The following is a 144,179-nucleotide window of genomic DNA, read 5'->3' as shown; positions in this document are numbered from 1 at the left end:
TTTCAGTTCCTGATCCTCTGCATATGACCTCCAGAGTGATTCAAACATCATATATTGCACTGAAGTAGAGAGTAAATTTTGCAATTTTTTTGAAATCATAGGGTGTCAGTTCAGTAAGAATTATAAATCAAAGCGTATTTGCAATTACAAGGGACCCCAACCTGTGTTTAGCAGCCAGCTGGCATAATTCTGAGAGATTTGCCAATTAAATAGTATATATTTATTTGGGTTAGTTCCATTACCTCGTATCACTGGGAACGCCATAATTGTCCCTCCTGCTTTTAGCCGGTCCTCCTGTAATGATAAAGAAATAGGCACAGAAATTAGTTCAGCTCCCTCTACATCCCCATTTTCTATCACCTTTTGTTTTGACCTCCATCCAGAAGATAACCACGTTGCAAGTAGACATGATATCTAATTGAAACATTGAAGAGGCTGGAGCTGATGCTGGCATCACTTCTTCCTCTCGGAGGCTGGCAGCAGGGTGGAGACTTTCCCAGGTGTCTTGTGTGTCCATCAGTGGTGTGGTTCCTGGGGTTGTTCCAGGTTGCAGATGCGATGAGGCTGTAGGCACTGTGCAACAGCAGGAGCAGGGCCGAAGTCAGGAGTAAGAATGGAGTCCGGTTCCCTGGTGTTGGTGTTTCATGGTTCTAGTGCATTGCAGGGGTGATGTAGGCTGGGCATCCAGGCACCTGCAGTGACATCTCATGTGGCCTGTCCCCGTGCTGCAGCAGCAGGCAGGTGTGGACATCAGAGGCAGGGCTGTAGGCTTGGCAGCCAAGCCAATCAACTTTGAGTAGGGGTGGTCTGTGCATTTCCATGGGGACTTGGGGCAGGGTCATGCTCCTGGAGGGGGGACGGGGAGTGAAAGTGAGCCCCACAGAAGAGGCACAGCTGCTTTTTCCCCACTGAAGGTCATGCAGTCACCATGGTGGGTGACCGCCAACCGACACACACGGCGATTGCCATCTTGGGGTTTTTCTGCAGGCCTTAGTGCATTACCAGGTGCTTCCATGGCAGCTCAGGATCAAGCAGGGCACTCTGACCCCATGCAGCAAATTGGAGTAGCTGCTTCTCTGGTGGCCATGGGCTGGCTGCCTGCCGAAGTCACTACACATGGAGGAATTACACAATCCACCATGCCACTGCCCACCAGGGACTGGCTGAGCTCCCTGGCCCCACTGCCCCCCTGTGTCTGGGTACCACCCTCCATTCCACTTCTTAATCAGATTTTATCTGTTTTAGCAATTTCAAGATGCACCTCCAAGGTGTTAAAACCTTCATTGCAATTTGATTGCCTTTTCAAGCGGCATCTATTATTTGTTTCCCGGTCCACATCCAATTGTTTATGTCTATTGCAGTCTCTTTAGTTGGTTCCAATCCCTGGGTTTTTGTGCATGATATTAAGTCTAAAAGAGTTTCTTCCTCATAATCTATATCCCATTCCTTTAGAAATTTATACCATACCTGAAAGGCTGGGTGCTGTTCTATGGAGATAAATCCACCCAGATCTCTGGTTGATTTTTCTTCTGATTTTCAGCTTTTTTGCTGTTTCAGTGGTTCTCCTCGCTCACTCTAAATATGTGCAGCTTGTCGCTGCTTTCAGTGGCTCTCCTCACTCGCTCTAACGTTTTCATTTTTTTTTCTGTTTGAGCAGCTCTTCAAGCAGGCTCTGTCTCCCACATTCTACACACAAAATGGTTAAGTCGGATCACCAGATACAACATTGACTGGACATGTGGCTGGAGGCAAACGACACGTCCCTCTGTGGGCCATGTGATGAAAAGCCTCTTCTGTTCTGAACCCTCCTTAAATACAGGGTTTGGATTTCCCAAGCATACACATGTGATTGGTTGGGAGCTCAGATTGCTCAGCTCTCTGACCAATGGGTGTCTGCAGTTTAGGATGGAACGTCATGGGGTGAAATCCCTGTTTGGGTTTGAATATATCCTATCATTGTTCAACTAGAGGTCTGTCTATGGAACCAGGCTAATCAAGCTGAATCTCTTATCTATGGCCAAATTAATTGCCTAGCTACAAGCCAGCCTGTGCTGTGACACTGGAATTACCAAGAAATCCCCAGTGGCCAATACAGCTTTAGGGGTTTTTCCTAATAATTTTAAGGTGTGCACAGATGACCCATATAGACATAGACACCTTGTCATCAACAGAAAAAGACTTATCTGATCTGGTAAGTACTGTGTGAAAGTCAAGGAAAGCCAGCTGGGATGGCTAGCATGTTTTGGGTCAGCCGGCAAGTCAGGAAGTACTCTCGGGCTTCTGCTGACAGATTTTGGCTGAGCTGACAGGTGTTAGCAACACAAGGTGAGGAGGTGGCAGCAGTGATCAAGCAGTGTTTGCTGCTTAGAAATAAAATACAATAAGGTAGGTAAGCGCAAACACATGAAAACCCCAATCCTCTTCTCTTTAACTTTCATTGAGAACAAAGATAAATTTTAATAAAAAAACTAAACCCACAACCCTGTCACAATTTGTGTTGGTGTTACTAACACAGAAGTGAGGCCACATTTCTCCAACTCAATCCCTGCTTGGAGTACGTCAATACATGACAGGTATTTTACCATGCCAGTGGGTTGGGGTTATCCAAACCCAAAACATCTATACAAAGTGTGTGGGATCTGGACACTGATGGAACACAAACTCCCTGGAATTTCTGCTGCCTCCATAGCTGACAGGCAGCATCCCAGCAGTGGGAGCTCAGTCCGCATGACCACTGTGGGAGGGCATCAGCTCTCACTCATCACCCCTGTGCTTCTGGCACTCCTGCTTTCAGAGAAGTGCTTCAAAACATGCCCTTACCCCCCCACCCAAAAAGAGCCAGGCACTTAGTATGGCTTTCTTGCTGAGGAGATTAGGATGTTTTTATGGTGTAACAACAACTCATAGTTTCAGGCAAATGATGGGCTGCCTCATGACTTTGAACTCCGGAAGCTGACAGGGTGGTGAGGGTGAAGAAGCTGGCTGCTAACTCTGAAAAATCAGGCTTCCTTTTCCCCTCCTCTTCTCCCACTCATTTGTGTACCAGATGTTAACTGCTACATGCTGAAATGCCTACCATCCTCCCAACTCCCTGCCTGCTGGCTTATGGCACCACCTTACCAGCTTCCCAGCACTGCCTGCCAGCAGGTCTTCTCTGGAGACAGCACTCAGTGCATGCTGAAAAGGCATCTGTGCTTATTCCTTTCCATTCTCCTCCTCCACCTGCCTGTTATACAATGCAGAGGTGACTTTCAGATGTGATAGCAGGTATGTAAAGAGTGCATTAAAAACATGCTAAATGAAAATCCTGACAGGGAGGAAGAGCCCCAGAGGAGCTATAGCAGCACAGGAATATTAATAATTTCCAATTAAATAAAGTCCAGCAAAAGTCTCTTGCAAAACAACAGGTTTTCCCCTTTTCTCCTTCCTACTTTAAAGATTACACAGTTGGGTTGCTTTCCTACCAACAGAAGTGCCGTGTTCAAGGACGTCTTCAAACTATAACTAAACCCCAGCCCACCATGAAGGTGGGCGTGTTCAACAACTTTATCAAGCAACCCATGACAGGCTGATGTTAATTGAAACTATTTCAGGCAAACGGTGAGCCTTCCGTGATCTTTTGGACACAGAGAGCCCCAGCAGCAGTTTTGTGAAGAGCCCATTCAGCCCCACCAGCCTTGCAGCATCCAGGATTGAGTTCTTGCCATGCTTCATGGAGAGGAGCACATAACCTATGAGCTTGAAGCCCATGATCATGGGGAGCACAGGTTATTCACTGCCCTTAGACTCGGAAGGCTTGAAGGATTTTCTCTGATGAATAGAGATGCCCCCACAACTGAGACAGTTTTAAAGGAGTGGGGTTTTTCAAAACTGCTGGGCACTAGCCTAACACCGCCTCCAGAAAGGCAGAATTATGCTCGACTCTGGTGGAACCAGCCTACAATTTATGCTTTCCAAACTCTTTCCTTGAGGTTAGAAACATGCTGTCCTCCTGCCTTTACAGCCCAAATGTGGGGAACTCTGCACAGCATGGCTCTCAGAGGATGGGATATTGTCTCACTCCAAGGCAGGGAGAAGTCAAACTGTTGAATTCCTTTGGGACCAAAGCCTAGATTGAAACTTTGACTTGTGAACCAGCCCAAACACAGTATTAGAAATATCAGCAAGGGAAAAGCTGAGTTTGACAGACATTGTACATGGTTTGTAGCTGAGGAACTTTAGCTCCTTTGTCCTTTCGTCTTAAGTGAACAAGCTAGACTTAGTGCACAGTTCTGAAGGGACAAGGAAAGAAAGCAACCTGAGCATGCCTTGTAACAGTGCTCTGCACACAGGGAGTGCAAAAAAAAAAAAAAAGCAGACTAGGGGGAAAGTTCTTCTCTGGGCTTACCTGAGATGCGGGTTATGCTAAGGTACCTCTCAGCATTTTGTCTAGGTTTTCTACTTGCTCTCAACCAAGTTGGAAGTCCAAGCCTGGATAGCAACACAGAATAAAGAAATAGCTTCCCCACCAGCTGTCAGAGGGCAACAGAATTGCAGATAAGAGTACAGCACTTTCTCTCCAGCTGTCATCACCGGTGCCTGAAAGCAAAACTTCCCTTCATTCTACAGTTGTCAAAGTTTACTGCCATACAATCTGCATACCTACCTCTAGCTTCTTCAGCCTTTCTTGCCATGCAGTTTTATTTGCACAGCAGTATCTCTGCCACCCCATACCAAAGGTGCCAAGTGCTCCACTGTATGCCACAGTCTCTGCTGCAATGACCTCCCACCAGCACATCACCAGGATGGAATTACTAAGGGGCACCTCCTGAATATATGGGGGCTGAATTTAGTCAATGAGACCAAGGCAGTGATTTAATCATTCTTGTTAAAGATTGGTTTTAATAATTGTATTTAAAAAAGATCATAATTTTGAAGAGAAAATAGACCAGAATGTGATTTCGAGCAGGAATCATGTTCAGTAGAAATATTTCTCGATCAGCTACTGAGGTCACCTCAGTAAGCCCTGTACCTGAAGGCAGCCTGAGACGAAAACATTTGTCTGGTAAATGCTTGCACAGAATGAAGAACAGCTCAATTCACCACACATCTAAGGGGTCAAGATCTGCCAGCCACAAAATGCCATCACACTGAAGGAATACCATCTATACTGTTTGTTATCTAAAAGCAAGGGAAAAATAACAGAGGGAGGGAGAAAACTTCTCTGTGTTTTTCCATTCTGTCCAGAAAGAGGTAGCACAGCTTTTCTGGGGTTGCTTTTCCCCACAAGCAGCAGCTTAAGGTCTTTGCAACTCGTGCCTGGCAAAAGCCCAGTTCCAGCCATGCTGGACAGGGTGCAGGAGTGTAGGACCAGGACATGGTGCATGGATGAAAGGTCCTGCACTGCACAGCTCTTCCTTTTGCCAGGAGCAAGTTGTCACATCAGAGACTCACTCTGAGCAAGGAGAAAACATTAAATGGATCACATCCAATTCTGCCTGCCTCCACTCTACCCTGCAGCAGCTGGTGGAGAAGAGCAAGGTGACAGTGGGAGAAGCAGAGGGGCTGTGGAGGGGAGGCTGGTACTGGTTACTGTGCCTGCTGTCTCTGGCAACCACTGCAGCTTGACCTCCATGTTACAAAGAGAGTTGTGATTTAAGATGATGCAATTTTGGGGGATGCCCAGCATAAACATCACAAAAAGATCAAAGTTTCAGGTAGTTCTTAATGTTTTGAGAAAGCCTCCAGATGGCTGCCCAAATGAGAAACTGCAGTGTTTTCTTACTTCATCTTCATTCCTGCTACCCAGCAAGATCATGCAAGGAACAGATGCACAGAAAAATGAGAAACAGTTGGGAAAATAGATATAAAAATAGCAGCAGTGTCCATTTTGCAATGCAGAGAGCACTGCTATGTGAGGAATACATTTTGATGCCAGCAAAGAAACTCGGACAATCCTGTTAATTAAGAAGGACCAATACCCAGCCCCACTCTCTTTCTCCCTTGACAGGCAATAGTTGATTCTGGTTCTAGAGCAGCAGGCAGCAGAGAAGCCCATCCCAAAGGAGTAGAGAGACATAGGAGAGATGAGTTTAGTGGCCCTTGAACACCAGCACTCCTGCCTTCTTCAGCTTTCCCATTTCCAGTAATTCTGGAGGATCACCATATTAGCAGTGACAGTACAGGTAGGCCTGGTGAGCTCCTACCTTATTGCTCAGTGTTATGGGTTATGTTTTGACTAGCTCCTCTCCCTACCCCCCACCATGGAGCTGCCGGCCCCTCCCCCGGGCTGTTTTATCTAGCCGGGTGTTTTTCAGCTTTTGGGGCTTTTTGCTGCTTTTTGCTGCTGCTCGCTTCATTATCGCTAGGGCAGACGCATACTCAGGTGGCCCAAGCCGCACGAGTTTTCTCCACATCACCGGTGTGCATGGTACCAGGTCTGGATTTCTAGTTGTTACATCATCCGAAAAAATAATTTCTGCTACTGCCATTTCCCTGAGGCGTTGGACCCCCTGCTCTATGGTTTTCCATCGGGTCTGCTGCACATATAAGTCATCTGCACACAGATATCTTTGTGCCACGCTATCCAGGACCCATGCCCAGAGGCTTTGAGGGTTAGCTCCCCTCATCACACCTTGGTCGATAACAGGATCATGAGACAGAGACCCCAAATGTCTCGCCTCAGAGCCATCCAAAACTGTGGCCTCACCTGCTGCATCCCAGAGACGAACTAGCCAGCTAATAATAGATTCATCAGGTCTCCGGGTGTAATCTTTTCTTAAACCACGAAGATCCTTTAGGGAAAGGGATTCATTATTAGTCTCTGCTCTTCCATTAGTTGTTTTAACTCCTGATTTTACATCAGGAGGTGTTGAGGGTCCCTCTCCAGCATCATCATCATCATCATCTTCCACTAGCCTATCAGTCTTCTTGGTGCATTTTCCACTTTTCGTACTAGTAGCCACAGCCATTGGTTGGGGCTTGTTCTCCAGTTTAGTTGCTGGGTTTTGGCCTAGGGGGTTGGCTGCAACTTGAGTCACTGGGATAGGGGATAATTTATCTCCCTGTTCCCTCTCCTCTGTCTCCTGCTCTATTGTGCCTAGCAGGGTGTGATATGCATGTGCCAGGGCCCAGCTCACTGCAATAATCCTTTTCTCTTTAGAACCATCCTGACACTTCCCCTTTAAGTACCTTGCAACCTCAATCGGATTTTGAATCTGTTCTGATGGGAATTCCCAAATTATGGGGTCAGAAAACTCCTTTAAAATCTGGCCCATTTTCTCCCATTTGCCATTCCACTCAAGATTTCTCCTGCCCAGCTTGACTCCCAAATCAGGAGTCCTCCCAGCCCCTTTAGAAATCTCGGCCTTAATTTTGTATAAACTGCAAATGGTGCAACAGAGACTTAGCAAATTAACTGCCAAAAAGATAATGTCCTTAATATTCAGGGAGATCTGAATATTTTCTAATACAGATGTAACTAATTCAGAGGAGAGGAAAGGAAATAAAGGCAGAAAATCCTCTTTTCCTGCTTCTCCTCTAAGAAATAGCACAAGCCATGATTTATATATTCCTGAAGCCGATTCTAACATTCTTATAAATCTCCTATATGCCATTATCACCAAGCCTAGCCCGATGAGTATTTTTGTTAATACCCCTTTAATACAAAAACTTCGTATTAAAGAGAGCACCGGAGCTATCTCCGGGTAAGTAAACAAGCCCAACGACCACAACGGTATTAACACTTCAAAGAAACTTAATGACCACCCATACAGGCAGGCTCCCACAACAAAAGACATTCTGGATTCAATAGACATACCAATACCAGCAGTTGAAAACAAAATATTATTAGAATAAAGTTTTTTCCACTTTTTCTGGTTTCCCCGTACGGGCCACCAAAATAATTTGTCCAAGTTTGGGACAAATTTTAGGAAAAAGACCTCCAAAGGGCCCCCTCCCCCCTTACAATTCCTTCCTTCACCAAGCTCGGAAAGAATTTTCTTCAGGGGAAAGTGGAAAAAACTTTTTATTAACAAAATACAAAAGAAACACTTCCCAGCACAGACCCAGATGAGATGAACTCGGCAGATCTTCGCCGGGAAGGGCAGCAGAGCTTCTTTGGCAGACTTCCAGAGGTGGTCTCCGAAGTTCAGATCCGTTTCCTCTGGAGCCGGTGCAAATCTTAGGGATGGGGGGGGGGGGAAAGGGAGAGGGGCAGTTTAGGCAGCCGGGGGGGGGAAAAGCAGCTGAAGCAGCAGAGGGGAGGGAGATAAAACAGCCCGGGGGAGGGGCCGGCAGCTCCATGGTGGGGGGGGTAGGGAGAGGAGCTAGTCAAAACATAACCCATAACACTCAGATAGCATACATTTTTTGAAATAAAGACTTCTGAAACACAATCTTACTAAACCTTGCCACAGACATCTGGCTTCTGTCTTAGCTTTAAGTCAGCTTAGAAGGGCTTTTGGTTCTCCACATCATTTTTGCAAACCCAGTATCTCACTGCTTCTGATCCAGTCTGTTGGAAGCACAAGCTGTCCAAGCTCTGCCAGCTGTGCTCAGGAAGAAAACTCCTACAGGCGAAGCCAGCAGCTCTGCCTTTTGGGTTTGACAGTCTCTGCACTTTTGGTTATGCCAGTCATGCACCACCTTGTGCAAGGCTGAGCTTTCTTTACATAAATGGTAAATGATGCTCTGGTCAGTCACCAAAGGGCACATTTATCTCCCTAACAGCTCATTCATCAGCTGCAGCTGAACACTGGCTCTGCTCCAGACCAAGGACAACAACCTTCCTGTAAGAGTTACTGCAAGAGCACCAGTTCTCTGTTTACTGCATGGTACCTCAATCATGGGTATGCAGGAGGTAGAAAGCACATCCCTGGCAAACCCCAGGGTGCTAATGATGGCCCGAGCAACCACCTCCTGCTCCCTGGCTCAGTCATTGATGGGGAACAAGGCCCAACACCTGGAGTCCTTGGGCCTGGCGAGAGGGGACAGTATATGTTGGCTCTTGCTGCTGTCTCTGTAGGAACCAGACTCCTCAGATGAATCATTGCCCTTCACTTTTTTATTCTTTTTTTAAAAGCTAGTATTTCCTCTCTGAAGCAGCATTTAGGGATGTTGTTCCCTTTCCTACTTGCAGAAGTAGTAAACCACACCATGGTGTTGGCCGGGCATGAGCAGCTCTGCTCATGAAGAGGGGCTGCAATATTCCCTTGGGAAATGCCTCATTCCTCTTCCCAAATCATGTCATAGCTTGAGTTTGCCTTATACTCAGGAAAATTTGAAGGATGAAATGACAATTTATTTCACCACCACGGCCACAGAGGAGGTGGCAAGGGAGGCAGGTGGAAGCAAAAAAAGCAAATTTTCCTCAGCACATCAAGCTTGGTGATGGTTGATACTAAACCCCACATAATCAAACAGTCTTGCAGACAGCCCTGACAGTGCATTGCCCCATGCAATTCCCCACACTCCCTGCCAGGACTGCCTGGGGGTGTGTGCGTGTCCCTGCATGGGACTGGAGGTGGACAGGTGCACTCCAGCTCCCTCTCTCTTTTCCTAGAAAGGTTTTTAGAAGTCCCCAAATTTGGTTTTGTCTGAAATTATTGAGGACATGATGTGAGTCAATGAGAGTGAAACAAGTAAATTCCATTTGTCAAGGAAAAGAAAAGCCAGGAAGACAGAAACTAAGAGCTTAGAGGAAATGAAGAGAAAACCTCAGACCAGTCAATAAATTGGTAAATGAGACACAAAGGACAGGGGAGAACAACAACTAGTCTGTTGCTGCTAATCCAGTCATAGTTTTCAAAGCACTATCATGAGTCAGCAGCCCCATCAAAGCTGGAACAGAAACCCAGCTTACCACATGCAAAAGCAGAACATTCTTTCTTTGGCAAAGCCAAGGGCTCCTGTTTGTGGCATGTGGGAGGCTGAAGGTCTGGAGTCAAGTGCTGCAGGTATATACACATGCTGTGGAGACAGCAGGAAAGCTGGCTGGACTCACTTGCCAAACCCTCACTGCATAGAGGGATGCTCTGGCAGACAGCAGCTTCCCTGCCTGTTCAGCACTGAGCAGTGTGGCAGGTTGGGGATGTGCTATGCATGCTAGGGTTTCAGTCTTCCTAGAAAAAAATCAGGGACTTTTCCTGGGGTTTTCAATGAGGTCAGTGTTCATTCTTGCCCCAGCAACACTCAGCACAGCCTGAGCTCCCACCCAGCCAGTGGTTTGAACCCCTTCCACAGATCCAAGTCATGATGGGGGCTCTGATCGTGCCATTGGTGGCATGGGGAGATCTGTGCACACCCCAGCTCTGTCAAGGCCATCCGACAGGAGCCAGCAACATCTCCCAAATTCTTCTTTATCCATCACAGGTATCTTACAGGCACTTCAAGGGAGCAAAGGGGTCTGTACAGCTTCTGCCCTCTTTTGACCCATCCTTAAGGAATTTTTGCCCCTGCACTTTGTGGAAAACCTAAAAAGACATAGGCCATATCACTGCAGATGGTAAAAAGAGGTGCCTGCAAAGATGCTGCCATTCCACTGTTTCATGAACACAAAAGAAAGCTGTGTGCAAAGAGTGTTGGTCAGCCAGGAGGGTTTTACAGGCTTTGGGCTTGTTTCTCCCCTGCTGTGCACTGCAGGTTTTGGGTTCCTGAGCAGGACAGGGGAGAAGTGCTACCTGGCACAATGCAAAGCAGAAATTTTGGCTTGCTCCAACAAAAGCCAGAGGTCTGGATCCAGGCCTCAAGAGCCCAGGCTGATGGGGTGCTTGCTGTTGCAGCAGATGTGTTCATATGCATGGGGATGCATAGGCATCTGAGCAAGCAGCCTGGCAATGGTCAGGGCAGATAGTCTTTCACTTTTCAGCCACAGACCGTAACTCCCAATCTGGGCTCTGTACAGGTGCTGCCAATCTAGCAAACACCTCTTTCCAGCGAGCATGTTGTACTGCACCATCAAAGCTGTGGGGATGGCTGCCCAGCAGAGTCTGCTAGTTTCAGGTAGATCCCTCTTTTTTTAAACCCAGATATCATCATCAGGGCTTTGCTAGCTATAAACTGGAAGCAAACAGAAGTCTTCACTGTGTGCTCTGAGAGATGTCATTGTGCTTTTTTGGGGGTGAAACAGCAGGACACCTCACCAGTCCTAAAGCTGCCTGACCTCTAGGAAGTAGTAAGAGTGCTCAGCAACATTATACATCTATAAAGAGGGAGCACACACCTGTGGTAGTTGGTATATCTCCATTGTATGGATAAAGATGTTTCATTTGGTTTCTCACCCTATGTCTCAGAAGTGTCCCTATTCCCTTGGCAGAGGTTTTATTTCTGTCCTGGATGATGGGATAGTACTTCCTTCAAATTTTAAGGGCTGCTGGGTGAGACAAGGAGAACCACAAGACCCAGATGGAATTAGTCTTGGCTGGGGAACAAGGAGAGAGATCCTCCAGTTGTGGTTCTGGCACCAGCTCTCCTGCCTGCAAGTGTCTAATGGCGCAGTTTGTCACCATCTCTAAAGCAGCTTTATTTAGGATAAAAACACCAACTGTTACAGAACCTCTGGAGATAGGCCTCCACCACAAAACCTTGCTCTTCACTGGCACCCCAGGGCCAAACTCTCTGTCCTGTTACTGCAGGGCAGGCATGGAGGCACAGCTCCTGCTGCCTGGGGAATGGACAGGCCAGGGACACCAGCTTTGTTTTTAGAAGTCACCCCGTATGTCAGGAGAGATTGACTTATCAAACAGGGAGAAGCTAAGCTCATCTTGCATCACCCACAGCTGGCCAATATCTGGTAGAGGCAAGAGTGAGGTGGCTGATGTTTATTCTCCAACCCCACAGCTATTCAGCTTTGAACAAATGACCTCTCTGAGCGACTCAGCAGTAAATTGCTTAAATAAATGCGAAGTTCAGATAGCTGCAAAGAACTTGTTTCAGTCACCAAAAAAATTACAAAATACCAGTGTTTTCTGAAAAGTAAGGCTGTGCAGCTTGCTCATGGGAGAAACAAGATGCCAGGAACCAGTGAGTCAGGTAGATATGGAAGGGCTCTGGTTCTTGCCCAGACAAGACCTTTTGGAGTGGGGGCTGGTTTTGCTGTTATTGCTCTTTAGAATAGATGCAAAGTTCCCCTGACCCTGGCACATGTTTTTATGGAGGAGGGCAGCAGAAGTCCCATGGGCACAGCAGGTGCGGCAATGTTTGATCAGAGTCTCCCTGAACAAATTTGAGGCAGCTCATTTAATTACCCTCTCAGTCAGGGACTCACCTCAGCATGGGGTCTTTCCAAGTCCCTTGTCCTCAAATCAGTAACAACTTCCCACACAATGATCCCAAACCACTTGAAGGAAAGGACCAGTAACCTGGCCAGCATCTCCAAGCTGTATGAAACAACCTTTATGTGTCCTTGTTCCCCAGTGGGCAGGCATACAAGCATTGCCTATCGCAACACCAAGCTTTGCCATTGCAATGCTTTAAGACAAACTTCTGCTCCCTTTTCTTTCTATGAAGACTGGGAAAGAAGCATTCTTTTTTTCTCCCCTTTGCACAACACCTCAAGCAACTGGTAGCTGTTTCTGCTCCAAAAGCAGCTTAAAACCATGACCCCAAGCCAGAGTCTAGGAGCTGTGCACAAGCCTAGTAAGCAAAAACCTTGACAGTCAGAGTCACAGCAATCAACTCTACCACAAATGCTTGTGCTCAAAGGCTCAAACCAGTAAGAGAACTTCACCTCAAAATCTCACCCACCCTTCACCATTTAAACTACTATGCTGGAAGCTGTTCTTTTACTGATTTAATGTGAGGAGAGAAATAAAGAAAGGAATAATGAAGCAGCCAGGAGGCTGCTAAGAGCTTGCACAGCTGCATGAATCAGCTGGGCCAGATTCAGGTGAAGCAGTGGCTTCCTGAGTTCAACTGCACAGTATTAAGCATCCAGGCACATATCTCTTGCACAGTCCTTTCTCAGGAGTGCTGCCAAACCCTCTTCAAGTCATCCTCCAGTCAAACTGCATTCCTAGGATTCCATACATCTCCCAAGGCTGTTTTCTGAAAAATTGTTTTCAGCCCCTTTTGCATGCAGAAAATTGTCACCCTTTACATCTTTCTGAAATGGTTTCCAGGTGGCCACAAAGCATCTCACCACACCATCCCTCCTTCCCAATATCTTCCCAGACAAACCCTTCTAGCTTCATGCCAGCTAAGCCATGGTGGAGTGGATTTAAAATCTTAACCCTCACTGCTTCATTTTACCACCAGACTTCATAATCTTCTTCTTTTTGTGGTTTTCTGTCTAAGTTTAGGACAAATTTGGGGAAAAAGACCTCCAAAGGGCCTCCACCACCACCCCCCCCCCTTACAATTCTTTCCTTCACCGAGCTTGGAAAGAATTTTCTTTAGGGGAAAGTGGAAAAAACTTTTTTATTAACAAAAATACAAAAGAAACACTTCTTAGCACAGATTCAGATGAGACAAACTTGGCTGATATTTGCCAGGAAGGGTGGCAGAGCTTTTTGGGCAGACTTCCAGAGGTGGTTTTTGAAGTTTAAATTTGTGTCCTCTGGAGCCGGTGTGAATCTTAGGGATGGGGAGAAATGAGAGAGAGAGAGGGGCAGCTGGGAGCAAGCCAAAGCGAGCCCAGGGCAAGCTAAAGCAGTGGGGGGAGGGGGGGGGCAGCTAAAGCAGCGGGGGGCAGCTAAAGCAGCCGGAGGGCAGCTAAAGCAGCGGGGCGCAGCTAAAGCGGCAGCAGCAGCAAGCAGCAGCAAAAGCAGCAGCAGCAGCAGCAGGCCAGCAGAAAACACCAGCCTAGATAAAACAGCCCAGGAAAAGGGCCGGCAGCTCCATGGTAAGAAAGCAGGAAAAGAAGCTAGTTAAAACATCAACCCATAACATTTCACTACAGGGATAACAACACACAGGCATATTTAGAAGGTAAAGCATGCTGTGAAAGGAGCTTTAACACAACAGCTTACAGCATAAATCTTTCAGAAAGAAGCACTTACAGTAAGAATGTGAGTACCTAAAATTTTAGAGCTTAATCTATAGGAAATAAAAATGGGTATTCTTTGTTTAAAACCTTACTTTTCTTTCCTCTCTGGAGCATGACTTACCTGCCATGCCTGCTCTCTGGTGCTGAAATGTCTTCTGAGGTCCCTGATACACCAACATGTGGAACACACCAGAAACATACCCACAGCAACAAAACAACCTCAAACTCCATACCTAGGAAAAGGCCTTCAGGTGCCTATATAACTTGGCCCCACAACTGGCAGCTACTGGAGATTAAACCCCAGCTGATGGAAATCAGCAGTAACTCACTATTACCCCTCCAGAAAGGTGCTGGGATCTCTGCGCCAGGAGAGGATGAATGCACTGAACCAGAAAGCAGCAGGACACTCTGGCCCCACCAGGATGGAATGGGGTTGGGTTTCTCTGTGCCCTAAGTCTGCCTATTCCTCTGTAGCCCCTAGAGCAAAGTCCATCAGGAGACAAGGTCAGCCTGTGTTACCTGATCAGTAAAACCAGTTAGATGGTAAAATCTCAAATCATGACCAGTGTCATGATACTCTAAAAAATCTGTGTGCTAGGCTGGGAGCTTAGCTGCCCTACTGCTGCCCTCACAGGTTGAGGAGGTATTTGAATGTCCTGTTGAACCAGGGATGGATATATATGAGTTTTTTAAGCCCTCCCAAAAGGGAGAGGGGAAGCAGAAAGGGTTGGTAGAGGGGGAAGGTAAGGATTGCTATTGCCTGCCAGTGTAGGGAAAGCAGGAACATCATCCTGCTACCTGGTGTGCTCCCTGCCAGCTCTTGGGTCTAAAGGCCTTGTGGAGGCCAGAAAAGGTGATGTACAAGGCTTGTGAATGCTATCCCTTTCCCACTGCTGAGCAGGTTGGCTAATTAAATAGGCTGTGCTGCTAAATGGTGCTGTAGTTGCATGATCTGGATCAGCATGGCAGATGCCCAGCAGGACCCAACACATAAAAAAATTGCGATTGTTTTTCCACTTCTGCCTGGAGAGAGCATTTTCATGGAGCATCCCTGCAGTCACCAGTGACCAAGGACCAGCACATGAGCAGCTCCTGCCACCAGCAATGCTTTGGCTCACGCTCTCATAAAGGTAGGTAGGGATGGAGATTTGGGAACATTTACAGTTTCAGAGGAATGATTTGAGCTCTTACCAAAGTCTGACTTGAGGAAAGCATCACTGAGGATTAAGTCATTAAAGCTAAACATAGCACACAAAAGATGGAAGAATCCCACACCAGTAACCATGCCAGAACACCTCATCCCATGTTGTTAGATGCTGCTGGGAACCAGGGAAAAGCAGCCTTGAAGCCTTGCCTTCCTCAGCCTTCACAAGGATAAGAAGTTATAACAATGATTATGTACCTGCAGGGTACATGAGAGCTGTGTGTCTCATGATATTTCACAGAACGTATGCTTTCAGAGAGGTGTTGCCTTCTTGGACCAATGAGTCTTTTCTATTTTGTTTCTCATGTACTACCCTATATATATGTGTAGTGTTTCTTTAAGTAAAGCTCTCTCTCTCTTTTGTTTCTCCATTGCATGAGGAACTATGCTGCATTATCCTTTTTGCTGCTCACCTATAGTCTAAAATGCAACATTCCCATATCTCCCCACAGCCAGGCAAGGGCTTGTTGATTACTTTGCATCTGCTTGTAGGTCATGCTGACTAAAGCTGTAACATCATAGAGAAGGAAGTCAACGGGAACACACAGGAAGAGGTGGAAATTCCCATAAACACCACTGGATACTGCTGCTAAAAATAAATGGGAAGGGTGCTGGTTCCTGATTTACTATTCCTTCCGGCGACTTCCCATCCACCAGGTTCATTCCTTCACAGTGAGAGCTGGGATGGACAACTTTCTGCAGCAACTGTTCCAAGACAGAAGCCAGCTGACATTGCACAGCATGTAGATGGATATTTTTAAAGTTATTTGGCTTCCCCTGTCTATGCTAGTTAAGATAACCAGGTGAGCACTGCCAAGAAACCTCACATCTAAACACAGATCAAGGCTGTGGTGCTCTCATCCATTATGGGTATTTCAGCTATCTCTGCTGGACAAAGAGATCTTTTCCCTGCATGAAGAGCAGGAAGCTGGGCTCTCCAATGGAGAGCAGCAGCACTGCTGGGAGCTGAAGATCCCACAGGAGTGCCAAGTATGCTCCCAGTTCATTGGAAGGGGAGCTGTGCACCTGCTGGGTGAGGGTGAGCAGAGGAGAGCACTCTGGTACTCAGTCCAAAGGCAAGTGATTCAAGCTACATCTTGCTTCACCTGATATTTACCTAGCAACTGTTTTTCAAAGATGTTTTTCATAGGCTGTTTCCTCCCTGAGGGAGCAACTCAAGATCCAGAGTTGCCAAGAATACAGCATTCACCACAATATTCCTTTGGCTGCAGCCCTGCTGGCTAGGGAGAAGGACACACTCCTCCTCCAGGAGTTGATGAGAAGCTGCCTGCTAATGGCTCAGCCTTCCAATACTTCTCACTGCTCTGTGCTCCCTGTCAATCCTGGGAAGTGACTGCAGCAGGGGTTCAACAGCCATCACTGTTGGTGTGGGGCAGTACTGTCAAGAGGCACCTCTTGTCCATGTCCCTGACACTGTGAGGTCTTAGAACAGCCCAGCTTCTTCAGGGCTTATTTGGCTGCACACCTACCAAATCTGCTTGCATTAATATTGTGGGGCAGCCCAGCTGCAGGGCTCTGAGCAACCACAGGCAGGGGGGCAGCTTTTTCCCCATTATATTATGTCCTTGACAATTTCCCTTTGCTACGTGCATGGGGCAAATCTGTTTAACCCATGTCTGACCATTACAATGCCTTTTCTTGTATGATACTCACTGATTTTCTAAACCGGTATGGAATGGTCCAGCCCTGCCTCTCCTCTGTTCCAGCCAGCCTCATGATTTCAGGGCATCATTTTTTGGCCATGAAGATCTTTTGTCAGGATGTATGAAGGCAGAAAGAAATTTTGGAAAAGGCTGCTCCACCCATGCATCCTCCAGCACGCAACCCCAGGGCAGCGCTGCTTTCTCCCAGCCATAATCCCCCACATCTCCATTCTGGTGCAAAGCCAGGAGGAAGACTAATTGCTGATAGCATTGCCAAGAAACCCAGCATGAAAACCACTGTGCTGTTTTTAGCATCTTCCATCCAGGAATCTTGCAAGCATGTGACCGAGGAGGTATTTTTACCTTCCTCCCACAGCATTCCAGGTGGGACAGCTGGTGCCTCTGCTGTGTGAGCCAGTCACTAGTGGCTGCTGTGAGCCAGGGCCAGAAGCTGGGCCTGCTGCCAGGATTGCAGACTTCCAGCTCCAGGCTGGACTCCACGGTTGAACCAACCACCCCATTTCCCCATCGGCTTTAGTCTTCAGGGTCAGAGCCATGGCAGTGTGCTTCAAATCCTCCCCCAGTGCTTCTGTAAAGAGCATCAGAGAAGATCTGGAGGAACAGCAAATGTGAATTAAGGATAAAAATAGTGCAAAATCGTGTGGGTTTTTTTCAGATAATATATGAAGGCTGACCACTGCTTTCCTGCTGTGCAGAGCCCTTTCCCATACAGGCCTGAGCTCCTATACTCAGAGCTGGGCTCTTATGGATTCATCCAGATTCAGAGCTGGCCAATAAAACATGAGAGGCAGGAGGTCTGACTTCAGCACTCAGTGCTCCAAATCCTCCAATTCCAGCCTTCCTGGCCCTGTGCGGCTGCCCTTGGTGTGACAGAGAAAACCATGCATTGTGAGGGTCCTTGAAATGCTAATTCCTTACAGAAAAATCAGACTAGTGAGGCCAGCAGGACCAGGGCAGTGATCACCACCTGTACCTGGCACTGGTGAGGCCACACCTTGAGTGGAATGTTCATTTCTAGTCCTCGCACTTTAAAAAGGACACTGGGGTGCTGGAGCATGTCCAGTGAAGAACAAGGCTCTGAAAGGTTTAGAAAACATGTCTGTGAGGAATAGCTGAGGGAGCTGGGCTTCTTTAGTCTCAAGAAGGCTCAGGAGGCACCTCATTGCTCTCTACAAGTGCCTGAAGGGAGGCTGTGGACAAGTGGGGGCCATTGTCTTCTACTGAGCCTGGAGTGACTCTCACTCCAAGAGGGAATGGCCTTAAGATGAGACAGGGGAGATTCAGATTAAAAAAAAAAATCACTGTTAGAGTGTTCAGTCATTGAAATAGGCTACCCAGCGAGATGGTGGAGTCACCTTCCCTGGGTTGTTCACAGTGCACCTGGATCTGGCTGTGGGTGATGTGTTTTAGGTGTTACAGTGGCAGTGCTGGGTGGACGCCTGGACTGGATGATCTTAAAGGTCTTTTCCAGCCTTGATGATGATTCTGTGATTCTGCGAGAGTCTCTCTGCATACCTATTCCTTGGTAGATACTACCCAGCCAACGTTGGATGCTAGTTCATTCAGACTGATGTGGGGGGAACAGAGGGTTGTAACTCATTGGCTTTTTTGATAGGCATCAAAATAAAGCCAGGGACTGTGAAAACCCCTGGGGTTTCAATCAACCCAAACCCCTCTTTGATAAAGCAATGATCCTGAGGAAAAGGATGCAGCTTCCTGACTATCGTCCAGACAAAGCTAAATGCCAGCAAGGCTGTGGCAGGAACAATGATGCTTGATACAAGGATGACTACATATTTTGTTGGAGAACAAGAACCTTTTCTGTCTTTGGGATATATTAAGGATATCACTATTTTTAAGACATCAGTGAAAGCCAGTCAAAGCACTCAGCTTGAACCAGCAGGGAGTTAATATCTCTGACAGAAATCCCCCCTCTGGGAAATCAGCCCTCAATGAAAACCCAGCACGCCATCCTTTCCCGGAGTGCAGCATATCGGCTCAGGGCGCTGAAAACCATGCGCGTCCTCCATGCTCATCTGGGGCTGGGGCACAGCTGACACCGCAGCTGGGATGCTGCCAGCAGCATGTTCAAGGGCACAGCAGAGGTACCCTGGGACAATGTGCTCTGCACAGCTCTGAACCTGCGATGATTGTTTCTGCCCTGGCAGCTGCTGCTTTGGAAACGCTGGGAGATGTGGCAGGAAGGGCAGACACCAGCCCGCAGATCCTGAATTAGGTCAGTAGAGTTGTAACATCTGGCCCCAAAGCTGCCTTTCTGAGAGGATTAGGCACAGGCGCCACTCAGGCACTGAGACATAAACACACCGAGATGCAGCTTGGACATCTCTCCCTGTGGCCCAGGGGCTTGGGGGCTGCTCTGCACAGGAGGGAGATTGCATTCGCTGGTCCCATGAGCCTGTCCCAGTCATGGCTGCTTGGAGGGCACTGCGTTCCCCTGGGCCAGTGGCTGGGTCAGTCACCTGTGAGCTCTTGCAGCACCATAGGAAGAGTTCCAAACATGAGCAGACATTCTTGGGAAACTGGAAGAAACTGCCAAAAAGGAGGCATTATCCAAAAAAGCTACACAGGAACTCAGGAAACCCGGCTTAGTCATGGGACAAGGCCACAGACAGGGTGGACACCAGCTGCTGAGGGACATTCCCATTCACCCTGCAAAACCAGGGCCAACTTTCTTCATCCTATATATAAACACAGCGTCTCTATATAAATATGTCTCTCATAAAAAAAGACATACAGGATGTTGCTCTTGATCAGCATTTTATGCAGCATCAAATTTCCTTGTTTCTCAGTCATAAGAAGGCAATTAGGTTTTCTGCATGGTTTTTTTTTTTTTGCTTTGTTTTGTTTTGTTGGTTTTTTTTTTTCTTTCACTACAGAGCAGCAGGAATCAACACTGTCAGGTGGTCCCCTTCTTGATATTTTGCAACGCTCTTGCCAGCTTGGGCTGCTCTGTGTGGCTGCAGATTTCAGGCCAGTTTAGTTCAGGGTTTTGTCTTTGCCACTTCCATTGGAGCAACCTGAGGGGCACAGAGTAAGACACATGGAAGGATCATGATGGATTTGATTTCAACCCCCTGCTCAAAGCTCAGAACAGGGTATTCAGGACGCTCTATTCAGCTGGGCTGTAAAACCTCCAGGGATAGTGCCCTCTCAGCCTCCTGGGCACAGGCACAGCCACCATGGGGCCTCCCTGAACACACTGCACTTCATTGACATCCATCACATATCTGTAGGAATGTGGCATCCAATGAGGTCTAACAAGTGCCAAGTATGGGCCATACTTCTGCACACAGGTGTGGGAGGTGCTGCTCTCCATCGCTGCCAGGGCACACTGGGAGCTCACACTCAGCTCTTGTCCCACCCCTAGCACTTTCCACAGTCCTGCTCCCTGGCCAGTCCCTCTCCAGGTTTGCTCTCAGGAGTTAGTCCTTCCCCCTTGCAGCAAGTAGGAAGGAGCAGGTTTAACACCTTCTCCCACATTTTCTGAATGTGAAAATTAAATTTCTTAAGTATACAAGACCATTTCTTTGCATGCTTTCTCCATGCAACTGCATTTCTCTAGCTTCATGAGGCTAGGGATTGTCCCTACAAATGAAAAGACAGGAAGACATATAAATCTGGAATTAAGGAAGAATAATGGTTAGAGGAGATTTCAAAAAGGAAAAGTTTAAGGCAAATGGAGAAGAGCAGTATGATTCACACACCAGAAATACAACCACAACAAGAGCAGAAGGTGAAATAGAAAGTGAAAGGAGGTCTATTGCCAATGCCCATAGCAAGCCTCACTGCTTATAATAATTTTGTGACTTCATAAATTGGCCTCCTCACCCAGATCAAAATAAATCCCCCGAGGTTCCAGGCATCTATTGCTGATCATCTGTCTTTACAGACAGAAATATTTTAGTATCTTAAATCATGTGTGTTTCTTCCACAATTTCCAGGAATTTCTGGGCTGCCTTTACTGTCTGCACAGTTACAGACAATAATTTTGTTGCATCATCATACTGTGATCTGACATAATTTTCTGGCTGCTTCTTTCTCCATAATAGACTCACTTCATTTGTTAGCTCCTCTGTGTTTAAAGCAAAATACAATCTTATCTCTGGCCCTTGAGATTATCTGTCAATAAGAAGAGTTTGAGAGTAAAGACCAAATATGCTTCACAAGAACACAGATGTAAGATGAAGACAGCACACAGATGTTTTTTTGGGAGGTTCTCTTTGATTCATTAGAAATCATACAATTAAACCACTTTGTCTGGACTCTGAGCCTTCCTATGCCAGAAATATCTTAATTCTAGGCTTCTTCAGGCAGCTTTCATTTAAGAACTAGCTTCAGCCTTCCCCATTTAGAGATAAATCCCAAACGTTTTTCCCCATCCCACCAGACTGAGACTGAACAAGGTGGTGAATGAAGTACACAGAAACAAACAGTGAATTGGGTTAGTAGGTCTACAGAAGCCTTTTCGAGAAACTGAGGTTCCAAAATGCCTAATTTAGGCTGTGGACTATTTATGAGTTTGTAGTCCCAAGGACAGTGATAAAGCCACCATATCTCAGGCCTAACCACTGTGATATCAGAGTGGCGCCAGGATATTTCCAATTAGGGCTTGAATTCATATTTACAAGTGTTTTGTTTGTGGCCCACTAAGGCCTCCACAAGACTTCAGGAGCATACTGAGATTTAGCAGTGGGAGCAGAAAGAGCAGCAGCAGCAACACCTTTTAAACAAGAGACTTGATGCTTCATTAAAGGCAGTATGAACAAGACACATTTAAAATGTCATCCAATACGGGTGTCCAGCTTGCAATCAGATACATCCCAAACACTTGGGACTACAGCTCTGCTACCTCCTATCTCAGCTTCAGGACACCTCTCCCTGCAGGTCAGACCCAGCCTTGGGACAGCTGAGCAGTCCCTGTGCCCAACAACTGGAAAAAGAATGTGGAGAGCTGGAGCACATGAGGAGCCAATAACAGGAGCACATTAGGGCTGAGTGCTACTTGCCCAGTGCAGCAGTCCATTCCTGAGAAGCTTTCCCTCATTATCCCCTTGCTCACTGGAACAACAGAACCTTCAGTACAAGGAGCTGTTGCAGGCACAGTGAGGAGAGGAAAGATGAGGCAGCGGCAGGAGAGGACAGTGGGGAGGTGGAGGAGATGAGCAGGATGGGTGGGGAGGAGGCAGCTCTGTGGGTTTTTTTTCCACAGACACATCAGTGAATGGAGGAGAAGAAGAAGAGGCCAGGGCAGGAGGATCAGGGCATGACCACAGGGAAGGCAAGCAGGGGGCTGGGGAAACAACGGCAGTATGAGGAAAGTCCTGGAGGTCACAAAGTTGCTCTGCAGGTAAATGCTGGGAATAGGAAAGTGATGTTTCTCTCAATTGCTGATTTGAGAAACCATTAAAACACACCTGCACATGTTCTTGTATTTAGGGAAATATTTTTTTCTGCATCTTTCCCAAACCTACTAAAGCCACCATGTAGGGAAAGCATTTGGAGGCACTCCTATGTGCCCTTGCACATACCACTGATTGACTTCAGGTTACGCTCAGTGAATGCCATTCAACCCACAGGGGAAGAAACACCTCTAAACAGGAGCTATAGCACAAAAGTCAAGACATTTTCCTACTGTGCTTCTGCACACTTTCCTTTGGAGACACTGGCAAGGTGCTCCCAAGAAAGGAAAAGACTGCAAACAGAGTCTGAGGTTTCTCTTGTTCCAAAAAAAGAAAAATAAACCCTGCATAGAAACCTAAGATGAATTTCATCAGGCAGAGGATGTTGCCACCTGCTGCTTAAATAAGGGCAGACATCAGTTCCCTATGGTTTGGATCATTCCTGGGATTTGAATTTTTGTGTACGTTCCAGGGATTAACAGATTAATTTTTTCTGCTCATAATTGAGGTACCAGCAACTCCTCTTCCACTGTACTGCTGGCAAACTTAACAGACTACAAAACTCCTTTCTCTGCACCCTTCACTGTAATCAGGTTGGCACATCAGGTGGGCTACCACAGCAAGCAAATATCACTTGAAAATCCTTCAGATGAACCCAGCTCATTTTAGCTGCCACTTTTTGCCTGGTGCCACCTAGCATGTGGTGCAAACCTTTGGAGAGAGCCAAATCTTGAGCACCCAAAAGCGAATTAAAGACAGAAAGAATTAAAAAAATTATTTTCAAAGAACTGTTAAAAAGTCTATGGCCTAACACACTAGGAACAGGAGTGAAACCACAACACTTATTTGCATTTCAAATAATTAGGCTGTAATGTTGAGAATTAGAGCATACATTCTTTGTGCAGGATTAAATAAAAATGCTGATGTTTCTGTAAGACAGTAGCTTGGCAAACAATGAGAAATTAAATACAATGAGCCTGGGTTGCTCTGAAGTCAGAGCTGATGAAACTGCAGCATTGGATTGCTATTCCCCCTGGTAAAATGCCTCTGGGAAAAAATCTATTAATCACAACTATCTGGAGGGGAGCCTCAGCTGCAGATATAGTTGGGGTACTGGGTACAGGGCTGAGCAGCCAGACCAGTGGCTGTGGCCAGGAAGGAACAGCAGGGACTATGCTACACCATCTGTGGGGACAGGGGAGGAACCCCACCAGTATCCGGTGCACAGGAACAGAGATGCAAAGCCTTAGGAATCACACTGATTTAATCTGAATTTTGTTTCTGTAAGCTTTCCAGACATGATGAAATTACTCTGCGACTGGTTAGTTTTCTGGGGGCTCAACCAGTTCCGTGCAGGGTCTAAAATCACCAATGCAGCAGCAGAAAGTAAAGGGAACTCATGACATGCCAGGTGTCAGGGCACTCAGTCCTTCATCTACTTTGCCAAGACCCATTGCCCTGCCTTCATCTCCTGCAAGTATAGAAAAGTTTGCTTCTGCAGGGAGGCACAAATCTCCGTTTCCAGAGGGAAAACTAAGGAAATTTACAATTTTAGGTGACTTTTCAAAGTTCTCAGAGGACTTTACTTGTCATGTGAAGGCCTGAATGCTGTTAACACAGTTCTCAGGCATGGCACATACAAAGTAAGCTTTCCTCTTCACCAGGAACCATAGAATGGGTTGGGTTGGAAGGAAACTTAAAAATCTATCTAGCTCCACCCCCGTGCCACAAGAGAGGCCACCTTCCACTAGGCCAGGTTGCTCACAGCCCCATCCAGCCTGGCCCTGAACACTTCCAGAGATGGGGTCCCCGCTACTTCTCTGGGCAACCTGTTCCAGTGCCTCACCACCCTCACAGCAAAGAATTTGTTCCTAATACCTAATCTAAACTTACTGTCTGTCAGTTTAAAACTATTATTCCCATTGTACTATCACTCCATGCTGTTGTTAAAAGTCCCTCTCCAGCTCTCTTGCAGGGCCCCTATGGGTACTGGAAGGTTCTCTAAGGTCTCCCTGGAACTTTCTCTTTGTCAGGCTGAACATCCCCAACTCCCTCAGCCTGTCTTCACAGGAGAGGTGCTTCATCACTCTGATCATCTTTGTGGCATCCTCTGGACTTCCTCCAAAACGTCCATTTCCTTCCTGTGCTGGATTCCCACAGCTGGATGCAGCACTGCAGGTGAAGTCTCACCAGAGCAAAGGGTCAGAATCCTCTCTCTCTCCCTGCTAGCCATTCTGCTTTGCATGCAGCCCAGGATACATTTGTTTTCTAGGTTGTAAAGGCACACTCCTGGATCATACCCAGCTTCTACCCATTAGCACTCCCAAATCCTTCTCCTGAGGCTTCTCCTCTGCCCAGCCTCTATTTTGCTTGTGACTGCTCCAACTCATGCAGAATCTCAGATGAGTCAAATCTGGGGAGAAGTGATTAAGCAGCTTCCAAAGGAGAGAACATTTTTAAGGTTACCAAATGGGAAGGTCTTGAGAGCATAAAAGGGATTCCTCTTGCCTCTCTGTAATCTTGCTTCACTACAAAAATCTAGTCACTGTAACATGACTGCTTTTTCCATTTCCTTTCATTGTGAAGATTATTGCTCACAGACTGAGGCAGGGGGTGTCTGAGAAGCCAGAGGAATTATACTCTCTTAGTAAAGTGAAAGTGCAAGTTTTATCTTGACCTATGAGTCTAATTGTCCCAAGGCAAGCTGAAATATGATTGCCTTCATTAAAAAACTGCCCTGTCTGTATAAAGCAAGCATCTTGGTTGCCTCAAAAAAACCTTTCCAGGTGACAGTGCAGAAGTGACGTATTACAGAACCAGAACAGCTTTTTCAACCAGAAAGGGAATGGATAAAAATTTTGACTTGTTTTTCTGTCCTTCAGTTTCTTATGACACTGCTCAAAAATCTGTTCCCTTTTAATAGTGCAAGGCAAGAGAACAGGGTGCAGCATGCAGGAATTATTTACAGCTGCAGCCACCACAGCAGCACTGCTTGGCACCCCAGGTCACTTGCAGGTCCCCCAATGCTGCTGCTGGGTCCCCCCCTGTAGTCTCAGATGCCCTTCTGCATCCCTCTCCTGTTCATGCAGAAACACCCCAGGTAGTAGATACCCAATGAATGGATCAAACTCTCCAGGCTTACAGCTATATATTCCTGGGACCACAGCAAGGGACGGCCGTCTGTTCATTAGGCTTCCTCTCTCTTGCCCAGAGCCAAAGACAGCCAATAACCTCCATCAAGCCAAGAGGATGGGAACAATGCTTTTTTCCACCACCAGCAGGTGTTTAGATCTAGGTGTGGGGGAGGAATCCCACTGGCATCCCCTGGTGACCTGTGTAATTTTTACCAGGATATAACACACACTTCTAACACAAAACACTTGTGACTAGTTAGAAGCAAGAGAAGCTGTCAAGAAGAACAAGCTGAGTAGCTTCTGGGAGAAGTAACCAAGAGGCAACAGGAAGGCAGGAGTGGGCAAAGCCACAGCATGCAGCAAAGGTCAAGATGTGCTCCAATCCTGAAGGTGCTGGCAGGCACATCCCATTTTCAGGAAGAGTAGCACAGTAGGACCTGGTGTGAGGAGCAAGCTATCCTGATGGCTGGCCATCAAACCTACCAGGCACTTGGCAGAACAGGATATTCACCAGAATATGGGATGAGGTGGATATGGGCTGTGAAGAGGAGAGCAACTGCCTTTGCTGAGCCTTAAACAGTGTAAGGTCAAGAAACAGAGATGTTGGCAATGGAGAAACATCAACTGCATTGAGAGAGGCTTGTAAACACTAAGGGCTGGAAACCCAAGAACTGTGTGCAATAATAACCTCATCATGCAATCCACAGGGAAAAGTACATCTTTTCTTTGGGCACTAACATAGCTTGCCCTCACTATCCACAGACAGATCAGCCTGACAATGCTGCACAACTAGGAAAATGAACCCTTCAGGTATTGGTTTACTCCACAACTTCAGCTACAGTTCCTGCTTATTGTCAAGGCATAAACCAGTGATCTAACCTAATTCTTGACTTCCATATTGATACCTTTAAAAGCATTCTTTTAAACCAATTCTGATTGAGGGGTTTTCTTGAATCAATGAAGACAAAAGCAATCCTCAACAACAAAGAATCTCTTATACTTACTGTGAAAATCATGAAGGGGAAATGTAGATTTGCATTCCCCAAGTGCCCAACTGAGGAATGGTTTTTGGCAGCCTGACCACAAGAGTACTCTGGTGACAGTGTCACCTGAACCAAACAGGTCCAACATGTAGCCTTTCAAGGAGTCAGCATCAGCAGCTCACTGCCTATCAAATAGTAAAATTACAGTGAAAGCCAAAAGAACTACATCACTCCCTCAAAACTTTGTATTTCTTGCTGGAAGCAGCACTTTCAGCATCCTGATACTGAGGAAGCTGAACCTTCATTGTGGCCAGCCAGATAAGCCAACCCAATGTGGGAATGCATTTTATATCAGAAGAAAAAGTTTGCAGTGTTTACTCACTTCTTCAAATATAAAAATACAGATGCATTTTTATACCTATCTCTATCTAAAATGAAATAAATCTACCCCCCATATTTAACTGTAATTGCACATTCAACAGCTGTTTCCAGTGCCATGCTTGGCAGGAGCAGGATTATTTTCTGGCCCTCACTACCTCTTTCAGAACATACACTAAGCTGAATGGAGGTCTTCAGTCTCATACAAAAGCAGCAAAATTTCCCTGCACACTTGAAACAGGAGACAAGTCAGTAGTATCCAGTGACACCTGGATGAAACAGGTTTCTGGCTAATCAGCATACACACCACAAAACCTCTGCTGCATATGCTTGGAGTTGTGACACTAATTCAGGGAAATTTTAGTACCCAAATATTAGCAAGTAAAATGAATTCTGGCTTTGCCGAAATAACACCTTTAAATTATGTTTTATTCAGCAAAAGAAAAATAATACAAGCCTGGGCTTGTATTAGCTCATAGTGCTTCATCAGCTGACATATTTTGTACTGGCTACACAGCTACTGTATTGCAGTGGCTCACACATCATTCTCAATTTATTTTTTTCTCATACAAAACCAGCCTAAACTCACCATGAAAAGCCAAAGCATTTAAAAAAACAAGCTGAGGTGATAAAAGTCTTCCCCAAAAGGGAAATGCTCTATTTCAGAAGAGAACTCCAAACACATGCTCTGCATTTTCATTGAAATATAAATGCTGTGTAATAGAGAAGCTGTGGATGTTCCATCCCTGCCAGTGTTCAAGTCCAGGCTGGATGGGGCTTTGAGCAACCTGGTCTGGTGGAAGCTGTCCCTATCCATGATGTGGGGGCTGGAACTAAACTTAAAGAACCCTTCCAACCCAAACCATTCCATGATTCTACGATAATACAAAAGATCTAAGGAGCTTATACAAATTTCTGATTATCCTGAGTGTGTGTGAGAAACTACAGAATAACACTGGGGAGAATGAAGAAAAGCATAGTGAAATCGAGTTTCCTGATAAATGACATCTCTATTTCAGAGCAAATGGGGATGCTAAAGCACCAGCATATACCCACAGAGTGCATCCTCAGTTTTGTGGAGTCCAAAAAACAGTTCAGAATTCTGTCCTAGATGTAACTGTTACCTGGTTATTAAATAAATCAATTTATTGAATTAAACTGAAACTTGAGAGGTAGATGCAGGCAGTGTACACCCTGTGAAATGTATCACAGACCAGATTCTGCAATTCTGTTTACTTGCAAGTGAAAGTGATGTCCACTTACTGATATTCAGTGTCTTCTTTGAAAAAGAGATAGGCAGAATATTTGAAATTCGTTACAAGGAGGCCTTTGTGCAGACTACTGAAAATGCAATTTCTTTGAGAAACTAGCTCAATAAATTATATTTCTGCAATCATAACCCACGTAAAATAAAAATGAGCAGAAACAGAGTGATAGCAGGGCTAATACGGAGAACAGCTGCAAAAAATTATATGTTTTTCATTATTCCATAGGCAAATATAGACATAAGAAATCCCCATAATTTTTTAACAACTTACAAATGTGTTGTTTCCCACTCATCCACCAGAGCCTCCTAAAAGCTTGCAGAAGGCAGTAAGAATAGTGGGAAAAGCAGGACTGCGGGAAAAGGAGCTGATGGGACACAGCAGAGTGTGCAGACACTTGGTGCCCTCTCCTGGGCAAGACAGAAAGATCCTTGTTTAGCCAATTCAGAGTATGGCAATGGAAATGGGGTCTTCTACACTCTAAACTGATTTCTCAGATGAATCAAAGACACAGGTCAATCAGAGAGAAAGTTCACACATTTCCAGAGAAGTACTCAGCTGTTCAACTCCAAGTCCTGACACAGCAGGGTGTTACATCACAACATTGTTTATTATGTAACTTTTTACAATACAAACAAAAATACAGAAATGCAGTATATGAATACAGCTAAATGCAAAATGGTGATGTTTTTTCTCGAGGCCATATTCCCATTCCTAGTAAAATAAAGACTGCACACAGGTAGAAACAGGTTGGTAGTTAACTCCACAATTTTGCCTAGAAATGACCTATAAATGCATTTTCCTGCTACTTACCATAAAATGTAAAAAGGGAGTTAAAGGAAAGTTTTACTTACTGGTTCCTACCATATGAAAGAAGCTATATTCTATTTAGGAGGGCCAATATATGGAAAAATATCTATATTAAATGTTATTACAAAAAATGAAGCAGTAATGAGATCCTTCTGGCTAAAGAAGTTACTAAATGAGAATAGCATATATTTAAAGAATTCAAAACATAAAAGGGTTGTTATAAAAAGCTTAGGTGCACTGTAAGCTTACAACTTCTGTTTTTCCATGTGTCCTTTCAAACAATGGAAGTGTCAAAAATAGGGTCAACTGTGTTAGACTAAATTACATTATTGTATATGCTGCACTGAATGGAATTCTTGTATTACAATAATAGAGAAGCATTGTTTGCATCATATTATGGCAATTTAACCTCATTAAAACTGTCTAGAGTCCTGCATTTTTGATGTCCTGTAAACCGTCAAACCACCAGTACATGATTGAACAACAGTAAAAGGTTTTCTTTTGCATGAAAATGACACCTGTTTAAAAAAAAAAAAAAATTAAAAAAAGGTACTTGGACGTGTTATTTTTCCAAGCACACAACACCCTAGACAATTCAAGGAATCTCACTCTCCATCAAAATTAATAAAAATTTGTCATGCTGTTAAATCCATTACTGTGGGTAAGACTGGTGCAAAATTGGTCAAACGGATCCAACAAACACTGATGTCCAGGCTGGCATATTGGCAACTAATACATAACTGGTGGCCAAATTGATGCATTTAAAATATCTTCCCTTTCTTCTTATTCTTTTCCAAGGTTCTAAAGTGACATTAAAAAAAAAAAGGTTTGTTAAATAATGCATATATATTCTGATTTTTAAAAGAAATTATATACACCTTTTAAAACAGCCATTTTAATAGGGCTTTACTGGTTTCACCACAACGGATAAAACTTACTATGGACACAGCACTTGCACTGTGTGAATCAAGCAATGCAGTTATCACCACATTTCCCCTCCAAAGGACTAGGGGAATTAAACATTTTCATTCTCAAAGCTTTAATTCTTCATCTCCCAGGTATCTGATGCAATCTAGCAATATAAACACTTATTTTTTACACAGATATGTTTATGTGTAGGTACCATGTTTTTGCCGGATAAAATCTGCTTTAGAAGCTAATAATCTTCCCACTATTCCTGAAATATGGTCATTTGTAGCCAAAAGCAGTTCAAGATTTTTCTTGGCTTTTAAGTGACACCTCCATAGTGGTCAATGACCTTGATGGACCATTACTGTCTCAGAAATTGTCTTTGAGCAGAAAGCTACAGAACTTTTACCATGAACTGCAGGACAAGACTTCAATTTACCTGGAAGAATTCTGTTGTTCCAAAATACGTTGTTGAGCCTCCCAGTTGGCTTTCTCATCCTCAAACTGACGACGCTTTTCCTCCAATTCTTTGTGCTGTGCCTCCAAATTCTTTTTCATTTGCTCATGGCGTCGCTGCAGCTGTAGAAGATTACAGAGTCAGTAGGTGCAGAAAACACAGCAGCTTTTGGAACTGCACTAACAAACACCAGCAACTAAAGATAACTAATGCAACAAAACTATGTATTCTATTTTTCTTCAGAGAAAGTAGCTCAGACTAAAAACTCTAATGAAATAGATACTGCCAATAACAGAAACCAAAAGGTTATTAATCCCACAGCTTCATTTTACAGTTAACAGAAAAAAGCCCAAATGCTGCCCCAGTTCACAAACAGGATTTTTAAGCAGCTGTGTTTGGCAAATGAAAGAAAATTTAAAAATACTTTGGTATTTGACACAAACATTAAGCAGCAAATTGCAGAGCATTTGGGTATCATGAATAAAAGAGCAGTATCTTTGACTTTCTGTGGGGGGGAAAAAACCAAAATATTGATTTAATCCTATAGCATTAACTATATTGTGGATCTATTTAGAAAAAGAAATTAAGTGGATTAATTTATTCACTAATAAAATTAATTAGTATTATTGAGGAAGCAAATAGCATACATTCCAAAACAGAGTAAGAATCCTCTCCTGCAAGTTGATGAGACAGACTGACATTCACAATGTGCTGTCTGTGAGGATGAAAACACTTGCCAGAAGTGATTCCTTTTGGTGTAATGTTTTTGTTTTTTTTTTTTTAATTGAGTGAAATCATAGAACAATTTGGGTTAAAAGGGACCTTAAAGATCATTTAATTCCAACCTTCCTGACAAGAGCAGGGACCCAGATGCTGAAACTCCAATTGAAAAGCAATTCCAATTCTCTCAGCCTTTACTCATATGGGGTCCTCCATCCCTCTAATTGTCTTGGTGGGCCTCCTCTGGACTCGCTCCTACACATCGAAATCCTTCCTGTGCTGGAATCCAGAGCTGGATGCACAGCACTCCAGGGAAGGGTCACATCATGGTGGAGTAGAGGGGCAGAATCCCCTCTTTTGACCTGATGTCCACACTTCAGAAAAAGTGATGTATGACCTCCTCTTTCCTTACTCTCTTGCAAGACCCTGTTTTACACAAATCCTTGAAAAATGTATTTCCTTTTACACATTTTCATGTGGCACAGTCTGTTATCTACTTTTCTATATTTAGATAAATACAAAGCCATGAATGGGGAAGAAGAAAGAAGAATGAATACATAAATACATAAATACATAAAAACTGGTATCAGAGAATACACTCAGTCAAAAAGTCACCAGGTAGTACATAAAAACCAGAATTTTTTTTTCCACATAACAAGGAGAATGTGGAGGCCAGAAGTATGAAAGGGTTCAAAAAGGTTCAAGACAGAAATCAATGAAAGAATAAGTCAAGTGACTACAAAAACCATGACCCAGATAAAACACATATATGTAAAATCCTCAAATTGCTGACTGGTGTATTTTACTATTCATATCCCTATCTATTCAGTTCTCAAAAAGAAAAAAAATCTAATTGATTTTTTTTTCCTCATCCAGTATGCCTTGGCACCTTACAGTGCCTAGGCTGCCAAGCATTCCAACTACCCTTTCAAGTTTCCTCATTTTTCCTCAAATTTGGAGAGAAACTTTCTTTAAGAACTTGGACAGTTCTCTATTAGGCTTCTTGTGAGAAACTGCTTACCCAAAACTTAAAAAAACTACTTAATTTTTAAGTTTTACTTAAACTTTTAATTATAATAGTCCCTTAAAAAGATCATTTTCAGAGACCCTTGAAGCCTGTAAAAAAACTGGTTTCACTGTGAGACTTTACATGGAGATGACAGAAACTGGAGTTAAGTACCCATAAAATTTGTTCAAATGATATCAGAACATTGACAAAAACAAATCCCTGACTCTTCTATAGCCTAGTAATTCTCATTTAGGTGATGTCCTATAGGCATTGCGTCCAATTCCTGAAATACTTTTTCAATACACACAACAAATTATCATTATTGCATTAGCATATGTAAGGCATAAAAGTCTCAAGAAGAATAAGCACAAAATATTCTGAAGAAAAGGGAGAAGAAGAGGGTAAGGAAGTTCAGGAGTATTTTAACATACTATGACTGAAAATAAAAATAGAATGCATGTGAATATTAAAATTACATTTTAAGTTTAGGCTTATACCATTTCAGCAAAGGCAACAAGCTGAGAAAGAAGAATGGTATTGTCTTTACACATATAAACCAATGTGGAATCAATTATGTTGCAAAGTCTTGGCAAAAAATCCCATCTCTACACTTGTTCAGCCTCAAGTTATATTGGTGTTTAAAACATTTTGATTACCTCAGCTTCAGAGTCCTTCAGTTTCTGAACTTTTTCTTTGACTTTCATCTCAAACACCTGTTCCATTTCCATTTCCATTTTTTTCATTTTGGCTACATGCTCCCTCCTTTCCTCCTCCATCTGTGCCAATGGGCTCCTGCCATAGATCCAGAAGAAACAGTTAGCTAATAAGAACTTTTTTCCTGTTTGTTAGATTAGGGTATCTGGAAAAAGCGAGATAAAAATGCTGATGCAGTAAGAGAAACACAATGCTGTAGGCACTGATAGCTTAAATTCAATTTGCATTACTATATTAACTGTTTAGATGAGGTTTATTCAAAATGATATTTCATACTATGTCTTTTCTTCCCACACAATTGATTTACACTACATTTAGGTTAACAGAAACTCTTGACTTTCTATCTGTAGAACCATCTGGTCATAGGAAGAGAGGAAATCAATGTTATAACAGAAAAAGAAAATCACCATCTTCCAAGTGATCTTCATCCATCTTTTTCTTTCCCATAATTCAAATATATAAAAAAATTAATGGATATAATAAGAAAATTAGGAGCTCTGCAGGCTAAAGTCCTATTTTCTCTCCAGATCTTCACTCTTTACAAGTGAGCCCAAGAGACATTTAACATTACAACTGTGTTGAATGCTCTGGTCATAGTTTTGAAGAGAGATCAGCTTAAAAGTTTGGGCAACTGAACATCAGTACTTCAAATTGTTAGTTGGAAGGTCTTCCTTCAGAAAGCTATTAATAAATGTAATGTATAAAAATATTGTACATTAATTTTTCCATATACTTTATGGTATACTTTCCTGGATTGACACTTACTGGATTTTTAAAGCTGTATAAGCCTGCTATCCATGTTACAGTGATTTGGGTTTTAAACAGTAAGTTTCACTGCAAATATCTAATAAAAAACCATGATGATTGAGATCTACTGATGATTTCTACAGAGTTTTTTTAAGACTCTGCTGCTCCACAAAGAGCAATCAAAACCAATCACTGACCACTTGTTTCAGTTTTGAGTATCTATGGCTTAAAAGGACAGAGTTTTAACTATTGTGTTGGCAAAAACGAAGAACTGATTATATTTGGAATTGTTACAATCAATCAGCAGAGGATGCCTAATGTATGCATTAAACTGAATCTGAATTAATAATTGCAATGCTTGGACTTGTGAGTAAGATGCTGTATAATATGCAAAAATGAAATAGATCTTCAGTTCAATTTTTTCTTCAGTCCTTCAAAAGGCCAACTACTGGCAATCTTTTACAGGGAAAAAATTTATGGTTAAACATAGGTGAGGTACAATAATGCACAAAAATACTAAGGAAATGAAAGAAGAGATGAGTAGCAACATTTGTGGAAGTTAAGCATCTGTCAAAACAAGACTATTTTCTTCTAGAGATGTAAAGTTCTCAAATGCATCTGCTCTTCAAAAATTAATCTACAAAGTAGAATAAATATTGAGGAATCACTGCTGCAGTTTTAACTTGAAAGGGGTGCAGAACTGTTCTTTGATTGCAAACTTAGTAATCCAATGGGGATGTCATGCAATCTGTATTTAAGAAAGTGGTAGAAGTAAGTCTGCACAGAAAATTGGATTAAGCTGACAAGGAAGCATTTACAGCTGAGAGCTTTACAACATAGGTTACAACTGGTTTTGTTAGGTCCTAAGCATATGACACAGGTAAGAGCACATCAGCCTGTATTTTTCAGGACAAAATTATACAAGGGATTTAAACAACAACAACAACCAAACAAACAAACAAAAAACATACACAAAAAAAAAGAGCTGAAGGAAAAAAAAAACAAACACATACCACTAAACAAAGATATAAAATGTAAAACATATAACTGATTTCAGAGGATATGTGTTCTAATAACAGTCCTTGACATTATTCTGCAAAAATTAAAAATTGTTCTAGATATGTGCAAAGTAGAACCTCTGCAGGCAGGTAGTAAGATAAAATCATGGTCAGAAATTATTAAAGTTACTAAATCCCCAATTCAATGAGGAACTGCAAATTTACAGCTAAGGATAAAAATTCCACTAATTCTTTATAAGCATCTATATAAAGATGACTGAGCTATGGACAGAAAGCAGGGGTATTCCATAATTTATGTACTTCCAGCAATTCTTGAAATTTGACCAAATTTGACTTGCATCTTAGCCAAAAGTTTTCTACAGAGGATGGGTTTTTACAGAGGTATTTGTCACTGTAAGCATTTATAAATTCTTAAAATTTACAGTAGCACAGCTTTAGGGAGAAAAAACCAAACCAACTGCTAGTGGAAAAAACAATGCCAGGAGCAAGGTATCAGGAAACTGTTTTAAATTTGAAACACCAAACCGTGAAATCCTCTTTGTGTTTATAGAATTTTTGTCTTTAAGTTTTTTGGAAAAATTTAAATGACCACTTACATGCCTTCAACTGTGTCAAATCTAAAAAACAAAAAATACAGAGGCTTAGCTTAGCATGCTTAAATAAAACCACAAAACTAAAAAGCAGTAATTAAAAAAGTAAATTCAATATTATTAGATTTCTAAAGCTAATTATGTGCTCCCCCAAAAGCAGATTTTTCATACTAAAAGGAAAAACTGTTAGTTAAAGCTAGCTATATTTATTTCAAATGCAGTTAGTTGATCACTATATCATGTCAATATTAACACAGATTTGATGTGCTGATGCTTTCAGGAATAGTTTTCCTACAACACCTATGCTTTAAAAAAGATTTTAAATGTTTTAGTGACATGAACAACCACTTGCTCTAAAGTTTTTGGAAACCAGTGTCACCTAGAGGCTTATCTCCTCGTTTAGAACCTGTCAGCTAGCAGAGCCAGGGTATTGAACGCCCGGGAATGTTCAGACGCTGCAGGAAGAGCACTGGGCTCCACGGCCAGCAGAGGTCTCAGCGGCGGTTCGGCTGCAGCGCCACCACCCCACCGGGACGCTGCACTCAGCGTGCCTGGGCTCGGCGAAAAACGGGCTGCAAACAAGCTCCCATCTCACCAGCCTCTCACATGGGCTTTATGGCACTGGAGCCGCTTCATAGAATGCGCCAAGAATACAGGCAAAAGGACAGCTGGAAGTGGTCCAGGTTTAGCAGTCAGAGAGACTAGAACATTGTGCATTTTGTTACCTTGGATCGACAATAGATAAGACCCATCTTTACGATGTATAATATGACTTTCAATAAAAATAAGATTTTACATTTAAATTCACTAAAGATGGCAACTTCATACAGCAAACAAAAAAGATTTCTCAAATTACAACATCTGAATTTCAGAGCAATTGCCAATTTTCTCACATGCCACATAGTATACAAGTGAAATTACAATTACCACACAATTTAAAGAGACAAGTTATCTACATATGTGAAGACTATTGCGACATTTTATTTTTTTTAATGACTAGGATGATATTGAAATTTTGAAAAATCAGACTAAACCTAAAATACAAAAAAAAAAATCTCCATAACCATGGAAGATACATGCTTTGCATTGTCCCTAAGTAAACAAGGTTCACCAAATCAAAGGAAGCAAATCAGAGTTAAAATTATTAACTGGACAAAAAAATTCATCTGTACAGTATTATTAAAATTTGTAGCATATACTTCTATTTGTTTTTACATCAGCATTTTTGACCAAAGAAATATGTCAACAGCTGCATGAAAAACTGAGATCTGTTAGGATCATAAAAATACAGCTGTTTAAATGTATAAAAGGTCAATCCAGCCTCCAACAGCCGCCAGCAGGAGATACTTTTGGAAAAGTACAAGCACCACTGCATGTCTCCTAGTATGTCTGCCCACCCAATCTCTCAAAAACCAGCAGTTCAGGAGTTTTCAGAGCCAGAGGGTGTATCTGTGTTTAACCAAATGCTTGTAATACCACCAGACAGCATCAGAGCATGTCTCTATTCTCACACAAAGATACAGGATTGATCTCCCATGCAACAATCAATACTGCCCTAATTTGAGACAAAAAGACACTTCTTTCAAACGGCCAGCAGGCAAGCACAAAATTCCTAAGGGGAGGCACAGATAAACTGTTAATATCTGTTCCTGCCCCTCAGTTTCCAGGAGGCACATGATTATTAGGAAGATGCTTTCTATGCTGTTTCAACTATACTAGATTAATAAACCCAAAAGTTACAAAATATACTGAAGTCAAAAAAGCATGTTAAAGCTTAAAAAAAACAAAAACCAAAAAAACAAAAAAAAACCCCAAAAAACAAAACAAACAACCAAAAAAAACCCTGCAAAAAACAAACAAAAAAAAAAACAAAAAAAACCAAAAAAAAACCCAAAAAACAAAAAAAAAAAAACCCCACAAACCTCCCCCCCGCTCGAAAAAAGCTGCAACTCAATGTATGGTTCAGGTAAAAACAGAAAAATAGCATCAGCTGCTTCATAACCAGCACAGGCATTCAAGAATTTCATGTCACCCTATGTTCTGGGAGACAAACTCACAAAATGTTCAAAATAGTCTTTGTGAGTTTGGAATACACTTCGCCATCTTTCAGATAGCTGAACCAAACTGCAATTATTTACTCATTCTCTTGAACAAAAAAAACCAAACCAAACAAAACCCTGACAGCAAAGAGCACCAATTGTATTTATTCATCGCTGAACTGCAGTACTGCAGTGGTCCAAGCAACAGATTTCTAATGGAGAAAATAGTTCCAGAAGGCACATTCACCTGGAAATATTCAGGACAGAACAGTAATCTGAAGTGACAGGAGATGCAAAGTGAGCATGCTTCAGAAAGCAAAGTAATTCCAGATCCTTATAGTGGTAGGTTCTGGCTCAAAAAGAAGTATCAGGAGTGCTATCAGAGTGGGGTGGAGGGGGGAATGAAGGTCACAGAGTTTTGAAACCTACTCAAAGATGTATTTTTGTATAAAATAGCAACTCATTGTGCCTATAAGATGGGAATTAAAAAAAAAAAATTCAAATAGTCACTCTCTTGTTATTTTTAAGAATGCAGAATAACCAGTCCTTACATGGATGAGATAACACATTGAGCTTGTAGCTGCTAACACAAATCTAAGCAGGCACAAAAATGGTCAAAGTGTTGTCCCTAAAATTCAGATTTGCCAAAACCTAAGAAAAATATACAAGATTTTCAAAGGTATGTAAGAAACCCCAGTGTTCAACAACACACTCACAGAAAAATGTAAACAACTTCCTCTGATATCCCAAATAACAACATAGGAAAAAGTTTCACTTCCCAGTACAATAATAGCAAATAATAGTACAGTAAAAAGTACAGTAATAGCAAGTTAGAAGTCCTAGAGAAAATGCAGAATTTTCTCTTCTGCACTCCTATTACTACATTTTCACCTGATATACTTGCTACATGCACTCATACGAGTCAGGGATAACATGATGGCAAGAAATACGACAGTGAGAAAAGTAATCATAATGTTATGGACACATGTATTTGAAAACTAGTATTTTTAAGACTTGACCTCATTAGAAACTCTACTTAAATGCAAGTAAACTTCTGAAGAGTTGCTATAACAGACACAAACTATTAAATTTTTTGTCAGTGCTGAGCAGCGAAGTCTCATGTAGACTCACAATAAATGAAACTAAATCACATCCACTTAAATCATTCCCTCAACATCTAAAGCATTAAAAGAGTGTAGAATAGACATTTCTTTAGTGAAAAGTGGCATTGTAGCTGTCATATGGATGCAAATAGCAGGCATTTCCAACTAATTTCAGGGATCTTTTTCAGGAAGAACATCTGTAACTGTGTATACCATTAGCTGAAAAGAATAGTACCCTATGTTTTGATTGAGAAATTCATACTTAAAAATAGTACAAAAGAGCACCATTAATTATAAATTAATCACTAATTACTGTTGATGCAGTTACTACATGCAGAGCAGGATATTTGAGTGTAGCTATTCTCAAATAGCATTATACAATTCAGATTATAGTAGAGCCTATTTAAAAGTAGAGCCTACTTTTAAATCTTTCAATAACTTCATCAGGTAGGCAAAAAACTTCTTGTCAGAGGTAATAAACATGACATATCAGAGTTGGAAAAAACAGCTACAAAAGCCCCCAAACACTGCATTGCAACTCCCTTCTCACAAAAGATAATGATGTTACAGTAATTCTCCTAGCATGATATGCAGCCAGCCATATGAGTAGCCAGAGCAGCATTTCAAAGATGACACTAGCAGGTTTGCTTTTTTTGAGTTTCTAAGCAAATATTAACCCATTCTTCTCAAAAACATCCCTGACACAGAGTATTGACCACTCATGCAGAAGAACCAATAATTCCACAAGGAACATACAAACCAAAATAGAAACTAATGCATAAAAACTTTGCAGTACCAGTGAAAATACATCTGAGAGTAAATGTAATAATTCTCTTCAAAACTGAATCCGTTATTTCACATGTTCAGTGAAACTAGTGTAAACCTTCTTGAAATAGGAAAAAACCCAAATTACAAGTAAACAAGAGGCATACAGTTTCAGACACAGCAGAGAGGCAATGACTGAAGGTTATATACATACAAACCCACCAGCACTTCTCAAAAAACCCCAAACCAAAAATACCACCACACATTCACAAAACAAGTCAACAAAAAAAAAAGGAGTAAAAACATTAAAGTGCAATACAGCCTTAACAGGAACTTACTTTGTTAGCTGCCCTTTATTTTTGTTGTTGTCAACACCGTTGTATGTAACAGCTGCCAGTTTTCTGCTTCTGTAGTTCTCATAATGTACATTGTTAGTGACATCCTTCAGGTCCTGCATATGAGTTCTGTCAATAAGAGTAATTTATCAGCTTAGTGCACAAATACAAAATACTATCTGAAAAATCAGTCCCTCTTCATTCTGCAGGTTGTCTTGAATTAAATTATATTCCTCCAATAATGTCCCATTCCCCACAATGTTGTTAACTCTGCCATTTAAATTGGAGCTGTCAAGACAGCAAAGGCACAGAAATATCAGATTATTTTTCACCAAAAGGTTGCAATATTCCAAACACTAACTTAGAGGACCAGTCTTTGGAAAGTTTGAGTTCTATGGATAAACTTGAAGGTATTTGATAGGTAGATAAGAAAACTGCACATTACCACTGTTGTAGGTGAGAAAAAGAATGGCAAGACACAACAAACCAGAACTTCCTAGCTTCTATCTTTTAATTCTACAAAAGCTAAAAGTTAGGTTCAAGACTAACCTAAAAGCATTCACTTCTTTTCACAATTTTCCATTGTCAGCCTGGAGAAAAGCAAAGCCTAAGAATCAAACTAACAGTTTTTACAGCAGATGTCACCTAGTGGACTGGTGGGAGCACAGGAGTCAGCACCTAATACAACAAAGCACAGGCAGTCTTGCTTTAGGTACATTTTCAGTGCTAAAGTTTTTAGAAAATGCCTACAACTAAGTACATATCAGCACTACAGCAAGCAGTTATCATAAATAACAAATTTAAAATAACTGTTTACAAGTAAAAATAAGGGAATTCATATGAACTCACTATCTCAAGTTCTTTTTTTTCCAGTATGGCTTCCCAATCTCTCAGGCATACCACTAAACTGATGTTACCTGTCAGTTATTTACCTTATCAACATGTTCCTCAGAATTGTGAAGTCACAGTGTTCACCATTTTCAACTGCAAGAAGAAGCAAGCTTTTGTTAAGATGTCAACAAAAATCTGTACATTACACAGAAGATGTCACCCATCTACATTCATCGCAAAGACAAATTACTCCCATAGTCCTTCCTTACTCAAACAACAGAAGGAATGCATTAACGTAACTATATTAATGTGTCTTACTAGCAGAGTTTCTACATCCCCTAAGCCATACTGGCAAACTATACTCCCAGTCAGTGCAGCAGAATGAACTACCACAATATAAGCACAGTTTTGCCCGTTTAAAACTGTTTGATCCTTTGGCTGTCTGCTAGCACAGTTGTACAGGGATCAAGACACTCAGCCTATTTGTCCCTGCCCAATAAATTGCAGAAGTCTTAATTTTAATTTTAGTATGGATTTAGTTCTTCATTAATGAAGCAAAGGAAGGTTGTGTACTGAATTTCATGCACTCATCTACAGATCAAGAGAGAGCTGGCAGCTGTCATTAGAAGCCACCTATTCCACCATGCCTATCATCCCACTGAAGCAGAAAAGGCTGATGCTGTGAAAGCATTTCCCTGAGAGATCATGAAATGACACTGGAGAAAAATGCACACTCCAGAACTCCCTGATGTGCAGACAGAGAAAGCAACACACAAAGCTCTTAGCACACACAAAAGCAAGGCACAGGGCAGGTTCCAATGTGCCTCTGAAGTAGAGACAGACATTTTCATGGCAAGGAGGGGAAAAAAACAGGATGAAGAAATTAAAATAGCCCAAGTAAATTCAGTGAATTCTACAGAAAAATGCAAAACACTGCCACTTTGTGTGTTCATTCTTTCATCTGCACTCCTGCAGTATTTTATTCCATGGTTTTACACAGACTGGTAAATTCCGCTCAGATGGTACGTGAAGTTGTACTTTCAAAAAAGCATCATCTCTGTCATTACCTGATAGACTGAAAGTCACTCCAAGAGGTTCCTTTTAGTTAGGCTAGCTCTTCCCTTCCAAAAGTCATATAATTGCAAACATGAAACCTTCCAGAAGTTTGTTTTAAAATAAATGACACCATTTTGCACATCTCCAAATGCCAATAGAAGAGCCTGAAATAAAGCTTGATCTTTTCTGATGCAGCTGGTTTTTACTTTCTGACAAATCTCATTTCCTGCCAGACATGCACTTCAGAGTGTTACAGCATTCCTTTTTAAAACACTGGTCCATACACTCCTTGTTGATTAGTTTTTTTTGGTCTGTTTTACACTGCATCCAATTTGGATCCAATTGGAAGGCAGAAGTAGTGAGGAAAAAAATAGTCTATTCAATACATACACACCAAAGAAAAAAACTCAATGATCATGGAAAAAAGGTCCAATAGTGATCGCTTTACTACAGAGCATGGTGCAAGTCATGCCATGTGGCATTTGAACTAAATGAATGGCATTACAGCACAAGAAATGGCTGCCAGAAGAACATGCAGTTATCTTCAAGTCTCAATAGCAATAGAAAGTAAGTTTTAAACAAATTTTAAAAAGTAAAAATAAAATTAAAGGGACTATTTATTACCAGGTACCTTTCTGTTGCTACACCCTTTAAGCATCTGAGCACTTAAGACTCAGGTATTTTGGGAAAAATTGTATTTATGACAATTTAACTGATCAAATTAATATTTATAACGTGAATGCTCTAGAACGAAGAATTTAATTAGTTTTAGATTAAGATAATTAAGGTTAAAAGGCTAGAAAACAACAGTAATTTAACAGTTTAACAACTGTAATTTAAATCATTACCAGCAATAAATTACTACAGGTTTTACAATTTCTCATTGAAGCTTTTATCACTAGAAATCTGCTTGCTAAGTTAGATATTGCTAGAACCTTCACCTTGTTCCAATATTGTCAAAATAACAAAATGATATATTCAATTAATTTCCAGATGAAAGACCATTCAGATTAAGCATTTCAAACACAGAGTCATGTCTAGTAAGTTTTAAATGGATTAAAAAAATCACAAGAAAGCCTTACCTTCTGCAACACCCCATGGGTACTGCCTTCCTCTAACTCTCTTGCCATTGACTTCAATGATCGTATTACTACCTACCACAGCAAGAGGTAAACGGTCCTACAAGATAAAGTATGACTTTAAAAAACAAAATCTGCTGCCAAAACATACTGAAAGCATGCCCATGTATCAACCTGATGTAAGCTAGGTCACTGCAGTGTAACACTGCAATGCAGCTAACCCAAAAGTGAAAGAATAGTGATGTTTATTGACCTCTGCCCAGTTTAATGACGACATATATACACACACCCCCTCTGAATTCCTTATGCTGCTGGATTCTGTAAATCTAGTTAAGGAACAGAAATTACTGTTACTTGGTAAGCTAAGCAAGAGGCAGACCATTTCCTGTTTACCCAACTGCACAATATTTACAAAATCACACACCCATTGGCTACAAGGGCTGTTGCTTTGACTGGATCTTGTACCCAGTTTTTAAAGATTTGGCAAAGAAGTACTTCAAGTTCTTGTTTTCAGCTGAACTGAAAATGCCTCCAGTGTAACAAGCAACAAAGGAGCAAAGAACAGCTTCAAGGGGCAGAAAGGGACAGAGTACAAAGCTCAGTATCCTGTACTTTTGTCTTTGCTTTTATTCTGCTCTTCTCTAGGCTTAGTCCCAGAATATCTTCCATTTTTTGTCCTATTTGTATTTATCTCTCCTAGGAGATTTACCCAGTAAAGAAAAAATTTAAAAGCTCTTACAAGCTGTTATAGCTACTGAACAAACAAAGCAAGGCTCAAGAAACATACACAACATGGACTCCAACATCAAAGAACAAACGAAAACATGAATAAACTAAGATTAAGCCTTTTAACAGTCTGACAGTCCTTTTGATTTTCTCTAGTAATTTATCTCCATTAAGGTTTCAGTGTATCAATCAGCCAGAGAGCTATTAGCTGTAATAACTGTGTAGCACACACTTCATGCCACTGTACACCTCTGTCTGAAAGGTGTCTTGCCTCCCTCAAAGCTCAGAATCAAAAAAAGAAAAAAAAGTGGTAGTCTGTGGAGGGTGGATAGAAGTCAAGTAAGGATGAATTTTAAAAAGTGATCCCTAAGAGTTCACTAATGAACATGTGATCCACTGTTCTCATTCTGAATTTTAGCCATTGAAGGACTTAGATGACTTAAAAATGTCATTCATTGCTTCTCATAAGGAACACTGAGCCTTAGAACAGCTTTACACCTGATTTCTATTTTCTAAACAATTTGGTGGGCTCTTTATTGTGGACTGAAAACTTTTCGAACTCAACCCCCTCTTGCCCCTCCATAAGCACTTTTACAAAAGAAAATTAGTTTACCTTTATCTTTTTAACAATCTTATTTTCTTCTTCATCATCTGTTTCTGGAAATTCATATATTTTAATTTTGTGTTCTTGGATTTCTTTCATTATCTGGAAACAAAATTATTATTTGTTTGAGGATTTCATACTTTATAACAGCTTGATTTTTTTTGCTGCAGTCTGATTCTCCTCCTCTTGTTAAATAAGTATAACCTTTAAGATTAAGGCAACTTAAATTACAACATAAAACTTGCATATGTTTAACACCTTCAGGCGACCCCTAATAGGAATTCTACCTGCATAGAATTAGGTGCAAAACCTAAAATAACAGACAGGTCTTGCAATTGGGTCCCTTAAAAAAACCCAGATACCTGAATAGATAATTGCAGGCACATTTATCCCTTTGACTTCCCATAATGGCTACTGCTGCCACTCATATTCTTTTCTGTTTCTAACATATCTGAGCATCAGTTGCTTGAAGCAGGACCACCTGCCTATTTTAATAGAGCTTGTCACTGATGGACTAACTCTAAGAGTTCGCAGTCTTGAAAAACATCTGCAAGCAATAATAAAAATTTAAGAATAACTGAGAGCATCATCAATAAAATGATTGTGCTGTTTTGATGCTCTATTTGTCTGAATGATATTTTTAAAAACAAGCTGATTAGTTTTGCAGAATTTTAAGACAGAAAAATATTAGACCATTTAGCTGACAGCTGCACTGCAAAGCCAAGGGGAATATTTCTGGCTCATGGGTTTGCAGTCTTAAGAGAAGTTAAGTTTCCAAATCATGCAAGGACTTGTTTTTAAAGTTTGATTAGGGAAAGTCCCCCCTATTTAACATCCACTCATTGATAAAGCTGCTTATATATTTAGAAATATTCTGTGTACTACCACTTTTCCTTTCATATTGTCATCTAATTTTTAATCTTATCTAATTAAATCAAGAGTTTTACACAGACCACCTCTTAATGCCACCTTATTTTCAGAACTCTGTGTTCTTCTAAACTAGGACTAGAACTAGAGTTCGACAAAACAAACTTTGTCGTGTCTTGTTCTGGGTCCTCCTTGTCCTCTTCATATAATACTACAAAGCTGAACTGTTCTACCTTGACCATATTGCTGAATATAAAACAAACCATCTGTAGACCCTCACAGCAAATATATTCTACAAATACAAAGACATTATATCAGTTGTATCAATGTTAGAATCATCTCAACATCTTTAAAATTTATTACCATGCCCAAGAGTGAACAGGTCTACTGATACCTGAGGTATCTTTAATAATTACAGTGCATCAACATGGAAGTGAATACCACAATTCAATCAGTAATACTGTGACACTGCTGAATACCTTCTGTTTTTTAACACACTTCTGTTAGGCACCTAAATCTTGAAAGCTTCTTTCTTCCCATACTGATTTTTATCTCAGCAGTGAATTATTTCATTTGCCAAGAAACATACTATGCTTGAAACCTCTTCCCCTGAGGACAAAAACAAGATTATTTCACCCAGAACTATAATTATATCTGGAGACATAAATTACTTAGCTTAGCTGTCTCAAGTTATTGCTTCAGGGTTTAAACTTTGTATGTAAGTTAAATCTCAGCATTTCCATAGGGATCAACTTCCTAAATTATCCTATGTTGCAAATACTAATTTTTCAACTCACCTGTTTTTTAAATTGTTGGCATTCCTCGGGTGTAAGTGTGTCTGCTTTGGCAATAAGTGGAATGATATTCACTTTTTCATGCAGGCGCTTCATAAATTCTATATCCAAAGGCTTAAGTCTGAAATACAGCATTAGAGCTTTGCAATTAATATTAATTAAACAAGATTGTACAAATGATGAAGTTTGTCCTGACAACTACTCTTAGTACACTGATTTATGAGTGACAGACGACTGAAAATGAAAAGGCTACCTGCAATTATCACAGGAAATCTTCTAAATTGTATAATACAAGAGGAATAAGTGGCAAGTTAATATTACTAACAGTCATGATTCTTCTACTAGCTGAAAGTACACTCATTTAAGCAAGAGATAAGAACTCTCCTATGAAGGTAAAGTTTGTGTCATTAGCTGGAAGGTAATCCCACTTAAAGCATGACTGATAAGAGCTCACAGTTGTGAATTGTACTCTGTTCACACATCCAGTTGCAGGTTCTGAAAGCCATGTTTCAGTATACTTCTTGAAAGTGGGCTAGGAGACTTTTCTTTTTAAGACCTTAAGATTCCTGAAAATGGTTACCTCTGTGGCCTATGTACAAATGAATTAGAAAAATCTCATCTCTAAATTGGTATGTAAAACAAAAAGACAATTACGAAATTGGTATGTAAAACAAAAAGACAGTTATGAAAGTGGATGACAATGGTAGTGGCTGCATGGTAGTATATTCACCATCTAAGTGGATCAAAGTGGTCAGTATTTCCTGTTTCCTGAAGTAAAACTTGAGAGAGGTTTTGATGCATTAATGATAGCAAGTTAATCAGGCTTAAAGGATTCACTTAGAGGATTTAACAAGATTATTCTTCATCTAAAACAAATTAGTATTAGGAACATTTAAACCAGATTCATTTGATATTGAAATTTCTGAAAACCATACATATAAGAATGAAGAAAATGTTCAAGAACACATATTAAACTTCATTTTAACATTTTCTACCTGTCACTGATTTCACCAGTTCTCAACATGTGTCCATTAAATAGCTAACATTAAGCACATCTATATTATAAGCACTTTTTTGGTTATCCATTCACCTTAATATGTGCTTTCCCTCCGCTTCCTTAAAAAAGCTACATAGGGCAACAACACTTAGTTGAAGGGCAGCTGCCAAAGCAGTTTTTCATAAGGTCCACTTACCTAAGGACTTGAGAGTTTACAGTGGAGACTGAAGCAGGAAAGCTTTACATAAAAAAACCAAAATTGCAGAAAGACTTTGCCATCATCACCCCAATTCACTTACTTGGAAGGCTCTTTCTGCCCCACAATTCTCTCCCCCCAGCTTCCACAGAAACCAATTCAATCATTTCACATGTTTATGGCAACACTAGCTAAAAATGGTGGGTTGCATTACATGGAAGGACCTTAAATGGTTAATTTTTTTTTTTTTTATTTATAAAGCAGGCTTTTACAAATGTATTAAAAGCACAAGTAGAAGTTCATCTGCAAATGCTTTAATTCAGTGTAAACATAATTATGCATTAAGAGTGAAAAGGACACTACTTGTTGGGTTAGATGTGTTGCTGTCTGCAGAGGAAACAGGAGCAAAGACTGTATCACCACAAAAACCAGGTAGGAAGTGAGCTCTGTCCTTTCAGAGAGGGCAGCATCTTAAAAGAGGAAATGAATGCTAAAAACAGCACCAATTTTCTTCATTAACTTCCTTATTGAGATGACAATTTTAAACATTTATTCCAGGAATTGAAAAACAGTATACAAACCTAGCAAAATTTTACACCTTTTTCTCCCCTAAAAATAACATTAAATACCTGCACAAGGAATATATTTTTGCAGTTTTTAGCCTCACAAATTTAGTGACCAAATCTTAATCCATCAGAAACATTACTCTTCTTTTTCCTTATGAACAATTTTTATCTCCCACTAATTTAGGAAATTCTGAGAGATACAGAGGTGTGGAGGGAAGATATGTTTTTTGAAGAATCAGAAAATTAGCTCAGAAATGACTAACACAAGGAATCATCTTACTTTTGTTTTAATTATATTTTAGATTTTGCACACTAGTAAAATGGTAGTCAAGAATTCAAATGTTTGCATTTAAAACTGACATGCATGTTGAGCAAAACTGGCACAACAAATGTGCCTGTTGAACAACAGCAAAATACTTAATAAAGGCAAGTCTACATAAGAAAAACTCCACCCTCTGACATTTCTTTCCCTATTTGGAAGTATATGTACAGTTCAAAATTATTAGACTCATTCCAATGCTAGCTACAGAAGCCAAGTATAACAGCTGGCATTTTTTACTGCCTGAGGAATACTCTTTAAATTCCTTCAGCACTACATTCAACAAGTTTTACTGGTTTTGACCTACACAATAGAATAGACTTATCTTCATCTCCTGGTTTTGAAGGTGTAACTCAAACATCTTTGACAAATTTAATCGTGATACCATGATAAAAAGATACAGTTTCAGATAGTTAATCCGTACCTAATACAATGCAGTTCTCGCTGTCTACCACTAGATAGAAGTCTGGTCAAGTGAAAACTAAGCAGGATGGAAGATAACATAATGACTGAAAAAAATCTACAATGCCTATAGCAGAATTGCCACTAGACAAAATACTACGCACCAAGTGAATTATGGCATGCTTATAAGGAAGCATGAAACTTCCCATCTTCAATTTACATTAATGGGAGGAAGAATGGAACAGAAAAATCCTATTGTTTGATATGTGAACCAGTTTCTTCTAACGTGATCCAAAGACATACAGATCACAAACAGACCTGGCACTTGTGAATGCCTTTGTATTTTTCATTGCTAAAATTCTATTTCTCTTCTTATGCAATTAATGTGCACTCATATTTTCTGGTGTTTGGCTTGCTAATGTTTGACAAGCCAAAGTAAACTCATTTCGAAATAAAGCATTATCTGCAGGCCATTAAGAAAATCCGATTTGAAACTCAGATTGACAAATTTGGATAATTATCTGAGATAAGAGAGAATGAAAATATAAAATACACTAATACAAACCCATGTCCCGAAGGAGCAATGAAGTATAAACAACACTGCACTCTATTATCAGGCATCTGGCGTCTGTTCACTCGAGATTCTGCATTCAGGTAGTCCTCAAATTTACTGTCAATGTAGTCAATAACTGGCTGCCAGCTGCAGAGATTACATGAAAAAAAACCTGTAAGTTACATTATTTACATGAAGAAACATTGTTTTGCTAAGAAATAGATGTTCACAATTTCCCCACAGCTTGGGGTATTCTGTTTTGCTTATCATTTACTTTTTTTAAATTAAGATACTTCTACACTGCAATTAACCAACTCCTCAATCTAAAATTGAGTTACACGGTTCTGAAGATACAGTATGTGAGTCCACTGAAAAAAACCTTTCAAACACAACCACCTTCATTGTAAAATCACTAAACAGATTACTTAGGAAGAGTAGCTAAAGGAATATGCTTCACTGATCACATCTTGTGACAGCACAGAAGACAGGTCTGCACCCTGCCTATGTGGATAAAGAGCCAAATGCACCATTCAGTTTAAGGGCTGACTTCAAACAAGTCATAAAAGTTATATAGATCATATAAAGTTATAAGGGACTTGGAATTACAGTAGTTAGAAGTTTTCAGTTAAATGAAAAGTTTAAAAGTGTTAGTATTTTAACTGAATATTGAAACCTGCATTTTAAAATGTGTCAAGGTATTATATCTCATACACACAAGAAATGCAATGCAGAATTATCATGAGATAACATACAAAGAATGTCTTACCAATTACTATTATCCACAGCATCTCCAAATCCTGGTGTATCAACTATTGTAAGTAGTAACTGAACACCACCCTCTTTGATTAAAACTTTTGACTGCTCAACCTGTAAAATGAATACAGTAAGATCAAATTGTTAGCAGTTTACTCATCTATCTTAAACACTGGGAAAAGCATTCAATGAATAAGAAGTCTGACAAAGAATTGCTAACTTTCCTGCTTCAGAGGTAAACTTTGTCTGTGTTTTGCTTATAAAATCTCAATAATTTTAAAATAAAAAATATTTTTAAAGACAAAGGTCATTATTTAAATAAAGTCAATGATAGAAGAACCTTATAAGTATATGGGATATCTTAATATTTAAATTCCTGATTAAACAGGCATTTAATTTGATAGAGTTGCACACTTTGGTCACTTCAAAGAAAATGACACTTTTTAAAACTAACCCTCCCGGCACGCACCTTAGACATTTCTAGTCCTCTTAATGTATTTTTAAGAATACATTTACTTTTCAGCTAGCATAATGGCTGGGAATGGAATCACAAAGTGATTGTTTCCTATTACAAACAAAATTACATGGCAAAGTAATACAATCTGGCTGCAATCTGCTGAGCTAGACCTCATGTGACTGCAATGACTGGGTTCCTGTTAGCTCAAGTCGCTGATGGAAACCTGCCTCAGGAGGCAACTACATCAGCACAAGGAATGATGTAAGATCTGGGTGTGACTTCATGCCTTCAGTTGTGACCACCCATCTGCAACATAGTTCAGGCAGCTTGCAGTGAACCTGTCATCAAAAAGATTAAGCATGTCATGACAGACAAGATCTAGGCTAAGCACCACATGGACTGCTACTCCCCTCTTCCTACTAATATTTCAGTAATTACTGATATTGCCAATGTCAGGTCCATCTGCCCTGAGAAGGTGCTGTACACCACTGTCCTATCAAGTGAGATGCACAGCAGTATGAAATAATGAACTCAATGTTGGCTTCTTTCCAATTGCTCAGACATTTAATGATCCTTTTTTTCCCTGATATTAAAACAATTCCTATTAAAGCACTAGTGACACTGTTTTCTAGATATGGATTCAAGAAAACAGCCATGTAAGCCATTTATCCAGAACCACAAGAGAGCTGAATGACTCTAGGTAATGCCACCTTGCTACTCATTGCTTAATGTTTCTTAAGCCTCACAAACCCTAACTGTGGAAGGAAAACAAAGTTCTATTTATAATAAACCATATCTGGATGGTCTCTTGACCAGCTCAAGATTTGAGAGATATCATATTAACGCTTCTTAAGTTCTTTCACGTTCCTAATTGTTATGTAAGTAAAGCAGACTCCCACAACCACACCTGAACCTTGTTGCAAACACTGCAATCACCACTTATGTGATGAAATGTAAATCCACAAGATAAACTAACACTGCAGAAAGTCAGACTAAATCTCTCTTGCACAAGCAAAACACTGATTCCAATTCAGAAGAGAATATGTAGAATCACAGAAAACAGTAACTACCTACAAAGAAAGCTTCATATTTTACCTCAGTGCATGAAGGATGTTGTTTTTATTTACTCATCAGTAGAGATCCTATCTAAGCTGGATCAGTCTCTTTTGCTGCTAGTTCTCAAAGAGTTAATTGCTATCAGAATATTAGTCACAGAAGTATCCAGGTTGGGCTGGAGTTCAAGACCACCCAATTCAAACTCCAACATGAAGAGACCTTACTGCACGGTTAGGGTGCTATAAAAAACCAGGAATTAAAACCAACCAAACAAAACTGTACACAAACCAGCATAAGTCACCACCAAGTTACTCTTTCACAAACTATACCACTCTCACCCTTCCAAATGTGTGCAGCTGAAAGACATGAGAACCTAGAAATACACGCACAGCGTTAGAAACATATGTTGTAATTATGGCAAATATACTTCCCCCCCCATCCTCAAGAGTTCTATGAAGGAATTTTATTGTACACAATTGATACCAGAACTCAAGACAGTAATCCCCAGCCATAGTAAACTCAGCCAAGAGCTTACTACTCACAAGCTTTAGCACACAAGAGATTAACTTCTGATTCCTTGCATTCTTTTGGCTATCTTGCATATTGTAACCACACAGTCCTCCTATTACCAAGTTCTCTGCAAGTATAAGAAACGACAATACCTGCAAAATACTAGAGATGATAACGTTAAGAGATGTACTCTTGCCAAGAGCTACGAGGTATCAACTTTATTCTCCAGCACAAAAATTCCCAGCAAGAACCATTAAGTTATTATGGGCTCACGGTGGAATGCTTTTACAAAAGAAGTAATTAATAATACATTATTTTGAACATATGTTTATAACAAAGGAAAAGAATGGTCAAGAGATCTCAAATGTCAAGCCAAGTATTTTCACTGATCCCGCATGCTTGTAAAATTTACAGAACAAGAAACATTAGCTAATGAATTAAATGTCCTATGCTCATGCAGTGGACAACTAGACCACATTCAGGATATATTGTAAGCAGTAGATTATACTGGTAGGAAACAGTAAATTAAGATTCTGCTACAAAGCTTCTGCAAAGTTGCATTTTCCTAACCTAAATGGATGTGTCCATACATGGTCAAAGGCACAAAATACAACATCTGGAAAAGATCCAGAAAATCATTGTAAACTAGTGTCATTCACAGTTAAGCATTCAACTGCATCCCATCATCTGATTTACAAGTATTCCCAAGGGATTCATGGAAAACATTAGTTCAAGTCTTGGAATTCAAGACTTTTTAAGAAAAGTATCCTCCAAACAGCCATTTTCCCATGAACTCCAGTCAGCTGGGTCACACCGGTCTCCTCAGCAGTTACTATGCAGCGTTCATCACTTGGTGCTTATTACAGCTCGACTGCTTTTTATTGGATGAAAGATGTCTTTGCCATCCTGCATTTAAGGCAGTCAGATAATGATCAGAGGAAACACATTTAATAGCTTCTCATTTCTGAGTATGTTTCCTTTGAATTCATCTGGCACCAAATCACTTACTCTTAACCATTTTTCTGCATTTTCTATAAGATTAATGCAAAGGACCTGCCTCACAAAACAACTCCAAACTGCAATGGTTTTCAAACCCAAGCCACAGTTTGTGTTCAACTATGCAAGAGGTTCTTACACAATTCCTGATCAGTAAGTTGTTCCCACCATACAAGAACATGTGATTATTACAACCTAGATTTGAGGATGCTTAAGTGAGGTGGTTTCTCTCATCCCTACCCTACAAAACTCTTTCATCAATCCTCAACTTGAAAAGGTTTTCACTGGTGTAATGGGTTGCAACACAGAATGTGACCAGAAATGTGTATTCTATCACCATCTGTTGAAGCCAGGTGGGGCAGTGAACCTTATCTCCGTTGCACATATTATCTGCTAATGGGCCATCTTTAAAACCAGGTGGAACAGTCATCTTTATTTTTTCCACAACTCATCCTCCCTCCAGAAGATATCATCTGCTGATAGGCCATTAAGTCCCACTGCATGACTAATAAAATTACATCATCCCATTAGGAGATGCTCCAGCCAGGGGGAGAAACCAAGCCTTTCCTACCTAGAATAAAACAGATTTTGAACAACCAAGTCCCTTCTTTCCACTGGGTTCCAGAGGAAAGCCAGACCTTTCAACATTATCACTGGACCTTTAGAGAAAAACTGCACTCTTCTACAGGACCACTGCTTCAACTGAACTACATCTGTCAATCCAGGAGGACTGTAACCACCATTTAATGGGACTGTTAGCAACACTCTGACTGATGGGATATAAGGCTGTATTCTGATTCTCTCAATGTTTTGGGGTTTGTTCATTTTAATATTGCATTTCTATTTTTAATTTTCCTAGTAAATAACTGTTATTCCTAATTCTCCTATCTTTGCCTGAGAGCCCCTTAATTTCAAAACTTAAATAATTTGGAGGGAGGGGTTTACAGTCTCGATTTCAAAGAGAAGCTTCTGTCTTTATTGGCAGACACCTGTCCTCCAAACCAGGACAACTGGCAAAGAGTACAATTCAGTGTATCCAAACTGCAACTCCCACTGCTTATTTTTTAATATTTGAAAGGAAACACCTCCACATCATACAAATTGCTACCACACACGATTATCATGTTTGTAGGGGGAAAAATTTTATGCTCACTTACACTGACAATGAAACAAGAACTTCCGTTTCTTTCTTAAAATGCTACACTGAAATTTCATTAATTCCAAGAAACTGAGAGCGAAGTTACATTGCAAGAATAGCCAAAAACCCCCAAAAACTTTATCTAATAAGTCAAAATTAGTTTCTAGAGGGGAAGATGGCCTTTAAATCTACTGCATTCCCACCATATTATTTTCTAAGTCATGTCAGACCCCAATTCACTACTGAAAACAGTTGGCCTCAATATTTATCCCATGCAGTGAAAGTAGGAAGAAAATGCAATGGCTCTTCAGCCTGAGCTCTGTTCAAGCCCTTTTCTTCCCCTCTCCAGCTTTACACAGGAAAAAAAGAAAGCTTTAAGTGAGGCATTCTGAAAAGTATGTCTTCTTAAACCAGTAAACTAATACAAATCAATCCACCCCTGATGGTCAGAATGAACAACAGATCATCCAATCTTGCCACGTAACAGATCAAAGTATTAAACTCAAATTCCACTTTTTCTTATACTGGTGCATCTTTAATTAGAGTGACAACAAGTTATTTTTGAAATATGTCTTGGTTTGGGCTTTTTTCTTGTTAGTTTGTGTACAAATTCTTCCAAAGATTTTTCCCAATTGAAAAAACCAAAAGTCTTCCAATGACAGGGAATCCAACCCACAATTATTTAAATTAAAATTAAATTAACATAACCTGAATTTGTTTAGCTTCTGCTAAACTAAAATGTAATCGTCAGTAATGAGATGCTACATCTCTCTTCCAATAAAAGAAGTCACCCATCTATTTGGTTTTCCAACACTGATTGACTCAGTATTAAGTACATTATATGAGAGTTTAACTCTTTACATCTCTACCAATCCTACTTAACATGTCTTTCAGGTAAACTCAATCCTTATTCAGATATGGAAAGTCTGACGCCCCTCTTAACAAGCTTTCAAGTCCATTATGTCAGTCACTACGATTTTACATTAAACTGATAAAAGAGCCTAACAGATATGAACAAAGCTTAGAAACTATTAATATATTGTTAATCAAATTCTGGATCTTCAAAAGCTTTCCTCCAAATGAGAAAAAATTGACATTCTGCAATGAATTTATTTTGTAATAGAATTAAAGCTTTAACATTGAATTAACTGATAAGCAATGCAATTTAAACTTCTCAATAGGAACATAATAACTAACTTTTTCCTTCTACTGTGTCAATTATTTTGATATTGGATTAAGAAATGTCTTACCCAAAACCCCAAACAAAAAAAGACACCTGAGTCCCACAGAGCAGTAAGGACAGTAGTTCATGGCATTGGAGCTTAATTACTTGATTCCAAAGAGTAAAAAAGTACTCTATTTTATAACTTCTGTTTAGCACCTTGCATACCCTCCTAACTCAACACAGGGCTTAATCACTTAATGACAAATCCATAATTGCCCCATCACTTCAGCCACAGTTGAATTTTACAGCAGGAGGAACTCTGTTGGACAGCAGCAGCAATGGTGGGCACCCTTGGCTCTCACCTGTATAAAGGAAGATTATCACAACCTATCTTCACCGAAGTCTTAAGCTAGTGCACAACAAGAGAGGTAAGCAGAGCTCATGCATCCTTATTCAGCTGCTCAGCTGTGGAGGCAGAAAGTACCTCACAAACATAATGATTTCCTAAATTACCCATAGCATTATTTCTTAGCATTAGCTAATTTATTTTTAATAACCTTTTTATAACACAGAAAACATGGTCCTTTTCTTGAGAGAAAATATAATTGATCAGTAGCAAGTTATTACACAAAATAAATGGATCAACTTCAGTTTTTCAGTCTTTGACTAAATACTTCAGTTGCATCATGCACTTGCAGGAACATCATCTTTGCCATTATCTTTATATAACTCTAGTTCTTAAAGCCAGACAGCTTCAGCCTAGTTCCTAATGTTTCAGAATAACAACTTGTAACAGGTAAACAAGGTACCACTAAGGATACAGTCTGCAGAAGACTCACAGATACTTTTATACCCAGGACTCTGCATTTCTATCAAATCCTTTCATATTTGATCTCTAAAAACCTGCCTTATATAGACAGGTTTTACTGAACATTTATATATTTCTCCAGATTTGCTCTTTATTTTAATTGATAATAAATATTACATTTTCAAAAAGTTCTGCACATACATATATATGCCTTTTGATCTACAGGCAAACCACAAAACACATCAGGGCTCCCACGTTTCTACAGACTACAGTTTTGAGAACCTGAAAGTTCTTTTGTTCAGATACACTGAAAGACACACTGAAAATTTCTTTGTGGTTCACATAATGACTGAATGTATCTTGAAACTCAGGTGCTTATGTGTCAACTGTACATCACCTTACATTACTAAATTGCAAGTTACAACATTCAGGCTGCTCCTTTTTCTCCCCAGACATACCTGTACGGTCTTTTTAATTCTGTGTGAAGGACCTGGATACTCTGGGGAATACAATTCTGTTAAGAATAATGAGTTGATTAATGTTGATTTTCCCAGTCCAGATTCACCTAGAAGAAAACACAACAGTTTCAGTAAAACCAGGAGTATCACATCAAATATAAACATTTAAATTTACATTTCAAATGCTCTTTAAACCTAGTACCTGAAAATCTGCACTGCACTCTAAGACTTTGAGAATCCATCATCTGTTCCAATTTCAAGGAAAACCTTTCAAATCCAACTGTCACTGTTGGGCTCTATAGACATTAATTTTTCTGATTGTATTAAGCACTTTTGTCCATTGCTCCCATTACAACACACAAAGATGATATTATATTAAATTTTATACATAAGTTATCTTTCTGGTATAACTCATCATAATGCCAAAGCAGATACTTAATACAACTTATATCTCCTTTATTTTAAGTATTATTTATTTCAGAGTCTTTATCAACAGGAAGGGAAAAAAGAAGAGGGGGAGGGAGTGGGGGGAGTGGGAAAGACTGAGATTAATTTGCTATAATTAATAAAGCCACAAGAGATAAAATGAAGTTGCAAACTACGTGGCTTGCCTGGGAAACATTGTTGTTGCTGGGGCACAGAAGGGGACTGTAGTTTATTTGGGGTTTTTTGGCAATTTGTTTCATGAGCAACAGTATGTCAGCCTGGCTGAAGCACCTGGAAACACTACTGCCATGACAATCCAAGCAAATACAGCTAAACAGCCCATAGCAAAGATTACCCTCCATCTACAGCTCTATAGAAACAAAGGCAAGAATTTCAAATCAACTATTTATTACTTCAAAACAGAAGTCTTTTACCTAGGTTTGTTTTGTTTTTTTTTTTGTTAAGAAACTACTTCAACACAATTCACAGAAGCATACTACAGAAGAGAACTACAGAAAAAAAGCATTAAAAAAATGCTACTTTCTTTCTGTTTAAATTTCATATGCAGTCTGTCAGTACAGTGACCTAAACAGAAATAGACACAAGAGAAATTTGCTTTCACACTAACAAATTTGAGGGCAAACTATGTACTTTCACTGAGGGAGGAAAATGAGCTGAACTGGGCCCATAATTGAAAGGTAAACCTTAACCAAAGCACTAATCACTGCAACCTCAACAAATATTGTGTCGATTTAGAGGCTGAACTGAGAAAACTTCTAACCCTGTCTTGAGATAAATGTCCTGGGTTAATGCAAGAGAGTTTCATAACAGAATGTAGTTAGGAACTGTCTCCCCTGTAATAGGTATGTTTCCTATTACACAAGCTGTCTCATACACAGCAGCCATCTCGATTACAGTGGTGTAGCACCAAGCAGTGTCTGCAGCACTAAGCAGAGCAATCTCATTAGCTACACTATGGACTAGCAGCGATAAAACACCGCAACCAGAGCTCCTGGTGACTGTCTGCACTCTCAGTAGTGCTTGTTCTTCAAACCCCACCCTCTTGGACAGATGAGCTAACCTGTGGTGTGAGAAGCAAGCAGCAGCTGCCCACAGCCAGGCTCATGGGCTGCAGCAGCCAAGGAAAAGGGAGATACTCAAGATATGGTGTCAAGACAGCAGTGAACACTCAGCCCACCAGGACAGGTTTACACAAGCCAGCAGGGATATGCTTGCTGACAAGACTTCATCACAGATTTTGCCTTTTTCTGCAGTCAGATGCATGAGACACTTAGGAACTATGCAGTAAACACAGTACCTCCAAGTCTGGTTTAAAGGACACAGATTTTCTACTATGCATTTCCGAGACTTTAAGGACAGGGTCAGCTGCAGCTGAGAGGCCTCCCCACCAACTCTGCAACAGAAATAAGCTTCTGAAAGCAACTTTCCAATCGCATAGATGCATCCTGGTTAAAGTTTAACCTCCATCTCACAACCTTGCTCAAGAGATAAATACCATTCCAATTAAAGGGAAGGTTTTAATCCACCCAACGGAAGCCCTCAAGAGGGTGGCTCTGGTTTTGAAATGCGCAATTCATACCCTTTCAGTGACTTTCACTTTTTAACTTGAACATAATTTTGCAAAAGGCACCCTACTACAGTACTGAAGAAAGATTTTAGAATCAGATTCTACTTCAGTATATAAAAAGCGTTGCCTCTTCTCCTTTCTATTAGGGTTACTACTGGTCTTAATACACTAAAAAAATCCAGGTGAAAAACATAGAACAACCACTTCTCCTGAAAATGAGTGCCTGTAAAGTTGTCACTAATTCAACATATGGAAATAAGATTTTCAGCTTCAAAAGAATGTGATGGAAAACCAGCAGTTTGCCCTAGATGGCTTGGGCAGCTGTGGCACTCCATATAAAGCAGTCCTTGAATTGCTGAAGCATTAAATAATCTTGACAGATCTGAGGTTTGTTCCCCTCCTCACCTTTAATCCCCCTCACAGCTGCAAGAATGTGAAGACAACATTGAGCTGAAATTAGTGAAAAGAAAGTATGCTAAGAATATTTATGCTCAATCTTGTTCCCAAAGGTGCCCCGCATCCTAGATACCCTTACCCACCATTCTAACTTTAACCAGCCAGTGCAGGCTACAACAGCTTTAACTGCTAACAATAATTGAAGTATTACTTGTAAGAGTCTGCATCAATGCAACAATCCGGGATGCAGCTGTGCCTTAGACCACATAAGGGTCAACATCTGCAACAGCAGTAAGAAGGGAGAAAGTCAAATAAATCAACTGCACTGAAACTACAGGTAAAAACTCCAACTGGAACATTTAATATTGTACTATCAGAAGTCATGCTGCTTCCACTTTAACAAAAGAAAAGTTTCTCTGATGACTATAGTGAAAGCAGAATTAGAGTTGTCAACTGTAATTGAACATTCTAGCAGCCTTTCTGGACATACTGAAATATTCTAATCTTCATAAGAAATATAATAAGAAAAATATATATATATAAATTCCAACCAAAACAACCCCCCCAAATCCCCAAACAAACACACAAAACCCCTTAAATCCACAGCCAAACAAAACCCTCTATACTTCCCAAAATTACATTAAAGGATTGCCTACTGGAAAGGCTGCGAAATCAGCTCCTGTGGATGCAACAGGCTATGAATACAACTAAAAACCACAAGGGAGAAAACAAGTGAAATTTAATTTGCCTTTACAGAAACAAAAAGATACATCCCAAATAAAATGCATTTTCCAACTTTCAGTAAGCAATTCTGATGAGATCCTGCCCTTTGACCACTGCATAAACTGGCAAAAGGCTGTAATGTAATAGAAGCTTTTCAATAGCAGTAAGTTCCAATCACTTAATGAATTATGATGCTGTTAGACCTAGGTGCCTAATTTAGAGAGAGATGTTTTTTAGAAATTTGTTTTAAAACAAGAAAAAAGGGAAAACATTTATTTTGCAGGGCAATCCTGAATCCAAAAAGTTAATTATTTTTGGTATCCAGGTACTGCTTTTACCTCATCCTCATTCTCTTGCTAAATATTTCACATAGGCTTCAAGTCCTTCTAAATATTGTTATTTTTCTTCATTATTTTGTGTCTCACATTTATCAGCAAATTAGTGTTTCCAAATGTTAACATTTTATCAAGCTGTTTTTGTAATAACATTCAAACACATGGAGCTGGCCACTCTTAATAGAAACAAGCAAGTACTTTTACTAACATACTCATGTGAAGGAAGACCTTTTGTGAGCCCTTATAGAGCTAATGAAAGTCCACAAATTTCTAAATGGCTGTACAAAGACTGGAACTATTCTTATACACTTGGGTTAACAATCACCTCTTGACTATTAGCATCTTTATAAAGATGGTCCATAGCACATCACTTTAAATTAACCTTGGACAGCAAAATTTTTTCTTCTGTCAATGAAACACAGATCAAGTGTTTCCTTTTTTTCCTACCCATATAAGACTACCTGTTAACAAGAGAAGGGAAACCAAGAAAAAAACCCAAAAACCAACACATTCAGTCTCCTCTTTTACATCTCAAGCATATACATCTCAAACTTCTGGGGGTCAGAGGAGACCACTGGTCAGAGGAGACCAGAATGGTTTGCAAACCATGTCAGTAGTCTCCAGAACAATATTAAAGCATGTAAATAAAGGAAATGAACAATTAAAACACTGGAACAATGGTGTGCAATCCATGTGAATGGAGTAAAGCAGTGCTCAGGTAAAAAAATAAGTTAACTAGCTTGACTGAGCTACATAAATATTCCACCTTCATTTCCAAATCCCTCCCCATAAATGAACCAGAAATCCTAATCTGTGAAAATCCAGTAGAAAAATCTACTCACACTAACTTGTTTCCATCAGTTCTTACCACCATTCATTGCTGTGGCACATTGAGAATGTGGCATATTTCCAATCTCCTCCAAATTTCCAGCCTCTGCCATTCATACTCAAATACCAACGAGAAAAATGGACAAGAAGTCCAGTCCAACCTAGCTTTCTTCCAGCTTTATTGCAACTTCCAGTGGAGACTGCAGTTTTCTCAGTCATATGCCACCCCTTTCAATAATGCATCACACTATATCTTCTAGATACCACATCATTCTGAGAATCCAGGATTGGATTTCTTCTCTATTTTTAGGATCTTGTTTTCTAAAATTCAAGCCCTGAAAAAAGCATGACTTGCATTCTTAGATTTATGACCTCAAGTGAAAACTCATTAAACATAGCAAGTGATCAAAGTGAGCAACCAGTCTTGAACATTCCCAGTGTGCTCTCTGCATGACTTCCTACCTCTTCATTATAGGTTACTCTTGCAGAAGTAACCAGAAGTTTTCTACTCTTCACTAACAATTACTTAGCTATCTACCAGCAAAAAAGTATTTCACACTTAATGCCCTCTGACAATCAATTGCACCACTGGGAACATGAACACAAGAGTACTTAGGAATTTCAAGGTGCTTTCCCAAGCTCCAGGTGGGACTACAAGACTGTCAAGGAATCACCTACCAGCATGAAAAATGCTTTGCAGTCTGGAAATCAAGAGTTCAGTTTAATTGCTCGAAGTGATTTGCTCCATGTATCATCACCAAGAAGATGGCTCAGTCTCTCTGTCACTGTCTCTATTAATGTGACACAGCAAGAACTGCAGAGTCAAAAGGTGCATTAGCTGCTAGTTGTGATTGCTGAGAGAAGGTAACTCATCCCAGCAAGGACTTGCACTTCATTACAAACGAGCCACAGTAAGTCCCACGGTAACCAGGTTTCCACAAATTGCACAGGGTTTTTGGAAGCTTCCACTGCATTTTAAGTAGACATTTGTATTTAGAGTTTTTTGATCCAGTCAAGCATAAGCTGCAGTTGCTTCCCTGCTTTCTCAGAGTGAAGATAACCAAAAGTACTGTTCTCCTGTGAAAAAGTGCATTTGACAGCACATTGGATATCAACAGAGCTATTACAAGGGGATCAAATTCAACAGAAAAATGCTGTACTTCTCCACAGCCTACTTATATAGAATGTTTACATCAAACCATTTTATTTTTAGCTGGTGAGCAAGTTTTTTCATGGAATTTTTCCATTTTATAAATTCTAATTATCGTGACACTGTTTGCTTAAAATATAATCCCATTAGTTTGATGCTGATGACTTAAATAAGGGTAAAAAGCTAGTCAGAAGGCATACAAAATAATGTATTTCATCTTCTTTCATCCTTTTACAATTCACAGTTTATGTGCATGACAGCATTGGCAGCTTTATGCAAATGTGCAATGACTTGGATGGCACTATAACATGCAGGTTTTTACATTTATACAGAAGGGAAGCTATGTAAATAATCAGAGAGCCTAAACTATGGTAAGTGGTACGATGGAACCATCCCCTTGCCGAGGGGGAATGATACTCTGCCATGTCATTATAGACAATCACAAAAATGGAGACTACAAGATGCTTTTAATTTTAAGTCTGATTTTAGATGCTTTCATAAAGGCTAGTTCCTGTTTTCAGTGCTCTACAAAATATAAATGAACATTCCAGCAAACATTTCAGAACATCCAGATGAAATCAGTCAGGAGGAGGATGGGAGCAGGACCATGCTGCTGCCACTTATCTACTTTTCCATGTAGGATGGTGCAATGTGAAATTTGCAAATGATCAATTTTGTCTTTTACAGACATTTGCAAGCAGAAGAAAGCCAAAGCTCCACCATTTCACAACTTGAATGTGAAGCATAAATTATGGAAGCAACATATGTTAGAGCCACAAAGATGCTCCTAGCAAAACAGAGGAAGAGAATAAATAGCAATAAATAGCAACAATAAATTAATTTCAGCCTGTTAACAACTGTATCAGCAGCAACATAATTTCAGCATTCAGGATATAGCAAGACAATTTAATCAATTTTCCTAAAGCACAACTTAAAGTGCAATAACTGAGGGTGGACTCTTAGCATATTGTTCTTGCCACAAATGACATTTCAATAATTCAGAAAAGCCATTAGCCAAAGCCATTAGGGATGGGAAATACCTCAGAAGAATATTGCAACAGATTCTACACAGCATTTTCCAAGTACTATTGTTTCCCCTCAAAGCAGAAGAAGCTTTCTACAACAGACAGATTAAAACTGCCATGAAACTTTGGTTTAACTTCACAGGTGAAACTTTGGCTATTGCCAAGAGAAATGGTCCCCTACTCCCAATCCAACTCTTTCACTAGAATTCACAATGCAGCATGTGAGGCAGGGAAGGATCCAGCAAACCAGGGTGCATAGGTCTTCAGGATAGGAAAATGAGGGGGAAATGACACCAGACACATGAGCTAAGTCAAATACTCTCCTCTCTTTTTAGAAACAAGGCTAAGTGTAAAAATCTGCATTTAAAAAACTGGATCTCTTCCCTGTCACAAAAGAATCACCAACAATTAATAACTTAAAGAATTTGTGGCACTCCTTCAAAAAAGTAGTATTTCCTCTAATTGCATATACAGGCTTTGCTCCTGATAAACAGCATGTCTGCAAGGCAGCCATTTAAAATAGGACACATTACCTAATCTAACATGACGCATGGGAAACAATCTTTCAGCATTATGGAGAAAAAACTGGCAGTCCAATAAAACCAAGGAATCAAACCCACAAGCTTCTCTTCACTTTTAGTTCTTCAACATTACTGCCGATGACAAAAACATCCATGGCATTGGCCCACTCATATCTAGTACTGAGAACAGCTGAAATGCAAAAATCTGAGCTTCAGCATGACAAGCCTACCATTAGCAGCTGCAGTTCAGGCTTGCCAAACCTTACCTTGCTTTGTTTTCTGTGTTAGGTGAAATAAAACTCCTGTGTATCTGATTAAGCTGTAGTCATACTATAATGCAGCTTTAGAGACATTACAAGCAGTACAAATTACTCACCACAATTGGGTAGGTCAATCAATAAGGCAATTTATTAGTTTGTTGAATGAAACAGGCAACGCAGCGCTGGGGATGTGGGGAGTCCATGCTCCACCAATACGTCTGTCCCACCTTTGGTCACTGCCTCTTTTACAGGCAGTTTCTGGGTGGGCTGTGACACGCCCTGTGCTGGGGTGCAAGTCCAAGCAAGCCCGACCATGTTGGCTAGCACTCCAGCAGAAGTGGCTACAAGCCTCTACAAGGCTAAAACATGTTGTCAGGTTACACTCTTAGCAAGCAGGTAACAGCAGGGACAAGCCTGCTCTCGTCCAAACAAGCTCGCATTTTCCTTATACATAAAAGTGGATACAATTCATTATTATAGTGGCAAAATAATAAAAATACATTAAAAAAAAAACAAAACCAACCCCCCTCCAAAACCAAAAAACCAACCCCCCCCCCAAAAAAAAACCCCAAAACCCAACAATTTACAAGAAAGATATTTAAATATAATTAAATCATTAGATTTTTCCTGTGTCTCATATCATGCTCTACTTTGGATCCAGTATTTTTGTTTATATTGATCCCATGGCATATTTTCATAATGACATGAATCACTATATAACATCTCACACAAGCAACAGGAAGTTATCAAAACTGACCTACATGGAAACCTGAATGCACAAGCTCTCTGTGAAGTAACTGGGTTAAAGAATTCAACTGGAAATTATAGAAGCTGCAGAGTTCTGGGACAAATCCTCTATGGTGAAACCTCATAACCAGCATATATCTTCAATTTTCACAGGCTTCTACAAAGCCAAAATAAAAAGCCTTCATAAGAGAAAAAAAAAAAACAAACCTTATTGCTTCAAAAATCAAAACAAGAGAAACATAAATTGTTGTGAAAAATGATAAAGCAGGATGTTCTGTTTAAGGCAGGAGAACAAATATCTGAGACCACCACTGCTTGGTGTGAAAGAATTATACATCTAGAGAAAGCTGCAGAACTGGACTTACTCTCTGGAGGCAAATACAGGGATAAACAGAATTAAATTTCCTAATTATAAAAAAAAAAAAAAAAAAAGGGAAAGATTATAGGAACATGAAATTTGTCATCTCTACATTACTGCTAACAAGCATTAGTACAGCATTTCCAGTAAATAACTGCTAACATTTGCTAACTAAAGAATGAAAGATATATTTATGAACAGAGATCACAGATTAGTCACAGTAGGCTCTTTCATTACTTGGACAGAAACAAAACTGACACAGCTATCAAAATGCTAATGAAAAAATAAAGAGTGATGGGATTTACTTAATCTTTAAGATTAAAATACTAGGTGCAGACAGACACAGGGTCAGCATCTCAGAGAGCGTGGCATGCAAGCAGCTCAAGAGAAGAAGCTCTGCACATCAACTTGAGCAAAAGGAGAGAAAGGTGAAGCACTTCCTCATCTTCCTCAAAATGCCACCCAGCTGATACATCTAAGGCATGAGTATCACAGAAAATTTCAGATGGACAAAAATCAAAATTATTTTTACATGGAACTTAATGAGTCTCTACAGAAGAGTACAAAGAGCACTTAGATTGAGTTACTCAACACTTCATCAGCTCTTAGACTAGAACAAAATAAAAGCTACTGGAAGTATATTGAGTGTTCTCAAAATAACCCAGATGGGACACTCTGCTATTAAACAAATCCACAAAACTCTGTCAGAGGACTTAAATTATATTTCTTGTGGTAGTAAAAATTTCTTTGAATACCTTATACCTTCCCTCTTGATGCCTTCTCTATTTACTATCCTTGGAAGCACTTTTTATAGCTGGAAACTATGTTATGACAAACCCCTTAACTGGTACAAGTGGCAAGAGAAAGCTATAGACAGCTAGACAATTCTGAAAATTCACCCCAGTAGTAAGATTTTTTGGCAATAAGGAACAAGAAATAAGGGAAATGTTGTTTGCAAATAAGGATAATTTTGCTGTGTGATCTGGTGTTAGCCAACCAAGGAACAAGAGGATCACAGAGATCTGCACTCCTGGATACTAAGCAACCTTGGAAAAACATACTTTTGTTTCCGTAAGACAGCCTCCACTAGAATTGTAAAAATAGGTATTTTAGCTCTAAAAAAGGGTGAAGAAGGCTGGAATAAACTTGTGTTGACAAGACTATGCCTTTTTTTATATGGCAACAACTGTTTTGCTGAAGTGCTAAGCCATTGTTTCCAAATTGCTGCCACCACTCTTCAGTTTTCTAATAATGACTTAGAAGAAAACTGAGCTGCTTTTGTAGCCGACAACAGAACTACCTGTTTACAAAGTGAAAAGAAAATGGACAGGTCTGATAAGGGGATATCCTAAGACCTGTCTAGAGTGCTTGCTATGTTTTGCAGCAGATAAGCCTGAAGGACAGACACAGGAGGTGGACCACAACTCCTTCTGGAGTTCCTGCCAGCTACAGAAGACACAGCCCAGAGCCAAGGACACTGAATCTGGTAAGCCATAGGCTTATCCTTTACAGAAGGTGAGAATGACACACAATGATTTAAGTCAAAAGAGATGCAAAATATAATTCTTAAAAAGTTTTCAACATAAATTCTTAAACTATTCAATAAAATACAATGCAAAAAAAAAAAAACAACAACTCTAACATGTAAATAAGTGAAACTCTGACATGCTGTTTTCTGTCTCAATGCCTGCTGAGCTGCAGCTGTTTTCTGCTCTTCCTGACACTGATGTAGCAGAAAAGCCGTGAACAAATACTTGTCAATAATCAATTTCCTTTAAGTTAGTAACTTCATATATATTCCACACTTTTACCAGTAGTCTATGTCTCCAAGACCTAAAAAATGAAGAAATCTTGCAATTTCTTTTTCACTACAATGTAATGGTATCCCTCTAAATTAACCTTTTTAATACAAAACATTAGTTTCACCTCATCCTTTATTTCAATATTTATGTTATGCTAAAGCTGAGTTGCATTGGGGATTTCAAAGTTATTTACCTCTATAGGGATAGAAGGACATGGAACAGTCTAATAATTTCTATATTCCTTAAATGAGAATATAAGGATACCACTTTTGCAGTACTATGCATTTTTGTTTTATCCAAACTTCAAAATCTGAGTTGAAGAAGTCTAATGTTGCTCTCCCAAAGCAAAAATCTTTCCATACCTCACATACCATCTTTAAAAATTCATTTGAGCAATTATCATATTCCTATTCAAGTTCGATGTTCCAAAATGATAGATCAGATACATATTTCTCCTGAAATAGCAATTTTAGTAATGAAACATTTAAAAAAAAAAAAAAAAAAGGAAGTTAAACTTCAGTGAGCCATGGAAGTGAGATATACCTGATTAACATGTAGGTATTTATTTACAGTTTATATGTGAAAGCTCTCCATTTGGGGAGCCATCTGAAAATGCATACTACTAAGATTTCCATACTCCACAAATGTTTCATTTTGGAAACATACATCCTGATTCCGAACACATAACTATGTTAAAGCTAAGACTGCGCTATGCCAGAGGATGTCACTTACGAACATTTAAGTAGTACTTTTAAAACCAAGAACAAATATTTGTGTTCGTTCTACACCACACCAGGCAGCAGCTGGGACAACCAGCGCTTAAAAGAAGAGTCAACTCCAAAGCATGTTGCCAAAGTTATGTACATCCACCAGTATCAGCTGATCTGATGCATGAGTGAAGCTGAGAAGTACTACAGGTTGCACTCTTCTCCTGAGTTCTCAAAAATTTCAGAAGCATACAGAATTCACTAAATACAGTTTTTAAACATTCATCTAGGAATATTTTTCAATTCCACCCAGCATGACTGACTTATGCATAACTTCATAGGATAAGCTGCTCATCCAATTAGAGACGTCAAAATTCTCCAAGGAAAAACATCTCTCAGACATAAACATAGATCATTTGTGCAACCAAAAATTATGTAAAACTCAAGATTTTTAGTCAAAACATTACTTCAATGCAACCAAGGCTCAGTTTGACAACTTTCTGAAACAAATGCCTCACAACTGTCACATCAACCCTATTAACTGCCAACAGAAAACAAAAAAAAAAAAAAAACAAACAAAAAAAACCAAAAACAAAACAAAAAAATTAATCCCAGTCTCCAAGCCATTCCTCTATGCTGACACAAGATTCTCCTTTGCTGGGCTGCAAGCAGATCAAAGACTGACCTTCCCTGCAGCTCCCAGAAAATACTCCAGCTGGATTTGCACACTAATCCAATTTAGGCCAAGTGCTATTAGTTCTTTCAGCAACAGCACAGACTTAGGCAAGGTTAAAACCTGAACTTCAGCCTAGAGGAACAGCTGGTATTGCAGGATCACAGTTTTTCTAATTAAACTAGAAGGACACTTTATAAATGTCACTGAGGATATGATGATTTTTCAAGCACCTAAAAATTATGAAGAATCATTTCCATGCCCTTATTCATGCCACTGATACCCTCTACATCAACTAAATTTTCCCATCCAAGCATCTTTAAAGGGCTGTCCACTACATTAATAATGAGCATGAAAACAGAATTCCAACAACTGTAAAATCATCAGGGACTTAGGAAAAAAAAAAAAGATCTACAGAAAAACTAGTCAAAAGAAGGCTGACCACATATGGAATGCAGAGTATAATTTTTTCCTCCTTCACTTTTTCATTCTGTTCTGTTTTTTATTAAACAAGCAAACCTTTTATATTTTGGGGTGGGGTTTTTTTTTTTGTGGGTTTGTTTGGTTTTGGCTTTTGCGTGTTGATATTTTTTTGTGTTTGTGTTTGGCTTTTGTAGGTTTTTTTTTTGGCAATGGAAAGTACTGAAGTCCCATTTTCCTAAAAGCCACCATAACCTGGTCTAGGAAAAGTAGCTGACAAGTGCATGATACTTAAATGAAGTATAAGATACTTAAATGCATCCAGGTTTTATAGTTTTTAAAGATGCACAATTATTCAAAAGCTAGAAGAAAATGAGAACACTTGAAATAAGTCTAATAGTGAGCCCAGAGCCACAATAAAAAAGCAGTTTTATTCCTGAACAGTGTTTTATCCATTAATATCTGTGATGCTCATCATCCTTGCCATGTTCTGATGGGAAAACTCTCAAAGGACCCAGCAGTCTTTGAGACACCAGCTCTGCTTATTTTCCAATGGTAACTTTATGCTGTTCACACATTAAAGTTGTAGTTGTAGTAAAGGAAGCCTAGAAAAAGACAGTTTGCCACCATTGATTGGGGGAAAAAATAGTCCTGTCAAAGAAATCCACAGGTACTCATTTTTTTTGTAAAAGCAGCCAGATGATGTATAGAACTCCAAAACAGAGTTGTATCTAAGGCACTGACTGACAAGGATTTTCCACTTGAGAGCAATGTCGGATTTGTCTTTACAAATGAGCTGTGGATCTGATGACAGATAAGCCTAGCACCTGAGAGATAAAAGAAACAATGAGATGGATTCCACTGACTGATGAATGGAAAAAGATATTTGTCTTTACAAACAAGCTGTAGGTTTGCTGATAAATGAAACTGGATGTTGAAAGATGAAAGAAGTAATGGGAGAAAACTATTAGTTCTAAAAGAATTAAAAATTAAAAGGAAGGGTTATACATTAGAGGGGAATCTTAGGTATCAGGTGTTCCAGGAAGTCCGTGCCTCTCAAGTACCTCAGCCAATGGGGAAAGAGAGAGGAAAATACGGCCGGGAAAATAGGATAAAAAGGAGGCTCTCGAAATAAAAATTTCGAGAGATTCCAGGGAAATGCCTCATGGCCTCTCCCTTTATTCGAATAAAGCAAAAAGGACTCCTCTGTCTCCTACTGGGACATAAACCTCTGGTGTTTGTGGATTAATTTTCCTTTCCTCACACGCTAATTTGAATACTTTTGAAAAGGAAGATCCAAGTCTGGGTTTTTCCAAGCCATTTTTCCAAATGCTATCACTACTAGTAAAATAGCTTTATAAAAAGAGTGGAGAATAGGGCAGCTTTTACCATTTCAGTAACATCAGCTATTTTTGGAACTTATTATAATGAAAAAACAGGGTGTTTGTTTAATACTTGAATACCTATAATGTTATTGGGAACCCCATTCTCAAAAGTACATGTAAAACAACAGCCAAATCACCATCACAAATATGAAGATGTAACTAAACAGTCTAAAGGATAGGGAATTAAAAGGATGAAGACAGCAGATTTGTTGACTATGCTGCACTGTAAGGTACCTCAAACATCAATACCCATCCAGAGGTAAATCAGCATGCAGGCAAACACCAGAATCAACAGAAAACCTAGGGCTGGAATGAGGAGAACTGAGAGAAGATCAAGTTGGTAAGTGCTCAAAAAGCACAAGACAGTTTGAATACAGTTTCAACTGTATCTGAAATCAGTAGTTAAACAAAGGCAGCCTAAATCTATGCTGCTTCTAAAGAAGACTTCCCAACAGTGAAGCACCTAAGTCATGCACAGTGGACAGAGAAAAAACAAGGTCATAGTTCCAAATCGTGTATAATACCAGGAGATCAACGCCAGTCACCCCAGCTGCAGCAAAACAGTTCATCAGAAAAATCAATTGGAAAGCTGTGGAAAATAGTTTTAGGCAGGATTCAAGCTTCAGCAAAAATATGCTGTGCTGAACTGTGTTACAGTATACATCAATAAGTCCTCTGCTCCATTAGCATTCTTTCCAGAAATAAGCTCACCATAAACAACCAGAACAAACTTCCCCTTTCTAGAAAGCATTTCAGGTTAACTACCTTTTACAGTTTGATCTTGTGAAATGTTACATTGTGATTTGTATCATTATAATCAATATAAACAAGAATACTAAATCCAAAGTAAAGCATAGACATGAGACACAAAATCTAATTTCATTATATTTGCTTAAATCATTTTGTTGGAAATTATTGATTTTTTTGTTTTTATGTATTTTTATTATTTTGTCACTATAATACGAATAGTATCCACTCTTATGTATAAGGAAAACAAGGGCTTGTTTGAACATGAGCGGGCTTGCCCCTGCTTGCTAAGAGTGTAACCTGACAACATGTTTGAGCCTTGTCCAGGCCTTGTAGAGGCTTGTAGCCACTGCTGCTGGAGTGCTAGCCAACATGGTCGGGCTTGCTTGGACTTGCACCCCAGCACAGGGCGTGTCACAGCCCACCCAGAAACTGCCTGTAAAAGAGGCAGTGACCAAAGGTGGGACAGACGTGTCGGTGGAGCATGGACTCCCCACATCCCCAGCGCTGCGTTGCCTGTTTCATTCAACAAACTAATAAATTGCCTTATTGATTGACCTACCCAATTGTGGTGAGTAATTTATAATAATCTTAATTTTTATATTCTGTAAAATAAAAACTATAAACCTGCAAAACATCATATCTTCTTCCAGATTTCCCTTAGGATTTAATTTTTTCTCCCCACTCCTCTGTAAAATTGCTTCATTTGAATTATAGGCCTAAATTGCTCCAGAAGTAACTCAGGTACTGAAGTGACCAACAGAATTTTTTTGTAATTGGACTCAACTTGCTATTTATACACCAGAGTAACATTTCACAACATGTTCTACCCCCTCAGTTGGAGATGCAGGGCTGTAATCACTATCAGGATGCAGTACTGTTTCTTTCAACCATACCTGTAAAATCAAAAAGAAATAAAAATTATCATTTTCTGTTAGCTGACCGCCCAATTACTGGAAAAGGAGTATCCAGAGGGTCCCTAGCCCCTTGCAAAAATAATATGAGATGTGTATTCCTGTCCTCCCCATCATGGCAAGCTGTGTCTTTTCTGCTGCTTGAAACAATCCTAAGAGACAGGACGCAAAGCAAGCATATTTGAGTCAAAATTTTTCCTAACACTTACCCAGCTTTGATTCTGAAAGAAGCCATTTAAAAGATAAACAATGAAGATTTAAATGGAAATGTTTATTGAAAAATAAACTACCACTCCTGAAGTCCTTGTACCAAGTGTATTAAAGGTACTTCAACATTATACATATTCCCAGCTTGGGTATTTTGGGTTTATTTTTTCTTGGTGGGAGGGGCCCACAGTGTTTTTTAACTTGAAAAACTTCATTTCAATGATTAAAAGATATAATTAGCATGACTGGGGGAAACAGCAAAGTGACCTGGATGGCATCTTTCAGTCCTAAAGCGTGTATTTTGTAAATTTCTTATTTATATATAAATAATCCACAAAGAGCTACATTAAGATCCCTAATGTGATAAAGAACTGTGATGTCTGCAGCACAGAAGAAAAGCCATTTTCTGCTATAGTGACTGTGATACATGATACTCTTTTAGCATTAAATTTGTTATTTCAAATCAAGTCAGATCTGCTCCAAGCTACAAAAACATTGTTACATTTTTAATACCAACTAGATTTTTAAGAGTTTTCACTGTCTTTTTTTTTTTTTTTTTTTGCTGTCAGAACCAATTTCCTTACCTGAAAGATCATTATGACTGTAGGCCTTCACTTAACAAATATTTGTAAGGTCCCCAAGTCTGCTACAGACACACCACACCTATGTTCCTGCATCTGTCTTCATGCTTACTCAACAATCTTGAAATGTCACAAATGGGAACAAACAGGGGTCGGAGGAATCATTAAAATCCCACCCATCCATCAAAAAGGAAACAGAACTATCTGCTAATTTCTTCACTAGGAAGAACGAATGCAGCACACCCATAGCAAAACTTGAAGTGTTAACTGCTTATGCTAAGCACCTTGACATTTACTCAAGCAAGACAAACGAGCTGTCAGAACTGCTTTGGCTAATTCAATCTAACTTAAAGTGTTCTAGTTATATCTTACACTCCCCATGTTAAACATATCATGTGCTTTTAAGGTTTCTCAGTTTTTACACATAAAATCCCCCAGACTTCTAAAGCTTGTATTAGACACCTTGCTTCCTTTCATCCTTTCAAAGAAATCAGCTTCACCTAACAGAAAGTATGAACTACTTCCTACATACAAGAAAAGCAAAGTTGTACTACAGGAACTAAGAGTTTACTACTATACCTAAGGCCACACTTAGACTTTTAATGGCAACAGCAATACTCAGAAAAATTGCCCTCGTTTGTAAAGTTATTACGGGCTTAATTGTAAGTATAGACTAATAAAAAGTTTTATAAATTCTATTACTGCACAAGTTCCAAAACTGGGAAAACCAAGTTTTGTTTTCTGAGACACCAGTGGCCACCCCTTCCTACCAGGCACAGGTTCTTCTTTTAGCCCTCTTGACCCTTTCTCTTCCTGGATGAAAGCCTCAAGGCAGATGGACTGAATGCTTATCAGCAAATAGACCCTATTACCTGTAATCCTTGACAAGACCTTCTGATTCAATATTTTTTCTGAAAGAAATCAAATTCACATGCTGCCAGACTACCCCATGACATAACTGAAAGCCCAGTAAATGGGAACAACTGGGAGATCTACTTAAAAAATAAATTAAAATCATACCTAAAACTGGATTGCACATGCAACCATCTAGCACATCAGTGAGACTTGCTAGCCAGTAATACTTGTCCTAACTAATTGTCCAACTAACACCAAATGTAGCATAGGAAAAGCTTATATATATATTCTCTCCCAGGGAAACACAATTCTACAAAAAGTGTGCAGTAACAGTGTCTATATAATTACCTGACATTTCTAGTCTTCAGCACCTTTTAAAATACTCTTAAGAGTCATCGAGAGGTGGTAGAATAGAAGGGATCTGAGAACTGGCAGCTTGATCACTGTGACTTCGATCCACAAGGAATAACGTATTCTGGTACCAGACAAAAGGTGTAGGGAGAAAATAGCTCCAATGCTTCATACAAACATCTACAATCCTGAATTAGGCTATCAAAACAGTAATTTTACAACCCGAATGCAGAATACTTCCTCAGTCTCAAGGAGCTGTTTTGCATTATCACTGTTGCTGGCCTTAGTTATCACAAAGTTTTTTCATATATGAAGTATCTAATTATAGGGGAATCATTTATATTCAATCCAGGAAGGAAACAAACATCTCTTCTCTCCTTTTCCTCAAAACTTTAGCATCTGTCTTCCCACACCCAGAATTGGGAGTGAGGAAGTAAGTTTTATTCAACCAAACAGGAACACACCCAAAACAGTTTTTTCCTTATATTCTATTTCATATACATCTGTATTAATGCTTTTGAGTCCAGCTTCCTTAAATGGAGCCTTGCTGTTGCTGTTTACTTCTTTTCCCTTCAGGTGCAGAAACATAGTTTCATCTACAGCAGAACAGCACTTTTTAGTCCTCAAACCCTGAGACAGCCTGAAGTAGCCACAAGTGAGTCAGGAGATACTTCACTGACGCCATCAAAACACAGTGCTGGTCTGCCCACCGAAGCATCAGCATTCACACAAAATAGCAGAGATGCTCCCCCTTCCAGAGCCAAAGGTGAGAACTATAACGTTAGTGCCTTGGAATGTAATTACAGGTTGCAACTCATTGACTCTGCTATTAGGGAGGGACGAGAAATTAGTTCTAATTTGATTATATTAATGAATTCCACTCAAGAAAATAAACCTGAGAGAGTCTACATAAAATAATAAAATTTTTGCAACTGCTCTTCTATCCTCAGAGATTTCACAGCCCACTGAATACATTTCACTTACAATTCTAACATTGGTCCATTGACCCAGGCAACAATATGCTGCAGAATATGGTTATGGTTATTTTGAGTAACATTTTGGAAAGTATACATGAATGTCTTAAAAGAAACTGAATTTAATATCTCTGGATTTTAAAGTTCTGAAAATGAAGGATGACAATATATAGCAAACATACTCCTACATGAAATGTGTCATTATATAACAGATCTCAGACTTCATAAAAAACAATATATTTGAGCACCCTTTTGCATACAAGTTTTCTAGAAAAGTAAATATATCAGTACTACTGAAAAAATTAAAACATCCCACATTGCAGTTTTAAGTGATCTTTCTCTTCTTCACTTGCTTCTTTCCATAATCACTGCTGGACCTAGAGCATAGGAGAAATGCTGCTTTTTCAATTCATCCTGTTCAAAGCATACACAGTAGTGCTTAGTTTTGATTTATGGTCAACAATGACTAATAATTACTAGGATTAGAACTGAGATATTAAGAAGCCTGTTCTGAAAAGCAAGCTAGAGTAGTTCTGACAAGCTTGAGTGGATAAATTACCACAGTAGAAGTCATTGTCATTATGCGTAAACTCAAATATGTCCAAGAGCAAACAGACATGCTGAAAAAAATCCTAAAAACCACCCAAAAACCTTTCAAAAACAGCATTACACAACAACTTACATAAGCAAATAAAAAAGGGAAGGTTTTACTGCATTTTAGCAAAACATATACTTTATATTATATAGGCTATCAACAAAGTATTCAAAATTTTATTTGCTATTTTGTAAGACTTAAAAAACAGCCAAAACATAGAACCATAATCTTTATATCCAGATTCTGTTTATTAAAAAAATACAAAATCCAGGTCCTGCTCTCAAGGTCTCTATAGCTAAATGACATTGGGATTACATATCTTAAAAGAGCTACTAAATGCAAAGAGCTTCAGAATAGCTTCCATATACTCTTTTGCATTCTTTTCAGCCATCTGCAGTTTTAGACAGACTTCAGCTTCAAGAACCCTTTGAAAGCAGTAAACTGAACCAACTTCTTGGCAAGTTACAAGGCAAAAAGTGAGAAAACCCTTCAGAACAGCAGTGATCAACACATCCATAGAATGACCATGAACCAGTGGATCACTACATCTGTGCAAGAAACAAGTCTGCACTTAATCTTTTACATTGCCTGCCTGTCTTTGTAACACATGAATCACATGAGTCAGATGAAGAATTAGCCCAAGGATTATTACATGGATTTAGTGGTACTTGATGACAGAAAGTGCAGGACCAAAACACATCCAAGGCTTCAGTAGCAAACATCCACTGGCTTGCCTATATCAAAGGCAGCAAAAAAGCTCCTGATGAAAGGGGTAGAGAGAATTCATGCTTTCAAAAATTCCCCGTGATATAATACTCAGAGCATTTCCAAAAAGCTTCAGTAAAATATAGGGAATTGCATTAATTTTGAACAATGTCTATGCACCATGCCCCAGGCACACCTGATTCAAGACAGGACATGAGCCTGCCCCTAACAAATCTGATTTGTAACAAACTTTAAAGCAGCAGCTCATTTGTCCTAATCTTTTAGGGAAACACGGAGCATACCACCTCTACTTCACACAGTTCCACCATTCCAAAGTGATCTCATCTCAAAGTTTGATGAAAAAATGCTGTGGTATTCAGCAGATGCAAGATAACAGAAATCCTTGTGGGATGTGGGGTACTGATAGTCTCTTTTGGCATATTGCAAGAGGCTGAACAGAAATTCACCTGTTAGTAGATCCAACCAAGGAAGAAGGTTCTCAGTGAGCCACAGCTCTGTGCTGCTCCTGCCCACCTTATCACTAGCCAGTCACATGGTTACCGGTTCTTCAGCAGCACCCAGTGCATCTTAATCATGGGATTCAAACCAAGAGGGCAGCACACAACAGGTATATCTCTCTGTCACATTTTTCCACATTTTTACCCATGGAAATTCAATTACTAATTATTTTTGCAAATCAAAATTTACATCTCAACTCTAAGAACAATACAAGAAGCTTCCTTTGTCTCCTGTTTTCACTTTCCCCTTCGGCACTTTCCAACTCTCACACCCAGCATATTAAATCCTCACTCTCTCCAAGAATAGCTCAAAGAACTACAGCTTTTGCTTGCTGCTAGAAGCAGATAACTCTGAAGCTATACATATGTTTTGACATACGCAGTCACTTTGTCAGAATATGTGGAAAGAGCTAAAAATGGTTTTTGAACAGTAAATAATAAAATGCCTTCCAGAAAATGTCCAGAGTGCATTAACAAAAAAGCTGCAGCCAGAGACATCAGAAACAAGAGCACTACAATTTACTGGGCATGAAAGAATGCTAAATACACTCAACAGTACTATTATGACACAACAGCTTGAATTAAACAGGTAAAAAACCCTTGATCTTCCATTCTCAGAAGCATAAACATATTCAAAACACAATTTAACCAAAAAGTCACATGTGGACATCTACAGAAACAAAAACTTTCTAGTTATCTCAGTCTTAGCTGGAAAATAAAAGTTCCTTGTTTGTTTTTTTTCTTTAGGTTTATTTTTAATAATTATTTTAATGACACTTGATTTAAAAGCTTCTCACTGTACCAAGAAAACCCAGTTAAGTTTATATCTTTTTGCATCTCCATGTAAAATACAAAGGCTTTATGCAAAAAAACAAAAAAAGGGGATGAGCAAATTGAGGCTGCAGATTATTACAAGCAAGAGAAACTGCACATTTATGCTTCTCTGTAATAAGCAAGCAACATTAACTGAGTTGTCCGTGTCACTTAGATAATACTATTTGTATATGCGACAGCAGTATCCAATACAAAAAAACCCACGTGTTTTAACAGAATAGATACTTTATTGGGAAATATATGGCAATTACTGCCAATCCAAATTGGGCATATATACCCATCTTTCTAAAAGACACTGCAATCTGCAATATTTCTGTGTCAAAGTTGATCTTCTAGCTTCCTGTTGACTTAAAAGTGCTACAAGGCTCTCCCTTCTTATCCAAGAAGAGCAAGCCTCAAGCTTCATCTGGTTTGTTAGAACAGTATGTTTGGGTTTTTTGCATAAACAAAAACAAGCACCTTCAGATGTCACACTTCTCTAGGATGTGACTCTTCTACCTTACTTGCAAAAGTGTAGATCTCAGCTGTTGGAGAATTAGGAAAGAGTATCCTGCTCCATATTAAAAATCTAAAAATAACAACATGAAAAAGCAAAAAAATTCCCACTACTTTAATAATGTTTGGATATGGGCAACTTCTCAAGAAGGAGCACAACCTGTAAAGTGTTCCATAAAGTACAAATCAAGTTGAGGATATCTTGACCTTGAATGATTCATCTACATTAAACCACTTAGAAATATACAAACAAGTAAAAAACACAACATGTTTAGTGAACCAGAGAAGCATGGTTACTGGACTTTTCCTCATATTATTATTATTTAATTGTAATAATTTACTTATTTAAATATTAATCACATTCAACATGCATTAAATTGATTTTTTTTTTTTCAAGCTGACAGCAGGAGTTTTAACGAAATTGGTAAGTACACAAATTGACAAACACAGCTTTACTGGAGCAAGGAGAAAAAGTTCTCTGTATCTGCCAGCAATTCATCTTGCTAGTAACAGGGCAAGATGAACTTTGTCTCCCTGCTTTCCAGCAACACAGAAAAAAAAAAAAAAAATCGAAAAAAAGATGCAATAAAATGTCAGATTTAAGACGCTAGAAGAATAAGATAATCGACTATGGATTCACTCACTAATTTCATTTTTTTTTTGTAGCAGTTTATTAAAAAGACAAACACCAAAAAAGGTCTTCACAATCTTCATATTCAAATTAGTGTAATTCAAATAAGAACTGTAATTTTAGGCCATTTAATCAAATGCTAGTTTCTATTCATTTTCATCTATTTCGAGGTAACTCGATTTCATCTTTGGCTAAAAAAAAATAATTCAGATTAGCAACTTCAAAGCATGTCAGGATACAAATTTAACCACAGACAGATTCTAAAAGGTGTTAGATTCACAAAGATTTCAGATTTTTATCAAACTATCCACATCTTCCATCTTCCTGAGCCCTACATCTGGTTGAAATGGTATAAAAGCATTTCTGCAGTTCAGCCTTTTCTGAGTCAAAAGAAACCATCTCAATGGTTGACAAAACCAAATATGAAGATACCTTTGCAGTGTCTCATCCATATGATCAATCTCTACATGACAATGCTATCTCTGGAAAGGCTTGGACTACTGAGTCCTTAAGTTGATTTGACAGAAACATTTGTCAAGTAATTTTAATAATCAGACTGGAGAGTGTATGTTTCACCACAGGATGCAACTGACAGCAGACCACTGTCATCAACTGTGACTCCAAAATGGGACCTTCCTTATTTTATCTAACTCAGTATCTTCCTCCTGAGAGAGGATAAAAGCAGATATTTAAGAGAAACCACATTAAAGTTCTTTGAACAGGGGCTGGACCAGATGACTTCTGAGAGATTCTATCCAAACAAACTATTTCATGATTTTGTAAAAAGGCATGCAAGCAAACAGTGATGTTTCCTTGAAATACCACTTACCTCCCAAAGTTTATGCTGCCAGTTGACAGTAATCTTTATTTTTACCTCTTTACAATATGTGTTTTTGAAAAGTTTTAAATAGTAAACAAGAAACTATCAACAGCCAGGCCCACACACTATTAAAGTCAAAATTTATTTCTCAAAAACCAAAAGCACAGACTAGAGTGAGGCACAAACTTCAAGCAAGAAATGGCTGTTTTAACATTTTTTTACAGGAGGGCTATTTTGAATCCTTTTAAAGGAGCTCTAGAGATAAAGAGTTAAGAAACTGCAGAAGCCACATAACTGGAGACCTCCTCATTCATCATTACAGAAATCTGTTTGCTCCAAATTAGTACCATGTCAGTCATGATTTCAGCTACTGTCATCGTGACAATTCTCCCTCTGATTTCCTACTTATCCTGCTGTCTATATCTTTGCCTGGTCTTAGTCAGCTACTCAACACCATTTAATAGGCACTAGAAATACAATTAGAATGCTCTACACTGTGCTCTAAAAGCAAATTACTTCTTATAAATGAAGTTTATTTATAGAAAAAAAACCAAATAGAAAACTTCAGGTGAGTGCCAAAAGAGGGGAAAAGAATGAATACATTTATATGTGTATATATATATATACACACACACTAGAAGTTTGTCTGTTGATCACATAGCACAGCTGCTACCTTGAATGGCAGGTCTTAATGCCTTTTCAATTAGGCAGGTATATAAAAATGTTATGCAACTATTTGCAGAATAAATGCATTTACTGTTACTTAAAACAGAAGCTGTTTTTTAGTAGAGCCTCCAACAGTCCAATTATCTGCAAAGCTCATAAAATACTTCCTCTGAGTCAGTTTTATTTTATTCTGCTATCTGAATACTTGCCATTTGACATAAAATAACTAAAGCTAATAAATTCACAGTCAAATAAAAATTTAGACACTGTCCTCAGTTCAAACCACAGCCAAACAGTGTATAAACCCCACATCCTTTTACTTATTGTGGATTGAAATAGCTGTAATAACTTAAGCCAAACTGTTTCAATATGACGAAAATTTAAAGCTAAAATCTGGCCCAATCACCCAGGTCTCAATTTCCCTGCACTTCGTTACTAAAAAGTATCTGATCATAGAATATTACTTCACTATTTAACAACAGTGGCTAAAAGGATCAAATTGCACAGAGCAAGAACAGTATTTCAGAAACCCAGCACATTTTTCTTCTTAAGAACATGGATTCAGGTTTTCAGCCACTAGACAGTGTTAGTCATTAAGTGGATTAGTAAGCACCATGCATTATTGGATTAAGGTCTACCTGCATTATAGGAGAAGTGGGTATTGCAAAAATCATTGAAAGAAGACACTGCCCAGTGGTGGTAATTTGTTTAGCTTTTTAGTTTCAGTTACTCAGGAAGAAATAAGAGATAATATATACTCTTGAAATAATAATTAAAATAAAAATTTTACATAATGTAAATTATTGATACGGTAACCAACATATAGGAGGAGTTTTGACAGAGGAACTAAGATCAAACTCTTCAGGGTTTGACTTGGCTGGAGTTTCACTCAAGTTAATCAATGTGCCACAAATAGTGTTGCCATGGAACCTAGGTGGGGTGTGGGACAGCCAGTTTCTTTTGTCCGGCTCAAACCAACCTCTACACCACAGTTCCACCACATGCTTCAGAGTACATGGAAACAAGGTAGCTGTGCTTTTGTTTAAAGCTACTTTTTCCTGCATCAGAAGATTTGTAGTAACAAGGTCATCTCTGGCTTTTTTAGAGTTGGGAGTGTCATACAGTGGACCTATACAAAGAGATAATATTATCTCTCTTCATACCTACCATTGCTGAGAACACTGAAGAATGGCTAGTCACAAACCTGTGCAAAACATCAAAAAAGTTTCTACAATCCCCAAGTCTTTGGTCAGAAGTCTGGAATGTTCAGAAGGGACATCCCCTTAAAAATAATCACAATAAACTTAAATGTTACTTTATGTTGATAACCTATCAAGCAAAGCACCAGCAGACTTCATTCAAAGGGCAAGAAAACTCCTCTTCATGTCCTTAAAAATCCCCTTGTGTTATTTTTGTACTCAGTCCTATGTGAAGAGAGGGTATTTTTACTGCAGGTATCTTTATAGCCATATGAATTGCTCAAAGACCTCTTTGACAGACTGTGCCAATGTCATGTCAACCATTCTCTGGGATGACAGAAAACAAATCAAATCATCCTCATCAATGTCAGATGAAAACAGCTAATAAGGAAAACAGCAGGACAAAAAAAAAGCCTGGAAACTGACAATAAACTGCGTAATCCATCAAACCAAGGAAAAATAGATGGTAAAAGAGAATTTTGCTGACTTTTGAGACAAAGAAATCTACTCTCAGAAAACCTACAGCTCCCTTTAAAATCTGCAGTGTGGGACAGAAAACTTCAACAATATCATGCCATCAGAAAAATCATGTAGATGTGAAGGCAAATTAATGCATCACAGTTTAACACAGAGTAAAAGTAAACATTTTACAGATTTACATCATAGGGCTCAAGGGGATAGTTATAGATGAAATATCAACCAGCTTTTTACCGGATTATTAAGTCATGGGTGAACCACTCATATCTTTCATGAGCCAAACTTGGAATATTCCTGAGACTTCTCCCTATCATGCTTGTGAATAAAACACATAGTATTTCTATCTTGAAAGATAGAAGACAGAGGCAATGTGTAGGAAGGCAAGAAGAACCAAAGGATGTGTACAGTGAATGTCCTCTCCATGCCATTAGATCTTATCAAGCATCAGCAACCACTCATCTGATAATTACATCAGATAAGCAGTTTGTTTCACACTTGTTCAGTTTAACACAATGCTTTTGAACCTGTACTGAAAAGTGTTCCACACACATCCAACAACTTCTTTCTACTTCAGACCACTGAATTAATATTTTTTTCACTATCTGAGCAACAGAAAGAGGACCACAATTCTGGATTATTAGTCTATAAATTCAAATTCAACATATAATGACCTCAGACTGCTATTCTCAGGTTGCTATTTCAAAAGGCACTGCTGTTCGCAGTTTGAAATGTTACCTGGGAACATTCCAGATTCTTTTCAAAACCACAAGCTGTCACCTTATACAGAAAGCAACACCACTTCATATATCCTAAGCAGTAAAACAGCATAGCCAGATGGTGTTAGAACTGACATTTATGTTTTTATTCAGCCCACATTTATGTGTGCCCTTCTACTGCACTGGTTCTCACTTCACAGAAGGCTTAGTTTAATTCCCTCGAATCACAGACCATTTTTGCCCTTCTGAGGAAGCCTCTGCCCCATGAAACACATTTGTTCAGTCTTCACAGGCAGTTTCATGAGCAGAAGGACCAGAATGATGCATTTTGCATTAACTCTGACAGACACGGGGTTCCAGTCACAAGGTATCAGTGCAATTCTGACTTAAGGTTCTGTCTATGATCAAAATCAGAGTTTTGCACATAAACATCTAGAAGTGACGGTGAAATTAAGAAACCAGGACCCTTGAAAAAAATATTCATTTCAAGTTTACAGAGGGAAGAAACTACACCTAATGGCATTATTACAAGCTTAACATAGCTTAAATCAACACTGACAGAAATTTAGTACTATTCCAAGATAGAGTGTAAGAGTTTTCAAATTTGTGCTTTTGGTAAACTACCAACAGAGAAAAATCAGGATGAAAGTAAAGAAGTAAAGGATGACAAGAACACAAACAGAAAAAAAGAAATTTGATGAAACAATCAGCCTTTGCAGCCTTTCTCCCCTCCAACCACTAATAAATCTAAATTGTCTGCTTTAAGTATTGTATTATGGTAAAAATTACTGGAAAATACTATCAGATACACCATAAGAAGTGAGAAAAAATATTATTAGAAGATGCTTATTCTCTTTAATAAGAGAAATTCAAGACAAGAGTAAGGTATAAACTCTAATTTATTAGTAAATGTGTGCAGAACCTCAACAGAAAAATACCCAAAACCCAAAATGAAACAGTTGCCATACCACATAAAGAAAAATACTGAAAAAGGAAAAAAAACCAAAACCGTTTCAAATGGATTGACAAGGAAGACCTCAATTGACTGTTGTAAAATCAGCCAGAGGGAAAACAATCATATTGAATCACATTTAATGGGTCATATTACAACAACTGGATATTTAGACCACAAATACTCCATCCAAGACTATCACCTTGGCTACAATATGAACCTATTCCTTAAAAAACTTGTCAGCATTTCTTAATACAGCAGGCAAGACTAAAATTTTCAGCCAACAAGAAATGACAAGCAGCTTATAACTCATACTATAAACTCATCTTTTTTTATAACTATAACTCATATTTATTTTTACAAAAACTGGCTCCTACTTTGAATCTCACTCTGGATTTGTAGCAATGATGGTTTCAAAAACCAGTGCTGCAGTATTGTGATACCTGATTATCCCATGCTAAGGAACTGGAAACAGTATTAATGTGACTTCTAACAAGTCACTGCTTACAAGAGGCACAACATTAAGTTCACATACTGCTCATGCACATGACAGCTCAAGAAAATCTATTGAGTAGCATCAAAACAAGTGTTGGCCACCTGATAATAAATTTAAGAAATAAAACATCCATTAGTTTGGTACCTTCTCTAAGATGAGTTCAAGTTCACACATTACTAACTATCCTTATTCTAATATCAAAATTCCAGACGCATTCATTTCAGCTAAAGTGTGACCTACAAACCCATCAAAGGGAATAAGGATCAGGTTTAAATGCTAATCTCGCCATAATGAAGCTTACTACAAAAAATTAAGTAACAACAGAGTAACTGCATGTGCATATGTGCACATATTTGGATGTGTAAAATTAGCAAGCCTATTTTTATTTAAAAAAAAATTTTAGAAAACGGTAAGGTAGAAGAAGAAAAATCTGGAGTAAAATACTTACGTATTAGGAACTGCAAAGATGGCCTGAAGACAGCTAGTACTGTGACAAGATTGATTATATGTATGGAACCACCAATAAAAACTTGCAAAGCTTCAAAAGTGAAGATGACACCTATACAATGCAGTGTTTTTTATTAGATGTTTTTTATGAAATTTGATGAATTCATCTATTGGAGACCCAGTAAAATAATTCACAGCATTTGTTATAAGACTGACAAGAAAACAATATATGGAATAGAAAAAAAAAAATTGTTTACAACAGAATAATCACTTTAAAAAAAAATAAAAGCCCTTTAGATTACAGGCAGATTTTTGACAAATTATGGGTTCACATCCACACACTTGGAAATATAACTCTCTTCTCAAAAACCTTTGCCAGTAAATAAAGAATTTTAATACATAAATTAGGATCTGACCAAAATACTGCAACATACGAAACAGATCAGTTATGTTTACTGTCCCCAAAGCTTTACGAAAATATTTTCTTTATTTTTTCAAGCAATATTTTAATAGTTGTCAGAACTTGAGCCATGTAATAGCAAGCATCCAACAAGAAGTACCTTACTATAGTTGGCCTTCATATAATCTACTCAAAAAGCTTTGCATCCAAACATCTACAAAAACAAAAATCCAGAGGCTCTTTAGAAATTATTCAGTAAGCACTACAATTCCAATTCATACTGTAATTTGAAACAATTTAAAAAAATATATTGAAGATCAATCCCATTAAATGCCAATGTTAGTTCTGTTCATTAGAACCTTTAAGCTACTGCATAGAGAGGAAAATGTTTAAAATTAGCTTAACAAAAATGAGGATTAATTTTTTTCCCTGTTGAGTGACTAAAAGCCACTATGCTATACTAAGTTGCTAGTTTAAAGCAACTCATGGAAGTATTTGAAAAGCTATGGTTTCTAGATAAGGTCAAAAAGGTATATTAACTGAATTTTCCTGACAATAAGTTTCAACAACAACCCACTGTAAAAAGTTTCTCTTTTTCATCAGGTTGTAGACTTTGTGCAGCTTTCTTTCCCCGGCAACAGAAAAAAGGAACAGCAAAATACTATAAAAGTGGGAAGAGAAGCAAGTATGCTGCCAGCTGTAGCTCACTGTGTTACAAAAGAAAGAAGAGGGGGGAAAAAATAAGAAAAAATCCATCCATAAAACAAAAAAACAAGTATGAGAGAAGATTTTCTAACTGAAGCCAAGTACTCACATGAATATATATTTCAAGCTCCCATCTGAATGTAGATCAGTAAAAATAATGCAGGCCAGTAAACTCACTGTTAAGTTACTGATCTTTCCCATCTTGGAGAGACACTTATTTTTTCATTAAAGATTTTCAGAATTCATCTATTCTGCCTGCTGAACAATATTTTATCAACTTCTCCACAAAAAGGAGTGACAGGCCATTGATGAGGCATTACTCCAAAAGAGAGATTACTCCAGAGAAGCATGTAATCTCTGGGTATACACTGGCTCCATTCTGAGTTCCACCAGTTTCCAATTTCCTTTGGTTTTACTTCTGCCAATTCTCCTGCATTCAACCTATTTTGCTTTGGCAGCCCCATCAGGTACATGCTAAAGTAATCAGTCATCAATTTTTATACTTTGTGGGCATCATCAGTGAAATAAATTACTTCTTTAAAGAATTCTGGAACCTTAAAAAAAAACACCTTTTCTACATCTATACTTCATGGAAACTTCATAATTCTGTAAACACAATCCCAGAAATTTAATTTTATTTTTTTATCTAGCTCTCTGAAGGAGCTATTCCGCTATACCACAACAGTAGAAAACATACCCTGAGAACTGCAGGAGTGCTGTCTAACCCAAACCCAGCAGTACCAGATACACAGTCACCATGCAAGTATCACAAAATGGGCTGCAGCCAAAGATGTACAGTATACAAAGATGTACAAGATAGTTTTCAGAGGATGAGAGAATTAGAGGAATTCAGGTATTCTGAAGAAGTGAACTTACAGGGTGAATGGAGGCAGGACACCTGAAAAAAATATCTTGCTAGGTGTTTTACTGCCACATACTTTTTCTTTATAAAAACAAGAGAACTTCAATCATGTACACCAGACTGTACTCCCCTGACTGTACGCACAAGGCACTGCACACTCAGCAACAGCAGTGCAGAACCCCAAGCAGCCAGAGGTCACACCAAAGGCCAAATACTTATTCAGGTACTGTGGTAGTAGAGACACGACTGAAATCTTTACTATAAGCATCTCAAATGACAGCAGATCAGGAACTAGCAACATTCCAAAACTGGTCCTACTCAGTTATACAGCACACCCACAGATTACTTTTTATTTAATTATTCTTCCTATCTTGTGATAAATTATTTTGTTCCCAGCATTAAAACTGATGCAAGTCAAGAATAAGTATCTGTGAGCAGCTGAGCGCCTTGGTACCACTGGTTGGCTTGATAAATAAATTGTTTCGGAAAGGGAACAAGTCAAGGGGTAATTCTAATCAGAACACGATCCATCACCAGAATATACAAGTATTAAACAAGCCCAAGCTTTCTCCAGTGAACAATAAAAGCATTTTAAAATTAGGATGAGCTGCTTCTTTAACGTAACTTCAAGTCTTGCAAAATACAGTCCTTTTCTTTGCATCCATGCCAAAAAAACCCATGTTTAAACCAAATCATTTGAATGTGCATATAATTACAAATGAAGCATACCAACAATATTGCATGGCATTTTCCTTTCAGTTGTAATCTACAGGTGATCTACAGGGCTTGGAAACAATTTGGAAATAAAACAGGCAATTTGCTAAAGGAGAGGTTTCAAAACAACTTTCAAAGTCAAAGCTAGCAGTTGCTCAAGAACTAGGAACTTCATAGAAAGGTCCTCTGGAAAGCTACTCAACAGTAAGTGTTCTGTACTTTGGAAATCAGATGACTTAAAAAACCCCCAAACTTAGAAGTCCAACTCCTAAGGCGACTCATGAAGCCTGAACACTTTGAAATATACAGCTCTAGGAAAAGTCACCACAAATACATATCTTAAGTGCGTAAGGTCTATAGAAGAAAATGAATTTTTAAGAATTATGACTGCATCTATTTGAGTGTTGGTTCAAATCCAATTACCACCATCATTTCAATACAAGAACAAAAGAGGGATTTCCTGACTCAGTGTTTGAAGGCAAGACACACTGAAAAATAACTATTTGTTCCACACCTCATACACACTAAAGCAAAACCACACACCCACTACTTAAGCAAGTGTAATTATATTAAAAAACAGACAGAACTACAATTCTACAATTAAGACTTTTTTCAGTTGTGAGTTACTAACCACACTGGTGTTACTTCTGGAAGTTTTCTTTTCTTAAACATCTAACTTAAACATGTACTTTCCTCCAAATAACCTATACAGCACAGAAATACAGAGAATATGCTTTGGATTTCAGACAGACTAAATATTTATGTCGGGTTCTCAAGTGTTTCAACAACTATCTTATACTTGAAGAGATTACACAAGATTATGAACGCAGCAGGCTACCAAGGCAAACTTGATATTTTTTCCTTTGTTGAGCTTTAATGCTTCAGATGTAGAATTAGTTGCTTTAAATGACTACTTACATGTCTTATTTTGAAAGTATCAAGAATGGAGCTCAGTTAAAAGTATATTTCTGCTCACTTTATGTCATATCCTCAGAGGAGGTGCTTGTGAGTTTTTATTCTGCAAAACCAACTTGTTGCAAAAGCATTATTATAAAAACTACTGCTTAGCCTTTAAGAATATAACTAATATGAAATTGTCTCGTGAATATTCAAGACAAATCAATGAAACCTGATTAATAAGGAAAACAAATGGCTATCTCAGTCTTCAGTTTCTCAAGAAAAGTATAGTTTTTTGTCAGTAAACACTAACAGAAGAATCAATATAATTTAGAGAAAATAAAATTTGAGATAGAAATGTCAAAATGTTTATTATGGCTAAATATTATACAGTAACACCAGTTTCTAATTAAGGTTTACTTTTTAAGGATTCCTAAAACATTTGATATAAAAAAGGCATTTTGACATCTTTTTATACTCCTATGTGTGTAATTCATAATCATTTCTCCCCTTAGTTATACTTAATGTAAACACCAGAACACCTGCAAATGAGCAACTACACTTACAGAAAAGAGCTCACTAACATTACAAGCCTCAAATACATCAATCCTACCAAGTCCTGACTCAAAAGAACAAGTTACGGGAGAGAACACCGTCCACATGGGTCCAAAGCAATGCCCCCAATCAACTTAGGTCAGAATGAGAAAACCTGCTCCAGAAGCCATTCTCTAGGTTGTTCAGCAACTACTCAGCCTTATGCATGCCCATGTTTAAAAGCCCACTCTCCACTGCCATGAAGAAGAGCAGGAAGCCACCACACACTGCTATAGGCAGCTCTGTCACTCTGGGGCAATGACAATAACTGGGGAAATATGCATTTTATGGAGTACATTCACACTTCAGGCAAAGGAAATGCTCTGCAACACTAAACTACTTCCCTGCAAAAATTCTTACTGGAAACACCAGATCTGTTTGATGCTGTACTTACTACTTGCTCAGCCACCAAGGTATTATTACACTGTTAAAATAAAAACTAATTGTTTCTACAGCAGTAGAAACACACACAATAGTACAACCAAACTGGCATCTGAATGCTGCTCTGGTGAATTTTAATACCACACATTCCAAAGACAAAAAAGCTAGATATAACACTGTGCTGGACAAAAAGCTAGGTCTCTATTAAGTTTAACTAATCATTCCAGACTGAACCTGCAACAGGAAAACAGTTTCTATACAACTGCATTAGTTGCATTGTCAAGCCTCACGGAGGTGCCTGAAGAGAGCTGGACACAGAGATCACAGATCCCAAATATGATTTATTTTATTCATTGTAACTGTTTAGCAACCAGAAACATTGTTTTTCTCTTTTTTCCTTTCAGAACAAATGGGTAACACTAACTCGGAGTACCTCCAAATAAAGCAGGGCCAGCAGATCAGTAGCTGTGCTGTCTGCAGTAAAAGGTAGGCATGGACACATGACTTTTACTAGTAGAAAGCACAACAGAATATTTTAGATAATCTCCAAGAGATAATACATCTAGTACTGTTATTTTTCCAGCACTGACCATACACAGATAAACACTACATTCTAACTTTTAAACTTTGCCAAATAGATTATAGATACTTCCATTTACTGTCGACCTCAAAGTCAGTACACTACCTCACAGGATTAATACAGCAACAAATAATTACAATCCTAACAATCTTCTTGCAGATTACATTACAGTGTTTACCAACACAAGTGATCAGTAATACACAAACCATTTAATCTTCATATTTAAAAACAAACACATTTTTTCAAGGCATACTATTACCATGCAATTAACTTTGAAACAAAGTAATTTCTCTACCCCACCCTTCCCCAATGTCTCCAGAGTACCAAAAGATCCACCACTGTTTTGTTTAAACGCTCACTTTCAAATATGATTTCTACACTTGGGGGTCAAAGGAAGAGAATTAGAGGCATTTTTAATTTAGGAAAATACTGTCACCTCTCCTAGTAAGCTTCCAGACAGTGGCACAAATTTCCATGTAAACAAATCAAGTCTTAATAGTAAGCACAAAAAAACCAGAACTAGTCAACATCTCATTTTCAATCAAATTTTGGACCAATTTTTCTTCTTGATGGTCAGAATCTTCTACAGCTTTCCTAAATATAATTGCTTTAAACTATACTACAGGGAAATAAGAGAACATAGAGGTAATTTTGTAGACTTTCTCCAATTCTAACACATCCCTACATCTACCACTTATGAGGACAGCTTCATCCCTTCCTCCTTTTTATTACCTGCACATAGCAGGTATATTTATTATTCTGCACATAGCAGAAAACCAAATTTTACTTTAGACTTAACAGCTTTGTATCAAATAATAAATCATGTACTTGGATGCTAGACTATAAAGGAACCTGTCATCAGGTTCCAAGAGAAAAAAGCAACCATCAACTTTTAAAATTATAGCTCACTTTTGTAATCAAAATAAAAATATACATGATCTATACAATGAGTTCGCACCAATTTGCCCTTGATTTCTAGCTCTGTCAATGTCTATTATGTTACATGCTACACGCACATAAAGCCCGTGATATCCAGAGTGGCAATGACAAAACAAAGCCAGCCAAACTACAAAAGACAAAGCTAGATAAAGTGACATATGGCTATTATTAAAAACTTCCTAAACTATTATTATTTTGCTGATTAGCATGCCAAAACAGGGTCACATATCCAGTAGCATCAGTTACACACAATGTACCCAACTTTACTAGCTGTCTATTATCCTAAAAGCACCAAAAGAGAAACAAAAATAAATGAGACTGTCTAAAAGGAAAGATGACAAATTTGGGTCATCAGTGAAGTCTAAACGAACTGTTCTGAATGGTGTTATTCATTCAAACTAACAATAATTTCCCATTTTCTGTAGTCCATAGGGAATAAATTGTTTACATTTGGTTTTCTTTGCAACCATAGAAACTTGAAAGGTTTGTTTAAATTAAACCTTTGATTTTGTAGCATACTTTTGTGGCCACAGAAGTGCAGGATTGACAGGATCCTATTGCCTGGTTATGTACAAAGTTTGCTGTCTTGCACTCAACAATAAAAACAGTTATTTTTTTTTTATTCAAATGAAAATCAAGTTCAAATTACTTCTGTCATACTTGCAAGTAGCATTTTAGACCAGATCCACACCAAACTGTTTTACTAAAGACTGTATGATCTATACTGTTCTATCATTTATTCATCTCCTCATCAACTTGCACCAGACAAGTTCTTTTTAACCAACATAGATTTATCAGTCTAGCAGGGGAAGATCCATGTTTTCTCTTGAGATAATGTAAAACATACTTACATAATCACCACAGATTTTAAGAACTACGTAAAAATACTTCTATCAGCACTGAAAACAAAGAAAGAAACTTACCTACTACCATGAGAGTGAACTCAAATCCTCTCTTCACAGACTTCCGGTAAACTTGATTTGGAAGATTTGCAAACCCCACGTATCCTTCAAGGTTCTTCTGTTGCTAAAACAAGAGATATTTAGGAAAAAAAAAGTTAAAAGGAAGGCATGTAACTTCTTAGCTGGTTTGCATTCTTAGCTATTGAAATGTTCACTTATTTTCACATTTGTAGAAAAGTGCTATCTACCAAACCTCTCAACAATCCAAGCTGTCTACATTCAAGAAAGTATAATAAATTGCAGCAAAAAAAGCAATTTATTTTTTTACTGGACGGCCAAAATACCAGCACAGAAACTCAGGTACGCTAAGAATATTTTCAGCAAATGGAATTGCCATATGACTGTTTGTATAAGTACAAGAGTGAGCATGTGCAAACAAATTAAAACAATCAATTTGGTACCAATGCTCATTTGAAACACATGCCAGCAGCATGAATGCATCTTTCCTATACATCCAAGTCATGATGGTACTGCCTCAACTTGATGGGAACCAGCTTGACACCTCTGCTTATGTGTCACTCAACTGGAGGCCTTCACATTAAATCCAGACTTACATTAATGCAGCACATCTTGAAACAAATTCTCCATACAGGTATAACTTCAGTTGCCTTGTACTCTGAAAAACTTACCCAAAATAGTGCCTAGTGTGAAACAAGAGAAGAATTCTGCATGCTAGCCATTACTTCTTCTCACCACATTATTGAAAATGCTGGAGGTACTTAAAATGGTACAGTATGGTTAAATGAAGTTTGGTATGTGGTTGACTTATTTATTTTGAATTTTTTTTTTTTTCTAAAAGTGAGAGAATAAGTTCAATGCAGTAAAAAAAAATCATAGAACTTTTAAATTTAAAATATTTCTTTAATTAAAGCAAGGATATAAAACCACTGTCACCTTTAAAGTATTGAATGCAAGAACTAACCTCTCAGCAGTCCAACAGCACTAGTCAATAAAAAACTCTGCTTTAGGTCTCCCATCTGATTTCTCCATTTGGCAAATAAACTATTCATCTCAAACAAAGCTACGCCATTGCAAAGACTAAGTTAGTGGTTCAAGTTTAAATACTCATAATGCAACAAATGTTATTACTTCCCTAAATGTAGGAATCTTTGCAAAGTGTTATAAAGGAACTTTTTTAAAGAAGCTTTTTGTTTCAATAGAGCCTTAGGTGCTATAATCTCACCTGAAAGGCTTTAAAATATTTTTTAAATCAGCCAGGAATTTAAAATCCAAATATTTGTTTTAATTTTCCAGTCTATTACTACACATAAGGAATGGAATTTATCACAATCTAAAACCCTGAGCAGGAGCTCAGAGATAATACATGACACGCAGCTTAGTGCTTTTTAAGATATTAAAGAGCTCCTGAACAGTGCAGGTCCTTAATAACCATTAAGGATGTGGAACTTCCTATTCATCCTACCAAATATGAAATATCTAATCACAGTCAAATACTCCTAATAATTCTCCTTGTCAACCACCTGCATTTTTTAGTATCTACATACCTTTTAATGTGTGCCATGTTTACCAGAAACAGCTCACCCCTCTTTAGCTAATTCTTTTGCTTAAAATAATGGGTTTTCATATAACTCTTGTTTTGAACAAATGTTATTTCTCTTCCCTTCCCCATTACAGATACCTCCACACTTAGGATAGTTCTAACCCTAAGAACTTTTAGATCACTGAGTATGAAATCCTAAAAAAGAACAGACAGCAATTTTGGGGTTGTTTGCTCTATTTAGTGCGGCTACATTAATTACATCCATGATTTTAGATAATGAAATATAAATGGTAGTTACCAGAATGATAAAGATGTATGAAATGTTACACTGGCCATTAATGTTGTGTTTAATGCAAGCATTTGCTGTCAATAGGAAAGAGCCTTTCAAAAAACTGCAGCTGGATGCCAGATTCAGATTTCGGCTATATTAACTAAAACTGAAGATTTCAACATATTTTTTTTTTAAATGGTTGCCTTTGTTCATAACCTGCTACTTCTAAAGAGACCAAAACATTAGGAATTGAGTTTAATTCCTGCAATAGCTTTTAAAAGAATTTAGTACTTTTTTTTGTAGAAGAATTGACTTCCACTATTTAAACATGGTGCCAAATGACATCTCATGTTTTTAATACATACAATATCTTCCCCTTTTATCCCTTCCCAATTTTCAACCAACTGCTAGCTAAGCTCAATTTTAGTTCATCTACTAAAAACTGAATGCTGCTTCTATTCCTACATTAGTCGTAAAACATCTGCATTAAAATAATACTTACAGCTACTTTGTAAACAACACATTTTCATCATTTTCAGGATTGAAGATATCAAGAGAATACATCAGAAGTAGTCCAGTAAAATGATGATTTGAACCATTGCAGCAATGAGTCCGTACAGGTGCAGCCACAATCCAGAGAGAGCAAAAGGGGCAGTATGAGGAAGAAAAGAAGAAAAAGTTACTTACATTTGATCAAAGCAAACCACAGTATTTTTCATCTAATATGCTCAGTATGCAGCATTTAAAGCAGAATCACAAACGGTTTGGGATGGAAGGGATCTTGAGGAACGTCTAATTCAAAACCCCCTGTCATGGGCATGGACGTCTTCCACTAGGTCAGTTTGCTCTAAGCCCCATTGAACCTGACCTTCAACACTTCCAGGGATGGGACATCCATAACTTTTCTGGACAACTGATTTCAGTGCCTCATCACCCTCACAATAAAGAATTTCTTCCTAATAGCTAATCTGAACCTATCTTCTGTCAGTTTAAGGTCATTTCCGCTTGTCCTCTCACTTCATACCCTTGTTAAAATTCCCTCTTCAGCTTTCTTGCAGGCCTTATTTATTTACTTTGTTAGTAACCTTAAGTTTGGATTATACATAAAACAACCTAATTTAATGGCAATATACCAGATGAACTCTAGCCATTTAATGATAAATACAGGTAGTTATACAATAGCTCTTTTTACTTCATTTATTCAGCGTGTTTTTATTTGTCATATAGTACCTGAACCTGTAATGGGTTTAGGGGTGCTTCTTCTTCTGAGGTGTTCACTAGAATATACAATCTCATTTCACCACACTATTGCATAGTATCTTATAGTGTGGAAAAGGTAGGAAGATCAAAGCCATCATCATAGCGATTGTTTCCCACGGTTCTGTATTTCTAAGTCACTTTATACAATCAGTGAACACTGTCAATTCACTTCATTTGCAACATTCAGCATGAGAGCATTGCTGCAACCTCAAGCAAACTGTTACAGTTCAGCAGTCAGAATATAAAGAACAAAGTAGGGAGCACAAGTTAAGTGTTTGTTTAACAATATCTAATTCTGTGCATGAAAAGAGGTCCACAACAGTTCTCCAACACGCCATTTACAATACCTTAACTACAAAACTGTATCACAAAGATCCTTTAAGTTTCTGTTTGTCACTGAACATCTTCCCATGCTTGAGTAGTTCAAGACATTGATACCAAAAAATTAGTGAAAAAAAATCTTAACAGCAAATTCTAGGCCAACAGTTAAGATGTTTCTGCACCTTAATATCTAATTTTTAATCAATCCCATAGTTCCAGAGTCTGAATCCATTTTTAGAAACTTCACACTGTGATGGAAACTGCAGTTGAAAGTAGCACTGAAGACCCCTTCTGGTTTTTCTACCTAATGCAATATAAGCTTTCTGTTTTTACAGCCCCCTTCATGTTCTATCAGCATCCAGAGTCATAACAGCTCAGCACATTGGGTACACTGCTGCTGTACTCTTCTGGCAGAACAAAAGTGCAAAGCACTGCTGATCAATGCCAGTCTTTCTCCATGCCTTGCAGAAAGGTGGCACAAAATGCTCTGGGAGGAAGCTCCGTTTGCTTTGGAAGGAAGACAGATGCATATGCAGCAAAAATGGAGGAAGCTGTACAGACCAGAATACAATACTGCAGATCCTGCAACAGTCCCAGTACTAGCAGTCCCAGACTAAAATCAAAGATTTTCATATAGTACCTTAAGTACTATATTACTATCAGGTATCGTGTTACATACCACTACTTTCAACTACGAAATAAGGTAACATCAACAAGCAGTAGTTCACCAAGTGCACACAAGGGCCTCCTTCACTGGACAAAAGCAGTACTATTTCAAAACCTATAATCCAGCAAGAATAGCCACATGGGTCACCAAAGTTCCTGCCTCCAACAGTGGCCAGAAACATCTAAGGTAGCCCATAAAACAGAATAAACAGAGCAATGTTTTTCTTAATGCCTCCATAGTCAAAGATCTACATCACAAGCATTTAGGATGGGGGTATTTCTTCACTTAAACAGCATTTGCCCAATTTCACTTTCACACACATTCTTCTTATAATCACAAAAATAGCATCCACAGAAGTCCCTGTAGCAAGGATTCCCTCTGTACATTTTTAAAAGGGGGACTTTATCATTTCAAAATTACCTCCACTTAGCTTAATGGCTATGCAGTAGTATCTTCATTGGAAAACAGTCCTAATCATCTAACATACTGCATTCAGAAGAAGCCATTTCATGTCTCTGATCACTCCTGCAGCTCTTACATAACTCTAGCTCTGTATTCTTCTGAAGAGGCCACGGCAAGAGTTACACACACTATCCAAGAAGCAAAAACATAGATGCAATGTCTGATCATGTGCTCTCTCTTACTCTCTGATCCTTTTATCGATTCCCAACATGTAACTTATTTGACTCCTTCCAAGCACTGAGCTGATGACACTGTGAACTGTACACAAGACCTCACTCTTGTGCTTTAAAAAATGTTCACAGCTTGTCACTGAGCACACAGCACAGCAGTCCACATATATCACTTTACATTCACCCATGATGCATTCCAGCTATCATTTTATATCATCTCCTAATATTTTCATGTTCTTGTAGCTGTCAGCCATCTCCAATCTAACTTACCACAAATGAAGGCAAGCCATACAATTACAAATTTGGCCTTAGATGACTTTCAGTGTATATACTCTGTGTACTCAATGTTGTTTTAATGTAGTTCTCCCTCAAGCAAAATGTCACAGCCCACATAAACCAGCTGCAGAGCTGGTGTTTTTGGATCCATCATCTGAATCAATGAATTCATAGCCAGCAGCAAACTGCTCTAACTATGCAAATGAGTGAAAAGAGAAACAAGGCATGAGTGGTTTCCCAAGCAAGGGAGTTCTAAGGGAGAGCACTAATTAAAAAAAAACCAAAAACAAACAGACAACCTTTTTAAAAAAAAAAAAAATAAGTCTATCATCTTTGTTATTGCCCAGACACTGTAATTTACATTTCTCCTTTATTCTGGGATGACCGTGTTCCGGAAAGATAAGTTTAAAGTCATTCTTCAGGTACTACCATCTAGGCCAAAAGGAGTCTCTGACTAAAGGTATAGTGCCTGACAAAAGAGCATACCTTATTCCTCTGGTCAAAAGGAGATGGAAGTCCAAGGTGAGCTAAAGCCATTTTTTAGCTCTATGATGTGCAACCTGAGAGTTCAGATCACACTCAATATAAGTAAGTACAGCTGCTGTGCACTGGTAGCAACCAACAGCCTGTAATATGATGTTATGAAAACCATTCAAGGATTTATGACATAGCCAAACTACCAGCAAATATTAATGAAGACAGCTGGAGAAAAAATAGGAGACCAAACAGGAAAACAGCATGACATCAGGGAGTCACTGTCCTTTCCAATCAAAGCTGGTTTTAGCGCTTCTCAAACTTACTCCAAGAGAAAGAAATACTTATTGTTTCCTCTAGTAGCCTCCTAGGAAATGTTTTTAAAAATATCCAGAAATATCACAGAAAACCCAAAAACTATTGAAATCTGACCTCGACACAGTGATATTAGAAAGGGCAGATACCCTCTGCATTTGGCATACGATAGCAATGTTTGTTGTCAACAACAATAAAAAGAAAAGCTGATCATTCTTCACACAGCTGAAACCAGGAACACGCTCTGAACACAGTATTTTTTCCTACAATTTACATTTGCTATGGTGCCAATATATTTCGGTAAGGTAACTAGAAATAGGGCAAGCTTTCTTTACAAGCAATTTACTTTGAAAAAATGTCAGTGCTGCTAAAACACAAGAATTTGCACCTGGTCTAACAATGGTTTCCATAATTAGAAAAGTATTTTAAAGCTTTTAGTTGAATTTCCACACACTTTTTAGCCACAGTATTTCTATGCAATAGCCTACCACCATGCTGTGAGTATGACCAGTTTGACAGCTTCTGGTTCTATGCATAAAGACTGGTCTATAAACACTGTTTCCTTCTATTTCCTCCATGGTAACTTTTTTTTCTTCTTTCTAACATTGCCAGTTACTTGAAGTCTTCATGTTAATACAGAGAAGCCTCCAAAACTTGCAAGAAGGCCTCATCAACATCTTTAAAACCACTTTAAATTTTCTAGTTTATCAAACTTTGCATTTTTTCAACCTGTCAATATGGAGGCAATACATAAAGAAAATAAGTACAACATCTCCCCATCTTGTCCTCTCTCATTTCAGAGACAGACAGTAACTGCACATCTAGCAATTTACAGTTTTTGTTACTGCATTCTTAAAATAGGGGCTTCACGTAGCAGCATTCAGTGTAATAATGCTTCTACAATCCATGAGCACTTTTTAAGATAATATGTAGTACCTCCACATTTACTTTTTTATGTAAAACTCCTTAAGATAAAAATAATCCATACAAAAAAAAATCCAACAGAAAAAAATCCAAACAACAAAAGAACAAAGTATATAATAATATAAAAGGGAAACTCATCAGATCTATTTGCAAAGTTAAACTTAAGCTGAACATCTATGAAAATGTTTGCCCTTTTACTATTCAAAGTAAAGTAAAAGTATTTGCTGGATCAGCATGGCAGAAGACTAGCACTGATGGAAAGGAAATGAGCACTTCTATTCCCTCAAATAGTCTTCAGCTGCAGCCTTTCTTTGCAAGACAACTTGATTTCCAAGTGTGAAACGAGGGTATTGCCTACATTAGAAAAAAAAAATATTTTCATAAAGAATAGAAAAAAAGATCCTTTCAATGCATCACCACAATTAAGAAATGAGGATCTCTTTCAGTCTCCTGTGGCGAGCCAAGTAAATAAGTAACAGTATCAAGCAGTGATCCACTGAATGCCCTAATTCAACTGTTTCTCAAAAATCTCACTAGGCATAGTGAGTGAGCATAGCTGAAGTATGAGCTTTAGGCTTCTCTCTTTTTTTCCCATACTAGACACTATCATCTAGCTTATTAAAAATAGTGCTGAAAAACATGTGATGTCTAAGAGCAAAAGGACTCTGCACAATAAACATCAGAAAGAACAGCATAATTTGTCTGTTAAGCTAGAGGCAGTATATCCAGGAGGAAAGCAGAAAACTAGAAGAAAAGAAGAACAAACAGGATATAGTAGGCACATTACTAAATCTTAAATGATCTAGCAAAAAGAAATCTGAGATACTTCAGAGCCAGCGTAGAATAAACATGCACAGCAGCTCTAGCTTATACAGTCAGTGCTGCACTTCTTTGAGCAGCCAAAGTGCAAGAAAGCAGACAGCTACAAGAAAATGAAGCCAGTTAAGTATTTAGAAATTGTAGATAAATGGGGGGAGTGAAGGGACAGAGAGGGAGTGAAGGCTGTCAAACTATAAAAGCAGGCCTGTATAACTAAAACGTACAATTTTAAAAAGTTCTACTTATCATGACTACAGAATAATTCAGGCAGCCACAAAGGTTAACCAATATTTTGTAATAGTTCAACCTCCACTAGAATTAGCTAGGCAATTAATTCCTTGAAAATAAAAACTTTCTTGCATTTTAGATGAAATTTTAAAGTATAAGAATACTATTTTAAAGCTCCTTGAGTGCTTTTGCATTTCTGCCTTCATTCTGGCTTTTAAAAACCCCTTAGTTTGCCTGCAGAGAGCAGTGCACAAACCACCATCACACAGCAACTTGCATCCAACTGAAATGACCAACTCAAAATCACATTTGACAGTGAAATGACCGATTATCTTCCACTCTATAAAGTTGGGGTCGAAATGGAATGGCAGCTGGGGACCTCACATCAAGAACAGCATCAGATCATGCAGCATCAATCACACGTCACTTGGTGTGCCGAACACCACTGCTAATCTCCCTAACTCCTCCTCCTCCTCAGTTTTGCTGTCCTTGAATGTTTATTCCAATAGAAACACTGAACCAAAGACAGAAGATGAAAGATATAAAAAAGAAAAAATAATTATTAAAAAATACCCCCTCTATCCCCACAAAAAAAACATCCTATGGAAGATCCCTGGATACAAAGCCTCCAAGGGAAAAACAAAAAAACAAACCACACTAAACACAAACAACTCCAACAACAACGAAAACAAACTGTTATTACACTTCATATTTAACATGCCTCATTTCTATTTAGCCTGTGGATATTTCCCAAAACACATGCAAATAGAAGTTTTTAAAATAATTTTTAAACCCCCCAAAAAACCCCTACCAACCAGTACCAAAATGGTAGCATCTTTCAGATAGTTTTATCTCACACTATTTTCATCTCCTATGATATCAACTAAACCAGGGTTTTGAAAACAGTCATTCTTAAGGAAATGGAAATTCTCCCCAAAGTAGGTCAGTGCCGGTAGATGGAGACCATTTCCAGAGCCTCACTTAGCACTGGAAATATAGGAGGAAAAAAAGCAAAAAAGCCCAGTAAGTATGAAGAAACAAACTAACATGTAATGCAATGTATTAATTTAGTTCCTATGTCATATCCTTTTTCAGTTCCTTCAAGCTCACCCTAACATGGCATTTTCCTTTAAAATTTGCATAGATTGATCAGTTAACTGAAAGATTCAGCAGGTGATGATCAAAAAACAAAACAAAACAAAAAAAACAACCCAAGAACAAACCCAAATCAACTGATTCCCATGCCAAATCTCCGGGTGAAGCAGCAGCAACAGCACAGGCTTCTCATATAAGCCCAAGCACAGAAGGGAATCTCCTCAGTAAGAGTAGATTGCTGCAATCCAACCGGCAGTATTTCAACGAAGGGACTCTGAAAAAGGCATTTACAGGTGGGCACTTTACACTTCCTTCTGTTTGATGCTTGCAATCCCTACAGAAGTGAACTCCCCAGCAGCACATCCCATTCTCCCTCATCATCAAGTAAGGATGGCAGGACAAGAAACAGCATTACAGTTCTACCCCAAAGTGTTACTACCAGATCTAGTACATGTTCTTGAACACGTAGGTGCAGAAATGTTAATGAAAGGTGAATCATTCATACAAAAATACTCAAGTACATTCAACAAGAAAGAAATTACAGTATTTCATCCTGATTCTTCCATTACAGGGACAATTCCCATTTGAGAAATCACTAGGGTAAAGGGCCTTTACCGCATTTCTGTATGGTGGATGCAACTCATTCCAATATGGAAGTCATCTGGTTTTCTGTATATTCATATTTTCCTATACTGGTTTCTATGCTGAACTCCTTACTCTCTGCCATACAGAAGCTTTCAAAAATCCTGCTGGTCTCACCATGACAGACATTTTGAGCCAAAATTTTAAGGCATGTGTCCCTGTTCACCCTATAAAAGCATATTTTAATGATACCAAAACACAGAATTTAGGCTTTTTAATTACAATTTTTATGCTATGCTGAAATCATATTTTTGTGTTTCAATACTTCCTTTACAAGGTTCATCAAATCTTGAGAGAGGTCTGTAGAGATATTATTATATTACTAATATTTAGAGAATTTTACCTTTTAACTATTTCCACACCGAGTTCTCTATTTAGAACATAAAGAATTCTAAAGAGACCAAGAGATTTTAAAAAGACACAGGTGTTATTTCAAAGATTTACGCCAAGTCAAGTACTCAAAACCACTCCATTTGTTAAACTTAGATGTTACGAAACACAGTTGACTGGCTGCATTTTTTTAAATTATCTTTATTTATTTTAAGCTAGAGAGATACCACAGAAAGATAGCTCCCATTATAATTACTGTGTAGGGAAGAGAATAAGTAGAAGTTAAGATTGTATGAATTGCAATGTCAACTGACACAAAGAATCATCCACATCTACAGTAAAATTTACCATTCAGGTTTAATATTAAGACTATTGCAATAGAGAGTTGGTAAAACTACCATTCATCTGTAAAATAGTTTGACATTTAGAAATTGTAAAGTTTTATTTCATTTACTCTATGTTAAAGATTTAATTTTTAACTTGCTGTTTACTGCACATGTTTTTTCAAAGAGGAAGGCAGCACATCTGAGAGCAACCAAATCACCAGCAGTCAAACTGCTTTGGATGACAAATCTAAAGACTGTAAGGAGTGAAGCCACAGCTGGATTGCAAACCAACCCAGTGATTAACAGCACCAAAGCTGTTGCTTTCTCAACTTCCCAAATCTTTTTGTTTTTTGCTTTAGTGAGGAAGTTGGCTGTGAAAAGTATTCATTAGATGGTCCAACACATATACTAGCTGAGCAGCTATCCTGCAGGATTACCTCTGCCAAATTTTCAAGTGGGAATTAAATCCTCTCCACACCTTGCTGCCACACCAGAGTACAACCAGAAACACAATTCAAAGCAACAGGAAACCCAGGATCAGTCTTGATGTCCACAATGACAAAGAATTAACATACCAACAAACAGTCAGGTTTTTCTAGGGGACCACTGTATGCCTTGCAAGCAGATCAAGGCCAAGGGCAAGTGAAAATCATTCAGCTACCAGGTTAGAGGCCATCCATTAACAGTTCTTTGCAGAAAGCTGTGTCTTAATAACTAAGTCTTCTACAAATCAATTCTTGTGTGTGCTTGGACAAACAACACAACAGTGACCCTTCATTACTAACATACTGACATTGCAATAACTTGGTCTGCATAAAATACTGAGTATTAATATAATTTTGAACTCCCCAGCTGAAAATTTCAACTATTCAAGAATTCTGAACACAACAAACCTCAAAAGACCTTCTACAGAGTTCTGTTATTAAAGACATGAAAAGAAACACCACCACCCAGCTCAAAAATTAACTTGCTAGATTTGTTAGTGCTGGTAAGGAAAAACTCCCTGCTGAAATTCCCAACTTTCCTTGCTAAACTTTTATGGGATGGAGGCTCATTACCCCTACCTTCTCCTCCCTTCAAGCATCTAGTCTTCAGCATTGCTTTGAACTTATAACATTTAGTCTTTTCTTAACCTGAAAAGGAGATTCCTTTTATTCACAATTCTCAACTGTACAACTAACAACCACATACTATGTTTTTTGTTCCAGTCTTTTTAAGGTCGTCTTCTTCATTGTTTCAGTCCTTCACACAGAAACTATAAGTTCTTTCCACTGCTCTGAGAACTTACCGGCTTGCTTGCAGATGCCCACAGAATTGCAAGTAAGAGCACAGAAGGTCAATATTTGGCACAGCTGAACAGTAGGAAGTGACTGCGAATTTCAGTACCATACTGCAGCAGTTTGCAGTCTATTCTCCTCTAAGTTCTCTTTCAACAAATTACTACAAAAATAAAGAACACAGAAGGCAACAGAATGGCTTCTCTTTACCCATCCTCAAGGGATTACTCAGACTTTGATTTCACACCATCTGGCAAAGCCTCCCAAGAAGAAACTCAGATAATCTTGAATCTCCTGGTTAGTTAATACACCTTTACTAACTACAATTAGAACTTGATTGCTCCCAGAAGCAAAGGATGGGGAGAAGTAAGAGGATGGGTTTCTTGACATCAGTCTACTTTGGAAATTTCCACTGCCCCAAATGGGAAAGCATGAAATTACATTTAAGCCAGCATCTGGAATTTTACTGCAGTGCATATTGGTGTCAGAAAGCTTCCAGAGAATTAAATTTCTCCAGCAATAGGTTTTAATGCCTCAAAATGTCCCCTCCTCCCCTTTTTTTTTTTTTTAATAACAGGAAGTCAGCTAAAACTGGTATCTCAAGATACTACCACAGCCAGGATCAGATCCTACAAGATCCTCTGCACTGTTAGATTTCTGCAGCCATCATTAATGAGGGCCTTAGTTTTGCAAACCACTCTAGAAAAGTCCTAATGCTAATATAGTATTACCATAAACATCATAGGCGAAGATTCAACAGCCTATAATAAAAGACGTCACCTCACCCATGCAGTGATCAAGGAATAAGCAACAGTAGCTGAAACAAAAGTCATTAAACTTCGCCCACTTGTGTTTATCCTCAAATAAGTCACCAGGTCTCACCAAAGGAAGAGTACTACATTCTCAACCACTAGCACTAATTCCTCCAACAGGATACAGTCTTCCTTCTTCCCTATCTCAACCACTGACAGAGTGGAGATAAACAAGTTGTACAACTAGATCAACTACCGAGTGTCTCTGCTTCCACGAGCACACTAACACAGCAACTGCCAGCCTACGTTAAGATTCAGCATTTGGGTGGGAACAGAAAACCAAGCTCTCTTCTCTTTGCACAGTGCCATGTTACAGCTACAGTCTAAAGCACACACTAAACCAGGGTTGCATGTATCTCTCTACCACCCAAGTGGTCAGCTCCAGTTCCATCTCTTGCCTTGAGCCCACTTGCATTTCTTTTCCCATGCCAACACCTATGTGATCACATAGTATGAAAGGTTCAGGGGGCTCAACTAATAGAAAGAAAAATCATTTTGAGGAAGAAATTACAGGCAGACTCTGTGAGCTGAGCTCCATGAACTGACTCACTATTGGGTTGAAGAGGCATCAGGGTGGGCAGGGCAGCAGAATTGTCTCCTTTCAAGCAGCTGGACAATAGGTTCACCCAGGAACTGCACCACCAGGGCGAGCTCAGGCTGCCCTCCTATCAGTTCTGATAACAACACATTGACCGAGTGAGATTAGCTCACACGCCCAGATGAAAACTATTCTACTGTAAGGTTAACTTTCCATTACATCAGCAAGCTCATTTAATCACACCACTATTTGAACACTGGAAGATGTTCTACATTGTGCATAGAAAAAACACCCAATCAAGACAGGATTTTTCAGACTGCAGTCTAGTTACATATCAGTCTAAGCTACAAAATCACATGGTAAGGTTCTTACAAACAAAATGGAAAGCAGAGAACACTGCTGGGCACACTAGAATTTCCTGCACATTGTGACAGAATTACACATAAATGAAATCAAAACATTGCAACTAGCCAAGACCAGAAAAGGTTTGATTTAAGCTTTATGTTAATGTTAACTTGAGTATTCTTGGCAATTTTGAAGACCTCACAAGGTCAAGTTTTATTTTATTTAAAGTTCAATATGAATCATTACATGAATGGTCTTTTAAATGCACAAACAGGCAATATTTAATGCATTATGCTTCTAAGAATCTACCTGCCCATAATTCAGTGACAATCAGTGGCAGCAGTACCAACCTTCATGCCATCTTACATTTTTCTCAGCATCAACTCCGATGACCTACAATGCTTTTTCAGACAAATGTCACTCCAGAAATTCTGCCATTAAGGACTTCAGCTGCCTTTCTGAAAGGTTTCTTTGTAATGACATCACTGTATGATAGACTTTTTTGTATATATTGAGAGTGTTTTGATAGGAATTTGATAAATTCCTACATCATAGCTCAACATTCACCAACAATGCTGAAGAGCACACCTCATATACCTAGTTTGTATTTCTATTTTTCTGGTCATTCTCCTGTCATGCTTTACCCCACAGCACTGGAAAGAAGCCTCATATGGGGTATTCTCTGCTTTAAGAGCACACTTCTGAAGACCACTGTCATCCTTTGATCTTTTTTGTCAAATAAAAGAGCAGTTTAAAGTATTTTTTCTTTTCTTCAGGTCTCACATCTCTTGTGAATATGATGCAATCTTTCCATTTTAAAAGCTCTATTTTGTAATTGTGAGACCAAAACTATGTGCTATATCTTCACATTGATCCCTTAGAGCTACAATAGGTCATGGGAAGCAATCTAATGTTTTAATCAATCCTCCCCCTGGTTGAAATTCAAGACCTTAAGTATTCAGATTAAAAAATGAAAAATAAGAAGCACACAACTATTAATGAAGTAATAAGAGTAGTAATAGCAATAAGCAAAGAAAGGCAATTAAGAAAAGCTGCATCTGGAGGCGTTATTTTCAATATTGACCAAAAAAAAATTCTAAATCTTCTGTACCACTACGAAATCATTCAGTTCTATTTTAGTTTAAGTGTTTCTGAATGTAACACTCAGAGTGATATTGTTCAGCAATACTGCTTCCAAAATTATTTTCAAATGCATACTGAGCTATCACTGCATTAAATGACAGAAATGTGTCATGAAAACAGCCATACAAAGAGCCATTTGAAAACAAGATACAGAAGTATTCTGTTTCCTGTGAGTGGCTTTGAGAAGGGCTGCCAGGCAGTGACCCTGAGCAGCAGCCCTGCCAGCCTGTGCAACCCGTAGGGTCCTATCTGAAGCATGGAATAGCACCGATGCACAAAAAGCAGAAGATTACATGGCTTTTGGGGAAAGGAAGTGCAGGACATACATCAGAAGAAGGTTTAGTCAGGTATGTGTTTTACATTGCTCTAACTCAAATTCTGTCTAAAGGAAAGTGGATACATATTGGCTTCTGAAGTGCTTATGAAGCTACTGGCTACTTTTGGATTTTTAATGTGAAGTAAGGATGCCATAGCTTACAGGAGTTTCACAGCCATGTCCCTGCAATGAAGCCAATACCTGGTTTTACAGGGCTGTCGTATTAAACTAGTCATGAAAGTAAATACTGACTTGATTCTTTCCTATTTAAAAACCACACAGAAAAAAAAAAAAAAAGAGCTACCTGATGATATTACAGAGTTGCCAGTATGCAGCCATTAAATCAGGGCTGGAAAAAAATTGACTCATCCCTGACACACATGAAACTCACTCTGGCAAAGTGAAGAGGAAATCACTGGTTTCTGTGAAGTGAATTCCTGGCTCTTGCAGTTGAGGAATGCCTTTACCTTGCTTGTGCACCATCCCTACCTCTGCAAGACATGTAGTCTACAAATATCAGCCCAAGACGTTGAAACCCTCCTAGGGAATAATTTGTGACTGCCTACAGTTTAACACTACCCCAAATTTGAATTAGTAATTTAAATGAGGCTTAACTAAACTACTTAAATGGTGACTAAATGCCATTCTAATTACAGAGCATGTATTTGCAATGAACTAGTTCTTTTCAGAAGCTGGAACACCAACTTATAGAAAACAGAACGTTGCTCATACATACATATATTTGGTCTAGACAGGTTAAGTGAATAGTTTGGCAACAAACTGAAGCTAAAAATGTGTGTCATACTACAGTCCTCTCTCCTTACACCTTTTCTGAGGCAAATTTTCCTTCATTGACTGTATGTTTAAAATGAGTTTTTAATCTGCAGCCATTGTATTTTGCAACTATTTGTTGTCTTAGTAGGTATTTTTAGGTACTATTAAAAACACCACTGCAGCAGCACTGAGACACTAGAACTGAAGACAATAAAGCACATGAAGTACGAGCTTGCCCCATGGAAGTGACTAAATACCACTCAGTTGACAGCCGGTTAAAGAAAAAAAAATTCTGCCATGCACATTCAGACATTTCTATGCGTGAAAAAAAGCAAAACCTCTTGCATTTACAGCTTCCAAAGTAGATAAATATGACTCTTCATTTCTGCACAAGATAAACAATCAAGTTTGTATTCATGTACACAGAAACACACATGCATTAAGTATGTATCTGAAGTTCTGTTTTAACTGAAACCAGTTAATTGTCTTTATGGGTTAATAGAAGGAAATGATGTGAGTTGTTATCAGTGCATGGATGATATGCACAGTTTTTGCTACATCTCTTTCAATTTCAAAATGACTTAACAACCCTTTCTTCCATAAGCACACACAAAACAGGTGATATTCTTGGATTCCTATTCAGGATTTAACATAGACAAGGTAGTAACTAACCTTTAAAGCAATGGCTTCTTGAAACCCACTCTCCTAAAGTAAAAGAATTCTATTTATTGGTTTTTGTTATTCACAAGTCAGCTTAAAAGAGAAATGCAGTTATACAAAGTCGGATTGAATTACTGCCCTTATGTTAACAAATCAACAGCTAAAGATTCTAGTAATCCCACAAACTAAGCAGGTATCAAGTGAAAGATGCTAAACACTACACAAAAATACATCTTCCCTTATTTCCCAGCATTTCAGAGGGTAAAAATTTATCTATATATAGAATTATAAAGAAGAAATAATATTAGTTTGGTATCTCAGTGAAAGTTCTAGTCATAAATTATCATTTAGCATTGAGAAGCTATTACTACAAAAATCCTCACTTCCATAAGAAGGTGTGGTCTACCTTTTAAACCCAGATACACAGCAGTGGCCCTTTTTAACTTTCATGGGAACTAAACCTGCATATTTTTCACAAACTGACATTTTTTGGTCATGCCATAGGTATTTCTGCATATAGAAGCATTTCTTTAACTGAGCACAACCTGAAGCCACTGTCAGTCAAAATGGCCAGGAAAAAACATTGAGTGAATGGGTAGTTCTGACAGTCTTCAGTGATATTTGCAGGAGGCGGCGCACAAACTGCACGAAGAATATTACTGAATGCTGTCTTTTCTTGGAATTACACTTGCACATAACTGGTTCAGCGCGAAGCCAACGACTTCACGCTAAAATAAGCTTAGTTGCTTTTCCTTAAGTCACCCATTGAAAAAAATATTCGTGCATTATCGTCCCTTTTTCCAGCCACCCCCAGAAACACTAAGCACTCCTCCAATTTATTCTGCAAGACTGATTCGCTAAGCCAGCAGATCAAACAGAAACTGCTCAAAAAGGCGTTTCATATAGACTCCCAAAACAACTGTTCAAAAACTGTAATTTCTACTTTCTCCTTTTTACAAATGACCGGCCGAGGCTGCATGGACATGAGCTGGGCCGGGGGGGGCGCCCGTGCAGGGCCAAAAAAAGCCAGGCTAAAGTGAGATATAGCCCTAGAGGGAAGGGGAAAATTAAAAAAAAAAAAAAAAAAAAAAAAAAAAAAAAAAAAAAAAAAAAAAAAAAAAGCAGGAGAAGGCAGCAAGAGAGGCAAGGAGCAGGCGGCTGGCGGGCTCCCGCTGCCACACACGCTCCCATCCGCGCACGGGCGCCCCCTTCCTTTCTTCTCCCTCCTCCCGCGATTCCAGCTCCCACCCGCTCTTCTCCCGCATATTTGAAAGGCTGCTTTAATTCCTGCAGGAGCAAATTCCTCCCTCCCAAATTTGGGCGCAAAAGGAGAAAAAAGGGAGGAGGGACCGGGATGGAGGAGGAAGGGGAGAAAAGGGAGAAGAAATATCTCCGGCATTCTCGCCGCCCGGCTCCCCGAGCCCCGCGCAGGCATTATACAATTTCGGCGAAGCAGGAAGTGACAGGGGGGTGCGGGGGAGAGGCGGCAGTGAGGGGGGCTGGAGCTGCATCTGAGGAGGACGAAGAAGGCGGGGGGTGGCCAAAGGGACGGGGGGCCCCGCGGCGGGGCCGCCAGGACAGGAGCCTCGGCGGTGCCCGCTGTATCCCCCCACCTCCCACGACACCTCTCAACCCACCCGTGGCCGACACCCCCGGGCTACAGGCTCGAACTGTCACGGCCACCCCCCGCCGCGCCTCGGCTCCGGGCTGGAGACTCACCCATGGCGCTGGCCGGCGGCGGTGCGGCTGCGGCTGCTGACGCTGGGCTCCGGCTGGCTGGTCGTCCTCCCGCCCTGCCTCCCTCAGCCGCGGCGGCACCGAGCAGGCCGCCCCCTCCTCCACGAGCGCCTCCTGCCAGCCAACCCGGCGGCGATTCTCTAACGCCCCCCTACGCCAATTCCGCCGAGGGGCCGCGGCCCTTCCGCACACAGCACCTACGCGCTCCCACGGCCGGACGGATTTAGCGGCTCCGCTCCCGCCTCCGCCTGCTCCTCCTCCTTCTCCCTCGCCGCCTCCGCCCAGCACCTCACCCGCTCCACGCCCGCCTCTCCGAGCACGCAGCAACTTCCGGCTCAGCCCCTCCGCCCGGCTCCCCCCCGCCTCTCCCAGCCCCGGGTCAGTCTAGCTATTATTTCCTCCGGCGCCACGCCAGAAAACAGAGCAACCGCTCGGAGGCCATTTTGGAATCTGGCGTGTGCAGCGGGAGCGCGAAGGCCGTGCGGGAGGCGGGCTGGGCTCTGCCCTTAACAAAGATGTCCGCTTGGGCTGAATGCGCAGCGTGAGGCGGTCGCGCCGCGTCCGCCTTGTTCCGGGGCCATGCTCGAAGCGGCGCTGCTCCGTGCGCGCCTGGCCGGGCCCGGGGCCTCTGTGCCGCCTGCGGCTTCCCGCCCACGCCGGCGGGAGAGCAGCAGCGGGATGGCCACAGCGAGCGAGGAGGGCCTCAGCCGCCCTTACCCTCGGGGGGCCTCGGGCTGCGGCACTGCGGCGCTCGGCTCGCTCCCTGCACATAGTCGCTCTTGGGTGCCGAAATGCCCCGTAATGAATGAGGACTCGGTGAAAAAAAAAAACAACCGAAACGCAACCAAACCATTTGAAGGCAGCTTTTGGCAGGCACTAGGTAAAATCCTTTTAGGGGGCTGAAGGGATGCTTGGGTGCCCTGAGATTCCCACTTCCAAGCCCGAGCGCCTGGGCTAGTCTAGTACGTCCCTGAAACCCTGAAGTGGCTCTTCGGAAAAGCTGCTGCCAGCCGAGATAAACGCCTACTGCAGTACAGAAGTGACGTGGGAAAACAAGGATTCCAAGGGAGGCAGAAACACGCCTTTTGCCTTTCCTATTGCGATAGAGCTCTCGATGTTGTATTTCCATTTTGCATTTTGGGCAGATATCTGTCCAAAGGCTCCAAGAGCCTTTTAAAATCTGGGATATTTTATGCCCAAACTGGAATACTGAAGACTTGCATTTATGAAGTGCGATTTGAAACTTAGCATACTTCCATGTCAGGGATTTTAAAGTATGGTTCTTTCCTGGCCTTTCACATGAGGGACAGTGTGCTTCTCTAATAGGAAAAGGTGGTTAGCAAAATGGTAAAAATACTTTAATTAACTGTTTATTATATAATTTGTTGCTGCCATTATTAAAAGTACATCTTAACATCATGCCCTGGTACTGGGAGAATGAAAATAGCAACTTTCAGCAACAAAAGGAAATTTTTCAATAATGCAGTATTTCTGTAGGCAGTCATAGTCAGGCAGGTAGGAGCAGCAATGAAGACACTAAGTTTGCCTTTGTTTCTCACGAAGTTCCGTCCAAGTCTTTCCTAATGTGCTTTTTTTTAACTTTTCTTTTTCTTTGTGCATTTGATAAACAAATACGTTTTATGACAACAAGGAAAATGTATAACCTTTTCAGAAAGGTATGCAGCGTTTCACACTGTGGTTCAGGACTCTTTTAAGAACTGGAAATGTTACAATATACTGTGGTTCTTGGGTGCCCAAGGGAAAGAGATTTTTATTATCGTTGGTCACAGGATACCAAATGTTATCTCGTAAATCTTTTACAATGGATGAGGTAAGAAATAACCTTTCTTTCTTCTGGTTGGTTTAGGTGGTAATGTCCATGGCGGTCAGATAGAGCTACATTGCTTTTGTGGTTATTTGAATACCAAAGAAAGACATTTTACATCATAGAAGTTGTTCACTGAATGTAAAATATGGTCCCCACAGCTCTCCCATAAAAAAATCATTGTGGGAAAACAAACAATACAAATAATACTTGTTTTCTCTCTTGTACTATGGGCTTCACATTTCTTAAAAATACTGATCTTGATTTTCAGATATGTAATGCTGAGAAAACAGCATATGACTGGATATCTTCAAGTAGGAAATCATGATTTTGGGGAATTCCCTTTTAAGTAAAACATTTCTTTGTGGATTGATTGTTGGAAAAACAAAACTGAGCTTGCACCTTTGAAACCTACTGCAAAACTGGCACAGACTTAATGAGGAAGCAAGATGCAAGCCAATAGGTTTTATATGAGGTTAATGTCCCCTTTTTCTGGGCTGTGAACAGCAGTGTGGGGGAGTGTCTCTTTCATACAGCTATTCACAGGCTTCCGGAGATTCTGCAAAATTGTTTTCATTTTGAGAAATAAAGCAAATGCAAATGGGTCCCTGAGGTTTGAAAAATACTGTTTTCTGTGTACAATATAATAAATCCAAACATTTTTCATTCCTGTAGTGATTTGCTGCTCCTCTTCAAAAGCAAAGGCTTCATTAAATGTCATTGAACTTTAAAAAACTGAACTTGACAAATAAATTTCAGCATTCTGTAGATTCTATTTCTTTTATTTGAACGTGGAAGATGCAATTCTGCAGCTGCTTTTTGTGAAATTAATAAAAAGCTCTGCAAACTTAAATGTAGGGTGCTACCTACCATAACTTAACCTCCATCTCTGTCCCTCTTGTCTTCAGATACAGAAACAAAAACCACTCACCTTATTTAGAAAATCTGGTAACTAGGGTTGCCTCCAGGTTGGTTCCCAACCAGCCCAGCCAGTTTCAGTCTCTCCTTGCCAGTGAGACATAGGAAGACTATTTTGTTTTTGTATTTCTTTTAATACAAGCAGATGTGACTCACTAGGAGAATTTGCACATAGCATTAGCTCCAGCATGAAATGTGATGGAATTACTGCACTTGTAGTCTGCTGACTTGCTCCTGCATGGCAACTCCAATCCCTTCTGGATTTGTAGGGCACATGGTGCATCTCCAGACTGAATCATGCTTGTTCAATCAGTGCAAGGTATGTAGCATCCTTTGGAGCTGCTGTGCAAGTGTGACAGATCTTTGTGTATCAAGCAATGTCTTGCCAAAACAACCAGGTTTTTTACACCAACTGGGTGAAATCCTAAATTTCTGCTCCTGTCTACAGTCCAACTCTTGCAAGATAGGAGGCTGAGGGTGCTCAATGGGGAATAATGAGCACAGCATCCTCCTTCAGACCCATCCTTACATTTCAGATTTGTAATAATGCCTACTAGCATCTTGACCCCTGCTTGTCATATTGACCAGAAGTGTCTCTTGTCTTTGTAGTGAGTTGCCTCTTACATTGGATGATGATCTCTTTGCAAATGCTGCCATTTTGCTTTGTTTTCTAGCACAAGAAGCAGCAGTAATACAAATGCTAACAGTAATGTGAGTCATCAGGTGTCACATCTGTATTGTCTGTCGACCCTGTCCTTTAAAGACATACCAAGTCAGTACAGTCATTTTCCTGAATAAATGCTTTCAGAGCCAGGCCTGTATTTATGAAATTTTTCTGTTCTCAGAGGAGGAGGGCTGTCATGAAACAACCCTTGCAAACTCACAAGCAGCACAGTAACTAGCTAGAGGGATGGAGCATCTCTCCTGCGAGGAAAGGCTGAGAGAATTGGGTTTTTTCAGACTGAAAAGGGTGACCTGATTGCAGCCTTCAGTACCTGAAAGGAGCCTAAAAGAAACAAGATAGACTTTTCACTGGGGCATGTAGTGACAGGACGGGGAATGGCTGCAAACAGAAAGTAGGTTTAGTTTGGATATATGGAAATATATCTATATATGAGGGTGGTGAGGTACTGAAGCAGGCTGCCCAGGGAAATTGTGGCTGCCCCATCCCTGAAAGTGTTCAAAACTAGATTGGATGGGGTTCTGAGCAACCCAGTCTAGTGGAAGTTGTCCCTACTCATGGCAGGCAATTTAGAATTAGATGATCTTTAAAAGCCTCTTCTAACCCAGGCCATTCTATTATTCTGTCCTAACTATCATTACTACTGCATCATGCCTGTTGTCTTTGGCTGCCACCTACAAGATTATTCTACGGATATGTAAATGAAGCAAGATAAAATGTTCACCACTTGCCCTCCTTTTAAGTTTTGCCATTTGCTTTTTTAAAAAGTGCTCTGCAGCAATAAGAAAGAGCCACATTCACCAGCATGTGCTTATAAAATGCTGTAAAAGTTATGAACACAGGCTTCCATTGAACAATTGCTACAGGAAAAATACAGCATCTCTTGTTTTGTAGTGTGTTTACTGTATCATCCTGGTATACATCCATTATTTCAATTATCTAAAGAAAGAGGCTTTGATAGATTATGACCCAATGATGTGATCCTTGTGAGAGGCACACACATTCACTTATTGTTTAAGGTAGAAAATGGTTGCTTTGTGCAGTTATAGTGGTGTAGCAGGGAATATAGCTCAGTAGAAGTAGGAAGGCAGCCTAACCCTTAGCCCCACTCGCATCAACAATGATTACTTCCTTAAATGAGGTGGGATACAACCTTCATGGCAGTTTCCTTCATCCATGTGAGAGATTTGCGTCTTGGGAGATGTAGGAGGTTTCCAGTAATGGTAAGCTATTTGAAAAATGCACCATCTAATGTGTTGTTTGTACAAGAGTAACTGATGCAAGCTGGTGAGCTGACAGCTTGAAAAACACATTTCCTACACCAGGGAATCTGAGCCTTGGGCAAAGGCCCTCTCGCCCTTCCACCCCTCTGCTTGCAAGCAATTGCAGCAATTGCTGGTATGACCAGGAGCAAGGCGATTGTGTGTGCCACATGTCCTGTAATTCCAGTTCTCCGTTTGATTATTTGTTAATAAGTAAACCCCACTGGGGTTGGGCAGGCTTCAGTAGATCCTTATGAGGCTTTCCCTATAGCCAGGTGTGTAATTGTCAATGAGCAGTGCTGCCGCTGAGCGCGTGCTGATGGGTTGTGTCTGAGCAGGGCACAAAGTGGCTGCTCAGGCTGCCACTCCTGCGAGAAGGAGGCCTTTGGGCAGCTGGGCTTGCTGCCTATTTACATTAGCAAGTGCTTCCTAGCCTATAATAAGGTACTGCTGTCATATTTTGCGTATTAGATTAGGGGAAAAAATACTTTGACATGTGATGCAGTGTGACATTTTATTGCCTTATTTTTTTTTTTTAATTTCAGGAAAGGAGTTATGCTTTCCCAAAGAAAAGTGTTTTTTTCTTAATGTGAATTAATGAGCTAAAAATTCATTTCCTGCAAAAGTGCAAGAGAGTGTTCTAGTCTTTTTTTAATTCCAGAAGAAAAATACTAGATAATAAATCAAATATTACAGATTGGATTCTGTATGTACAGTAGTCAATCTTTGTTACTCATATCAGGATGTTGTTTCTATAAAAAGTAAAGTGAATGACAGGTTCTGATGGGTACTGTGTACCCTGTGCCACAGTGGCCCCAGCAGTTTGGCTTTGCATTTTGCAGTTGGCCCCTTTTCATTAAAGGACATCTGCATCAGCCTAAGAGCATTGAACGGGGCTTTGCCTTTGCACATACCAAAGGAGCAGTACGTTAGTACTTCCCATTAGACTTGAGGTAGCAAATTCTGAACAATTGAAGCAAGTGTTGCAGATTGTGCCACTTACTGGCATTTTAATCACTTTGTCACTTTGTTCTGTTTCCTTTACCTGTAAAAAGTGACTGTAGCTTCTGTTACAGATACTGGCATGCCTACAATCAGAAATCCTCTCCAAATTCATTCCAAATTGATGAGTCACTCCCTTTGTGCTCAAGTTGGACCAGCCTGGACTCTGATCCCTCTGGGTAAGCAGGTCCTGAGTCTACCAGTGCACTTATCCTTGTGCCGCTGTGCTTACTCACCACATGACTTAGCTTCTAGATCTGCCCTTTCAGGCTGCCCCTGGCACTTAAATGGATTGATTAACCAAAATTAATTGCTTGGCATGACCTTCAGGAACAAAGGATTTCACACAGAGAAGGACTTGTACCACTACTCCCGTCTAATCTACCATGCAAACACATGTGGTTTGTCCACAGTAGTCAGACTATCTTTCCTGGCTTTTCTGAGTAGCTGGTCTGTAGGAAGAAAATTATCAGTGTTTCAGCACCAGACCATAAACCTTCTGAACCTACAAAACCTCCTGAAAGTCTCTTTTCAGACACTCAGTTGCAAATTTCAGTTTCAGGTACTCCTTATGCATTTCATCTCTAGGTTCCAGCATAAACCCAGCCGTTGACCTTCTGGGCTAGAATCAATGAATAGAAGCTTTTCTAGTTCAATGCTTGGTTTTGTCTCCTGCTTTTGTCAGAGGATGACTTGTTTGTCCCTGTCTTTTGGGCTTCGCTGATAGTTTATCTAGTGGCAGTCATTAAGCTGAACACACCTATGTATATATCTCCAGTTAATCCAGTAGAGCTACTCACTTGTCTTTTGTAACAAAAGGTGATATGAAATACTTTTCAGTAAGTAAAAGACAAATTGTTTTTTATTTTTTACTTAAGCCATGTGTGACAGTTGGTGTCTGATTACAAATAGGTCTGACTGAATGCTACTGCCATTGGTGATAGTGGGAAGATGCAATTTAAGGGTTATACAATCTTGAACAGTCAAAGCTTTCCATTAAGAGAAAAAATATTCTCAAAACTTGTAAGAAAACTGTAAATCACTAAAATATGAATATACAATGTTGAGTATAGAAATACTCAAAATACATTATGGTTCAATCTACTTAGTTAAATTATTGGAATTTGGAAAATTAATGGAATAAAACTCTAGAAACATAAAGCAAGGAAAATGCTGAAGCTTAATTCAGATTCCTTTGTATATATATTCTGAATTGCTGCATTCCAAACTTCTATTTTACATAAGAAGAAAAGTACTTAGTGATTTTGCTATGATGACTCTGCAATACTAGAAATAGAGCACAGTTCTGAAAGAATCAGTTATATAGACATTTAGGATTCATAATGGGAGATAATGGTCTTTTTGATTATGAGTCCACTATATTAGCCAAGAATATTTCAAGATCTTGTTTCAAAGTAGATTCATTAGCATAACCCAAAACTTAGTCTTCCAAATAAGGAAAGTTGTTGTGTTGTTTTAATAACAGAAAGTTAGAACATGATAGAATTTTGGAAGATATTATGTGCTTGTTACAGAGCCAGACTTCAGACACACTTCTTACAGTGTGTAAATTTTAATGCAAAACTCATAATCTGCATGGAAGTGTGGAAAATTAAGGGTTGGGGTTATTTGCATTATATCATAAATTTATTTTTGAATCATGAGCTCATTAACTGTCCTTCTTGGATTAACTAGCAGCAGGGACTCTTCCTAGACAGGATGTTTCTAAACTCCTTGCTAATACCTTTTTTCCCCCCCTAACAGTCCAGTGTAATGCCCAAAGTCCTGTAAAAACCATGGTAAAAAAACTGTGGTCAAATATGTGGGAAGAATGTACTGTTTGGTTTTAGATTGATAGCACTATTTGTGAGTAATCTTGTGCTCATGGAGTGCATGGGAACACCCCTGTAGTATAATGTACTAAATAGAAGATAGATAGATAGATAGATAGATAGATAGATAGATAGATAGATAGATAGATAGATAGATGGACCGATAGATAGACCCAAAATGCTTAGATGTATGACTTCATGTTTTATGAATTTACTAGTATTTGTAATGGCTGTGCCTGTCTTCAGATACTACTCATCGTCACCAAAGATACTGTGATAGAAATAGTCTATTGGACATGACATTTACATGCCAGCTCCTGTGTGTTCTTTATTTCCTTGATATACCTAATTGGAAAATGAAATGTTATCAGGAGAGGGTTCTGTTACATAGGAAGCAAGTACTTGTCCACATTACCTTTCTTTTAAAAGTGTTTTGGCTACCTTATTGCAGAAAGAATTTAGTATTGTTCTCCCTGTAGTGTATTATTAAGCAACTTGTGCAGTTACTGTTGTGTTGGCTAGCTGGTTCAAAAATGCAGTGTATTTAATTCCATTTCATGAGCCAGTGATCTCCTATTTTATATCAATTTATTTTTGGTGGTTTTTCTAGTTTATTATATTTATGTCAACTATTTAAAATGTCTGCAAATGTCCCCATGGCAATGGAATTTACTTGGCAGCACTATATATTATATGAATTATTACAAGACACTAAATAAATGATTTAAGGCATAACTAAATACCAAATGGAAGTTAATAGGTTTGGTAACCACAGAAGGGATTTATTGTGAAGATACCTCAACACCATTAATATTTTTTCCTGGAAACCCGTACTTCCTGAAAAAGTTGGACTGACTTGAAAGTTTAGTCCTGATGTTTTGGGGGATGTCCCCCAAAAGAAAACCTTCCCTGCAGATGTGTGGATCACCCTATTACTCTGTTGTGCCTGAGTCCGGACAGCAAAGGTGGCTGTTGGAACCTGTATGAAAGAATGGGGATCACTTAATTTTGGGGTCATGCATCTATTAGTGCTATGGTCTGTCCATAGAGAACAAAAGGAGTAGTATTGCTTCAGAAAGGTTCTTAGCTTGAGCCTGTGCCTTTGACAGAAAGCAGACTAAAGCAGTATTTATGGACTGTCAAAAGATGTACTGTATGTGCACAAACTTCCAATGAATAAACAAGTTTTTTGTAATGGCATGTAATGGAATAAGATGGCTGAATACTTGCAGAGCATTTTTTGCAAGAGAACAGTATTCAATTTTATTGGGCTACAACTGGCAAAGCAACCTTTTTCAGAGTTTTCATAATTACCACAGCTATGAAAAAATTGTCCATTCAACTCAATGTCTTAGATGGAGCCATTAGCTACTGTTGTCTTCTTGCATAAATGCAGTTGCAAAAGTGACAGGATGTCTTAATCCATTGTGATAGCTACATGGCTTCTTTGAATATAAAGGAAGACTGTGCAATCAAGTGTATTTTAATTCCATACCTAAAGTTCAGCAAATGGAAGAAAGAGCTTTGAAAGCTTTAAATAAACCACAATGTGATAAATCATAACAATGTATATAATGAAAACATTACGTTTATTTAGAGAGAGTTCTCAAAGAATGCAATACATTGGTATCGAACCAAAGCATACATTTATGTAGACCGTTGTTAATTCACAGTTTATTTATAAAATGATTCAATTTTTGATAACATCTGTATATGGCAAGGTGCCTAACCTCTGGGGCACAATGGGAAGTTAGCATCCTCTTTCCTCTTGATCTACAAGCAAAGAAGCTGGAAGGAATCACAGTGTTACTCTGCTGACTGAACTCAGGGCAGCAGCATCTGCTGAGTCTTACTAACTTGTACTCATCAGAGAAAAGACAGAACTGCTCTAAAATGGAGGCAACAGGAAATCCTGGTAGGAGGCTCTCAGAACAGCCAACCAAGGCAAAGTAGATACAAGGTTTTAGGCCTGTTGTGATAGAGTCAAGACTGATTTCAGTCATGGTGCAAACTAGACAAAATCACACAAAGTAACAAAAATAAATCAGAAATTACCTAACTCTAGCTGTTTACACAAAACACAAAACTCATGGCTATTATAATTCTGCTTTTCTCTCTGGTAACTTGACTGGGAAGCTACTAAAGCATAATCTCTATTTGAGAGGATTTTTGAAAGAACAGTGAGTACTTTTGAATAATGCACCTATTAGGTAAAGTACTGATCCGGATGGAAACAAAGCTCCTAAAACACATACTTGTGTACAGAAATTCCTCTTGCTGTACATAACTGAAAAGTTTTATATGGCAGAAAAAATAAATCTGATTTGCCCTAAAATGTTTTTTTTTTTTTTTTTTCTGTAATAGTTATGACCTAAAACATATTTTGAATGTTGGAAAAAATAACATACTATCCATTTTGTCTTATGGATTTTACCACTTCCTGTCTGATTATTGAGGAATTCAGAATGTGTTCTGGCTAACAAGAAGTGTGTCCACACTAGGGAATTTCTTGCTCTCTTTTCAGGAAACACAGCTACATTATTGTTATTAATGCAGGCTTTATCACCACCATTTATCTGATGCTATCTGGCCTCTGTCATTTTTCTAGGTCCCTCTTATCTGTTCTGCAGAGGGCCTCTATCCTGCAATTAATTCTGCTTGGTACAGAGGTGGGCAGTGTTTGCTGTGGGGTCCCAGCCATTACAAAGACCTACAGTAAACACAGAGGAGATTGCAGTACTTCTGCAGGCAAATACCAAGCCAGCAACTTTCTCACATTTGTCTGGAGATCAGACTGAACTCCTTCAGACACAGTTACATGAAATGTCCATTCACCCCTCAGCATGCAGGGGACCATATGCTTCCAGGGCAATGGAGACCCTGTCCTTGGTAGGGCAATTAATTAGAAACAAGAAGATGAGACCTAGTTGGCCTTCTTTCCATTGCCTGCTCCTCTCTTCTCTGAGCTTGAAATCTCCACCCTCACTTTCTTGTTTCTTCTTTTTTTAAATTTTAAAACATACTAAAACAAAAAATATTTAATAAGAAAAATACATTAGCAAATGGAAGGGTGTTTTTAAGAATTTTCTCCTCAGCAAACTGGCTTTCACTGAGCACTACACGCATCTCTGGTAAATAAATTAGAAGATAAATAGCATTAAACTCATAAAACAATTGCTGTATTCTGCTGATGGTTGGCATCTCTGCAGTACAGCTGCTTCTCTCAGGTTCCTGGAAGCAAAAAAAGGGACAATAGTGAGCTATGCAGTGTCACTGACATCTCTTCCACAACACCAGTCGAAAGGCACATACACATATTTACCAAAACTCACCATCAGATTAGATCAGAGTAATTTCTATAGGTTTGGTAGCATCCTGAAAGGCTTTCTGTCACCCAAACAGGAGCCAGCAGATGTTCAATGCAGGAGGTCATGCAGGATGATCTTAACAAAATCTTTTGCCCATGCAATCCGTCAAGGGTCAGACAATGCCTTTGTATTTCTCAGAACACATCTGTCTTCTTAGCATTTATTCTAGCAGGTACAGCTCTGCGTGTCAGCCAGCCCAAACAGCCAGTTGTGCTTGCAGTGAAATATTACAGTCTACAGCCAGCAGAGGAGAGGAGTTGTCGCTGAAGGCTGTAAATAAAAGGGGAAGAATGTAGTGGCTTTGGGATTTCTGCCCAAACAGATAAACCTTGACTACTGCTGTGCCTTTGCTTTCTTAAGAAGCCCCAAGTGCTATTTCTGATCAGAGAAGAAATAAGTCCTCTGCCATGACCCTCATCAGGGCCAGCTGTTCCAAGCTGTAGTTCACACTCTTCAGTGTTGCCAGGACTTTGTTGCTCAACTCCAAGTGCAATTCCTCATGCTGTATTCCACATGGGTCCACTAATTCCTCTAGAGGGTCCTACATGTTTCCACCTCCTTTGCTGGTTTATGAAAGTTTTTCATTAGTTCCCTATTCCCCAGTTCCTGTGTCCAATGAAGAGTCCTCTGCATTAAAGTAGGTGTTGAAAATACAGGGAGGAACAGGAGCGTTTTAAGTGGGTAACGGGTAATTCTGTTAGTCTTCCAGGGGCTAAGAGATAAGAAGACTTACTCGAAGGAGAAGTCACTCCTCAGGAAATCCTTATGGATCATTGTTCCTGTTGAGCAGGAAACAAACCTTTCACAATAGAAAATATCTTCCTATCAGCAGCATTAGAAAATGATAGAGCAACCAAGCTCTGGTAGAGTGAGTCATCACTCAGCAATTTTTCTTCAGTGCTTTCAAACTGATTGCTAGCAAAGGTCATGGGTTGCTAAGCCAGAGTCTGGAGGCTGTAAGATGGGAAGGACCATCAGGAAGCTCTGATGCTGACCAAGATGTTTACTTACAAATTTCAGTCAAGCTCAGAATTAGAGTATTGAAGAAAGATCCATCTTCTTTTATCTAAATTCAAGGTTTGCATTCTAGCAAGTCTGACAGAAGTGTTGTGGTTGCTATGGATAAGATATATGTAGAGTCCAAAACTCAGAATTCATTCTTTTAGTAGACAGAGAGCAAAGAAGACAGGAGAAATTAAAAAGAGTGTAGTGCTGTCACATCCCCTGCTGAGACATCCAGTTCAGGATTAGCTCCAGATTATGACACACATAGAAGGTTTGACTGCAGTGTTCCCCTGCCTGTTGTGATAAAAGTCACTGTAAAAGGTATTCAAGCAATCATTCAGCTCCTTCTCCATTCCTTGTTTGTATTGCCCAAGTAATTAATTTACCACCTGTAAATTGTGATAGGAGGAGGAATTACATTCAGAAAAGGAAAATCATTGCTTTCTGATTCATTTATCTTAAAACTAACTTCATAACAAGGTGTCACATTCCTTTCTTTCCTGCACATGTACGTTTGTTTAAAATAGCTGCCCTCCCCTAACATTAAATTATCTCTGGTGTAGAACCATTGCCTGTAGCAACACCAAAAACAGTTAAGATAATACATCAGTGTTTTATCACTGTTTGGTCTAACCTTAATGAAAGTCTGGATGATAGAATAATAATAAAAATACCAACACCTTAAAGGACCTCTCCTGCCCTAAAGCTATTGTTTCTATCAACAATCCAGCCACAAGAGAAATCTCAACAATGGAAGACATAGGAAGGACCCAGGTTTTATGGTTACACTGGGGCAGCAGGTATAAGGAGAGGTAAAAAACTGGAGCCAGATTTCATGTCCACTGTATTCTCATGTTTGTACAATATCACTGTGAAGAATGAGAGAAAGTGCTTCAGTTATGTTAATCAACCATTAGTGACCTTCTGAGCTCTACAAAATTTATGACTTTCCTGGAGGTCCCTGGCTCTTTTTTTCAAGATTGCAGAGAGAGTAATTTTTGCATTTCATGGCTGTTTGGTTCCCTATGATTTCCCCATGTGAGGGTAAAGCAGTGGACTCCTTGGGTAGAGCTTCTGTCCTGAGAATGTCCAGATGTGCCCTGTTCCCCTAATGAGACTATATTTACTCTATCTTAAGGGTATTTTAGGTCTTCACAGAAATAAGGTTTTAGCTGCATACCTTACAGGCATATATATATATGTATAAAGACTGATATTGACTGCATATAGTACTGCTCAAAGTATGTCAGGAATATGTAATATATGATAGATAAACAGGAAGATGTGCTTGGGGTTCAATCATCTTTCTTCCAAGTGAGGTATTTCAGCACTTCAGCAAAATGCACGTCTTACATTAGAGAAGCTTAGCAGGCTCAGAATATGTATATCCCCATTTCCCTTCAGCCTGTGAAGCTACCTGACTACCAAAGCTGAGTAGAGTACCTTTATTGAGTCAGTGTAAACAGCTCCTATTCAGCTCTCAGGCATGCAATCACATACTGACTGATTTTTTATTAGTTTTTTTTTTTTCTCTGCAATATTTTTTTTTTAAGTAAGAATTTTCTCATGCCTGTTGATTTCTTCATAAAGGAATTTAATTCAGCAGTCACCTTAAAAGGCCATTCATTTAGATTTAGGGAGGAACACATTTGCTTCCTTTGCAAAATGTGATGTAAAGGCTTAAATTTTTTCCCCTTCAATTAATCTTAAAATAGGAAATGCAGAAAGAGGAGGGTCCACAGTAGAACACAGCACACATTTATATGCTCACCTAAATGAACAGAGCTAAAAAACTCATAAGCAATTTCACTTTCACTGGAAGTGAGTACAGTGGTTGTTCTTTCTTGGGATCACAAGTATGGAAAAAAGGCACAACCTATTTTGGCAGGGTGCTGATTCAAGTTTCTTAATTAGCCAACTAAGAGATCAAAGAGCAGAAAGAAGTCAGATGAAAGCCAGGTGCTGGTGTGGCTGCAATTCCTTTCCTAACTATCTGTTTCTCAGATTACAATGATGTCAGGTTGTATCTCTCACAATTAACATGGGGAGGAGGAGGATAAAACAAGAGTTTGTTTACTGTAGGCTGTACCAAAACAGTTTTTGTATAGATTTCTCCAAATGAAATCAGTTATTGTGAGTCTGGTGGCTCCAGGTATTGTTAAAATTTTCTGCACACTCACAAAGCCCTGTTTACAGCCAGTTATGATTTCTTCTGAATTCAGCTCCTAGAACTGAGCTGTTCAGAGCCGTCTTGACTCTGCTAGATACACCTACGTGTGCGTGGCTGTAATTTTCAGATACAGCCTAAAAGGCTTGTTCAGGTCAAAGGCATTTGGAGTGGAGATTTGGCCTTTGCAGTCAGGAGGTGTAGGGGGAGGAGAAGACCTTTTCTTTCACACTCCTTCTGCAAACGCAGCCACAGTTAGCTCGGTCAGAGGGAGGCCCTTGAAGGTTTGTCACTCATAAATGTTCAACAGAAACCTTCATAGTTTTAGCAGCTAACCTCATTGCTGACTTGTCTTCCCTGAGCACACTCAAATCCAAATTCAAGATAAGTTTTCCCACAGTATGCTTGTATCAAGGCTGGCTCTGTGGCAGATCACACCTAATGAGATCTGAACTGAGAGAGGGGCACAGTCTGGTTTTCAGCCAACTTCCCCTGACTAGCACTGTGGAGGAAAGGGGAAGCTGCTGCACAACAGAAGCGTCAGAAGAGTGGAAAATTATCCTGGAGGTGGCAGGAGGAAGGATGAAAGTTTTGAACCAGAATCAAAGATGTGGAAGAACACTGCTGATGAAGTAAAGTGCAAAGCGGAAGCTAGAAGACACCATCGGAGCTTGGCAATACTCACAAAGAGCTTGTGGTTGAAACCTGGCTGAGTTGACACAGGAGAAAGGGAGAAAGGCAATGGGAACACTGATGCTGAGACAAGGAGAGGGGGACCTGCTGGTCCAAGAAACAAGCTGTACATGGGGCTGATGTCTGTGGTCATTCATCTTGGATTTACTAAGGCCTAGGTTTTGCTGTGCAAGAAGATTAGGACTGGGTGGTAAGTTTGCAGAGTAGACATAAGAACTGGATCAATCAGAAGTACAGGACTTAAAGATGAGGGGAAGCAGAAGATATGGTATGGATAAATGGACCCTGGGGTTTTAATGCTGCCTTGTCCCACTCTGTCCCACTGCTCCAGAACTCCTTGCATTCCAGGCCAATTTTGTGTATGTTTACCTGGAAGCTCCTAATTTCCCTAGTGGTCAATGTGACTCTTGATATGAGAAAGTTCTGTGTTCAGAGTTATAACTGAAGACAATGGGGGCTATGTTTTTTATATATGGAAAAAAAATCCCAAACATTAAGTGTCTAAAAGGATCAGGTTTTAATATCTCACATTGGTTGCTAAGACTATTTTATTTCCCCCATTTTTAATCCACTCACCTCACAGATTTCCTTAAAAAAATATTCGTGAAATACTCAGATTTTATACTGTTAAATGCCATTAAACAAGCATCTTGGGGAACAAAAAAATGCTTCCTTCATTACAAAAGAGTAAAGTCTGTAGCCCCGTTAAACAACCAGTAGAACACAAGTCATTAAATAGTTGCTAATTACATAACCAGGTCTTGTTCTCTGTACTGGCTGAAGCAAAGATACTCTGAAAATATAGTTGTGTACCATGCTAGTAGGAGCTGAGTCATCCCTGGGAATACTAATTGGAAAAATATCATCCATTTCTTCTGATGCAACAGTGATAGTATAAATGCAAAGATTTAAAGCTTTCTTCACCTGTAGACCCCTCTAAACTTCAATGGAGAGAGGCAGATCCTTGAATAGTGACTTGTTCTTTAGTCATTTCTGCTGCAGCCCTTGGAAGTAATATGTGGAATCCTGGGAGTCTGCAGACCACATATTTTAGACTGCTGTCTATGACCATATAGTTTATAAAGGCAAAAAAAAGTGCTAAACCAAGAATCGCTTTTCCAGTCTATCCAGTAACATGCTCTGTGTCATAAGAAAGTATATGAAACATTCAAAGCCTTTGCTGCTAGCAGTCATCTTAAAAGAAGGGAACAAGTTTGTTCTGATTATGCTATATCAGATGTTCTGCCTAAGACTTGTCTGCTGGTTTTCTTTTTTTCTCCCTCTCCAGTGCCACTGACAAATCTTGCATTTCTCTAGTTGATCATTGTTATTGTATTCAAGCCTGAGTTAAGATCCCAGCATACTAACTCACCTCTGCAGTACAGCTCCTAACATGCATCATCTAGTTTTAAGACTCCCATACTTGAATGTTTCCATTCCACTGCAAACTGAGAATGATATTTGATTTTGCAATAATACATTATGAAGGTGTTTCCCCCTGGAGTTTGGGAACTTCCGTCACTGATGTGTAAGAATCTGTAATTACAACAGTGTTCCCTTCCATCCACCACAACTGTCTCTGGCAATGTTCCCCCTCATTAGGAAACTGTCCTATAATTTAAGATTAGAGTTCAAGCATAAGGCAGTAATTGCCCCTTTCTGTTTGAGTCCTTACAGAATTTACATTGTCAAGCTGAGGTGTCTGTGGTGCTTAGACCTTTCCACCTTTCAGAAACAGGTCTTTACTTCAGCTTCATTTTGCTTTGCCTGGTTTGCACCAACAGTTCCCCCAGTGCAAATGCTGTGAGAGCTGGTTGCAGATAGCCCTGGCTTCAGGAAAGCCAAGCCTTCAATTGTCTTGATAGTGTTGAAATCACTGAGGATTTTTTTCTCACCATCTAACATTCAACTTTTTGGTGACTTGTTCCACTTTTCCATTAAGTTATTCTGGCTGTGAAAATTATGGTAGAAGAATTGAAAGTGATGTGAAATTATAGGTTTATTCAGTTCCCAATTCTGAATAGCTGCTCGTTTCTGGAGTATAGAACAAGGCACATTTATTTATTCATTACCATTTAAAATGACATATTTAAAAATTGTTAGTTCCATCTATGTGAAAAATGAGATCTTCCTGAGCTCATAATTTGTCACTGCTGCCTTTGTATGACTTAGTAATCTTAGTAATGGATGCTGGGCTCGTGGCAAAGAATGTAGCTCCTTGCTCCCTTTTTTCTGCTTTTTGATCTTTTAAGCCATGAGCCCTGGATGTTCTCCTTTGAAAAACCTGATGTTTGATTGTTGAATTTTCATAACACACAGATAAAATAAATTTGCCAGCAAGTTCCTTTTAGCTACTTATTTATTTTTTATTCAATTTACAAAACATAAAAATAATTAATTCTGAGCCGCAATCACATTTAACAAAGGATTATAAAAGCACACCAACCCATAATAGCTTTAGCAAACCACTAGCTTTTTCCCACATGCCATAGCTCTTTGTCACATTTTTCAAGACTAGCAAAGTGAACAAAAAGGGCTTGGTGTGGGTGGACTTGGGACACAGGTCTAACACGACTCAGAGTACTTAAGCTTTCTGTTTCAATTTTCTGCTTCAGTCTTTCTGCCTCTTGCCTCAGTGTCTGCATGGTGAAGGTGTGTGTGTGTGTGTATACACACATGTGAGTACATGTACACATCTTGCTCCAGGTGCATGTGTAACATCCATATATTGTAAATTATGCTGTGAGTAGCTACTCGCTGCCTTCACTTTTCCTGATGTTTCCTGTTCCAGCTTTTTTCCTGAACCACCAGCATTAAATTACTTTTGCTTTACTGCCAGAACATGACACAATGCAAGAGATGAATTTCAAAGTTCCACAGATAATTTATAATGATTCCTTTCCAATTACCCCGTTAAAGTGAATAAACATTTCCACAGAAGACAAAACCCTAAACCACATTCTGGTATTTGCACTGACTTTTTGGAGGGACTGACTTTTACAAAGCAATATGCTACTTCATGGGAAGAAGAAAATTCCATTTCTGAAAATCAAGCCTTTGTTTTCAGAGAAACCCATACAGTTTGCATTTGCTGATTCTCTTCATTTGTTGCCAATGAGTGGGGATGGCCTGAGCCTGACTTTTCCTTCCTCACTATATGTGGTGTGTGTTTGCTTCTTTAATGGGCTGTGTTTTCAGTGTGTTTGCTCAGTTTCTCACTGTCTGCCATACTGACTTCTTTATTCTTTCACTTCTGAGCTTGCTGCATATTTTATTTCTGTCTTGCATCTGCACTCTGTTTGCTTTGCACAGCTGGATTTAGCATCCTGATTGTATGAGGATTTACCTTTTTTTGTCATTTTAACCTCTTCTGCCTTTAAGCTCTGTTGGAGAGACTGCAGAGGGCAAGTAAAAATAATTAAAAACCTAAAATAAAGTCCTACTTTATTTTAGTCCAAAGAAGAAAATTTAAAAGACAAAAACCAGTCTTTGCAAGGTTATAATTATCAGAACAGAAACATAGTTTTAAAAGATGTGTAATTTCTTCCTGCATACATGATCCAGATGTTACTCAATGAAAGAATCACACTTAAATATAAAAGAATCTGTTTATTGTGATCATTGTATTTTTTAAGTTCAAGAAAAATATGAAAAAAACAGGTTCAGAAATTCACAGCTTTCACAAGGATACAAACCTTTCTTAGCATGGTTTATGGCCATCGCGGAATTTGATCCTCTTATCTCTGGTAAAAGTCTGCAAAGTTTATCATCAAGTCAACAAAAATGAGTTGCAGATCTGGCTGCTTTTCTACAGAAGCTATCTGAGATCAATAGAGCCATGCTATATCTGCACTCCCTGCAGAAATATCTGAAAGAATCATATTGGTTGTCTTCTTGCTTCACATCCCCTCGTAGAAAACTGGTTGTCAATATTTGTGTCAATGAGATGTTACTTGATGAGATACCTCAGATTTCTAAAGTGAACAGTTGTATCTCATAATCTGTAACTGAACATAATAATCATCTGGCTGTAGCCAAGCCTGGGAATAGAATGTCAGGAGGAGAAAATAAGCTATCTCAAAATAAGTTTGAAGAAAAGATGAGTAGAGCTGACAGATGGTACAGCACTTCAAGGAAATCACGACTTTCCCCTTCTCCCATCAGTTGCTAAGGAGAAATTATATATAATAAACTATCAAGGATATCAGCACCCAGGCAATTCTGGTAAGTGTTTGAACACCCATGAAGCCATTTTACACACTTTCCATCTTAATCTAATCTGCTTCTTGTGGCTGGGGCATCTATCCCTGTATCTATTTCTAAAATGGAAAATAGGAATGTTCTATCTTTTGAAATGTCCAGAAAGCTGTTCAGAAGCACTAACCAGTCCACTGTACAGCTATGCATCTCTTGAGATGCAAAGGCAAATACATACAGCTCAGAACATATCTCCCTTTAGTGATTCCCCATTCAGTTGCTGCTTTAAACCAGAACAATGACCTTTTTCTTTTTGGCTTTCTGCCGGATAGGGTTTAACTCTATTAGTGACTGTATTTCCCTCCTTGCCACTTCAGGGATACTTGGCTCAAAGGGGATGATGTAATTGTCTGAAATGTCTTGACTGAAATGAAACTCAGATCAACTGAGGAGACACAGTGTGAAGAATACACATTTGCTGCAGAAATTCATCTGGCAAAGGAAAAAAAATGCAGATCATTGCCTGCTTTTAAAAAAAGATAGCAAGGTCCATATTGTTTTTTCAAGCTTTGACTGAAGGGTAGAACTGGAAGTATAGGGAATGAGGCTACGTCTGCATAGAGATCAGCCACCAGCAGTACCCGTCAGGGTTTAATCCTGGGGACAGTTCTGTTCAATATATTTATCAATTATTTGGGTGCAGGAGTTGAATGCACTATTACCAAGTTTGCTGATGATACTGAACTGGAAAGAGTTGTTGACTGTTTTGAAGGACAAGTGGCTTGAAGAGGGACATGGATAGACAGGAACATTGGGTTATGATTAATGGGATGAAATTTAGCCACCTGTCTTGGGTTCCAATACAGGATGTCACTAGAAATGTGTATTCTATCACCATCTGCTGAAGCTGGGTGGGGCAGTGATCCTTATCTCCGTTGCACATATTATCTGCTAATGGGCCATCTTTAAAACCAGGTGGAACAGTAATCTTTTTCTTTTCCACAACCCATCCTCCCTCCAGAAAGATAGCATCTGCTGATAGGCCGTTAAGTCCCACTGCATGACTAATAAAATGACATCATACCATAGGGGAGGAGCCAAGTTTTTCCTACCTAGAATAAAACTGAGATTTTGAACAATCAAGTTCCTTTTTTCCACTGGAAAACCGGACCTTTCCACATTATCACTGGAATTTTGGAGGAAAACTGCACCCTTCTACAGAACCACTGTTTCAACTGAATCACATCTGTCACTCCAGGAGGACTGCAGCCATCATTTAATGGGACTGCTACCAACACCCTGACTGACAGGGTGTCAGGTTTTTATTCTGACTCTTGTCAGTGTTTTGGGTTTGTTCTTTGTAGTACTGTATTTCTCTTTTAATTTTCCTAGTAAATAACTGTTATTCCTAATTCCCATATCTTTGCCTGAGACCCCCTTAATTTCAAAATTATAATGATTTAGAGGGAGGGGTTTACATTCTCAATTTCAAAGAGAAGCTTCTGCCTTTATTGCCTGTCCTTCAAACTAGGACACCACCTGAAACACCAGATTCTGCACCTGGGAGAATACTGCTGGGTATAAACTAGGAGAGGAGTGGCTGGAGAGCAGCCCCACAGAAAAGGGCCTGGGGGTGCCAATTGACAGGAGGCTCAAAAGGAGTCAGCATTGTGTGCCCTGGCAACCAGGAGGGCAAACCTCATCCTGGGATGCATCAAACACAGCACAACTGGCCAGCCAAGAGGGATAATTATCCCACTGTTTTGATCTGGTGCAACTTAATTTTGAGTATATTGTGTGATTCTAGGCTCCAAAACTTAGAAAGGATGTTAAGATCCTTGGATGTGTCCAAAGGACACGAAAGATGGTGAAAGGGCAGGAAGGCATTTCCTTTGAGTTGCTGATCTCTTCTCCTTGGGATCCTGTGGTAGGACACATGGGAATGGTTCGAAGTTGCACCAGAGAAGGTTTAGTCTGGACATTGGGAAGCAGTTTTTTACCAAGAAGGTGATCAAACACTGTAACAGGCTTTCTAGAGGGATGTTTGATGTATCATTGTTGCCAGTGTTTGTGAGGCACTTATTTGAACAAAGCCCTTAATACCATGCTTTAACTTGGTTAGCCCTGAAGTGACCAAGTTGGACAAGATTATCATTTTAGGTCTCATCCAGCTGAACTATTCTATTCTATTCTATTCTATTCTATTCTATTCTATTCTATTCTATTCTATTCTATTCTATTCTATTCTATTCATATTCTATATTCAATATTCTATATTCTGTTCTAAACCTTCCTTCAACAGAAGCAGGGATATATTTCCTGCTAAATTATCTCCCTTGTCTCTTCTTTTAACTACCTTTTATCTGCTAATTTCTCAAATTACAATAGCTATTGGAGAGACATTCCAGCTGAGGATGAAGCAACATAATTCTTGGATGTAAGAGAAACCATGTTTACAACATCTTCCTCTTAAAACAACATGCTGAACCCTAAAAAATGTCCTGCTTGTTTTAGTAAAGCAGAGTACTTTATGTGGTGACCATACACAATCATGACAATTATGATAGAATTCATACAAGTTAATGAGGATCACTCTTACTTGAGAACCAACACCCACCAATGGAACAGGATATGCAGGTGTACAGGATGGAGTCACTCACTGTCTCAGAGAAAAAAAACTTGTATTTAATGAAGGGCCTTTAGGGAAAGGAAAATAACCAGGCTTCTACATTTATGAAATGAAAAGCACCAAAGAGAATCCAAAGCACCCTTAAGTGCTAGAGGGAGAATCCCTTGGGCTGTAGTGTGGGTCAGGTTTAAATGACTGGCAGCAAAATGTGCTGCAGATTAAGTGCACATGATGGCAATATCCAGAGTGAGAGGCAGAGAAAAAACAAGGGACTGGTGAAGCTAATAAGGGGACAGAGCCAGTGGTGGGATCTGTAGGATATTAATATACTTTATGGCTAGAAAGAAAAATGATGAGAAGCAAAGGCTGCAAAATTTCCCAGTATGATTTAAAGCCAGTAGGAGAGGAACGAAACAGTCACTGGAAACAAGTTTTTTCAGTCAAAGTAGAGCGGTGGGGGTGAGGATATACAAATATCAGTCAGGCTTGTTTCCAAGACTTTCCTCAGGTGCATCTCTTACTCACATAACAAAGACTTAAGAACTTCCTTAAGACTCCTCTTTTTTGGCTGGACTTTGACTTGACTTGAATGAACTAGGTTCCATAGTGGTGCTGTTCAGGATTTGTCTTTCCTTTGTTTTTCGCTGTGTGGTCTTTAACTATCTTAGTCAGATTGCAGGCTCCATAGTAAATCATTATAGTGCTAAACTATAAATCACAGAGAAATACATCACCTGTACAGTATCAAAATTACACCTATGGTATTCTATAAATGATAACTACCCAGGAGTAAAAATTATGAAAGGGTAAGATGCAGAACTTGAACCAGTTGTGGTTAAAAATTAAGATGTGGTCAAGAATTTTAAATGTTATACTACATATTTTAACTAAAGCATTTGGTAGCTGTGACATATTTCTAACCCAAGAAATATCACAGAGTTGTCACCAGTGAAAATCAAGTTGGACTCAAGTGAAAGAAAGGGTAAAAAAATTACAATAGGAAGCCATTATAGGACACTGGGGGAGGATCAGAAAGCAGAACAGGAAATGTTTTTGTAAAATAGCTACAAGAAGAAGCATAGGACTTTCAGTTGTCCTGTCACTGAAGGGAATCGTATTTAGGAGATATCAAATAAGTGTGAAAAGCCAAAGACTAACATAGCTCTGAATTGTCTTTAGAAAGTTTGTCAACATGCTCTACATATAGAATAAAAAGCCTCAGAAAGCTTTATCTCCAAATCCAAAATAGTGCAGATCTGAAGGAATCAGTTCATTGACCTTCTGGGTTATACTACTAGCTCTATTTTCTCAGGCCTTCTGCAGATGTTTGGGGGCTGGTAAATTCACAGAGGATGTGGTTCATTTAACTTCTGGGGATTGACTCTTGTCATGTTTGTGGAGGGCGTGAGCTATAAATTGTTGGAAAGACAACTTTGCAAGCTATGAGATGGTAAAGTGTCTATATGTTTTTACTACCTGGGTTATTTTTAATTAAAGTTGGTATAAAAGATAAGCAATTTCTGGAAATCTAGTAATTTCTGGAAACACACTAAATACACTAAAAAAACCCCATTTAGTTCAATTTGTATTTTAAAAAAATCATGTGCAAAATTCATTCTTCTGCCAGCAGTACCATATTGGGTTCTGTGAGGTTTAAATTCTCTTCTGCAAAAGTACAGTTACAAATGGGAGGCATTGGCAAAGCTTCTTTGTGTTTGAAAGAACAGTCATAAGAAAGAGCAGTTAAGTGAAAATTACCTGATATTTCTCAGGTGATGGTAAAGCAACTGGTAGCATTTGTCTTCTGTCCATCCCAAGCCTTTTTGCTTACCTTCTACACAGGTTCTTTGTGTCTGCTGCTAGCTTTCCTTTGCCCAGGGTTTCCAGCTGGTACTTTCAGTTGACATTCAAATGCCCTTGATGCTTGCCTCATCCAAAACCAGTTCTTTTGGCCATGGGGCCAGCATAAAACAGGTGGCAGTCCCCTCTGATACTGGACTTCAAGAGACTCAAGGAACATCATCTCATACTAACAGGACTACACTCAAGAAATAAGAAGAGTTGTAAGAGTAACCACCAAATATTTATGAGAAGTAATTCAAAGCATGTCCTTCTGAGAAGCTGAAGCTCTGAAATATGTTGCACTAGACACAATTTTTGCAAAGATTCATCTGAACAAGCATATGGTATGTTCCAATTCATAGCACATATGTCTGCCATTGTATCATTCTGCACAACAATAATCACTTTAGTATTTAGCTCTGACTAAATTCAGTACTGCTACTATAAAATGGAATTTTCCTTGACATCTTCAAAAAAAAGGATAACATAATTTCACAGTGTTTTATCTTTACTAGCCTTTATTTGCTCTGGTGAAAGATCTAGTTTAGTATTTCTCAAAACATAACTGTTGTGTCTGGAGTCATCCTTGTTTGTGTAACATGGATAGCACTTGTGAGACTTACAGGGCATTAAAATGAGCATTTATTTTATAATGTGATTATAACATGATTCACTAAAGTTTTGATGAAACTGTAGGAGATAGTGCATAGTTGATTCTACTTCTCTGTATCTTCATGTGCATTCTGGCCTCCAAAAGTGGCACAGAGAGTTTTTGAAGAGCTAACTCTAATCAAACTTTTTCATAGGAAATTTTTGCTAGCAGCCTGCATAAATGCCTGCTTTATTTTAATGAGCGCTTTCAGTAGTATCACACAACTGTTTTTGTAATCTCAAAACTCTTATTTAAAAAGAGTTGTGACAATCAAGCAAATTATGCTCCTATAGACTGATTTTTAGTTATCTTTGGTCAGCTTCCACTAAAAACATATTTGTGTCCCATTGTTGTCAGCTGAAATATTTTTTTGGAAATCAGTATTAATCTCACTAATTACCCATTAACTTGCTTTTGCTTATTTTTACAAATGTTCTTTTTTCCCTCTACTAGATTATTTGTTTTTTTTAAGGCTTACTTCTTACTGTTTCTGCTGACCTTTGGATGCCTGAGCCTATGAGCCTCTGGGATATTTTTTCCTATTTAAAATATGAAAAGGGACATTTTAGTTTCCTTTTCTTTTCTTCTTTACCCCAAACATTTTCTGCCAGCAATTCCCTTTCATATGACTGCTTGATTTAGTTTCCCCAACTCATAGAAATTCACATTAAAACAGGAGTAGAAGAGATTCTTTTGGCAGCCTGCCTGCTGAACTCTAGGAAATGCCACTTCACATAGTGCATGCTTTGGATGGTTGAGTGAGCTCCAGAGAACAGAGCTGGGAAGAAAAACCTGTGGACTGAAGCCTGTTAATCTGAGGAGAGGGGAAGGTATCCTGTAAAGTGCTTAATCCTGATCATCACATTTTATTCTGAATGCTTCACGTTGGCAAAGTGATTATTCTCTTCACTGCTTCATTAGTTGGTCACTGTGAGAACTCAGCCAGCAGGCACTGGTGGTGCCCATGAATTTTGTGACACTGACACCCATTTATTAATAAGCACATTATGATATGGCACAGAGACAACAATATAGTTATTAGATAGAAATGACATTAGATCTGTGCTTACCTAAGCATCCTTTTGGACAAGAATCTGGTGGGTGTCCTGGTTTAGGGCAAATGTAGGGAGAAAACCTCTGAATTGGGTCCCTTTAGAAAACAGATTCAAGCAGTCCCTCCCCCAACTGGTTCAGGGAAATATTTACTCAGAGAGAAGTGGAAAAAACCCTGCTTATTTAACAGGCAAAGCACTTCCCAGCACAAAACTGAACAATACTAAAGAGCAAAACATCTTGCCACTCTGAAGAGATGACAGATTCAGAGGAGTTCCTTCTGTGGGTTGCAGCCTGGCTCAGTCTGGTATCAGTCCCTCCAGTGCTGGGAAATGCCAGGGCCCAGGCCAGGCCTGGTGGGCCACAGGTGTGAGCTCCAGGTGCTCTTCTGGGTTTTCAGTCCAGAGCAGGTTTGGACAATTCCAAGAAAAAGGAAAAAAAAGCACAGTCAAGGGAGCTTCTCTGCCTCAGATAGCCAGAAACTAACCAAGAGCAAAGGAGAGCTCTCTCCTGCTGTCCACTGCCAACAACACAGTCTGTGTGAAGGATGCAGGGGAGCAAGTGCAGTCTCTGATAACAAACTCTGCACCTCTTCTCTCCCTCATCACTCCTGAAACCAGTCTTAAAGCTGAAGAACTCAATATTCAACACCATCAGAACAGGCGGCTGGGGATACAAGCATCATAAAGTCACCCCAAAAGACAGGGAAAGGAGGGCTCTGTTGTCACTTCATGGTCATTTCCCAACAAGACAGTCCTAATTATATAGCTGGGAAGTCCTAAAAACATTTTGGTCCTTCATAAGTGAAATTAAACTGCCAGTTTATACTTCATCTTTGCATGGAAAATATTAAAATTCACAGCAGATTTCCAGACGTCTGCTTCTCTTTTTAAAAATCTAGGTCATTATATATAGGTGGCATCAGATAAGTCTCCGTGGAAGTCTCAGAACATTTTAAACAGCAAAATGGGTCAGCCTTCTTTTAAGCTTGCAACCATCTAACACAATTTTTTGTATGTGTACAGTCCAAGAAATAATTAAATGTCTCCCTTGACCCCTCACTGAATATGCATTTTTAACTTTCCATGTTCTCATAGCTCTGTAAGGCAGCATTTTTTAGATAAATTCCTCTGTTTCAATCTGTGTGATGTTTTTTGCCATCCAGTATGAAATCTATGGCAATATAAATCCAATCTTGTTCCAGACCTTGGTCATTCATTTCCACATGCAGTGCAGTCATTCCTTGACTGCAGGCATTTTCCACAAGTTGAAAATTTGTTTCTTTAATTTTGTGATTATTATTGCCGTCATTATATTGCCCCATACTGGGACTGCAACAGCTATTCCAAAGGGTGCCATACTCCCTATGTGGAATTTTACACGTGCTTGCAAAAAATTCTCAGACTGGCAGGCAACACACATTAGTCTAAGCCATGCAGAACAGAAGTGTGCAGTGCTGGAGAGGGCTACAGATGGATGCTGCTGGGAAGTAGCAAGGGGACTGATGGGAAGAGATGGTCAGAAGGCTGACAGTACCATCAGAAGGGAAGCTCGGAGAACATCAGACCCATGTGGTTTCAGTGCAGAAGGATGATGAATGAGTAATGGCTGGGTGAGAAAAGCAGTCAACGCCCTGACTTCAGCTTTCCAGAGGTAGAAGCTACTCTACCCGTGGAGCAAAGTGTTGGGGATCCTGCCATCACTGACAATAGATGTGTCAGCTTGGGAGCCTTTATCCTGGTACCCTTGTCCTGGATCAGGTCCACTGCTTAGGGCCAAACTCCAGTTACAGACAGTTCATGATTACACAGAAGTAGAGCCATGGGGGTCCCTAACAGTCCAAAGACAGAACTACAAGCCAAAAGCCTGACACATTGTCCCACTGCCAGCCTGAGTGCCTGAGAAACCAGCTGAAAGCCAGGCCAGTGAGAAAGTTCCCACTAGCCTGAGTAAAACGCACAACATTTGGCAGCTCAACAGGCTATTGAAACCCACAAAAACATTTGCAGTGCTTCCAGAGGACTGCAAGTCCTGCCTACAGGACCTGCTTTCCTTGCTCTCAGGAAATATTACCACCTTCTGACATTAATCCACCTGCATCTGAAAGTGTTTCCTACTTTTTTTCTGAACTTTTTACATATGCTGCTAGTTTTGATGTATCTTCCCACTACTACAAAGAATAAACTTCTTTTTCTTCTTTAAAACTTATTTTTAAATTTCTTTTTCATTGTAGCCAATACAATCTCCTTGTGCCCATTGCAAATTCTGCCACCACTGAGCTCTTCTGGCATCATGATGGCTTGTGTTTTTAGGACTGAGGTGAAAAGGGTTTTGTGTGGTCATTTAATGCACGAGAAAACTCATTAACAGATTTTCTGGGTAACTGAAATGTTGTTTTTATCTGCAGAATAGAAGGAGCCTAACGCTGCAAGCTTCCTCCTGATTCCCTGGCATTCTCCTGCAATTCCAATTTGGTGTGACTGTTTCTTTGGAAGGGAAGAGCAGCTTGAACTCTCTACTTATTCATTCTCTCTGCTGGGGCTAATCAATGAAGCAATGTAATTTTTTGGTGATGAGAGTGTTGCCATGTTGCTATGTTTTAAGGTGACAAGAAGCCCACTTACACACTTGCTCACCTGCACAATTGCTGGGCCACAAGGTGAGAATGGGAAGGAACCATTCAGTGACTATGAATACACAACTGAAGAAACCCACAGTGCACTTTTAAACAGTTGAAATAACCAGTTCCTTCACAGTAGGGCATTTGTAACCTGTTGCTGTGAAATTAAGGTGATGTCAAGAGCATATAATTACTTAAGCTAACCTGTATGAAATAGCAATGCATAGACTGCTCCACCAGAGAGTTACAAGGATTTTGTGCAACTAACAAACACTTAAAAAATAGATGAATACAGTGTGCAAATTGAACTATTTGGAAACAATGAAGTAAAAAGGTCTGTGTGCACTGTCAGTGGCTCCTTGTATTGCTGGGGAAGGGCACTCTCCTTCCTGGCCTTGGCAACACATGCAGTGTTGTTCCCTGAAGGTGGCTAGAAGCAATAGAGCCATCTACTGACTTACAAGGTTAGCCACAGCATCTTTGTGTGCTTCTCATTTAACTTGCCATTTCCATCCTAAAATTGTGGCCTGTGGAGAACTGGTTTTCAGCAGAAGCTAGTTACTGAAGCATACAATTAATAAGTGATTAGCAACTTGCTGAGTCTCCCTATTGCTCATGGCTTTGACATCTAGTTAGGTACTGTATGAATAAGCATTCCTAAGCATGTGCCCTATATTTTCCCAAGCATGAGATGGCATCACATCTTGTGGTTGAGAAGCAAGGCCGGTGTTTGCTGAACACTGATTACTTTGTAGAAGGCACAAAAACACTCTGGACATCAACACAATTCGGAGCAGCCTGGCAAAATAAGAGGATGGGAATCTTTGCCTTAGGAATTATTGAGGATCTTTAATTGTGTTTAGGAGCTGTTTGTAGGTTGTTTGCTGATGCAGGTGTCTGAAAATGGAGCCTGACATGCAACACCCTGTGTGCTATGTGACCTGAGGGCTCGCATGTCCTAGGACCAAGGAGTCTTGCAGGAAGTCCATGTATTGCCACAGACTCATTAAAGCAAACACACAAAGAACCTTTCAAGTTCATGCAACTTGTAATGACAGATGTGAAAATGGAGTGAAAGTGCATGAAATACTGATTTTAAAGACCATTTGTGTTATGGTAACACCTAGATCCTGTATAGGTGTCAAGTCCCCTCTTACCAACTTTCTGTTGGTTAATAATCATGTAAGATTTAGCAGGAACAATGTCTGTGGCAGCCAACTGAGAAAATACCTGGCATACTTGCTGCACAAGTAGCTGGCTGCACAGTCCAAAAGGCACTCAGGCAAACACAGTCAAAAGCAGACTATCAATATAAGAAGTCTGGCATACAGTTATGAAATGACTGCAGGGATCAAGACTGGCCAGAGCAAATGACTGAGCCCAGGAAGCCTCATGGCAGCTTGTAGAACCTGGTCTTCACAAATGGTGCATGGAGTCCCACAATCTCCCTTGGGTTTAGGAGGAGGCATGCAAACCACAGGGCTGTTGAGGAAGCTTTAAGTGCTCTGTTAGGCAGAAGACTGATTACATACACACATGGGATTTCTTGCTAGAACTGGATCATCCAGATTTATATGGCTAAGACTTCTCTTTGAAGTGTCACTATGAGGAAATGGTTTCTCTCTTCCTCTTTCAACCACTTCAGAATGTCTTGAATTAAATTATAAATAGGTTTAACCCCTATTGCTAACACAATCCATAGGCTGAATTCACCACTTTGCAATTTTTAGAAAAAACTAAAGCCAAGGCATCAAGAACTGCAGGCAAAATACCCCTCCTAGGTTATTTCATTGTATTTTGCTATTATAAACGAGATGCGACTATAGATTCTCAGAACACAGTATAAAGCTCCACAAACATGAGTAACAAGCTTTTGAGACTTTAAACTGAGACTCAAGATTCTTCTTATGAACTTGTAAAATCTTTCTTTAAATAAGAGTGTGATGTTTAGAGGACAGAGATAAATCTTATTATAAAATCTTTTAGTTGCAAGAATAGCATTTCAGACTGAGAAGGTTATATTTTTCAGAGTACAGATATCAGGATGACACCTAAAACGACAAACAAGAATAGGAAAGCATTTGGAAACAAAGTATTTGGAAGCAAAATCTAAACCAGCATGTTTCCATTCAAAAATATATGACAGCGTCATCACAACAGACATGAGATGATAGCTCAGACATAACAAATTATAAATTTACAAAATATATGGATTTCCTGGATCTTGATTCCGTAAATACCTATGCACTGAAATGGATGCATGAAGTTTCCTGGGACTGCTCATGAGTAAAGTTATAGTTAGAGTCTGTAAGTCTTCAGTCATGTGCAGTGACATCTGCAAACCTATAAGACTGGAGCTTCAAAAATGATAAATTGTTCTGAGGAATGATGGTTTCTTTTTTATGGACTAGATAAAACTTAGCAAGCATTTGATCATTTTTGTTATAAATAATAATAAGGCCTATAAAGACAAGAATGAGGGAAAATAGATATTTTATGATCATCAGACTGGCAGTTTTTAAAGGTTTTCCTCTGCCCCTTCACAAAGGCACTATCCTCAGCATTTCACGCTCTCCTGCCAATTAATGAATTACTTGTGTGGTTATTTTCACCTGTGTAGTGCTTACACACAGCCTGTATGGTGCAGGGGGAGAGAGAAATCCCAAGGGCATTACTGCAAGGGATACTGCCAGGAGGTAATGGCTATGCCAGAGTTGCAAGCAGGGAGAACTTGCCTTGCTAACTCCAAGCATTTTCATCACTGAGCCTGCTGTGTCTTGTTCTCATCCAGACAACTCTGCCATAACCACACTCCTAATTCTATTCCTTGTCCTACAGGTGCCACTGAAAGAAGATGCTGGGCCATGCCATGCACAGAGCATGGTGAAGAAGACTTGGAACTGGCAGTGCTACATTGTTCTTCCCTTGTAATTCTCTTGTTCTATGCTCTGGGAGCTGGGGAGGTGCTCAGCAACAAACAGCACCTGTAGTGGTTAGTGGAGGAGAAATCCCTCCTTTCATGAAAAGCTGGGTATTCACTTACATATTTTAACTCTTTCCATGCATGTCCTTTCTTGCCCTCACTCCCTAAATTTTGTTGACCAAGAAAACGAGGAATTTGGTCTTATATCTGGGATTTCTACATAGCTAGCAACCTGAGTGGATGTGCAGTAGTGCAGATCAAATGATGTCCATCTTGATAACTGGCCAGCACGCATATAAAGCTAACTGTACTTGAAGTGAATAAATATCCAAGGTATCTGGAGCATGTCACACTTACTCTGCAGGTGTCAGTTACCTGAGCATTTGCCAGGAGATGCCTGCATCCCTTTTTCTGACTGTGTTGTCCTGAGCTGAAATTAGAGATGCTGACACGAACTTTACACAAGAAAAGATAAAGCAATTAAAAAATATCTGACAGAGCCCTGGTAATGTAAATCATGAACCTATCAGGTTTCAGAGGAACTCCTTCGAGCATGAAAAATTCTGGCTACCATCAAGTGTCTTGGCTTTTCTCCTTAGGTTTTTAGCCCTGAATGCATTCAAAGAAAAAAAATAAAACTGTAGGAGGGAATGATCTTTTCAGTGACAGTAAATTTTACATTGCTGTTGACTCAGATGAGTCCATTACTGTTTATTGGCTTAATGCTTCAACATAGCTTGTATGCTATGGAGAATGAAACAGACACCTTTTCAGTCTGTACATGGTCTACTCTTAGCTGGGGGACAAGTTACTTCTTTCCTACCATGAACTATGCCCTTCCCAATCAAATGCTTCCTGACACTGCCCTCAAAATTAGGGCTTCGGAATATCTTTTTGAAAACATGTTCCACAGACTGTTGTAAAAGTTTCACATACACTGTTGTAAAAAGAACTATGAAAAAAGGGTCACACTTTGTTTCTTTTTATTTAAATTATGTACCACTTTGTTCTCAAATTATGAGAGATCTTTTTGGGTTTACTGCTTCTATGGTTATGGACCCAGAACTGTGGGGCAGCATGGGCTGTACCATGATGCAGGAAGAAACCCCAGTTCCTGCAGACAGTTATGCACCTCCCATGTTTCATACATGTCTGTAAAGCACAACCAGCTCATTGCTTGGTCTACAGCCAAGCACTGTGGAGAATAGTCTCTGCTACAAAGGGCTTAAAAACCTCAAAAGGATGTCAAGCAAGTAGCAGAAAACAAGGAAACATTTAGAGTGACAAATACTTTTTCAGATCTCTGTGCCATTTTATCATATACTACCCTATCAGTGTCTTTGTAGGAGCTTACTGCAATTTCTTTCATGTGGGCAGACTGATAAGTCTCTTCATTTTAATGGTGCATCACATGAGCAGACAATGCTACTGATGGAAGCAGAAGCTGGATCACAGCACTGATCTTATCATTATCCTCTTCCCTCTTAGGGCAGTAAGGTCGGAGGCTTTTTGAAAACTAAAAATCAATTGTATCAGTAGGCCTTCCTGTATTTACTGCTTTGCAAGGGATCTTTCTTTGCAGAAATGCCGATTTGTCTCCAATTTTTCTTCATAGTGCCTTAGAATTATTTGAAATTTTAAGACAAGCAATTTGCTAAATGGAAATAGTATTTTTACAAAAACAAATGCACTTCTAAAATAACCCCATGATAATAGCCAGTTTTGATAGATTCCCCATGGCCACTTTAGTAATGTTTTAAATTAAGTATTTGAAATAATTTTTTCTTTGGCATTCTACAGTGAAACTATTTGTTGACATTTTAAAAATGGTTTTGATAATGATGATGTTTAAAATGGATGACAAGTTATTGAGAATATAGGCCTAATCTGAACCCTTGCTTAGGAATAATTAATAGCACACAAATATAAAAAAAAAAAATCAAATAAAACCTAATGCTAAATGTGCAAGTAAAAAGCCATTCCATACAACCTTAGTCCAGCTGAAATCAAATCGGATCTCTGATCTGACACCATGTAACACAGAGGTCTAACTCTTTTATATTGCAGTTTACAGGATAAAGAATGGTCCATTCAAGTCTTGTTCCAGAAAGCTAGTGCCCACCTAAAACTTTTCTATCCATATAGCTGTGTAAATGGCATATTTATTATTAGATTTTCCTTGAAAACAATAAATTTCTAGGACATTCTTTTACCTGTCTGTCTCTTTTGAAGTACCTGACATGTAAGAAGGAAAATGCATAGGTTACTACTCTTCAGTCATGGAGATGCCACCAGGACAAAAATGTTTGCAGATGAATCAAATTTTCATTTAACCAATTCAAGAAGTTATGCCTCAGATATGTCTCCAACTGGATCACCATTGCTAGTAGCACTACACACTAAAAAGTGTGTTCAGGAATTGACAATAAAACCAGCTTCACACTCCTGTTAGAAACCAGATCTTGGTCTGTCTTGGCTTGCAAAGCAGGATGTTACTAAAAGCATATATTCTATCACCATCTGTTTGAAACCAGGTGGGGCAGGGTTCCTTATCTCTTCCACATTCCATTCTCTGTCCAGGGAGATATTTTCTGTTAATGGACCATTAAGTCACACTGCATGACTGATAAAATTACATAATCCCATTGGGAGATGCTCCACCCAGGAGGAGGAGCCAAGCATTTCCTACCTAGATAAAATCTGATGTTTGGAACCTCAGGGCAGCTTTTTTCCACTGATTCCAGAGGAAAACCAGACCTTTCCATATCATCCCTGGATTTTCAGAGGAAGACTGCACCCTTCTACAGGACCACTGCTTCAACTGAATCACATCTGTCACTGCAGGAGGACTGCAGCCAGCATTTAATGGGACTGCTACCAACACCCTGACTGACGGGGTGTCAGGTTGTATTCTGACTCTTGTCAGTGGTTTTTGTTTGTTTGTTTGTTTGTTGTTTGTTTTTTTTCTTTTATCACTGTATTTCTATGTTAATTTTTTCCAATAAAGAAATGCTATTCCTATTCCCATATCTTTGCCTGAGGACCCCTTAATTTCAAAATTATAATAATTTGGAGGGACCAGGTTTATATTTTCCATTTCAAGAGAGGCTTCTGCCTTTCTTAGCAGAACCTGTCTTTCAAACCAAGACATGGTGTCCTGGTTTGAAAGGACAGGTGTTTGCCATAAGGGCAGAAGTTTCCCTTTGAATCAGAGACTTTGGTTCCACTCCCCCCAAGTATTATAATTGTTTGAATCAAGGACTCTGAGGCAGAGATAAGGGGGTGGGAATAACAGCTCTTTTACTAATATATCTAACTGTACAAGCAGAAAACAACAGCAGTTGTTAAAATTGCTAACAGAACAGAATAGATAACTTGGTGTCAGTCCCTTTAGATGCAAGCACGTTGTCTCTGTGCTTAGTCCCAGTCCGGATCTGCCGAGGGCAGGCGGGGGGGCGCGGGGGGGGGGGGGGCGGCAGCGGCCACGTCGGTCTCGGGTGGGAACGGGCTGGAGCAGGCGGCTCCTCGCTCACCGTGTGTGTCCGGGGGATCAGCTGTGTCCGCAGAGGCAGGAGGCTGGAACGGTGCAGATGCAGGGCAGGTGATCGCAGAGGGTCTGGCTCTCCTGTGCTTCGGCCGCGTGGCTGAAGATCCGGGCGTCCTCCTCCGAGCTCCCCGGAAAACACGAGTCCCCTCCCGGAAGCCTCAGAGGCCCCTCCGGGAGCCGTTCCCACCTACCCCTTTTGTCTGGACTCATCAGAAACCCTGGGTGTAACCCGGCCAGCTCCATTGGCATGATAATGGGAAAAATTCTTTAAATTGACACAGTAATAGAAAAACACTCAAACCCCAACACATGGTCTTATAGGACTTCCTTCCAGAAGTCAGTGTTGAAATTGCATAGCCCAGCTAAATGCATTAGAAGCCCATTTCTATATTGCTAAATGTTCACCAGCCACTCCTTGCAGACTTTTGGGGCCTTAAACTGTCTCCTTGTTTACATGATTTGCAAGTGAAAACAAGTAATTCCATATTTCTCTCTCAGTCTGCTCCATTTGAATTCTCTGATGTCTAGAAAGGAGAAAGATAATTAGCTTTCTTATCAGTGAATATGTTTGTAAAGTCTCTCTCGCGCTCTCTCTCTCTCTTAATAGCCCTGTAGTTCTTGCAGCCTTCAAGTTAGACTGCTACCCCTTGTGATGTTTGATGGAAATTTGCCACCGAGTTGAAAGTTTAGAGGGAGGATCAACTGGTACATGTAGAAAACATATGCATATAAGTCCTGACAAAAAACCTGAGAAGCCCATTATTATTGTATTTAAAAACATACGCATTTCAGCTTGTTTGCTTACAGAAATACCGGAAATATCACTGACAAATTGCATACTTCTTGTCAAAAAACATGTAGTCAAACCTGTTTGTCAGTGTTAATATGGCAACAAAAAGGCTTACAGAGACATTTTTCCTGATGAAAATCCATTATGGAAATCCCTATAGTACTGTTGGGAATTGCAATATTTCTAGTAATGAGGAGATGATACACACTTTCAGAGTGAGAAAACCCATGAGAACATGATCTTTCTCTTAGTTTTTTTAAGGAATAAACTACTCTGGTTGCATGTATTCAACTGAAGAGAGCACAAACAGCACAAACCCACTTTTTCTTCTCCATAAATCAAATTTTCCAAATCATTGACTGAAATGCAATTTGTGTGATTTATAAGAAAAAATCTTGGCAAGAACTGAAATACTGATTTTCTCAAAGTTATTTGTTCTAGAGAAGGAATGTGGGAATCCTTGTGATTGCTTCATGGTAAGGCAAAGTTTTTTAAAAGTCTTGGAGAAAACCGATGTGTCTGAGCATAGAGATTCTCAAGTGCTTTCTGGTTGTCATCCCACATACAGGTCAGACATTTCCCATGACCCCTACTATTAGTATAAATAACAGAAGAGGATGAATTTGTTAGTTGCAACTCAGCTTGTAACTCAAGCTTTCAACTGCTGTGATTTTACTTCATGTTACAGTGCCTAAGCTGTGCCCTGCTGGCTACTGCAGAGGAATTAAAGAAATTATCCAAGTTTTTAGACTGTATAATACTTTATCAGGAGATAAATAAATTGATAAGAATAATCAAGAAATAGAGATTGTATTTTACTACCAATAACTTGAGACTTGGATCTATTCCAGCATGATAAATGGACATAAACATGGACTAAATTCACAGAATCACAGAATATCCAGAATTGGAAGGGACTCACTATGATCATCAGTCCAACTCCTGCCCCTGCACAGGACTCCCCAAGAGTCACACTATGTGCCTGAGAGCATTTTCCAAATGCTTCTTGAACTTGGTCTGGTGCTGTGGTACTCCCTGGGGAGCCTGTTCCAGTGCCCAACCACCCTCTGGTGGTTGCCTAAACTAAACCTCCCCTGGCACAGCTTCATGCTGCTCCTTCAGGCCCTGTCATTGGTCACCACAGGGAAGAGACCAATGCCTGCCCCTCTGCTACTCCTTGTGAGGAAGCTGCTGGCTGCAATGAGGGCTCCCCTCAGTTTCCTCCAGGCTGAACAAGCCAAGTCTCTGTATGAATTCCCCCTCTGGCCCGGTCACCATCTTCATGGTCCCCTTTGGATATTCTCTAATAATTTAATAATTTGTGTATCTTCTGTGCCTTAGTTAAGAGACT

General features: G+C 39.4%; 1 protein-coding gene and 1 long non-coding RNA gene across 3 annotated transcripts; one reads left to right on the top strand and one right to left on the bottom strand.

Moving 5' to 3' along the window:
• Positions 1 to 28,621: 28,621 nt before the first annotated feature.
• On the bottom strand, positions 28,622 to 90,196 carry SEPTIN7 (septin 7). Of its 2 annotated transcripts, XM_079302660.1 has the most exons (13): positions 90,100 to 90,196; positions 55,581 to 55,687; positions 49,006 to 49,106; positions 48,252 to 48,386; positions 45,210 to 45,327; positions 43,555 to 43,647; positions 42,219 to 42,315; positions 40,182 to 40,233; positions 39,253 to 39,378; positions 35,014 to 35,034; positions 32,594 to 32,729; positions 30,191 to 30,330; positions 28,622 to 29,643 (listed from the first exon to the last, which is right to left on the bottom strand). In XM_079302660.1, exons 1-13 carry the CDS (start codon positions 90,107 to 90,109, stop codon positions 29,604 to 29,606), a joined length of 1,176 nt encoding a protein of 391 aa, XP_079158786.1. In that variant the 5' UTR covers positions 90,110 to 90,196; the 3' UTR covers positions 28,622 to 29,603. The 2 variants fall into 2 exon arrangements, with proteins under 2 accessions (XP_079158786.1, XP_079158787.1); XM_079302661.1 differs by lacking the exon at positions 35,014 to 35,034.
• LOC306800499 lies at positions 90,091 to 109,291 on the top strand. The gene is made up of 2 exons (XR_013773841.1): positions 90,091 to 90,198; positions 107,798 to 109,291. It is a non-coding gene; the product is annotated as an uncharacterized lncRNA (long non-coding RNA).
• The last annotated feature ends 34,888 nt before the right edge of the window (positions 109,292 to 144,179 follow it).

This window comes from Erithacus rubecula, assembly GCF_903797595.1.
Source record: "Erithacus rubecula genome assembly, chromosome: 3".
NCBI classification, from domain to species: domain Eukaryota; kingdom Metazoa; phylum Chordata; class Aves; order Passeriformes; family Muscicapidae; genus Erithacus; species Erithacus rubecula.
Note: the sequence above shows the minus strand (reverse complement) of the source record. Positions and strands in the feature narration are given on the sequence as shown.

Excerpts from the sequence above, each read along its gene's own strand:
- SEPTIN7 (XM_079302660.1), bottom strand. Across the intron at positions 43,648-45,209 it reads GCCAACAATTTAAAAAACAG|ATAATGAAAGAAATCCAAGA; the intron begins GTGAGTTGAAAA and ends TTTTGTTTCCAG. Across the intron at positions 40,234-42,218 it reads CCCATGGGGTGTTGCAGAAG|TTGAAAATGGTGAACACTGT; the intron begins GTAAGGCTTTCT and ends TTCTTCTTGCAG.